Source organism: Narcine bancroftii, chromosome 2 (genome assembly GCF_036971445.1).
Source record: "Narcine bancroftii isolate sNarBan1 chromosome 2, sNarBan1.hap1, whole genome shotgun sequence".
Taxonomy (NCBI): domain Eukaryota; kingdom Metazoa; phylum Chordata; class Chondrichthyes; order Torpediniformes; family Narcinidae; genus Narcine; species Narcine bancroftii.
The window spans coordinates 256,664,765-256,808,943 of NC_091470.1; the positions used below are offsets into that span (position 1 = coordinate 256,664,765).

Genomic DNA, 144,179 nt, shown 5'->3' on the forward strand with positions numbered 1-144,179 from the left:
ATCTGCACGGGCTGCGGCTCTCCTCGGGTTCGATAAGTCTTCATCTGTGAGGAGCAGCTGGATGTCCTCCGGCATCTGATCCAGGAATATCTGGCGGAAGAGAAAACAAGGCTTGTAGTCTTCCACCAGGACCAGCATTTCGTACATTAGTGCCAATGGACTACAGTCCCCAAGTCCATCTAGGTGAAGGAGCCTGGAAGCCCATTCCTGGGGAGTTAGCCCAAAAGTTCCAAGCAGGTCTTTGAGGGTGGTGTACTTGCCTGTAGCCGGGGGATGGTGGATGATGTCATCCACCCTCACTGCTGTATCTTGGTCCAGAGCACTCACGACATGATAGAACATTGTGGTGTCTGAGGAGATGTCGCAGAGTTGAAATTGTGCTTCCACCTGCTTGAACCATGTTCTTGGTTGGTAGGTCCAAAAAGGGGGAAGCTTGATGGAGACAGCGTTAACCTCTGCTGAATCCATGGTGCTTTGAGTCCAGAAAAACGTCTGGGCTCATCGGGGTCATCACTGTGGCTGTGTGAGCAGTGGGAGAAACACAGCCACCATGTTGAGGGTCATTAACGATTGTTTTTATTCAAATTCAGCATGCCCCTTTAAGGGCAGCATAAGCTCGGTCATCTGGTGCATTGTGACATCATAATCACTGCCCAGGGTGCGCACTGGAAGGGATGCTGGAGTCAGAGAGAAACCTCTGATGACACTATTTCCCCATGGCTGCCACGCCACGTGGCGATACAAGTGGGGCCGGTTCGCCATGTTGATGTGCACTGCCACACCATGTTAATTTCTCCAAAAAAACTCTTGACATTTTACCTTTCCAGAGGAATTTCCTTACATATTTATTCAATTCTAGAAAATTTTTTTTGAGGGATTAAAATAAGCAATGCTTGGAAAAGATGTTGCATTCTTGGGAATATATTCATTTTAATAGATTTAATCCTTCCCACCAAAGTTATAGGTAAATTAGTCCATTAGTTTTAAAATGTTCCTCAGACTTTTTTAAGTAATGATAAATAATTCAATTTGTATAGATTTTTCAAATTATTATCTATACAAATATTTAAATATTTAATACTCTCTTTTGGCCATTTAAACTGAGTATATCTCTGACATTGGGTATAGTCACCTTCTGTTAATGGCATAATTTCACTTGTATCTCAATTTATTTTATAACCCAAAATGTTCCTATATTCTTCCAATTTAACATGTAATTTTCATAAAGATGTCTCCAGCTCAGTCAATTATATTAAAACATCATCTGCAAATAAACTAATCTTAAGTTCTTGACCTACTCTTAATCTCCAAATCACTCTGAATTACTTGAGCAAGAGGTTCTATAGGTAAAATAAACAAAGCTGGAGATAAAGGGCATCATTGTCTACTTGATCTAACTTGATATTTGTCCATTAGTTACTACTTTGGGTTTAGGATTTATAGTAACCTAATCCAATTTACAAAATTAGATCCAAACTTTTTCAACACCTTAAAGAAAAAAATCCCATTCCAATCAATCAAATGATTTTTCTGCATCTAAAACCTCTAACACTCAACACTCAAATCATCTTTTTTTTTGGGGGGGGTTTAAATGAATTATACTAAGTTATCTAACTACATTTTCCAATCACTGTCACTTTTGTACAAAAGCTGCTTGATCCATATTTATTAATTTAGGCAGTAATTTAGTCAATCTATTTGCCAATTGTTTGCCACAATTTTATAATCCACATTTAATAATGAAATAGGTCTATAAGGATCTCTATCCTTCTTAGAAATCAATGTAATTATTATGGAGTTCCAAAGCCTGAACTAATGCTTGCATAAATATAGGAATTTTTTAAAAAAAGTTAAAACCTTTATAAAATTCACACAGAAATCCATCTTCTCCTGGATATTTATTACTCTGTAATGAACCCGTGGCTTCCCTCAGCTCAGTCTCCTCTTCCAAATTTAGGGTAGGTAGCATTATCTGTGATAAATAACTATTTTATTTTCATCTTTTAAAGATTCTGAACTGCAGAATTTCAAATGAAAATTTTTAAAGGATTCATTTATTTCTTGAGGCTTGTAAATGACTACATTATTACCCTTTTAGTTGTAGATTATTCTCAATGTCTGTTCTACCTTTAATTACTAAGCTAATACTTTAAGTGATCTTGTACCTAATTCATATCTTTGTTTTGTTCCCATAATTGCTTTCTCAGTTGTATGTTTCCAATGTATTATACTGAAGGTTTTTATTAATTGTCTATTCTCATCTTCAGAACGCCATTTTTAAAGATCTTTTTCCAAAACTATTATTTCTCTAATTGATCCATCTTTCTCATATACTCCTTTTTAATTTTATGTTTATAATTTGTCCTTTTATATTTGTTTTTAAAGCATCCTATGCAAAACTTATTAGTTCAAATTTGTATCTCAAAATTTGTGTTTGAACAAACTCATGAAAAACTTTTATTTTCAATAATAAAGAATTCAATATCCATCTATAAATTGTCTTTTCCTTTTCAGCTATTTCCATTGTTATATACAAAAACAAATGATCAGCTAAAATCCTTGTTTTATAATCACCTTCAAGAATCCTCGCTTACATTTGTGTCAAAATCAAAAATAAATCAATTCTTGAATAAGAATCAACTTACTCAAACAAAATGAATAATCTTTCTTTTGGATGAATTCTCCTCCAACATCTATTGAATTCAAATCTTTCATCAAAACCAGTGTAGCTTTAGCTGCTTCTGTTCTTGTTACTCTAGTTGATCTAACAATGAATCTAAACAGAAATTAAAATCCCCTCCTATTAAAATATTCTCTTGCACCTCTGCTAGATTAAGAAATGTTTTTTTAAATAAACCTCCATCAATATTTGGATCATACAATTTTTTTAAAAAATCCACAATTCAGAAAATATTTGACAATCCACCATTACATATTAATTGGAACATTTTTTTTAAATCAGAATTGTCCCCCCTCTTCCCTTAGAATTAAATGAAGACATGTCAAACTCGATCCCTTTTTTATTTTCAAATGTTCCTTTTTTCAGTTAAATGTTACTTGAAGGCCACATCAACTCCCATTTTATTAATGTGAACTTTTCCTTTTCATAGACCCATTAAAATCTACATTTCATTACCTTGCTCATCTTGATAAGACAATCAATCCCTTTTCATCACCTCCCCCACAAGTCTATTCTAATTCCAGTAATATTTCAAGTCCCATTACGCACGCCTTCCAGTCTTGTTAACACAAAACAATATCACGAGATATTTGCATTGTTTGAACCTCTCACGTCAATGGTTGTCACCTTTGCCAGACAGTATCATCTTGTCACAGAGGCTTGTTTCAACACAGTAATACACTTGTTCTTTGATGTAGCCACCTTCGAAGAGAGTTTTTAGTTCTGCCGGGTATTTGCTGATGGTGGCACTATCGGCTGAGCAAATTTCTCCAGATATTAACACTTGAGAAATCCTGTGATGGCATTTAAACTGCTCTAGCCATCCATTGCTAGCTTTGAACTAAGATTTCTCCATTGATCAGCTGGTAAACTTCTCAGCTTGAGCTTTGAGAATAGGCCCAGAAATTGGAAGGCCTTTTAAGCATGCTTGAACAAATCAATCATACAGGGAGTCCTCGAGGCTGACATCTTTAGCTCTCTTCATGCATTTGGCCTCTTCCTCGACTTTCCAAAGCGACACACATTAATTATCTTCCTGAGATTTCCAGCCACAAAGTGTTGATTCAGGTATGCCAAGGTCTCATGCAACTTGGGTTTGACTTTTATTCTTGATCTCATCAAGTTTACCTTTCACAGAAGAAGCTTTTCATTTTCTAATGATATGTTCCATTTTGGAAAAAAAATCACTTCCAGAAAGAGAAAAAAAGGTCTATTGGCTTATTGTGTTATATCCGAATTCATGTTAAATTGGGTCGCGTTAAATCGGGGTTCCATATATATTAACAATATGGATGGCAATGTTGTTAAATTGATTAGTACATTGCAGATGACATCAGAATTGGTGGTGTGCTGAACAGTGAGGAAATATATCCAAGTTTAGAACAGGATCCTATCAGTTGGGTAGGTGGGCCAAGGAGTGGTGCATATACATGGAATTTAACTCTGACATCAAAAGTGTGGAGTGTTTGACTTTGGTAAGTCAGACTAGGGGAAAACTTACAACAGTGAATGGTAGGGCTCTTGACTATGTTGTAGAACAAAGAACTGAGGGGTTACAGATGCATGGTTCCTTGAAAATGACAACTCTGTGGGCAAGTTGGTGAAGACATTTGGCATGCTGGCTTTCATTGGGTATAGAGTACAAGTTAGGACCTCATGATTCAGATGTACAAGGCATTGGTGAGACCACACTTGTTGGAGTATTATGGGCAGCTCTGGTTACCCAGCTATAAGAAGGATATCAAGAGGTGCAGAGCAGATTCATGATGACCTTCTCAGGTGAAAGCTAACAGCTGCTGAGATGCAAGTGAATATAAAAGGACAGTACAAGGTACAAAAGTCCTGTTATTGGACTATAGTTTAATAGCAGAGCATGAACAATATCAATCCAAACCCATATTCAAATCCCAACTTGTCAGAAGAACTAATATTAATCAGGGTCATTATCAAATTATTGGACTGTCAGAAAAGAAAACAACATTTGGTCTGTAATGTCTACCAAGGGTAGGAATCTATCATCCTTCAAACACCAGAGTTGTGTCTCTCCAGACTCATCAGAGAGTTGGGTTTTTTTTAGCAGCTTCCTCACTCAGGAAAAAATAGTGCAGGATGATTCTACTCTGTTCCATAAAACAAGCAAATGCTACACTTCAACCAGTGCCAATGGACTGGAGAATGAGCAAGATTATGCAAGCATTCAATTTAATCATTTAATGATGACTTTATTAAACATAAGTTGAATAGAAATAAAAGTCCAAGCATTGATTTAAGGTAATAATGCAGCATATTCTTTTTACACACTCAGTGGAATTCATGCAACCTTATAGAATCACCATCACCACCAGTTGGTGAGAAAGAACCCCACCACAATCTCACTCGCACTCTATTTGTAAATCCCTCTCTTGGACTTGTTAAATGAAACAGTCTAACTTGATCTTGTTTACAATGAATCATTAAGCCTCTCATTCCCTCATGCTGAAAAATGCTTAAAGATTATTCTCCAATGCAGCCATCTCCAGAGGATTATTCAGCATTATTCAAAGGGAAACTCAAGTGAAGGCATGATTATTAAGATTGGGATTGCTGGTTTAGGATTTGCAACTTTATAATATAACTAGAATTTATGCTGAAAACTAAAATACATATATGTACAAAGTCACATCATGTGGCACAAAAGAAGTAATGCTGTTTAACAAGAGTAGAATAGAAATGTTCAGGTGGCCCTCATATGATAACACAACATTCATGATAAAATCAGTTGAAACTGCATTTAGTCAGTTGTTAGTGAAGCATTTACAGATTGAATGTGCACAATAAATAGTAATCCAGTAAACTAATTAACAGATTAAATACATGACTATTTGGAACACTAGCAGAGCTTGTTATGTAGTCACAGTGTAATCACATCTTTAATTCTTTGATGTTTTCAGATATAGTGATTTCACATGACATTTTTGTCAACTGTAACCTAACAAATTTAAAAGCAGCATTGTATTTATTCCAGTGCAATTTGAACTCTCATCAGCTCAATTTTATTGGTATAAACCAACATGCCTTTCTTTTGATGAGTTACTCCTGAACTCCAAGTAAACAAAAAAGTTTTTGACCTGAAACAGCTACATTCTGCAAGGAAAGGTGAATTCCAAATGTAGTAACTTTCCCTCCTCAATGGGTAAGTTTGTGTTTGAACAAAAACTAGAAAAATAAAATCAGTCAATAATTAGGATGGAATTTAAATTGAAAAATGAAATCCAGTTTAAAATATTGTGGGAGTTCATCTGGCCTCTCAAGCTTGCCATACCATTAAATGTGATCATGGCTAATCTCTGTTCTCATTCTGTGAGTTCCCCACAGCCCTCAATTTTTTTTGTCAGATTTCATATTTATTGTCAGAGTACATACATGTCATCACATACAACCCTGAGATACTTTTTCCTGTGGGCGAGGGAGATCCCATGATTATTTTTTTTTAAAAGAAATCTACCACCATTTTAAATGCCTCGACTGATCCAGCTTCCACAACCTCTGGTATGAAGAGTTGCACACACAAAAATGCTGGAGAAACTTAGCAAGTTACACAGCATTCACAGAAAGTATAAGGTATCCAACATATTGGTCCTGGGCCCATCATCAGGTACAAGGAGAAACAGGCAGGTACCTGAATAAAAAGAAACCTGGGTTGGGGGGGGGGGGGGGTGGTGGGGGGAGGAAGATGAAGGAGGCTGAGAGGATGGAAAAAGGGACAGGGTAGGAACATTGGCTAACAGGTAAGAGGATATGGGTGAGAAGATGGAAGAGACAGTTGAGAAGTGATGGTGAGAAGGCAGAGAGTGAAAAAGAGTAGCTGTTAAGAGAAGGAAGGGAAATGAGCTGGAGGAAAGGAGGGAGGGGTATGGAAAGAGGGAAGCAGGGGATTGGGGAATTTGATGTTAGTGCTGTCAGGTTGGAGGGTGCCAAAACCAAAGGATAAAGAGTTTGCAAAATTCACCACCCTCTGTGAAATGGAATTTCAACATCTTTTCTTTAAATCACCAGCCCTGGACTTGCCTTGATCCCAGATAGTAAATGGGGTGGAATCTGAATTGATAGAAGTTTTGAATGGGTTGACAGAATCAGAGATTTAACCATTGTGAAGTCCAACTTGAAATCGCACTGCCGATAAATCTCTGATCTTTGGAAGCAACTAAAATGATACCATAAAATGCCAACTGAGGACAACACAGTTTATTTTCTGAATATGCAATCTTGCAAAAGAAACAGGTTACTGCAATTTTAATGATGATCTTATACTGACAGAAATAAGTCAATATTGCACATCTCTCACTGTGAAGACCAGCTAGAGCAGTTTGCATTCCTTTTTAAATGTAGCCTCTTACAATAAAAAGCTGCGTACAATAATGTGCTTTGTTAAATATTTTCTTCCTGCCATTTTGTATGTCAAAGATCAAAATATGTCATGGACACAAAACATGATTTTTATTATTCAAAACCTCAGTCTTCTGATCTAGATATCTAGACTTCCCCCGGCCCACCCCCTCTAGTCATGAAGTAGTGAGCATAAAAATGCCAAAACAAGAGAATCGGATAGTGGTTACTAAATCTAAAAAAAACAAGGGGATGCAAAGGGCAGACCCTGATCTGCGAAGTTAACTCTCACCAAATATAAATGTAATAAAATTCCTAAATTGTACAAATCTGCTCAAAAACAGAAAAAAATATTTACAAACATCCTTTCAATTGCAGTAGTAGTAAAACTTTGGCACTGTGGATAGAAATGAATCTCTCACTTTCAGAAAGACATTTGTACAGTTAGTCAGTCCTTCATTCCTTCTCTGTCTGCTGTTTCACACAACACAGAGTCCAAGACAGAGTCTCGGTTAATTTCTGTGCGTCAGAGAACAGAAATGGTTGCTTTCTTCTGACACGTCAGTCATTTTCTCATTTGGCTTCCTGCAAAGGGAAAACAAAAGGAATGTTACATCTTTTATCAGAGGACAACTCCTCACAAAAAAAAACTATACTGAATCACAAATCACTTGTATTTTTTTTTATTGCGATCGAGTTTTCACCCCCTTATACCAACTATTCTTGCGTCTCATCGACTTCTGGCTCAGGCCCAAAATGTTGACTGCCTTTTAGGTCCTGTAGATGGTGCATGTTCTGCTGAGTTTCGCCAGCACTTTTCTTTTCTGCTTCAGATTTTCTTTCCGTTTTCTACTTTGCGGAAATTTCTTCTTAAGACTTCTGAAGATGGGTCCTAAAAGGTAACATTAATCTCCATACACACTGTCTATTGATTGGCTTCAAATGCACAAGTGCCTGGTCATTGGCGGCAGGGGTTGGGGGGGAGGGGGTGTGCAGGTTGTGAGATTATGAAGTACTAGCCTCCATATTCAAAGAAGGATGCAAATATGGTTGGAGCTGTTCAGAGAGGTTGCACTGAGCAAATACTAAATTAATATATAAATATAATAATAAATAGTCATTAAAAAGAGGAGGGTTTTCTAATGAGAACTGATCACAGGGCCAAGCTAAATGTCCACTCAAGCTCAGAAGAAAGGTTGATTGAAACATGCCAGAAGCAGAGGAATTTTATTACCAAGCTAAAGGATCTGTGTCTTTCCCACTGCAAATGGATTCTCGGCTTCCTCATTGACAGACCCCAATCAGTGTGGATCGGCAACATCACCTTCTCCAAGTTGACCATCAACACAAGGGTTTGTACTTAGTCCCCTTCTCTATTCCCTGCACATCCTTGTCTGCGGAGCCACGTTTAACTCCCTGATCTACAAATTCTCTGACAGCACCACCATTGTTGGCTGAATAACTGGAAAGGAGTCAGGATGGAGATCGAGAGTCTGGTTGGGTGAGGCCAGAACAACAATCTTGCTCTCAAAATCACCAAGACCAAGGATCCGATTATTGATTTTAAGGAGAGGCGGAGGGATCACACACCTGTTGATAGGACAGAGGTGGAGGGGATCAGAATCTTCAAGTTCCTGGGAGTCCATATCTCAGAAGATCTCTCTTGGAGCCAGCACATCAGGCACAAGACACATCAGATACTCTACAGGTGCACGGTGGAAAGTATACTGACTGGTTACATCACAGCCTGGCGTGGCAATGAAAGTGTGCAGGAACACAGAAGGCAGCAGAAGGTATCAAACATAGCCTGGCCAATTACCAGTTCTGACTTCCCATCCATTGAAGATATCTATGTGAGGCGCTGCCTCAAGAAGGCAGCCAACATCATAAAGAACCCCCATTATTCTGGTCACATCCTATCCTTGGTTACCTTTGGGGTGAAGGTACAGAAGCCTGAAGACCAGTATGTTTAGGTTTAAGTATAGTTTTTTTCCAACAGCTATCAAACTCTTGAACCTCCTTTGTGACACTAATCAGTGTCCGCTCCAACACTACAAAAGGATTGTATATACTATTATCACTTTTTTTGCACACTGATTGCTGATTTCCACCCCCCCCCCCCAACCCTCTCCCCACCTCAGGGTTATTGACCCTACTTTGCAAGAAGCAATTCCCCCTCCCCATCTAACAACTAGTCCCCATTCTGTTCACTGATTCCACCCTCCCCACCAGAGTTTATGACTCAACCAGCAAGAACTATTTCCCCTTCTCTACCAAGGCCAGAAACCTGTAGGGAAATGACACATTCAGGGGGAAGTTCCTGAGAGAGAAAGGAAAAGAAAGATCTGAGGATGACTTGAAACAGAGGATTAGGAGATGTGGAGCAACAACCCAGCTGGTCACTGTCTTTTCTTGTTTGTAATTATTAATCCAAAAGGCCAGTCAACAAACAAAAGTAAACTTTCCACTGCTAACATCCATTCCTAGTTTGTTTAATTTACACAACATATCGTAATGCAACAGAATATTTATTAGACAACAGTGTAGCACTGCTGGTGTAGAAGGTTTCCAACCCGGAATATCAACCATTCCTTTTTCAGCAGGTTGTGTTGAGCTCTGCTGGTATAACTTATGCTTCCTTCATACAACACCAGGCTACATGGTCCGGAGTTTGCATGTTCTCTTTTGGACCAAGTCAGCTTCCCCCGTTGAAGCCCATAATCACACAGTATGTGAGTTGGTGAAATAATCAGCTACAAGTTGCCCCTATTACAGAGATAAGATTGGGGTGCAGAACAGAGTGAAGGTGCCCAATTAAACAAAATGATCACAGTTTCATATTCTGACCCTTGCTGTTTGTAATATGCATCAATAATTTAGACAAGGAGGTTTGTGGCAAGGTGAGTTTGCTGAGGACACAAAAGTATGTGCTATAGTGGTGCGAGGAGAACATTTCACAAAAGGCATAGTTGATTCCTCTTTGATATGTTCAAAAGAGTGTCAGTTTGGAATGCAGCAACATTGAGACATGCAGAACCTCAAGGTCAGCTAAGAGTGAAAAACAGGATTTACTGCAAAGATGCTATGCCTGAATGATGAGCCTGGACCAGGGGTTAAGAGTTACGAAGGTACAGATTGGTACGATGTCAGGGAGAAGTTATGGTCTGTGTTGAAGGCAGCGATAGATAAGAATATACAGCTGGTGCAAAGTTAGGAGTTCTGAAGGGTATAAAAACTAGCAATCTCTTTGAGCAAGTTGGAATGTGGCCTTGGGACTTGTATCCAAGTTGATAGTCAGCGAGGGAAGCAGCCGGTGGCCGGAGGAGGGGAGCGGCAGGCGTGGGAGAGCGGAAAGGAGAGAAGCAAGGAGGGATGGGACTGTATGTACACAATCATGTTCCCACAGTATTGACAGAATTTTCCAGCTGTATCTCTGTAAAAATATTTTAGGTAGTACAGTATTTATATAATCACAATAGAGTACTTGTATATTTACAATAAAATACTTTATTTAAAAAATCTTTTAATACTTGTAAAGTTCCTCCTTTCTCTGTAAACACCTCATTGCTAAATCAGAATTCTTAAATATTTTGTTATACGTGGACAGTGAAAAATAGGACGAATATCAGATAGGGAAGTGGGCTAAGGAATGACAGATGCTGTCCATCTTGGAGAAGTTGAGGTACCGCATTTGAGTAAATTGAACCAGGAAAGGATTTACTCTGTTAATGGCAGGGCCATGAAGAATGTTGTGGAGGAGGGGGATCTCATGGTACAAATACATACTTCTTTAAATATGGTAGAAGAGGTAGACTGAGTAGTGAAGAGAGTGTTTGGGACATTTGCCTTCATCATTCGGGGCATTGAATACAAGTGTTTGGATGTTATGGTGGAGTTATTAGTGAGTCTGCACTTGGAATATTGTCAGTTTTGATTGCCCAACAATAGGAAGGATACTAAAAAGATGGAAAGGGTTTACCAAGTTGTTGCTAGGATTAAGAAAGTTGCATTATTGTGAGAGATTGGGAAAAATAGGTCTGTTTTCCTAAGAGTGTAGGAGTATGGAGGTCTATAAAAGGGATTGTCATGGTGAATAGTGGCAGTCTGCTTCCTAAATCTAAGGCAAGAGGACATAACTGCATTAAAATTCCCAGTACCAGGAATTCAAACAACCAGCAAAAAAAATCTAAATAAAAATAAAAAGTAAATAAAAGTTTAAAAGTGTAAAGTTCTCCGAAGCAACACACAACTCCTTGGTGAAGATGGGAGCAAACATTCTGCCAGTGGAGCATCCTGGACGTGTCCCCCAACAACAGCAACTGCTTGAATGAAAGTTGAATAAAGTTTAAAATTTCATTATAAAATTTTAATATTTTTAAAATTTTTAACATTTAAATTTCGACATTCGGCATGCTAACAGGCCATTTCAACCCATGAACCCGCACTGCACAATTACACTCAAATTAACCTACAACCCCCAGTTGGAGGAAACCCTGATGCAGGGAGAACATCACAACCCCTTACAGACAGTGCGAAATTCGAACCCAGGTCCCAATCGCTGGCGCTGTTACAGCATTGCGCTAGCCGCTACGCCAACAGTGCCACCATTGAGTTTGAATGAAATGGTGCCACCCAGGATTAAGAGCCAGCCGATGATGCTCGCCTCTGGGCTACTCTTCCAAAGTGTCTCCCTGTCCCTGGCTAGCAAGAGTGCATTTTGTAAGTTATTGGAATTACCTGAATAAAGTGAACCTTACATAATTAAGCATTACAATACTGATTATTTTTTCCAAATTACTTTGCATTTTGCACTGACCTTTTAACAAAACTTTATTCTTAATGCAGCTGTATTAGTTTAGCATTGTAAGAGTGTGTCAGGCACATGGAAAATTTGCATATCCAGCATCCTCAATTCCAGTAGGTGCTGAATACCAGGGATTTACTGTATAAAATTGAGGAGGTGGGGGGGGGGGGGGGGCTGGGATTTAGAAGGGACTCGAGGGAACAGTTCTTCACTCTGAGGCTGGTGGAGATAGGTACATTAGCTTCCTTAAAGAAACACTTGGATAATCAGTAGGCATTTGAGGGGTCTGGGCTTAATATGGGCAAATGGGTCTAAAGCAGGAAGGTACGTTGTTCTGCATTGAAGAGCTGGGTCTGTTTGAATGAGACCCTGCTGTAGTATTCTGTAACTCTAATAAATATTCAGTTACAGATCGTTAAAAAAAATGGGCGCAGGTACTTTTGTGGTGTTGAAGTAGCTCATGGGAGAAGTTGGGTCCAATTCATGAGAAATTGGCATCAGTAATGGGGAAGGAAAGAACTGTTCAAAGGGGATAGGCTCCATCTGAATTGTCATGGGTCCTGGATCCTGGCAAATCGCATAACTTGGACTGTGGATAGGGTTTAAAACTAAATAGTAGGGTGGTGGGTTCAATGGATTGGAGAGGGATGGATAAAATAAAAGCAAAAGTTAAAAACAAGAAAAATTTTGAGTGTATAAAACTCAAATGCAAAAGACACAGATTACCAGATTTTTAAAAACACAATGAGTCTAAGGGGACCTTATCTGAATGGCCATAGGATACAAACAAGATCAGTGAACTTGTCGTGCAAATCAGTGCAAAGGGGTATGAATTAGTGGCCATTACAGAAATGTAGCTGCAGGGTGAAGAGGACTGGGAATTAAATATCCAAGGATATCAGGTAATACGGAAGGACAGTCAGGAAGGTAAGAGGTGGGGTTGCACTCATATTTAAGGAGGAGATCAAGGCAATAATGAGAGATTGTGAAAGATCTAAGGAGCAAAATATTGAATCCATCTGGGTAGAGATTAGAAATAGTAAAGGGGGAAAAAATATCACAGGTGAGAGTTGTCTTTGACCACCCAATAATATTACAGTCGCACAGGTAACAAACCAAGAAATATTGGAGGCATGCAAGGAAAGAATAGGAATTATCGTGAGGGGGATTTTAACATGCACATTGACTGGGTGAATTAGTTTGGTTGAATGCGTGCGTGATGCCTTTCTTGAACAGCATGTTAATGAATCTACAAGAGGACATGCCATCTTACATCTGGTCCTGTGCAATGAGATAGGTAAAAATCTTATAGTTAGGGTCTTGGAAAGAGTGATCACAGTATGAGTGAATTTCTCTAACAAATGTTCAGTCTAAAACCTGTGTATTATGCCTAGACAAGGGAAACTGCCAGAGGATGAGGGAGGAGTTGGCCAGGGTAGATTGGGAACTCAGGCTATATAGAGGAATGGTTGAGGAACAGTGGAAGATTTTTCATGGTGCTCAACAAAAGTATCTTCCACTTAAAATTAATGGTGGTGAAGCCAGACTTGGATAACCAAGAAAATAAAGGAAAGCTTCAGAGAAAAAGCTCATGCATACAAGGTCGCCAAGGGCGGTGGGAAACGAGAAGATAGGGAAAATTTTAAAAAGCAACGAAGAATCACAAAGAAAGCAATTAAGAGAGGAAAGGTAGACTATGAAAAAAAAATTAGTAAAAAATAAAAAAACAGACAGTAAAAGTTTTTATAATAAAGTGAAGGTTGGTACCTTTGAATGAGAAGAGGGAATTGATAGTCAAGAAATAGATGAGGCTTTGAACGGCTATTGTTGGTCTTCATGGTGTAGGACACGACAAGCATGCCAAAAACAAATGTTATGGATGTGATGGGAGGTGAGGACCTGGATGTAATAGTCATCACTAAAAAGTGATATTGTGAGTCTAAAGATAGACAAGTCCCCTGGTCCTGATGGAATGCATCCCAGGGTATTGAAAGAAATGGCAAAAGTTATAGGCAAGGGTTGGGTGATAATTCATCAAAATTCTCTCAACTCTGGGCAGGTCCTGGTGGATTGGAAGACCGTGAATGTCACACCATCATTCAAAAAAGGATATAGGCAAAAAACAGGGAACTATTGGGCAGTTAGTTTAACATCTGTTTTTGGGAAAATGCTTGAAGTTGTCATTAAAGAAGAAATAGCGAGGCATCTGGAGCAAAATAAATCCATCAGGCAGATACAGGATGGATTCAGCAAAAGCAGGTCCTGTTTGACAAACTTACTAGAGTTCTTTGAGAATATAATGAGCACAGTAGATAGAGGGGAGCAGATGGACATTGTTAACCTGGATTTGCAGGAGGCATTAGATAAAAGACATACATAAAGATGCATAAAGTTAGGGATAATGTATTAGCAGGGATAGAGGATTGGATAACCAATAGAAAGCAAAGAGTTAGAATACAGGGGAGATTTTCTGGTTGGCAATCAGTGGTGAGCAGGGTGCCATAGGGGTCGATGCTGGGCAAAATACTGTTCATGGTATACATTAATGATCTGGAAGAAGCGACAGAATGTAGTGTATCTAAGTTTGCTGTTGACATGAAATTGAGTGGAAAATCAAATTGTGCAGAGGATACGGAGATATGCAGATACAGATAGGTTAAGTAAGTGGTCAAGGGTCTGGCAGTTGGAGTACAATGTTGGTAAATGTGAGGTGTCCACTTTGGAAAGAAAAATGGAAGATCAGATTATTTTTAAAATTAAATTTAAACATACAGACATAACAGCAACAGGCCCTATTGGCCCACGAGCCCGCGTTGCCCAATTTGAATGGTGGGAGGAAACCCACGCAGACATGGCGAGAACGTACCAACTCCTGACAGACAGCATGGGATTCGAACCCCAGTCCTGGTCGTTGGCACTGTAACAGCGTTGCGCTAACTGCTGCTGCCTTGCAGAAGGACTTGTGCATGATTCACAAAAGGTTGGCTTGGAGATGCAGCAGATAGAGGCAAACGGAATGTTGGCCTTCATTGGTCGAGGGATCGAGTTTAGGAACTAGGAAGTTATGCTGCAACTAACTGCACAAGATATTGGTGAGGCCGCATCTGGAGTACTCCATGCAGTATTGGTTTCCTTACTTGAGGAAGGATGTACCGGCTTGGGAGGTGGTGCAGAGGAGGTTCACCGAATTGATTGCAGAGATGAGGGGCGAGTTTATGAGAGATTGTGTCATCTGGGACTGTACTCGCTGGAATTTAGAAGCACGAAAGGGAATCTTATAGAAAGGTAACAAATTGTGAAAGGCCAAGATAAGATAGAAGTAGGTAAGATATTTCCATTGGTAGGGGAGACTAGAACTATGGGATATTGCCTCGAGATTCAGGATAGTAGATTTAGGATGGAGAGGAGGAGGAACTGCTTTTCACAGTATGGAATCTCTGGAATTCACTGGCCACTGAAGCAGTGGAAGCCACCTCACTAAATATATTTTAAGACAAGGTTGGATAGATTTTTTTTAAACGGAGTAGGGGAATAAGGGATATGGGGAAAAGTCAGGTAGTTGGAGAAGAGCTTAGCATCAGATCAGCCATGATCTCATTGAATGGCAGAGCAGGCTTCATGGGCCGGATGGCCTATTCATGCTCCTATTTATTTTATTCCTATGTAAGAATAATTAAGGGGAAGTTCAAGAGCCTGATAACCACTGGAAAAAATGTTCTTGAACTTGCTGGAATGGCATTTCAGATTTCCGTACCTTCTGCTTGAAGATAGCAGCAAGAAGTGAACAGACTAAAACAAGAAAGTCTGTAGACGCTGGGGTCGAGTCTAATACACGAACATACTGGAGAAACTCAGCAGATCACCCACCAGCAACAAGAAGTGAAGAGTAACCAACATTTCAGGACTAGGCCCTTGGTTGAGTATAAGCAAAAGTCAGAGAGTTGCCTGAATAAATCAAAGGGGGGCAGAGGAGGAGAGAAGGAAGGAAGGGGCAGGGGGAGGAGAATAGGCTAGTAGATAAGAGGCCATGGGTAGATTTTGGCAGCTTCAACAAGAGTGCTGTTAATCCACAAGGCTGGCACAAGGAGTGCAGAGACACAAGTTTAAACTTCTCCACGAAATTTGAGCGTGGGTTAAAGATACAGAAACAGAGAAAAATATTGAGTGATGGTGACCACAAACCTACCAGATAGTCAATGAAAATTGATTGTTCTTTGAGGACGAAACACACTTACCTGTTCTGAACCTTGTGTGATTGGCACAGCAAACCTTTCAGTAAATGCTGGCCTTCCCAGCAAACCGAGGAACCACAACCCCTCCCAAAAAATCATAACAAAAGAATGTGTTGTGAAGATGTTGCTTGGCTTGGAAGCCTGAGCTGTTGGGAGAGGTTGAGCAGGCTAGGGCTTAATTCCTTGGCGTGCGGGAGGATGAGGGGTGAGCTCATAGAGGTATATAAAAATCACGTGAGAAATGGATCAGGTGAGCACAGAGTGTCTTTCTTCCAGAGTATGGGAACCGGTAACCAAAGGATATATGTTTAAGCTGGGGGGGGGGAGGAAGAGATTGAATAGGAACCTGAGGGGGTAACTTTTTTTTTTATACAGAGGATGGTAGGTGTGTGGAATGGGCTGCCAGAGGAGATGGTCGAGGCAGGTACTATTTGAATTTTTAAAAAACAAACTGGACAGGTACATGGAGAGGATGGATTTAATTTTAATATAGCAAGGTTGAGACCCTGCCAGCCCATGACACCCATGCCACCCAATTAGGATACGTTTTTGGAAGGTGGGAGGAAACCGTATCACCTGAAAGAAACTCTCACAGGTCACGGGGAAAACGTACAAACTTATTAAAGAGAGCAGTAGATACAAACCCGGATTAATGGCACTGTAACACCATTGCATTAACTGTTAGGCTGACTATACTGAAGCATATTGGACAAATACAGGACTGTTGTGGGTGGGACATTTTTGTTGGCTTGAGCAGGTTGGACCAAAGGGCCTGCCTCCATGCTGTATGACTCAATGGCATTGGTAACTGGAGAAAGATAACTTCAAAGGGGTGCAGAAAAGGCTGCCAGTGTTTTTTTTCAGTATCAATGACTCCATGGAGGTGCTCATGCTTGGTAGCACACACAATTTGGGGCATAGCAGGGCACCAAAACAGGAAGACACAACCTTGCTTCCCATCAAGAAGGAGAAGCCTGGGAGAAGACCCTACAAGGGAGATCAAAGTAGTATACTGAAGTGAGGCTTGGAGACTGATGGATGACCATACTGGGCAGTGGGCTGCAGAAAACCGGCTCATGGAACCAGGTGTCAGGAGCAGGCTCCATAAGGGTGCCGATGGTGACAAGGGATCCCAAATGGCCACAGGTTCTGAAACTTCCTTAACTTGTAGGATGTTGGGAACCAGGAACTTGGGTTCACCACTGGAACAGACAGGAGGCCATGGCAGCTGCAGAGGTTGCGGGAGTAAAGGAGGTGAATCCACAAACACTGTCTTTGAGCGGACCCTCCTGTGCTTCTCTTTAGTGGGGGCAGTGGCTTGTGGTGCCTCTGTATGTCTTTTATGGAAGGCAAAAGTTGGCAAGTTTTGCATTTATAAGTTTGACAATAAAGGAATCTTGTAAAAGACCAAAGAAATTTACTCCACAATCATCCACAATGATGCACTGTCACTGCCTTTGACTACAGGCTGGATCTCCAGCACCAGTTATCCCTAGGATTCGGTTAAGGCAGTGACACACAATTTACAGTACAGTCTCGGTGATAAAGTGGGGCATTGCGATGGTGAAGGCCCTGCCAATAGTGAGCCCCCAGCTTTGTCACCCTAACAGAGATCTAATCCTCCACGTGGAGTATAGAGATCAGCTCCATCACATTTCAATGAGGAAGGCAGAGAAAGGCCTGATTTACATCTGAAAAATTGATAACATTAAAATGTTAATTTATATATTTCATACCAGAACACATGTGACAGCTGTTGTGCACATTTGAAGTCTAGTCCCCTGGGCTAATCCCAGTATATTCTCGATGACTGTAGAATAACAGAGACGTGGGAGAGGCACCAAACACCTCCCATTTAGTTCTATGTCCAAGGGTCAGAGTTGAGTGGTCGACCAGTCCACCCCTGCAGAAGGGGAAAAGCAGCTCCATCCTTTCCAGACCCAGACCCCTCCCACCTTGAAGGGGTCACCCAGCCACCCCCCTCCCCCCATCCCACTGAGAGGGGTACAGAACATCCCCACTCCCACCTCCAGACAGGGCCCCAACTAGTCCCTTCCCTATCCATGTGACCTGGTAGAGAGATGACAAAAAGTCCTTTACCTTCGCTACATGTTGGAGTTCTCAGCTGACATGCTCTCCGAGTCCAGTCCATTAAACCCAGTCAAGCCACACTGCGATGCCCGTGCCCAGCTGCCGGTGAACTCAGACAGCACGTCATCACCCCTCTCGCTGGTATCATCCACTGCACTCCAGTCCTCCTCCTCCTCCTCCTCGAGCTCGCTGAACTGGCCGTCTCTGCTATTGCTCTCAGATGTGTCCATGGCATCCTCTGTCTGCTTCTCAGCAAACCAGTCCCTCACCTGCTCATAGCTCAGGTTGGACCTAGACACCAGCTCATCCAGGTCCTCTTCCCTCAGCTGCCTATGCTGCAGGTAATATTGGAGTAGAACCGCCTTTCCAGCGCGGCTCTGGGATGTATGGCTTGAGCAGTTCCACCCTCCACTCTTGTGCTTTCTGGTGCCTCGTCCTCCACTGCCATTCATGTTGTTACCCTGCCCGTTTTGACCATCGGAATTGGCTCTTTGGTACTGGCCAAGCCACTTCAAGTTGCCGTTTTTGATAGCATATCGGTTGTCACCAAACCAGCGCACAATGTCATTCCGAGGCAAGCCACTCTGTACCACCAGACTGTCGTACTGCTCCACGGTGGGCCACTGCGTGCGTGCGAACACACTCTTAAGGATGTGCAGCTGCTCTTGGCTCTTTTTGTGGCTCTTATCTGCTGGAGTGGCTGCTTTCGTTCGGTGTGGCGCAGAAGCTGGAGAGGGCACCCCGTACTTGGACAGGTGATGCGGGGTTCCTAGGTGGGTGCTGTCGGCTGCTTCCCATCTCCCGTGCTCTTGTTTGAAGTCGATTTTCCTCATTTCTAAACTGCCTCTCTCGAATGAGTCTCGCAGTTTCCTCCGCTCCGCAAACCAGGCATCAATTTCTCTCCTGGTGAGCTTGGAGTCTACCCGCAGTCTCTCCTTTTCCTCATCTGTTGGGAAGGAGCTGGAGTGGAAACTCTCCTCCAGCGCCCTGAGCTGCTCCGAGCTCTTTTCCTTGAACTTCTGAGGTGCAAACTCTGAGGAGGTGTTCCAGCCAGACCTCCGTGTACCATGGAAGCTTGTGGCCTCCTGCGGGATGACGACTATGGTTTCAGCGGAGGCATGACTTGTGTGGCCCCTCTGTGTCCGGTAGCGGTTGTCGCTGAACCACTTCTTGATCTCTGACCTGGACAGCTTGGTGACCTGCATCAGCCGGAGAATCTCTTGGTCGTCAGGAAACTGGCTGGTGGCAAAGCTGGCCTTCAGCTCCGCCATTTGCTCCTTCGTCTTCTTTCTGCCGGTGCTGACATCTGCACCGCTCACTGGGACGAATGGGAGCGGTTGGCCTTGCGCTGCCAGCTGTGCCAGGACCTGGGCAACGCTGGCACGCTTGCAGTCTACTGGCACCTGAGTGGTCAGTGCACCCCGCTTCTGTGTTTGGGCCTGTCCCGAGCCTCCGGCCGCTCTCGGAGCGACGGGAGAGCATGGCACTGCTGCCCCATTTGCCACTTGAGTGAACACAATGCCCGACTGGCCCATGAGCTGGCAGGGCACAGCTGCCTGGATTACTTGCTCCATGCTGCCTTCAGTGGTGGCTGGCGCAGCAGCAATCGTCGGTGCCTGGATGGTGCCATTGAACATCATTTTCCTTGCCTCTTCTACTTCCTCGGGAGCCCAGCTGATGCCGTGTTTGAGGCGCTGTGTCGAGAACCACATTTTGATCTGCTCCTCTGGATGCTTGGAGACCACAGTCAGCCAAGACAACTCTGCTTGCGTGGGGTAGGGGAATTTGTTGAAGGAGCCAATTAGGTTCCTGCTGATGTCCATGGCTTTGTTGTACTTGGTGCCATGCATGGGAATCATGACTTTGGGGATGAGACTAATGTTCGGTGGGGGCTGTATGGATGGCATCACGTGGGCCACACCATCCTTGATCACTGTCTCGGGAATAAGCAAGCCTCCCCGGAGAGGGCCATTGCCACCCTCTTCTCCATTGCCCTCCTGAGCACTGTCAAATTCCTGCTTCACTTGTGGAGATGTGTTTATCCTCTTGCCATCAGTTTTGCCTTTGATTGTCTTCATGATGGGAGTTTTGGCGATGGAGATGCCACCTGGAGCAGTCTCCTCCTTCTCCACATCACCACCATTGGTTGGATCATCCATCGTCTGTTCCAGAATGGTCTGGTTGTTGCGTTTTATCAATTTCAACTTGAAGTTGCTTTCCATCGGATGATGCCTTACATTGTGATCAGTGAAAGTGTCGTATCTTTTCGTTGTGAAGTTACAAACGGCACAGACATAAAAGGGATTGAGGATAACATTTGGATGTATAGTATCAACATGTTCTGTAAATTCATTCAAGTCCTGTGATTTGAAGGTGCAGTATTTACATTCATAGCCTCCTTCTAGTTTTCGGGCCTGCTGACTCTCCGTGGTTGGTTTCTCCATACCCTGGTCCCCATCGGCCATCCCATTATCCGCCGGCCAGCTTTGGTCAGGCAACTGGTGCGGAGAGGCATCGACCTGCCCGACCATCTCCAAATCTGGGTCCCGCTCAGTCACGTCCGCAGCACGAACCATGCAAGGCGTGGTCGACTTCCGTTTACTGGCCATCAGTGGCTTGATATGGAGGGCCTTCCCTGAAGACCAAAGGTCTCTCGAAAGAAGAGAGTCCAGCACTACCTCAGGTGGTGGGAACTCTACTGGTTGCTGGCAGCTCCAACGAGCACCTTTGCTGGCTGCATCACAGGAGAATTTTACCTGCAATTCAGAACAGTGGTTTCAGATTTCTTTAATTAAGATCTGGAACAGCAGAACCATGAAAAACAGCAGAGAACCCAATTACTGAAACATGTTCAGTAGATACAGGGTTTAGAAACTCGGTTGAAGCTGCTTGGCATAATTTAAGTTTTTACAACACCAACATTGAGAGGGTACATTGAGCGGTGGTGAATTTGTTTTCATTATGGTGCCAAAGAATGGTACGATTTGCATAGCGCAATTAGAGTGCCAGTGACCAAGGTTCAAACCAGCCGCTGTCTGCAAGGAGTTTGTATGTACTCCCTCGTGTCCACATGGGTTTCCACTGGGTGCTTCAGTTTCCTCCCATGTACTGAAGATGTACGGAGTTAATAGGTTAATTGGGCACATGGGTGTATTTGGGTGGCCCAGGCTCATGGATCAGAAGGGCCTGTAACTGCACTGTATCTCCAAATTAGAATTCACTGCAGCCTGTAACATCAAGTCATCAACGGTTCTGCTCAGTGGTTGTGGAACAAAGTTAAGTATCCTCAAAAAAGGACCTCAACAACAAATTCAAAATCACAACCTTTCTCCACCAATATTATTCAAAGACTGATAGTCAAATATCTACAATCAGCTAAGTATGCCTCCACATGTGAAAAAAACTGCATATTTAGTATTCAAAACAATTTACATTCTTTTGATTTATATCCAGTATGTTGACAGAAGTTTCACAAATAATAGGTCGTGAAGAGATTCAGTGGAGTTATACAGAGATGTTTCAACTTGTCAAGGAAATTCAATATAGTCATGAGTTGACAGACATATGCCAATTACAATTATATCCGGTAGAAAGAGAGACTCTTTTAATGATAGTGATGAGTCTGGGAGCTTCCTCCTCGGAAGGTTCCGGAAAGTGTAACATAGAATGTATAAGGAGACGACAGATAAACACAAGGAATGCGATAGAGGATGAAATGGAGCAGATGCTTCCAACTTAATGCAATGCTTTATACACATTGATAAGCCCAAGCCTAACATTAGCTACAGATAATTTTTTTTAAATTCTTAGTGTCAACTGTATAGCTGACATCCTAAATTTAGAACATTCTGAAACATCAAGGGCCAATTGCAAGTGGTTTTCTTTGAGCCAAGTTAAATTTAATTTTTTTTAAAAATTACAGCACTATTTAAACCCATGTCGTCCAACTACATCCAAATTAAGATACAACTGCATACATTTTTGGAGGGTGGAAGGAAACTGGAACACCTGGGGAAAACCCACACACAGGTTGGGGACATTCTGAGGTTTGCAACCTGACTCAACGCATTCCAAATCCATTCAATTCAACAAGGAACTCTCTGGAGGCTGAGGTGGGGCCGAGGCCCAAAACATTGGTTACCTTTTATTTCCTATGGATGCTGCGTAACCTTCTGGGTTTCTCCAGCACACACGTACTGCATTCGACGCTTTAGTGACTGGGGTACGAGAACCAGGCCAAACTGAGAGACCCATCCCAAATCAAAAGAAAGCCTCTGAACTGGCTGCACATTTTACAGGTACAGTACATCACCGTAACAACAGATGAGAGCAACTTTTATATTTCATGGTCTCCCACAAACGTTCAATCTTGTTTCTGATGGCAGACATATGGGAATGACTGCAGTTCACATTTTCAACTTCCCACAGATTCTGTGGGTTTCTGCATGGCAATGTCTGTCAGTCACATCTATGCACTCAATCAAGGTGGTGTTTGTGCAAGAAAAGCAACAAGCCGTGTCTTCAAGTAATCTCAGTGAACAACCTTTACTAAAATATTCCGTTTCAGCCTGAAAGTGCGAAATGGAATATTTAATAGTTCAACTCTATAAAACTCTGGTTAGATCACACTCAAGAGTGTTGTGTTCAGTTTTGATCTAATTAAGGCGAGGATGTGGAAGCTATAGAGGGGATTCAGAGGAGATTTACCAGGGTGCTGGCCAGATTGGAGAACACATCTTATGAGGAAAGGCTGAGTGAGCTAGGGGTTTTCTCTTTGGAATGACGATGAATGAGAGGTGACAATAAAAGTGTTTATTATGTATACTATTAGTATAGGGGACTATACTTATAGCTCAATGGACTGCGGAAATGAACAGCTGTTTACCTATGGGAAAAAGACACATAATTTAAAGAATAAACGTCACTTTTGAAAAGGTCTGGCAGTCATATCTGGACCACATAGGGGCTGATTTGTTTTTGTTTGGTTTGTGAGAAAAAGTTGAATATATTGTATACTTAAAATGTTACTCTATTTTTTGAAATAAAAACAAAAATAAAATATTTTTTTAAAACCTGCCTATTATGAGTAGATCATTAGGGATTCAAATAGGGTGGGCTCCCAGCACCTTTATCCTAAGACTACAATGGCCAATACCAGAGGATATCTGTGTAGGATGAGTGGAGTAAACTTCAGAGGTAGGGCTTTTTTAACATATATATGTATTCAGACAGATAATGGTGAGTGCCTGCATTGCATTTCCAGGGGTGGAGGCTGGTACAATAGGGACATTTAAAGATATCTTAGATTAGCACATGAGGGAGGGGTTTAGTCTGTTGTGGAGTAGTTGTATATAGGTCAGCACAACCTCGTGGGCTGAAGGGCATGTACTGTTCTATAATATACAGAAGCTAAAATGAGACAATAGGATTGAGGGTATTAGAACAAATAAAAATTAATTGTTACATCTTACTAATTAATTATTTCCTGGCAGTAAACGGCAGCCATGAATGATCCACTTACAAATGAATGGAAAAGTGCCAATCATTTCCTACCAGGATTAATGAGGTTGTAAATACGGTTTCATCAGGAAAATCCACACAGAAATTTCCTACTTCACATGCTGCCTGGGAATGAATGCTAGAAATTGGCATCTGATTTAACAAGGATTATCTTACCAGTATGAGCAAACTCCAGCCTTCTAACTTTACAGACATCCAGTGGTGGATATAGATTTGGTTGGCTGGATTACTGGAATATGCTCTAATTAACTGGACTAAATATAAGTTTGACGTTTGTAAATCTCTTGAGTTTTCAATAGATGGTAAACAGGCAATTCATCCACCACACACGTTTTGTTCTAAGATAATGTACCTCCCATTTCACAGCTACTGCATGCAATGCTGTAGTTCTTGAAATGAAGAACAAACTGCAAAGGCCCAATGCTTCTGCTTGGCCACAACTAATTAGCATCTGACCTTTCAAGGATATGATGTGGCAGTGGAGAAAAAAAACCTATCTAAGTCAAGCTTAACTGAACTGAACCCATTCTGCTCAAGGAACTCAGCGGATCAGGCAGCATCAGTGGGAGGAAAATAATGGCTGACGTTTCCATTCCAGCATCTGCAGTCTCTTGTGCATCTCCAGCTTAACTGCACAGTGGTTTATAAAGACTACGCTCACCCATTTCATGCTCAACTATCTAGGAAACACAAGACAGATTCAAAACATTACCACTAGTTAGGCCTGTAACTTCAGAATAAATAGTACATTACATTTTCAAGTTGTCAAACAGCTTTTATATTTCTGTGTTAACTGAAAATAAAAGGAAGTGAGATACCTGGAGTATGAATGATCCAAGACTGAAGAAACTGCTGAACTTTTAGCATGTGTTTCTTCTTGGTGCTAACTTGGTCTTTATATAATTAGGTTACATTAATTTCAAAGAAAAATAAGAGGGTTTTTATTTTGAGACAGGGAAAAACTGTCTCGAGTCTGCAGTTGATTAGCTGGAAAATAGCACTGCCTTCAAGGCAACAAGTCGTATACCCAAGACTGCTGGTGACAAGTCGTGAAGAATCACCTCTCATACGTTGGGGAGACTACCACTTCACATTTTCAATCTCATTGAGCATGTCACAAAACATAATGTCCATCCAACAAAGCAAGCATAGCAGTGGAGAAAGCCAAACCTTCTCTGACTACACCAGAACCACATGAATGCTTTAAAAAAAAAATGTACAATACCATTGAAAAATAAAATCTTGAAGGTGGGGGAAATGCAGGGAGTTTGCAACAATGTGGAGTAATTCACTGATAGATTAAATCAATTTATTGGGTCTGGAACAAGGTGGATTAGTAGCCAGGATTTTGATTCCCATCTTAGCAGCTGGAAAATTTAAATGTAAGGAATTCTATTGCGAATTTTTCTTTTGAGACAAAAAGCTGGACAGTTACATTCAACAAGAGAGGACTGCAGATACTGGAAAACTGAAGCAGCACTTAAAGTGCTGGAGGGAATCAGCGAAAGTAAGCAGTATCCGTGGAAGGTGATAGGCAAGGGATGCTTCAGGACAAAACCCTTCATTGGGACATTGTTTCAAAGCTTCTTTCTTCATCAAAACTCCTATTTAGATCACCATGTCATTCTAGGAAGGAAATCTGCAGTTAATTTCCCAGTTTACCATTCCAGACACACTGATTAAATGCCTCCATAGTTCAGGATGGACAATAAATTGCCCCAGCAGCGCATCACAACCGAGGAGTTATGAAAAAATTAATGTGAATAAAAAGTCTGAGTTACTGAATGGGTCTAGCAGCTGCCATTTTCTGGCCCAATTTTTCTAGTAGGCCCAGATCTCTCTGCAAACTTTGAAAACCTTCCTCCCCATCCACAATGCCTCCAATATTAGTGTCATCAGTAAACTTGCTGATCCACTTTTCCACATTATTATCCAGATCATTGATATAGACAACAAACAACAATGGTCCTAACCAATCCCTGAGGCACAGCTCTAGTCACAGTCTGATAAGCAACCAGCCACTCTACCACTCTCTGTATTCTCCCATTCAGCCAAATTTGAATCCAGTTTACAACCTCTCCATGGATACCTAGTGTCTGAACCTTCTGAACTAACCCCCCACGTCAAAGGCCTTACTAAAGAATCCCAAGGAAACAGGCAGATGCGTCAAGAGAACGACATGCACTGGACCATCAATCCAGATTGGCCATTGGACTGACAATAACCTTGGCCAGGGTAAACAGTCTCCCTTAAAGTCAAGGGGTCATGTGACTGCATAAAACACTGATCAAGTTACATTTGGAGCATTGTGTGTGGCTCTGGTTTACACATCTGGCGAAGCATGTGGAGAAAGGACAGAAGGATTTAACAAGGATGCTGCCAGTTTTGAGATATAGGGAGAGGTTGTTCAAAATTGGAGTGTTTCCTGTGGAGCATCGTGGGAGTCTGAGGGGAGACCTGATAGGTTTATAAAGTTATGAAAGGATAGATAGGGTGGACAGTATCTTTATTCCAGGGTGGAAATGTCAGATACTGGAGGGTACAGATTGGGGGGGGGGGGGGGGGGGGGGGTGGGTGGTGAGGAAATTCAAAGCTAAGATGAGATGTTTTTACAGTCCTAGGTCCCTGACAGGGGTCGTGCTGGAAGAAGGTACAAGGATTAGATTTAGGAAACATTTAGACAGGCACTGACATTGATCCTGGGTACAGGATTCATCTCTTGTAACATGATTTAAATAACCGATATCTGGCTTCTATCAAATTACCCTCTTCCCAAAATACTTAGAGAATAAACCTAATATTTCCATGCTTGCTGATCCACGAGAGTCCCTGAACCACTAATGACAAAGACTACAATTCTCATCACCCTCTTATGCACCATCACACCTTTCCCGACTCTCCACAAACAACAGCTCAACCATCCCCAGAGGCCTCTGCACTTATCTACTTTGAATCTGTTGTACATTGCCCATTCTTCACAGCTGTGCCTTCGGCTGCCTGCGCCCCAAGTTCTGGAACCACCACCCCTCCCACTCCCCACCTCTTCATCAACATCCATTTTTAAAATTTGCCTTTAAAAAAAGTTGCTTCTTTCTTCAAGAAAGTCTGCAGATGCTGGGGTCAAATGCAGTACACAAATGTGCTGGAGAAAGTCAGATCACACAGCATCCATAGGAAGTAAAGAATAATTTACAATTCAGACTGGAATCCTTTGGCTCTCTCCTCCCCCCTGCTTTTTATTTAGGCACCTGCCTATTACTTTTCCCTTATACCTTGACGAAGGGCCCAGGCCCAAATCATTGTTTACCCTTTACTTAATATGGATGCTGTGTGATCTGTGAGTTTTGCCAGCACGTTTGTGTATTGCTCCGTTCTTCTGGCTATTTTTCAAATTTTGTTTGACAACATCCTTGTATATTTTGCTGTGTTATAAGTTCAACATAAATGCCTTTGTTTTGTTGGAAACTTTGTATTTTAGGGAGAAGTGAAACAACTTGCAGAGTTGTGTTTGTTATTCATTTTGACCTTAATTAACCTCAATCATCTGAACTCAGGCCAAAATGTAAAAGATGAAAATCTCTGTCAAACACAACAGGCCAGGGGTAATAGGATTTGACCCTCCATGAACGTCATCCTCAGCTTGGATATGCTGCCAAAACTGTATTTGTGTCTTTTGTTTTTAAAAGAACTGTGGCAGGTTGAAGCAAAGTTATAATTTGAATCAATAGGTTAGATACATTTAACTCAACTTTGCCTTGCAGTATACTTAAAGCTGTACCTTACTTCACTCTCACCTTAAGATTTTTTGCTGAAAGTTGGAACTTTAATTTGGATTTGCAGCAACTATGTTGCAGTGTGAAATGAAGAAAGAGAAAATGATCAGACGTCGTCAAATCGAAGTTCAGTAAAAGTCATTATTCAGTCACCTGCAACTTTTAAAACCAAATATATTTCAAATGACGTCATCGCATTGTGACGTCATGACGTCAGTCGGAACCTGCCAAGCTGGTTCGATAATCCTCCGGTGAGGCGCTACATGGACCCCACCCCCCACCCAAGAATCGGTGATAGGAGGCAAAACCTCTGATGCTATTACTGTCCACTGCTCTTGGCCGGTCATCCACGTCTTCGCATCGGGGTCGTGGCAAGGACCGATCAAGGTCAATGTGAGCGGGCTTTAGTCGGTCAATCGTAAATGTCTCTGGATGCCCCCTCAATGTCCAGTACACAAGTTGTATGATTGTTTCGTAGCATTTCAAGACAGTCTCTGTAAGGGTGGTAGATCATGTCTAACAAATCAAGGAAGTTACTAAAAAGGTTGATGAGTGGAAGGCAGTGGATGTTGTCAATTTGAACTTTAGTAAGGCTTTTGATAAGGTTCCCCATAAGAGGTTAGTAAGGAAGGTGGAAGGATTAGGTATTAATGATGAAGTAGTGAAATGGATTCAGCAATGGTTGGATGGGAGATGCCAGAGAGTAGTGGTAGAAAATTGTTTGTGGAATTGGGAGACCGGTGGCGAGTGGAGTGCCTCAAGGATCGGTACTGGATACATTGCTGTTTGTCATATATATTAATGATTAGATGATAGGGTGGCAAATTAGATTAGTAAATTTGCAGATGATACAAAGGTTGGCAATGTTGTGGGCAGTGAGGAAGATTATCAAAGCTTACAGGGTAATATAGGACAGATAGAAGGGTGGGCTGAAAAATGGCAGATGGAGTTTAATACTGATAAATATGAGGTGCTACATTTTGATAGGACTAATTAAAATAGGACATACTCGTTAAATGGTAGACAATTAAGGAGTGCAGTGGAACAAACGGATTTAGTACATAATTCTCTGAAAGGTGAATCACATGTGGATAGGGAGGTGAAGAAGGCTTTTAGTAGAGAACACAGGAGTTGGGATGTTATGTTGAAATTGTATCAGGCATTGGTGAGGCCAAATTTGGAATAGTGTGTGCAATTTTAGTCGCCAAATTGCAGGAAGGATATAAACAATATAGATAGAGTCCAGAGGAGATTTAAGAGAATGTTGCTGGGGTTTCAGGGTTTGAGTTACAGGGAATGGTTGGCCAGGCTGGGACTTTATTCTCTGGAGCGTAGAAGGTTGAGGGGTGATTTGATAGAGATATTCAAAATTATAAGGCAGATGGATATGGATAGGTTTTTTCCACTGAGTGGGGAAGATTCAAACAAGTGGGCATGGATTGAGAGCAAAAGGGGAAAGTTTAAGGGAAACACAAGGGGAAATTTCTTCACACAGAGGGTGGTGGGGGTATGGAATGAACTTCCGGCAGTGGTAGTAGAAGCGAGATCGATGTTAATATTCAAGGAAAAGTTAGATCGGTATACGAATGGGAGAGATTAGGAGAGTTATGGGCCAAATGCAGGTCAGTGGGACATGATGTTCAGCACAGACAAGGCCAAACTGACCTGTTGCTGTGCTGTAAATGGTTATGTGGTAATATGGTTATACAAACTCACAGACCCAGAGTTCCTTTACGATAAGGGTGTCGTTATATGCCTTGACGTGGGAACTGGGGCCAATTTTCCAAGCCACTCCTGCAGTCTACCTAAGACTTCAGTAAGTGGCACCTCCTGTCCATGTACTGCGGGCACAAACTCCCCAGGTACAATGAGCAGGGATCCATAAACCAACTCTGCTGATGAGGAGTTGAGATCCTCCTTGGGTGCTGTTCTTATTCCCAGGAGGATCCAGGGCTGCTCTGGAGGTGGGCCATAAGTGCAGCCTTCATGTGCCTATTGAACTGCTCCACCAGGCCAATTGACTGCAGGTGGTAGGCTATAGTGTGGTGGAGCTGCATTCCCAGCAGTCACAACAAAACGACCCAGAGTGCAGAGGTAAACTGTGGGCCTCTGATAGAGGTGATGTGTGTGGGTAGGCCGAACCAATACTCAGGCAGAAATAAAAGCTCTGGCACATGAATCGGTCAATGGGTCTGTCATAGGAACCACCTCCGGTCACCTAGTGAATCTGTCAATGACCATTAACAAATACCTAGATCCTCGAGACACTGGAAATGAGACGACAATGTCAACATGCACATGGTTCAATCTGCGCTGTGGTGGCAGGAAAGGCTGAAGCGGCGCCTTCACATGCCTTTGCACTTTTGCAGATTGGCAGTCCATGCAGGTCTTTGCCCAGTATGTGACCTGCTTTTTGAGTCCATGCCATACAAACTTGTCGGCTCTCAGGTGGACCGTTGCTCTAACGGAGGGGTGGGACAGTCGGTGAACAGCATCGAAAATGCAATGTCACTACGCAGCTTAACCTGGAGTGAGGCTGATCTGCGGAATCGTTGCACAGGAGAGTGGTACCTTATAGCCCAAAGGCTACAATCTCGAGTTGCAGTCTTATGACAGTAACTCTATAAACAGAGTTCGTCACCAGGCGCTAAGCTTTGGCGAGCACAACGTAGTCTACACCAGAATCCAAAAACCCACCTACTGCCGCGTCAGATGCGTCTATTGTCAAGGCGGTTGGGGCATCCATTTGTGGATGGACCAGCAATGTTGCCTTTGCTAGGGCATTTTTGGTCTGCTGGAATGCTACCATTGACTCCTTTGTCCACACTAGTTCTTTGGCATCACTGGATCAGAGAGGGGCTTCATAATATGAGCTGCAGAGGGTAGAAAGCGACCACAGAAATTGTCCATCCCCACAAATTATTGGAGTCCTTTGATCGAATCAGAATTTGAAGATGGCTTCCATCTTGCTAGGCAATGGAATGACTCCCTGGCTACTAGTCTGATGTTCCAAGAACTCGATAGAGGACTGCCCGAATTTGCGTTTGGCAGGGCTCACAGTTAGCCCGAATTCCTGTTGGCGGCAGCAGAGTAAACGCAGATGCTGCAGGTTGTCTTTGCAGGAGTGGCTGGTGACGAGTTTGTCATCCAAGTATATGAAAAGGAAGTCCATGCCAAACCCCAATGTGTCCATCAGTCACTGGAAAGTTTGTGCAGCATTCTCAAGCCCAAAAGGCATTCTCAAAATTTTGAAGAGATCGAATGGTGCTATGATGGCGGTCTTGGGCACGTCCTCTGGGTTTACAGGTATTTGGTGGTATCCAAGCACCAAGTCAAGTTTAGAAAATATCCTGGCCTCAAGAAGATTAGCTGTAAAATCCTGTATGTGTAGCACAAGGTTGCAGTCTACAGTGGTAGCGTCATTAAGACACCTGTAATCCCTGCAAGGTCACCAGCCTCCCATGGCTTTGGAAACCATATGTAGTGAGGAAGCCCACAGGCTATCAGACCTGCGCATGATTCCAAGTTCTTCCATTTTGTGGAATTCTTGCTTTGCAAGCCGCAACTTGTTGGGCGGCCATTGTCGGGCTGGGGCATACAGAGGTGGTCCTTGGGTGAAGTTGTGGTGTGTGTCACCATGTTTGGGTGTGGCAGTGGAGAACTAGGGAGTGGCAATGTCCAGAAACTCTGTAAGAAGTTTGGCGAATTTGTTGTTCGAGTACTCCACGGTGTCTAGGTGCAGGGCAGGTAGTTTGGCTTTTCACCAACCGTGTTCACCAACCGGCACCCTTTTAAGTCCACCATCAGTGAGTGGGCTGAGGAAGTCAGCACCCAGCAACGGCCAGGACACAGCAGCAAGAATGAACTTTCATGTGAACTTATTGTCACCGAATTTCAGGGGTATGGTCCGTGTGCTGAACGTATGAATCAAACTGTTATTCACTGCAGTCAGCACTGGACCTATACTCCTGGTGCAGGTGTCAAAGCCCCAAGAAGGAAGGACACAAATTCCACACCCCATGTCAACTACAAATTTGCATTGGGAGTGTTCATCCCAGATGTAGACTGTTACAGAGGGCAGCCACGGTAGCCATTCTCACAGTCATGCTTGTCCTGGGAATGTGCACCCTCTTCACTGGTATTCGTGGAGCTTAGACCTTTGGGTGTGACAAGCACTAATTTCTGTGGGCCTTGCTGTTAGCGTGCCATAGAATACCTGCACAGGCAGCCACTGTCTGAGGATTATCGAAGTCCTTGTCTACCTTGGCAGAGGTCTTCTGGCATATGCTCTAAAAACTGCTCGAAGAGCAAGTAAGGGCTATGGCCATCTTCCAGAGCCAAAATGTTATTCATTTACTCTGAAGGGGCGAGATCCCCCATGCCATTGAAATGGAGGAGCCGTGCAGATCACTCGCGTCGTGAGAGACTGTAAATCCAGAGGAGGGTTTTTAGGTCTTCGTACTTGCCAAGAGCTGGTGGGCCCTGAAGGAAATCCACTACTCGACCAGCCATGTCATGGTTTAGGGTACTTACCACATGATAGTATTCAGTGTCGCCCACTTCTATCTTGCAAATGTGGAACTGCGTCTCAGCCTGCCCAAACCAAACTTCAGGTTGAGTGGTCCAAAAGGCAGGCGGTTTGAGCAAAACCACTGCGTCGTTCATGTTAGGTGCAGAATCCGTTTGGGCCCATGGGGTTCACAATTGTGTTGCAGTGCGAAATGAAGAATGATAAAACGATCAGACGTAGTTGAGTCGAAATGTAAAAGTCGTTATTCAAACAGTCACACACAGGTTTTTAAAACCCCAAACGTTCCAAATTACATCACTCGGAACTTACTGAGTCGGTTCGATTAAGCCTCTGGTGATCTGCTACAGATTTAACATTTCCATGTTTAAGGACTTGAAATACAAGGTGATTCAACAATGTGTTTATTCACCCTGCTCTCTGGTTTGGTTTTTGAAAATGGGCTTTGAATGTTTAAAAAAAAACACTATTTTACTGTTGTACTGACATTTATCCCAAATTTTCAAAAATATTTCACTAACAAAAAAAAGCAGCCGAGGCATAAACACACCCCCCACTTCATCTCTATTTCTCCCACTGCCTCAGAAAAGCAGTAAACACGTCAAAAAGAATCATCCCACCCCGGACACAGTCTCTTCCACTCGCTCCTATCAGGAAGAAGATTCACAAGTGTGAGATCAAGTTCCACCAGGTTCAGGGACTGTTCCTTTCTCACCATTTTCTGACTTCTGAATGATCCTCACATGGGTAAAATTATATTGCCTCTCCTCTGCACCAACTGATCTCTCTCTGTAACTCTACACACTGTGTTGCATTGTTACAGCTGTACTATGCATGGGTTGACAAGCTGAACTGCTTGGCAAATTAACTTTCTTACTGCACCTCAGTACCTGTGACAATAAGTTGGAAACTTGAACCAGATCTTTTGAAATGTAAACAACTGAATACCAGTGTCTTATGTATCCAACAGTTGTATGATATTTTCTCACACAAAGCCTCAATAACAAATAGTTCACGAGAACCAATGCAGGTGGAAACAGCAATCACACAGCCTCTCAAATTTTTCCAAATTCAATGGGATGATGGGCAGCACTGCACTTTCCTCCCTGGTCCAAATTCCCTTTCATTCGTCCCTTGTTTCAAGGGTTCGTCAGCCAAAAGATCCACCCAAGGCCAAAGGCTGCTTGTGCCTGAAGGACCCACACAGGTGGTGAGCTGCAGAAACCAGGGATCGGGACCCATGAGGGTGCCAATGATGAGTATGAGTCCTGAAGGACCATGGGTACTGACAGCTTCCTGATCACATTGGGGGTTGGGAACTAAGAGCTCGCATTCACTGCTGAAACACAGGACTCTGTGTGGCTGCAGGAGAGCTGGAAGCGAAGCTATGGATATTGTGTCTCAGAAGTATCTCTCTTGTGCTTCTCTTTCTCTCATCTGTGGAGGTGCTGGACTAGTAGCTCCTCTTTGTGTGCCTTTACAACTGGAGTTCCAATGGGACAATTCCCTGATCTGAGGAGTCCATTCTGCATCGGCTCCAAGGCAAGAACATCCTTTCCTGGATACAGCTACCAGAACTGGACAATGTGCTCTAGGTGTGGCCTCACCAAAGTAGCGTAAAATCTCAGTAAACCTCCTCACTTTTGGATGCCAACCCCAAAGACCAATGTATCAGTGGTGCAAGTGAGAATGTTGGCCGGGATTAGGAAGCTTGAGGTCTGCTCACTAGGAGGTGGGCAAGGATAATTCCCTGTGATGGGAAGGTGAATGTTAAGCTATCCTGGTTGTTCAGGGCCCTCTGAATGTGTGTGAGGGAGGGCAGTTGAGGAGAAAGTACATCCTCATGGTTAGATGGATGTCAGGTTGGCTGTGACAGGTCAGGTTTTAATTTTGTACCCAAGCAGATTGAACACGAGGAGAACTTAAACCAACCATCACATTTTACCAATTGGATGTTAGAAATCATTTAACAGAAAACTTACACATTCACGGCCATTACTCTGCTGTCCTCTCTGATAGGTACTCCACTAAATTCACCAAAAGGTGAAAGGAGTCAAGGACTTCTCAATTAGCGATGGGGTCTAAGGAGAATCTCGCACAGAAGGACAATTTTATATTCATTGCTTCTAGCTTCCAAAGTTCAGTTTTGTACTTGCTTCATATTCGTCAGTTTAGACAAGCTGAACTAAAGTTTACTGGACAACTAGAACTGATGGAGGGATGTTTCTGCCCTCTGCTCCCCATGCGCAAGTTTGCTCCAGCTCAATGGAGACCAACATTTGACTCATTAACCCCTCTGTCCAATGACATCATGAATGGGAACAATCAGCTGTGGGTCACCAGAGCACAACTTAGTGCAGCAGCACATTTCGTCACCTTGCATTTGAGAGGGGCCTCAGCAACACAGGTACGGTGACGGGAAACACAGGGGTAATCACAAGGTGGCAGCCTCTCATCCCTCAAGTCTATGTCAATATTCAGTGAGACCACATAATACCTTTGACACTCTGTCTGTTCCTTCTTAAACATACTCACTACCATGGCTCTTTGTGGAGGAAAAATTCACAGCTGCTTTACCTCTGAAGGAATGTATTTTTCATCTCAGTTGCTTGGTGTTATCACTAGCCCAAACCTATTGAGAGCATCCAGGGGAAGCATTCTCTGCATATAACCTGGCAAAATGTTCCATAGGGGCATCTCCTGATTCTTCTAATTATACTGTCAATAGTAACATTTACATATTTGATGATAGGAATTTTTTGACACCGAGTTGGAAAATTGATGACCTGCTGTGAATGCAGTGAACTCTATTGAACTATTACAATGGACTCATCTGGCATACGAGGCCATTTGGTTCAATGCCATGCAAGTTCTTTATGGAGCTCTCCAATTAGCCTTAAACAGGAAAGTCTGCAAATGCTGATTGTAGTGCCATATATAAATGTGCTGGAGAATCTGAGCAGGTCACACACACACCATCTGTAGGTAGTAAGTTTCCAGCCTGAGCCCTTGGTCAAGGTATGAATAAAAAGCAGGCAGGCATCTAAGTAAAAAGGTGGAGGGAGGAAGGGGCAGAGAGCGGAGAACAAGCTAATGTCAGATGGATCTAGGTGGGAGGGTAGAAGAGAAAAAGAGGTAAGGGGGAGGAAGTAGCCCTTGGATAGAGGGAAGGTAGAAGCTAGAGTAAGAGACTGAAGGATAGGTAAAGAGGATTGTAAGTTATTTAAAGAAAAATGGGGAAGTCAATGTCAATGCCCTCTGGTTGGAGAGTGCCAAGATGGGATATTAGGTGGTGTTCCTCCAATTTGTGGGCAATCTTGGCTTTGCAGTGCATGAGGGCCACGGATAGACACATCAGTGTGGGAATGGGGTGTGGAATTAAAATGATTGGCCATTAGGAGGTCCCTATTATTGCAGCATACGTAGCCAAGGTGCTCAACGAAATAAGCTCTGAGTCTGTGTCCAGACACTCTGATGAAGAGGAGACCACAAATGGAGCACCGGATGCAGTGAATGACTCCAGCATTTTTACAAGTGAAGAGTTGCTTCAGAATGATGGTGAGGGAGGTGTGGGGTGCAAGTGCAGCATTTCTTGCAGTCACGGCTTAACACTGAGGGGGTGATTAATGGGAAGGAGTGAGTGGACAAGTCCCAGAGGGACTGAACAGACCATGGAAAGCAGAAAGGGAAGAAGAGGGAAAATGTGTTTGGCAGCAAGATCATGCTGTAGGTGGTGGAAATAGTGGATGCGATTGCAAGTGGGGACGCAAGTAAGGACAAGGGGAATCCCGTTCTTCTTGCATCTTGGGGCAAAGAAAGTCTGGACAGGTGTAGGAAATAGTGGAGATGCGAGCAAGGGCTGAGTTGATGGCAGTGGAGGGAAGCCACATTTTTTCCAAGGGGACACCAGATGTTATAAATGGAAGAACTCATCCTGGTAGCAGATGCAATGGAAGAGGAGGAATTGAGAGGAAGAGTTGAATCTTCACATGGGACAGGGTGTGAAGAAGTGTAGTCAGGTATGGGACCCATCTTATCATGTCCCTCATAATATTATAAACCCCTATTAGTCTCATCAAATCCTTCATTACTCTACACAGAAAAGCCCAGGTTCTGTAATCCTTACTGCATCAGACATGATGCAGTTGACTGTGGAGCAATCCATGCTACTGCTGAGCTCTTTCTCCTTTACATTAGAGATTTCATTGGTGCTGTCTCATGTATGCAATGATGAGCTCATCAACTGTATCCACTTTCCCCTCAAGCTCAAGTTTACTTGGTCCATCTCCGGCAACACTCTCTTCTTTCTCAATCTCGTCTCCATCTCGGGAGACAAACACTCTCCAGACATTTTCTACAAACCTACCAACTCCCACTGTTACCTCAACTGCACCTCTTCACACCCTGTCCAACCACCTTCAACAACTCCCATTTCAGCAGACCCCAGTTTCTACCACTCACCTAAAGGGCAGTCTACAGTAGCCAATTAAACCCCAACCCATGTCTCTGGAAGGTGGGAGGACCCCAGATTACTCCGAAGAACCTTGTGTGGTCACAGAGAGACTGTGCAAACTTCATACAGACAGCAGAGGTTGGGATTAAAGCCTACAACCCTTTGCCTGTGCTCCTCCCCTTTACCCTGTCCTCACCTTCCCACATCTTTTGTTATACCCATTTCTCCTGATTCCTGACAAAGGCCCAGGCTCAAAAGGTTGACTGCTTTTATCCTACTTTCTTTAACGATAGAAGGATCTTCTAGCCCATGAGCCTACGCCACACAAATACATCAATTAACGCACAAACCCTGTATGCTTTTGGAGGTAATCCACGCAGGTTATGGGGTTATGGATTTGAACCACAGTCACTGGCACTGTTTTAGCATTGTCCTAACTGTTATTGTAACCCTGCCACCCTATGGATGCTGCATCATCTGCTGAGTTTATCCAGCACTGCTGTGCACCGCATCTACTTGATTGTTTATTTGAATTTTTCCCCTTCGAATTTCACCCACAGCTAGCTTTACCCAGCAGTCCATCTTGAAGTTCAGCAGTTTAAGGTCACAGACACGAGTGGAAATGATTTTTACCGCATGGCTTGCGAAGATGATTTTACACATCCCATGTAAGGCCCAGGCTTGTCACGACCAAGTTTAAATCTCTACAAATGATTGTCAAGATGTGTTCAGCTATGGAGAGATGTAGCCTCAAGCTCTCTCAGCACCAATGGGCAAAAGCATCCTTTTGTTTTTAAATGCCATGCCATTTCACATCAAGCAGGATTTCCTCCTCTCTCCATGAAGGTTTGCTGGCCATAATGCCTGCAGAAAATCTGTAAAGTTTCTAGCCTTTCTACACTAACCACTGATCAGCACAGCAGCTGTCTACAAAATTATTAATCTCAGAGTCCAGGGAATTTTCGCTGTGGCGAGGATGCAAAGAAAGCACAGGGGGAGATCTTTATGATGGACAGCATGTGATACACAGGGGATGAAAGGGCAGAAAAGGATATCCACAACAACATGAAACCATTTAGCCCATTGTATCTGCTGGTTGGGACAGAACTGGTCACCTCATTACAGGAAGGATGTAGATGCTTTAGTGAGGGTACAGAGGAGGACGTCATGATTGGAGAACATGTCTGATGCAGTAAGGATTACAGAACCTGGGCTTTTCTCTGTAATGAAGGATTTGATGATAGGGGTTTATAATATTATGAGGGACAGATAAGATGGACTGCCAGTACATTTCTATCTTGTAAGACATCTGTTGAAGGTGAGTGGAGGAAAGCTTAGGAAAGACATCAGAGGCAAGTTACCCCCACCCCCAAGAGGTGGGGAATGCAATGCCAGGATGCTGGTGCAGGCTGCGACAATAGAGACATTTCAAAGACCTTTGGATAGGGACATGGAATATGGGTTTAAAGTGGGGTAAAATTATATTGTAGTGGAGAGAGTTAACTCAGGTCAAAAACCTTGCATTCAATGTCACCAAAACTAAAGAGCTGATTGTTGAGTTCAGGAAAGGAAAACCAGAGATATACAATCCAGTGATCATTTGGGCATTAGAGGTGGAGAGGGTGATCAAATTCAAGTTCTTGGGAGTCACTATCTCAGGGGATCTTTCCTGGACCCAACACACCAATTGTACCATGAAGAAAGCAGATCAGCACCTCTACTTCCTCAGGAGTTTGCAGAGGTTTGGTATGACATAAGAAACCTTTGCAAATTTCTAGAGCTATAGTAGAAAGCATGCTGATCGGTTGCATCATGGTCTGGAAACACCAATACCCCTGAGTGTAAAGCCCCCCCAAAAGGTAGTGGACACAGCCAAGGACATCACAGGCAAAACCCTCCCCCCCTATTGAGTACATCTACTGGGAACATTGTCATCGGAGAGCAGCAGCAATCAAAGACCCACACCACCCAGCATACACACTGTTCTCACTGGTGCCATCAGGAAAGAGGAGAACAACCAGGTTCAGCAACAGTTGCTATCCCTTCACTATCAAACTCCTCAATGGCAAACTCAATCAGAAGCCCTTTATCCACTGGCATCCCAGTTAATTGGCTGTGTAGTGTCCCAGGATAGGAAGCTGTCCATGCTGTTTCCACCTTTAACCAGGACACTGACCGCTTTTCCACTGAACACAACTCATCCCCGGGATCGCAGAGTCTACCTTCGAATGGGATGAATGGAAGTTGTCCATTTTCCACTGGCTATTTAGTATACTGATGCCAGCTGACACCAAGGATATGAGTAGAGTAGAGGCCGTCAATCACTGGCGGGATTTGATGCTGGTCCTTTTCCACTGGTCCCTGTCCCGGTAATTTCTGGGACAAGGTGCTAATGGAAAAGGGGCTAGAGGCTAATTTAAGGACTCAACTAGTGCACTTTATTTTTGTTCTCCCTGTATTGCAGTTTGTTTACATTCATTATCTGTTTACAGCTCTGTTTACATGTTTTACGCTGTGTAGAGTTTATTTTTTGCATTACCAATTAGTGGTAATTCTGCTGTGCCCACAGGAAAAATAAATCTCTGGGTTGTATGTGATGTCATGTATGTACTCTGATAATAAATCTGAAGTCTTACATTGTGGGCTGAAAGGCCTGCACTATGTTATAATGTACATGGGCACTGCTGGCAAGAATAGCTATCGTTTCAGTCAAACTAAACTGCTTCAGAATCACATATAGATCAGAATGAGCAAGTGTGGGAGAGCTTCTGACCAGAAGGACACTGGTGAATCATTAAGACTTGCTGTTTTAACTGTTAGATTATTAATCTGAATTCAAATTCCACAGCTGCCACATTAGGAGGTGTTCATCCAAGCCTGATAGAGTGGTCCAACCCCTCTGCGTACAAAACGTGCCAAATGCAACTCCTCCCAGCCACACACCTCAAGTCCATATCGCTGTTACTGATGAATCCTAAACTCAGAACAATATAAGATGGGAGGAAACCATTCACCCACTGACTCTACTGGCTCTTTCCAGCAGCAACTTGTTAAATACACATCTTCCCCCATCTCTCTCTCTCTCTTCTTCGACAATATTTTCTTCAAATATTGATACAACTCCTGCCTTTTGGCTGCTGTACAGATCCTTTGGTGTGTGTAGGTGCATGGTGGAATCTTGGAGAAAATCATTAGAGTTGAGGGACAAATAAAATGGGACTGATGAAGGGTTGAAGGACCTGAATCTATGCCATTTCTCTTTTTGAATTGATTCCCTTTACAAACTCTTCGCAGTTTGTTTCCTCACCTCTTTTCTCTATCAATGCTGCCTTTCTGTTGAGGTTTTTCCAGCATCTTCTATTTATATTTCGGACTTCCAGTACATAATTTGACTTTTTTTTTCCATCAATGTACACAAGTTTCCCCTTTTCTCGAATTACAAAAAAAGATGGTTAGATATGGGTTACAAAGCACTGGCAACTTGAGTTTCGGTACAGATGCTCCAGAGAACCAGCTTATGTGGAAACCAAAACCAGGGATGCGTGTGCATAGTATGGTTAACGTAACACTGTTACACCACCAGTGACCCAGGTTTGAATGGCAGCTGTCTGTAAGGAGTATGTACATTCTCCCCGTGACCAGCTTGGGTTTTCTCCAGTGTTTCCTGTTTCTCCCTTCCCCCCCCACCAACCAAAGATGTACAGAGTTTGCACTATAATTAGGTGGCATGTGTTTCATGGACCAGAAGGGCCTTTTAAAGATTTCCAGCCTTAATGGATTTGAATAAGCTTCACTGGTATTTATGGCAATCAAGCAAGTTACAAGTACTAACTTTACATAGTGCTGACAGCTGATGGCCATGCGGCCCATTAGCTCTTGTGCTGGGTCCCACCAAACCCCACTCTTCTCTCCATGCTGCTCCACTTTCTTCCTAGTATAAATCTATTTCATCAGCACCTCACCACCCCTTCCCCCTAAATCAGACTGCAAATTCCAATTTCATTGCATTAAATTTAATTTTGGGATACAGCATGGCAACAGGCCTTTCCAGCCCATAAGCCTACGCCGTACAAATAAATCCAACCTCAAAATGAACCAGACTGTGTGTTTTAACAGAAAATACCACAGATTCTCTGCAGGACAGACTACACCTCAGGTTCTTTTGTCATCACTTCCAATTTGAGTTTTTCTGATCCTCAGTGACCATGGTTCGAATCTGCCAATGCCTGTAAGGAGTTTGTATGTTCTCTCTGTTTCTGTGTGGGATTCCTCCGGGTGTTCCAATTTCCTCCCACCCTTCAAAAAACATACAGGAGTTGTACACTTGGCGGCGTGGCAAGATGGCGTAAGGATCAGACGTGCCTTCCAGTCCTCTCCTGACTCTATCTTATTGTTTTGTCTAGAAATGCCCGTTAAAATTCTTTAAAAGTTTAGATAATTTCAGAGCTGCTAATTTAACTTATGATGGTACAATTGGTGGAAAAGAGCAAAAAAAAAAACAACAACAGATCATCAAAAAACTGCATTTTCCAAAAGTTCAAGTTTTGGAGCCTACCTACAGGAAAGACACTGGGACTCAGCATGAAATGGATCCCAGGAGAGGTACAGTGTTCGGATGTAGAGCTCTATGTTACATCGGTAGAGCCCTCTAAAGAGGGCGCCAAACAGCCTTTACAACAAAGAGTTACTCAAAGGCATTTGTCAACTGTAGAGGTGGCGCTGCAAACTGCATCTCTTGATAGAAGAACCTATACAACTTGATATACTGGGAGAACTTAATACATTATGGACTGGGGAAAACCCCGGCCAGCGTCCACCAGTCATTGCTGGAGAGGCTGTGGCTGGGGTTTCCACACGCAGTCATACTACAAGGAAGGCAACCAGAATGAAGGAAGGAACAGAAGATCCTTTGGTTTTGCAGAAGAAGCAGGAATCTGTTGAACCAAAATCTCTTCCAATTGAAAAGATTTTTGTGAATCTTGAATCTAAATTATCTTATACAATGCAGGGATTATCCAAGATTATGACTGAACTTGGTACTAGGTTTAATACTCTGGTAAAAATACATTCTCAACAGATGCTGAGTTTGGAGCTTTTAAGCTTGAAGTGAGAGATAAATTTAATTTGTGTGAAGAAGATATAGACGAAATACGGGATCAAGTTTTTGATGTGACCAAAATGGTCGAAGACTTACAAACTCAAAATAAAAATTTGGTGAAAAAGATTGATTATTTGGAAAACCAATCCAGGCGGAACAATATAAAGATTATTGGTTTGCCGGAAGGTATGGAGGGACCAGACCCAAGAAAATTTTTTACTGAATGGATTCCGCAGGTGCTGGGTCAAGAACATTTCTCGGAAGGTATAATACTGGAACATGCTCACAGAGCCTTGCGTAGAAGACCTATTTCAGGTCAAAGTCCAAGACTGTTTTGGTTCGTTGCTTGAATTATTACGACAGAAATAATTTTACGAGTGGCTATTAGAAATGCACAACAGAGAAAATCACCCTTGATGATTCAAAATAATAGAGTTTTCTTCTATGCGGATTTGAGTCAAGAAGTTATGTTCCAACGATGGGAATTCAATCCTGCTAAAGAGTTGTTGTGGAAGAAAGGTTACAAGGCAACCTTTAGATATCCAGCTGTTTTGAAGGTTTTTCAAGATGGTTGCCAACCAAAGTTCTTTGATTCTCCAAAGGAAGCTATAGCATTTGCTCAAGAGCTGGCAATTACTCAGTTTCAACAGAGACATAGTCCGCCACGATCTCTAAGGAGACAAGAGATGGAAGAAAAGAGCCGTGCTCCAAGAAGGAATGGTTGTAATGGTGACTTGGCAGTTGGAGCTGATGAAAAGAAGAGTTGTCCTTTTTTTTTCTAATGTTTTTTTTTTAAAAAAAGGAATATTAAATAATGATGATATTAGTTTAAGATGAAGTGAGAGTTGGGGGAGAGAACTGGATAGGCACTATTTCCTGAAAGTCATCTGCTACATGTGAGTTATCTCACACCCATTTTTTTTGGGAGTTACCACATTGCGCGGTTTAGTCGGGAGGGGGTATTTTTAACCTACCCGTTTTTTTTTTCCTTTTTTTGTATTATTAGATTAAAGAGTGAAGGGCTTTTTTTTGTTTAAATATAAAAAAAGCATAAGAAAGTATTTGACTGTTTAAAAAACAAAATTGATGTGGTTTTTTTTGTAAAGTTTATTCAGTAGATAAGGAATATCTGAAATTTAAATGTGAATGGGATGGATAAGTTTTTTTTAATATTTTTTCTTTAACTTTAAGGTGAAAGGAGTGGTAATTCTGGTGTATATTATTTTGCTATTTTAGTTATAGAACGAAGGGAATAATGGTGAAAGTTATAAATTGAATTGTACAATTCTTAATGAGGCTTGAATTTTGTTTGTGGTTTATGCTCCATTTGTTGAAGATATAGATTTCATTGTAGATGTGTTTTTATTATTTGGATATCTGAATTTTAACGTAATGATTGGGGATATTTAAATGTGGTATTGGAGCTTTTATTGGATAACTATTCAAGAGTAAAAGGGAAAAATGGTGGAAGAGTACTAAAATTGAATTGTACAATGCTTAATGAGGTTTGAATTTTGTTTTAAGATGGTGGTTTATGTGACTAATATGATGATAGATGTGAAGTTAGTTAATATTTGGTGAAGGTTTATCTCTAGAGAAAGTTTTTTTTCATCTTTTTTTTCATGCTACAATTTTTTTTAAGAATTGATTATTGTTTAAGAATTTTTGATAGATAATGTTACTAACTTTAATTTTTTATATTAAGTTTGAGTTAAATATATATTTCATCTTAACTCCGTTTGTTAAATATATGCATTTAAGTTTGATTTAAATATGTTTTTTAAGTCTGATATCTTAGTATTAATTACTTCTTTTTGTTGGTATTTTAATCGGTTATGTTTTTGGTTTTTTTTTGTAAATGGGTTTTTTTTCTCACATATATTATTAACTTTATTAATTCTTCACTCTTTATTTTGGGGGGGAAGGGGGGGTTGGACTAATTTGAGTTGGGTTATTAATGTGTAATAATTATTGGGGAGGGTATAGTTTATTTAGATTACTGATACTGTATTATAATTTTATTATTTTATTCTTAATTTTTTTTAATGTAATCCTATATGTTATTCATGTTATAAAATCTTAAATAAAGTTATTTAAAAAAAAAAGAATTGTAGGTTACTTGATGTATTTGGGGGCACAGGCTTGGAAGGGCCTGTTACTGCTGTATACCTAAATTTAAATCCCATTCTCCTCCCTATAACCTTTGACATCCTTGCCAAGAACCTAACCTCCACTTTAAATAACATAACCTCTACAGCCAATTCTCATCTACATCCCTTCCAAAACCTGCATTTTGGAACCAAAATTGAGGAGGAGTATTCCATTTGCATCTGAATTTGTGTTCTACGAATGTTTAGAGCGATTTCTTGGTTCCTGTCCACCCTTCCCTTCTGTACAAAGTCAAGGAAGCGTTTTATTAACTACAATCTTCACAAATTCTGCCAACTTCAAAGATTCATGCAAATGCCTCCAGGATTCAGATCCTAAACTCTTTAAAAACAGCATCATACTTTTGTTCCTGCCAAGATCAACTACAATTCCAGCATTATCCTGGGAGCGAATCAGCAAGTCCAATGGCAAACCCATAGACCAACCAGAGCAGATGGATGGTTAGAGCAATAGTGGACTGCTACAGCTGTAGAAACAGTTTAAACCTGTACATTGACATATCACTAAGTAATCCCTATGCCATCGGTGCTCTGTGGTTAGTAAGGGATTGGTTAAGGTGGTATGTGAGTGGGAAGGGATGGTTGAGACCCAATTCTTACTGAAATATTTTGCTTGAGAAAAATTGTCATTGGCCCATTTCCTTTGGAGTTATGAAACCGTAAACATAACAGTCAATTAGGTACAATTAAATGAGTGGTTTTCAAACTTTTTCTTTCCATACCACCTTAAGCAATCCCTTACTAATCACAGAGCACCTATGGCATAGGGTTGACTTAAAGTGGTATGTAAGTGGAAAGAAAAAGATTGAGAACCACTGTTGTGCAGGGAGCCAGGACCAGCTCCTCTCAGGGTCCTACTGCCTGGTTGAAACTGCACAGGTTTAAACCACCGATAGAACAGGGATCGGCAGTGATTTTATTTTAATGTTGGAAAACCCATTGATGTTGGTGCCTAAAAAGGTGGTGCTCATGCTCAGCAGCCCAGACCACAAGGGTAATGAGATATGTGAACTGGTATGGACGAGCCTCAGATTCACACTAGAGAGGTCTGTTGTACAAATTGTAGCTCATTGGTTGAAGTAGACTCACAACCCTTGATGAAAAACCTACATGTCAAGCGTTCATCTTTAATGTTCTTTTATTGCTCAAGTTTTAATGTGCTTAGTTAGCTTAATCTACCATACTTGAATTGCAAGCTTTCATCTCTATATCTTGATCAACGTTTTACAATGGATGTTTGCACCTTGTTTTTAAAACAACCATCATACCCCAAATTGCATGTTCAATTTAAGGTAGCTATCCAAATCTACATGCAAAATTAATTTGGCTTTTATTATTTGGTGCTTGCTGCATAGGTTACCAACCAGTTCGGAAAATGCCAAACACAGATGTTTCAACATTTTCACATATTTCAAACCCAATAGACATGATGAATATCAATTATGCATCTTGCTTTCTAATTTGTTCTGAACAAATATTCTCTGCAATGCACAAAGTCTTCTTACATGCTGAGAGCTAAGATAATCTGCAGTTGTCAAACTGAATTCCATAATCATTGAACTAATGAAATTTTCTCCAAATTACCAACATGTTGAAAATTAATTCTCATTTAACATATCACACTATATTTTGAATAATTGAAAAATGTCACTCTCTCGAATTTCCTATTCGATGCTTTGATGTGACAGAGTTCAGCAGTTGTGCAAAATGGTAAAATAATGATGTGGTTTGTTTTGTGGATTAGACTTTACAGCTTGACCACAAAGCTCCTCTCCAGAAACATGGTATGCTGAAAACATTAGCTAAATACAACTAACTATTCAGGCAAATCCTGTTTAGATGCTGTTAACCAAATATGAATTGATTGAAATTAGAAGGTGATTCTTCACAGCCTGATTAATTTTCAAAAAATTTAAACGTGTGGGAACGTAAGACCAAGAGCTGCTCTTAAACCTTCTGGGACTAGCTGCATCTGGAGGCCTGAGAAATCTAGGTCAGTGATAGGAATAATGTCAACGCTTCACTTTATTGATAACACTACATTAGTTGACATTTTTCAGGGGACAGCATTAAGAATTACAAAAATCATGATAAAACAAAATATGAGGGCTTCTAGAGGAAGTAGTGAACTACTCCCTGGGAATTACATGCATTGCTACTAAAACAGTTGTTTACAGTCAATATTTCAGAGCTTAGCTTTGCTCTCTCTGCTCCCTGTTCATCAACCACTGGCCCACAGACAGTTTCACCCAACAGCACACATCATTCATCAACTCCTCAACCTTCACTCTAAAGAGCCCTATTTTTGAATTATGGTCTTACAATTTAAATAGCCATGAACGTTATCACCTGTCAAGTTTGAAAATAACCAACACTTTTTAAAAACAAAGAGGGTGTCTCATGAAGAGAGGAGGGGGAAAGTGCATCATCTCAGAGCCATAACAAGCAGCAAGTTGTGAGCAAAGAGGAACGTGGATTTATTCTGAGAGATAGACAGAAATAGGCACTGGTCAAAAATTGGAGCTGGATAGGGGGTGAATTGGTGGTTTCCACACTCTGATTGCTATCATTTCCCCAGTAGTGGCACAAGAACCTCTTTCAGATCAAACACATTAACCCTCTCCTCCCTCTGGCCACTCCAAACAACACTCCACCACCACACCCCCACCCCCCGGCCAACCCATCTTGAATTGCATGCACAACTCTGGCAATGCCAAGTGCGAGGATTCATTCCTCCTGCATCGTTCCAAATTTAGCCTCGAGATGGACTGCAGTCAGTGCAATGCTTCCATCTCTTGGTCAACTACCAGCTTTCCCATCAGCCTGTTGCAGAAAGAGGAAAGCTTTCAGATGGAGTTTGTTGAGAGGGAAATCGCAACAAATGAATAAAAACCTTTTCCAATAAAATATATTATCAAATAAAAACAGAAAGAGTTAACAATTCAAGTTGCGGACTTTGTTAGAACTGGAAGAGTGAGTAAACCTCATTTTCAGAATATTTCTTACTTAGTCTGCACTCACTTGGTGCCAATAGCAATGAACGTGGCCACCTCTTTGGTTAAAAGTGACATAAATGTTGTCTTGCAAAAGATAATCCTGTTCTATTTTAGTTCTTCATCTTCCAACCTAATCTACTGCATTTGGTATGGGCTCCTTGACATCAGGGATAACAGGATAAATTAAGTGGAATTTTGTCATTGAAGAAAATGTTTTCCTCCTGATTGCTTCACTATGGTCAAAACCCAAGCTGCCTCAGGCCAAGCATTTCGATTCCCCCAACCATTTCTAGTGACTTAACTGTCCTTATCCACATCCATTGTCAGGCCAAGCATTCGCTTGAGGAAAAACACATATTCCTCCTGAACAACCTTAAACCTAACAGCACTTTTTCTATCTTTAGGTTAAACCCCCACCTTCATCAGATTCCAATGTTCCCTCTCTTCTTGACCCACTGCTCTTATTTTTTCCTCTAAATTTTCTTACACCATAACCCCCCCCCCCCCCCCCCCCCCATCTCTCCACCTCTGGGGCCCTCTCCCAGCTATAATTCTATCTTGGCTTCGATAAAGGGTCCTGACCATAATGCTGACTGATCATTTCCCCCCATGGATGTGGTCTGATCTGCTGAGTTCTTCCAACAATTCTTTAGAGTTAAACAGGAAAATCTGCAGATGCTGCAGATGAGTGTAATACACAAAGGTTGTGGAGAAGAAGTAAAAGGCAGTCTTTATTTTGGGTCTGAACCCTTCATCGAGAGTGCAGAAAAATCATGATACAGTAGAAGGAAAGGAAGGGGATGGGGAGCTGAAGGCAAGGAGACAGAAGGTTAGGAAAAGAGAGAGACTGGGGAGGGGGTTAACAGATATTGGAGAAATCAATGTTAACTGGCTGTTGAGTGCACAGACTGAATACACATGTTGTTCCTCCAATTTGTGGATAGCCTCATTTTGGCAGCACAAAGCCATGGACAGACATGTCAGATTGGTGTGTAATGGATCTGTGCTAACATTTTGGTTAATGTTAAGCTATATTTCATATAAAAATGTCTTGGTAAAGTAAGTTATAGAGTTAAATGTATTCTTAGTCAGTTAGTTGTGGGCTGGTGCAGGATCACATACAGGTCAGCTCATTTACATATACACCATTCAACTCAGAAAGAGTCTCCATTTTTGGAGATGCAGCGTCAAGAAAGACAAAGCTAATGTAACCCAAGTGGATTTTAATTGATTGAAGAACAATAGAGTGTTTGCTTTATTAAAAACTGAAGTATCTAAGTACTCAATAAGAACTGCTGAAGGAGGCCATCTGTTTTAAACTAAAAGAGGTTTATTAGACTATCCAGTACCAAACCACTTTAGCCTCTTGGAACAGAAATGAGGTCAGAGGTTGTTGTGGATAGGTTTTGGAAAAGACAAGACATTTTGCAGAAATGAAACTAAAACTGAAAAATTCCAGTACATGGTCTCCAAGAATTGAGATTGTCTTATTAATAATGTCTTCTTTCTTTGGCTTGGCTTCGCGGACGAAGATTTATGGAGGGGGTAAAAAGTCCACGTCAGCTGCAGGCTCGTTTGTGGCTGACAAGTCCGATGCGGGACAGGCAGACACGATTGCAGCGGTTGCAAGGGAAAATTGGTTGGTTGGGGTTGGGTGTTGGGTTTTTCCTCCTTTGCCTTTTGTCAGTGAGGTGGGCTCTGCGGTCTTCTTCAAAGGAGGTTGCTGCCCGCCAAACTGTGAGGCGCCAAGATGCACGGTTTGAGGCGTTATCAGCCCACTGGCGGTGGTCAATGTGGCAGGCACCAAGAGATTTCTTTAGGCAGTCCTTGTACCTTTTCTTTGGTGTACCTCTGTCACGGTGGCCAGTGGAGAGCTCGCCATATAACACGATCTTGGGAAGGCGATGGTCCTCCATTCTGGAGACGTGACCCATCCAGCGCAGCTGGATCTTCAGCAGCGTGGACTCGATGCTGTCGACCTCTGCCATCTCGAGTACTTCGACGTTAGGGGTGTAAGCGCTCCAATGGATGTTGAGGATGGATTATTATTAATAATGTCACATGATTTTGAGAAATATAATGGCAAATTCAGACGTTTTGAATAAGTTCAAAAGTCAAGATCCTTTTCGACACACACAGGAGTTGGATCCTTGTGAAAAACAGGGTTGATTACAGTAGCCAAAATAGGTGCTGCTGTGTTACTCCTAATAAAAGGGGAATACAGAAATAAGTGGATTTCAAAGGAAGAACACTTTTCTACTGCTCTTTTGAAAATAAAGAGTGCATCCTCATAGTGGAAGAAAACTGAAGACAGATGATCTGAATATTGACATCCTTGAAAGACAGGAATACACTTTAAGAAAGGTAGCCTCATTTGTGCCCAGAAGATGGTCACTCATGTTTGAAGACTCTCTGAAAGACAGCTCATCAAGAGACTTGTAAGATTGAAGAGATCTGAAAATATAATGCTTAAAAGTGCTTCATCATTACTTCTGAACTGTGATTTAAAAGGATTCTAAAGTCAACAAGATATTTGAAACTGGACTTTAAAATTTACTTTTTCAGAATCAAGTTTAAACTGTAATAGTTTTGGACTTTAATACACACACATTTACATTTGTGCAGTGGGGTTAAATTTAGAGTTTAAGTTTAGAGATAAGTAAGAAATATTATGTTATTTAATCGTTTAAGAAAAACTTATTTTGAATTTACCATTGTCTGGTGAATCTTCCATTGCTGTTCCTGTTTGTTCATAACAGGTGATAGTGTGTGAAATTAAAATAACTTGCCACAGAGAAGTCCCTGCTATTGCAGCAGACAGAGCAAAGGTGAAATGATCTCCAAGTCTGGGTCCAGTCTCTCTGATGTAGAGCAGGCTGCATTGGATAACCCCTACAGATTTTCCGGTGAAGTGTTTGCTTCTCTTGGAAGGACTGCTTGGGACCCTGAATGGTGGTTAGGGAGGAAGTACAGGTGCCAATGCAGCACTTCTTGCAGTCACCGGGGTAGGTGCTGAGGGGATGATTGATGGAAAGAGATGAGTGGAAGTATTTATTAGTAGTTTGGCAGGGGGTGGGGTGGGGGAGAAAGGCAGATTAGTGTTCTATGGATTACTTATTTATCATATATCCGAGATCACACAATAACTAATGGAAGTTACGCACCAGAGAAAACATTAACAATAATTGCACAATTTAACAAATAAAGGTTCATTCATATCAAGGTCATGAGAACAATTTGCTGTATGGCAACTACAAGTTCTACCTGTGGAATTAAACTTTATAATCTTACATAACCCGGCATTTAGTCTTATGAAACAGAATCTTACTATTATTGATTTATTACTTTACCAAAAAAAAGTTATGCTCGGACAAAAATGAATATGAAGTACAAATGAAATGACTTGCATATTCCAAACTTGCATAGGATAGTTTTAAATTTGTTAAAGAGCAAGTTAATTTTAATCAGACTCTAGAAATGCAATGTTTAATATCTGCACAATACTCACAGACAAACCTAACATAAAGGGGTTTTAGCACTTTTGCTAACTCACGTCGGCAAGAGCCCAAAATAAAAATTCTCATTGTGACCTGCAATGGAATTTTCAAATACGCTTGTAAATTAATTAGCTCCCAAGGTTAAATTTTAACAACTGCCTCCTCTCACAATTTCTCTTTCATGGTACAAAGTGTGACTGAACAGTGGACTTTGGGATTATTAACAGTGCTATTTTATTATTAATGCCACAGCCTTCTCTCTCCTCCTCACTGTAAATGAAGGAGGAAAACATTTTCTTCAATGACAAAATTCCTCTTAATTTATCCTGCTCAGAAATGGCAGGACTTTCCACCACCTCCCCATCTCCGCACCCCACCACCCTGTCCCGTGGGGATGCCTGTCAGGAATGAAATTTGACCTGCACCTCTCTTACTACAGATCCATAAATTTTACCGCTTAAGCTGTCAGTCATCCAATAAATTTTCAACTTAAATTGTCTTCAGCATGTAGCACAACAGAGAAACAAAAGCTTCTGCCTTATTAAACAGGAGATAGATAGATCAGTTCATTGAATGGTGTAACGAAAACAACCTTGTGCTTGATGTTAGCAAAAGCAAGGAGACGATTGTGAACTTCAGAAAGAAGTCAGGGGAACAGACCCAGTCCTCATTGAGGACTCAGTAGTGGAGAGGGTCAACTTCGAAATTCCTGGGTGTCAACATCTCTGAGGATCTGTCCTGGAGCCTCCACATTGATACAATCACAAAGAAGGCTGACCAGTGGCTATACATTGTGAGGTGTCTGACGAAATTCAGTATGTTATCGAAACTCTCAAACTTCTACAGGTATACCATGGAGAGCATTCTGGCCAGTTGCATCAATCCAGTAAGGAGGTACCAACTCTCAGGACAAGAAAAAAAACTCCAGAGGGTTGTTAACTCTGCCTGTGCCATCACAGGCACTAGGCCTCACTCCATCGAGCACATCCGCATGAGGCAGTGTCTTAAAAAACAAGCTTCTATCCTCAAAGACCCCCACCTCTTCATTTTGCTATCATCAGAAAAAAGGTGCAAGAGCCTAAAAACGAGCACGCAACAGCAAGAGGACAGCTTCAACCCCGCTGCCATCAGATTCTTGAACAATCAATTAACCAAAGTCACTGCCTTACATGTAGCAACTGTGTCACAGTGTGAAAGAACGAGAAAATGATCAGATGTAGTCAAATTTAAGTTCAGTAAAAGTCGTTACTCAAACAGTCACCTCCAACTTTTAAAACCCTACGCGTTCCAAATGACGTCATCACATTATGATGTCATGACATCACTCGGAACCTCCTGAGCCGGTTCGATTAAACCTCCAGTGAGCTGCTACATGGCACCCCCACCCCTTCCAAAAAGAAGTGGCAATAGGAGGCTAAACCTCTGGTACCATTACCGTCCACCGCTCTTGACTGGTCATCCGTGCCTTCGCATTGGGGGCCGTGGCAAGGGCAGATCAAGGTTGAGATGAGCAGGCTTCAGTCAGTCAATCATAAATAATTCTGGATTCTCCTCAATATCCAGTACACAAGTTGTACAATTGTTTCGTAGCAGTCTGAAGGGGTCCTCATACAGACTCTGTAAGGGTGGCCCATGCGCATCTCCACACAAACTCACAGTCCTGGAGTTCCTTTGGGATAAGGGTGTCATTGATCCATGCCTTGACGTGGCCCAATTTTCCAAGCCACTCCTGCAGTCTACCTAAGACTTCACCTCCTGTCTGCGTGCTGAGTGCACAACCACCCCAGGTACAATGAGCGGGTCTCCATAATCAACTCTGGCATTGAGGAGTTGAGATCCTCCTTGGCTGCCGTTCTTATTCCCAGGAAGATCCAGGACAGCTCATCCACCCAATCAGGTCTCTGGAGGTGGGCCATCAGTGCAGCTTTCATGTGCCTATGGAACTGCTCCACTAGACCATTCAATGCAGGTGGTAGGCTGTCGTATGGTGGAGCTGCATTCCCTGCAGTCATAACGAAATATCCCAGAGTGCAGAGGTGACGTGTGTGGGTAGGCTAAACTGAGATGTCCAGGCAGAAATAAAACCTTTGGCACATGAATCGATCAATGAATTCATCATAGGAACTGCCTCCGGCCATCTCTTGAATCTGTCGATGACCATTAACAAGTACCTAGACCCTTGTGACACCCGAAGCGGGTCAATGTTGACATGCACGTCATGGAATCTGTGCTGCAGTGGCTGGAAAGGCTGAAGCGGCGCCTTCACGTGCCTTTGCACTTTTGCAGATTGGCAGTCTGTGCACGACTTTGCCCAGTATATGACCTGCTTTTATGAGTCCATGCCATACAAACTTGTCAGTTATCAAGCAGGCCATAACTCAAATGGAGGGGTGGGACAGTTGGTGAGTGGCATCGAAAATTCAACAACTCCACGCAGCAGGGGAGCCTGACCTGTGGAAATGGTGCACAAGAGAATGGTACGTCAAGTTGCAGGCTCATGACAACAGTTCTATAAAATGGGAGTTCACCGCCCTGAGCTTTGGCAAGCGCCATGTAGTCTACACCCAGAGAGTGGATATGTACTGCTTTAATGGAGGAGTGGGACAGGGTGTCAGCCACCACATTACTCTTACCAGAGATGTGTTTAATCCAGGTTGAAAACTCTAATACACAAAATAGGTGGCATTGCTGGCAAGCTGACCAGTGAATTGAGGCCTTTGCGAAGGTGAACGTTAGCAGTTTGTGGTCAGTAAAAATTATGGAAGTCCCTGCCTTCCAAAAATAAAATAACAGAAGTGTCTGACTGCTAGATACAGCACCAGCAGTTCCCTACTGAATGTGCTGTTGTTCGTTTCCAGAGGGCAGAGGTGCCTACTAAAAAACACTTGAGGCTTCCATTATCCATTGGTGCACTGATCCAAGACATCACCTACTGCCACATCGGACGCGTCAATCATCAAGGCGGTTGGTGCATCCATTTGTGGATGGACCGGCAATGTTGCCTTCGATAGGACATCTTTGGTCTGCTGGAATGCTACCTTCATCTTCGTTGTCCACTCGAGTTCTTTGGCATCTCTGGATAGGAGGTCAGAGAGGGGTTTCATAATACAAGCTGCAGAGAGTAGAAAGCGACAATAAAAATTGTCCATCCCCACAAATTCCTGGAGTCCTTTGATCGTATCAGGCCGTGCAAATTTGAGGATGGCTTCCATCTTGCTAGGCAATGGAACAACACCCTGGCTGCTGATCTGATGTCCCAAGAACTCAATAGAGGACTGCCCGAATTTGCACTTGGTAGGGTTCACAGTTAGCCCAAACTCCTGTAGTCAGCGGCAGAGTAAATATAGATGCAGCAGGTACTCTTTGTGGAAGTGGCTAGTGACGAGTATGTCATCCAAGTATACAAAAAGGAAGTCCATGCAAAACCCCACTGTGTCCATCAGTTGCTGAAATGCTTGTACAGCTTTTTTGAGCCCAAAAGGCATTCTCAAAAATTCGAAGAGATCAAATAGTGTTATGATGGCGGTCTTGGGCCCGTCCTCTGAGTTTACATGTATTTGGTGGTATCCACGCATCAAGTCAATTTTAGAAAATATCCTGGCCTCATGAAGATTAGCTGTGAAGTCCTGTATGTGGGGCACAAGGTAGCAATTTACAGTGGTAGCAGTTTACAGTGGTGGCGTCATTGAGACACCTGTAATCCCCTCAAGGTCTCCAGCCTCCTGTGGCTTTGGGCACCATATGTTGTGGGGAAACTCATGGGCCATCAGACCTGCAAGTGATTCCAAGTTCCTCCATTTTGTGGAACTCTTGTTTTGCAAGCCACAACTTGTCGGGTGGCAGGCGTCAGGCTTGGGTGTGTTGAGGACGTCCTTAGATGAAGATGTAGGGTGTGTCACCATGTTTGGTGTGGCAGTGGAGAACTGGGAAGTGCCAAGAAGTTTGGCGAATTATTTGTTCAAGCACTAGGTGAGGGTGGGTAGTTTGGTATATGCTCTAAAAACAACTGCTCAAAGAGCAAGCAAGGCCTATAGCCGTCGGCCACAGTCAACATGTCGTTCATTAACTCCAAAGGGGCGCAATCCCCAGGCCATCGATATGGAGGAGCCGTGCAGCTCTCTCATGCTGTGAGAGACTGTAAATTGGAGGAGGGCTTTTAGGTCTTCGTACTTGCCAAGAGCTGATGGGTCCTGAAGGAAGTCCACTACTTGACCAGCCATGACTTGGTCGAGGATGCTTACCACATGATGGTTAGTGGCATCCACTTCTATCTTGCAAATGTGAACCTGTGCCTCAGCCTACCTGAACCAAACTTCAGGTTGAGAGGTCCAAAAGACAGGCAGTTTGAGCGAAATCACTGCATTGTCCATGTTGGGTCCAAAATCCATTTGGGCCCATTAGGGTAACCAAAGTGTCGCAGTGTAAAATGAAGAAAGAGAAAATGAGTCAAAATCGTTTACTCAAACAGTCACTCGCAGGTTTTATAAAACCCTGTGCGTTCCAAATAACGTCATCACATTGTGACATCAATATATATAAACAAAAACTAAGAATATATAATAAATCAAAATATATCTCAATGCATATATTCCAAATATGGTAACCACTTAACAAAAAATATAATAATTATCATGCAAGTTATATATAATTTTTTCCATAACAATACAAGTTTTCAATTCATTATGCCATAGCTAACGGCTCAATAGCGAATGCAAACAGGGCTGGTGACAATGGACAACCTTATCAAGTTGAACATGTCAATTTAAACAGTAATGAAACTTGACCATTTGTCACCATCCTAGCAGTCAGGTTCGTATATAAAGCTTTAACCCAAACAATAAAAAAAGGGCCAAATTTAAACTTCTCCAGAACTTTAAATAAAAAAACCCATTCGATCCTATCACAGGCTTTTTCCGCATCAAGCTGTCGATATGCATTGACTAAACTAATCAATCGAAGAATATTATCTAAAGCATTTCTATTCTTAATAAAACCTGTTTGATCAATATGTATCAATTTAGATAAATACTTAGCAAGTCAATTTACTAGCATTTTTGCTATTATTTTATAATCAACATTCAATTAAAAAATAGGTCTATACGAAAACACTTTCAACGGGTCTCTACCTTTTTTTGGGTTTACAGTAATTAAAGCACTAGATTATAATACCTCCCCGAACACCAAAAATAAATCTTCATAAAAAGTTTTATAAAATTCCACTGAAAACCCATCATCACCTGGTGACTTCCCATTGGGCATTTCCAACATAGCCGCCTTAATCTCTATTTCTGAAAACAGTACTTCCAAATCCATAACATCCTCCTCTTCTAATGCTGATAACGTTAACTTAGATAAAAAGGAATCAATGGAGCCATTATCTTGTTTCCCCTCAGAAGTACATAATTTTTTATAAAATTAATTAACTGGTCATTAACTTCCTGAGGTTTATAGGTAACTGATGAATTCCTTTTTACAGTATTAAAAACTCGTGAAACCTGTTCCTTCTTTAACTGCCATGCAAATACTTTATGTGCCCTCTCACCCAACTCATAATATCGCTGCTAAGATTGATAGATTAAAACATTCACATTGATAAGTGAAAAAAGTTGCAAATTTTTTCCACCTCAAAAAAAAAACACCCCAAAAACCTGGGTTTGGTAAACCCCACCAGTGGCAGATAACTATCAAAGATTTCAGTGCCATCCACCCTCCCCAGCCAGAAATACAATTCATATACAATTCAATATTGTAAATATATTCAACCCAATGACTCCATTCCCAATGATTGTTCCGGATCTTCAATGTCAATAAGACTTTGTATTAAAATGTCTTTCTTTCCATTTTTTCCATTCTTTCCATTCTGCCCATTTCCATTTCCCCTCCTTTTAGGCGACGATGGTGAAACTCTTCCATGACCACGCAAAATCTAACACATCATGATCATTCTCAAAAAATTGAGAATTTACCATAAAAGACCTTTAACATAGCAGGATATCGAAAAGCAAATTTATAACCTTTCCACCACAGTACTTTAGCCGAATTAAACTCCCGTCAACGCTTGACAATTTCTTGACTCAAATCTGCATTAAAAAATACTCTATTATTTATCATTGGAGATCGACTTTGTCCTGCCTTCTGTACCGCCAACTGTAATATCATTTCTCTGTCTTGATAGTTCAGGCACCAAACTAAAACCGCACGTGGTGATTGTCCCGGTAACGGCTTCCTTCGTAACGCTCTATGTGGTCTCTCCAATACTAGACCTCCCGAGAAAAACTCTTTACCCAACACCTCAGGGATCCAACCCTTAAAAAAATTTATTGGGTCAGACCTTCAATATCTTCTGGAAGCCCCACAATTTTCACATTATTTCTCCAATTTTGATTTTCCAATGAGTCAATTTTTTTTCAGTAAATCTCTCTTCTGGATTCCCCAATCCACAAACGAATCTTCTACTTTCTCTACTTTTTCTTTATTATGCACAACTTGATCTTTACATTCAGAAAAAGCTGTTTCAATTTTTTTTTTAATTTTCTTGCACTGTATTCACTGATTTAATAAATTTATTGACATCTGTCTTGAGTGTAGACATATCTTCAGACATTAGATATTTTAGTTGTCACTTCCAAAAACCCTTGAGTCATTTGTTTAGATATATTGTCCATATGATAAGCAATCCCTTCCAGATCTGCACAAATCAACTCCATTCCGGATTCCAGTTCTACATCTTGAGGCCTACCTTCTCTGGACTCCACCTCCAATTGTTCCTGTGAGCTGGTCATTAAAGCCAAGTCCTCTTAGTTTTCCATCATTGTTGGGCCCTTCCTGGTGGGGCTGCGGGTCTGTACATCGGGACACCATCGCTCGAGATCTCCCACAGCCCACACACGGTCCAATAGTTCATGGACCCTGGAGACACCGCGCATGTCTGGCAAAGCCAAGGACCGCGCAGAGGCAGTTTCCAACGCCATTCTGTGCGTCCCCGGTTCACCCGATGGCAGCGCGGGCTCAAGGGCCTTCCTCTCAGTCGGGTCGCCCGCGTGTCCGACATCGTGAACGCGCAAGTCAGCATGCCGGCACCATCTTGCGGGGACAAGGTCAGTGCCGACTTAGCCGGGCAGGAGTTCTCTGTGCCTTGGAGGTTCCAGCTGACAACCCCGTGGTTTCAACTAGACAGGTAGGCCTCAGTTCTTCAGTGCTTTTAAAAGGTAATTTCTTCTGTAGTGGAGCCTTCGTTTTTTTAACCCTAGTCGTCATTGTGAGCCAGTAGTGTTCTCAAGAATAAAAACAGAACTTTTATTCACTTAAAATAAAGTTTAAAAACAGGTACTAAAAAAACTGGTTGAGGAGGACTAGGATCACACGTCTGCCCTCTACATCATCTTGCCACGCGCCCCCCACCCCCCCCATGACACACATCTGCAGAAATTTTTCAGGGTTTCTGATGTCATACCAAACATCTGCAAACTCTCGAGGAACCAGAGGTGCTGATGTGCTTTCTTCATGATGCCAAGAGTGTGTTGGCTCTAGGAAAGATCCTCAGAGATAGTGACTCCCAAGAAATTACTCATCCTCTCAAACTTTGATCTCCCAATAATCACTGGATTGTACACTTCTGGTTTTCCCTTACTGAAGTCAACAATCAGCTCCTTAGATTTGGTGGTATTGAGTGCAAGGTTGTTGTTGGTGCACCATTCAGCCCAGTTTTCAATCTCCCTCCTCATCGTCTTTATATAAAAAACTACCGTATCATCGTTGGCAAATTTGTAGATGGGGTTATTGTCATACTGAGCCACACATTCATAAGTGTGAAATGAGTAGACCAGGGGGTTAAGAACGCAGCCCTGTGGTGTTCCAGTACTTATGGAGATTGTGGAGATGTTCTAATCAATCCTCACTGATTATGACCTAGAGGTGAGGAAATTCATGATCCAATTACACAGTGGGGTGTTAACTCCCAGGTCTTGGAGTTTGCTGATCAGAAGGGTGGGGAGGGACTTTGGTGGGGAAAAGGGGTGTAGTATAGGGCATATTCTGCCTGGAGGTCAGTGACTAGCAGCATTCTGCAGGGATCTATTCTGGGATTGCTTCATAAATGATGAATAAAGAAGTGGAGAGGTGGGTCAGTAAGTTTGGAGACGGCATGAGGGTTAAAGGTGTTGAGATAGTGTCAAAGGTTGTCGGGTGCTACACCAGGATTTAGACAGGGTGCAGAATCGGGCAGAGAAGTGGCAGATGGAGTTCACTCCAGATGAGAGTAAAGTGATGCAATTTGGAAGGTCGAACTTGAAAGAGGAGGAGGTGGTTAATGGCAGGATTCTGAACAGTGTGAAGGGACAAAGATGTTGGGAACCAGATCCATAGATCTCTCAAGGTTGCCGTGCAAGATGATAGGATGTTTCAGGAGGCATATGCTGTGCTGTGTTACATTAGTCAAGGGACAGAGTTCATGAGCAGTGAGGTAATATTGTTGTTTGATAAGCTCCAGTTAGAGCACAAAACATCTTGATCAAAAGTTGGCCAGAGTACTCCCACAACATTCACACAAAACCTCCTTTTGATTCAGAATCAGTTTCAGCCATTTATATACACTACAACTCTGATTACCCGAAATGGTCATGACTGGGCCTATGTCAGATAAACGTTTTTTCAGATAACTGGTCATTTTTTAAATACAGCCAAGTAGCAAGAGCAAATCGCTTGTAGCAGTGTTTAAACAACAAAATAATGTGTAATTCTCACTAAAAAAAATTCTGGCCGCAATGCTGCCACTGATCACCGAGACCTCCCAATTGCCACCAATGCCCCACACATCCCCACCGCTGCCAAGGATCCCCAGGGAGGCTTCTTGGGCCAGTGGAACATTCACTGGTGAGTTGGCATGCACCTGTCTCCCCGGTCACCGGAGTTCCCAACAGTGACACCCCGAGTCCCAACTCCGAATCCTCCCCTGGGCCTAAGGGAGTCTGGAGTGTATGTGCAGTAGTAGGCCGAGGGAGGGTTCGGTGTTGGTGTCAGGAGCTCCGCTTCGCCAAGGAGGGAGGAAGGGAGCAACTCTGAACCCAAGGTCCCACCCCTGCCCGAGAGGTCGCTCTCCTTGATGACGCCGAGAGTAGGGATTCTTCTGATCACTTCGGCTGGGAGACAGTAAAATGCAGTTTGAGAGGGAGAGTTAGAGAGAAAAGCTAATAGGGGAAGGTTTATTAAAAAAAAGAAATGGAAAGAGAGAGGAAAGGGAGTTACCCGAAACAAGGACAATTGTCATTCTAATTTCATGTCGAGTGAACTTTTTTCCCCCAAGCTGTGAGGTCAGTTCAGGTCTGAAAACATTTTGAATAAATGAGGATTTCTGATTTGTTTCAAATATCCTAATTTATCCAAAAAATTTTAAAACTTTTGGATAAATGAGGATTTCAGAGAATCCAATTTTGGATAATCGGAGTTGTACTGTAGTTTTTTTTTCTCTGCTATCCCAGTGATGAAGACTTTGACTTCACTCTGGGTCTAACCCTTTTATTTTTCACCATTTCTGACCCATTTTTTTTTAAAACCTGATTTGGCCCTTTTTTAAATTATTCTTCAAATCCAAATGTTATGAGTTCTGTATTAATCAGTCAAAGCAGACAGAACACCTGTTTTAAATTAAAAATGACAACTTGCCAAGATGTTTGGGGAGCCCACCTATCCCAGAAACCTTCCAAGATGCCCTTGAGCATTTATTTACTCCTTCTCCAGGGATACATGGATCTCAGGTAACCTTAGAAGCGGAGCTTGAGCTGATCCCTTGACTGCCCATTACCATCTTGACCAGACCCAGTACCAGAATGACAAAGACATCCCTCAACTGAACCTGCCCTCTCTCTGTACGGTGCCCAAAGCTTAAGAAAATGGGGCCAAAATGCAGACAGAACTTGAGGAGCAACCTCTTCTTCAAGAATGAGAGCAGGGGCTGCACCCTCGTACACACCTCATCTCCATGAAACACTGTCTCAACCAAGCCATAATTGCATTGACTTATGGCTAGTTCATTTATTATCAGATTGTAACAGTGCAACCCAACGAAACAGCATTCACCCATTGATGGTGCAGATACAGTACATACGCACATATAGACAAACTAAGCATATACACAGAACCTATAAACGTGCCTTATCTTAATAATATTGAAAATAAACCATTAATAAACAGTAAAATCACAGGGAATTGCTTTAGTAGTTCTGCTATCTTACTGCCTATGGGAAGAAGCTGTTCCTCAGCCTGGTGGATCTGGCTCTAATACTTCCATATCTCTTTGCCGATAGGAGTAGCTGGAAGATGTTGTGGTTGGGGTCCTCACTGATTTTGCAAACTTTCTTTAAACAATCCCGGTAAATCACATCGATGGGGTGGAGGGAGACTGCAGGCCACCTTCATGCTTTATAGGTAAATCACAGATTTCTCCCTCCATTTTCACTCTTGCTATAATATCTGAGGTTTCAAGGATTCCCACTATTGACCTTGTGTATTTTTCTCCCAACTGTAATAGTTGGGGACAAATATCTTGACTGCATTCTCATCTTCCAGTGATGTGAAAGAATTTCTAGCCAGAGGTCCCTGAAGTCTCTATCTTAATGTGACTCTTGTAGGGCCCCAGGTCTTTCAGGAAATGGGTCTGGCATATTTGAGAAAAACAAACTAGATTGTTGTAAAAAAAATTCAAAGCAGGAGGGGGCATGTCTCATATCGATTGGTCTTGCTAACTCGATCTTCCTCAGCGCACAGCATCCCCCATGTTGAAACAAGAGTCCAAGATGCTAGTCCTTTATCTGGACGATGAGATCGCAGAGCAATGAATAGAAATCCCTGGATACTTCGCCAGCTGCCTTTTTGGCAATCCTCCAATGCCTCTTGAACTCCTAAGGTGAGGCCAAGGCTCTCGGGCCTATGAGATACATATGAAACCAACCTCTGAGACTAATCAGTGATGAACCAGCAGTGGAGCCACCCATGTTAAACTTTTAACGAGCAAATAAGATGAGAAATGGTAGATCAATGGTAGAGTAAATCCACCCTGGCAAACTGCCAGCTAATTACTCAAATTGCATAGTTGAAGACTGCAGAGTGAAACTCACAAAACAGCAAACGGCTTGACAAAAAGTCTGCCAGAGTACTCCCACAACATTTGCACAAAACCTCCTTTCGATTCAGAATCTGTTCCAGCTGTTTAAATAGTTTATTTTTCTCCATTTTCCCAGCAATGCAGACCTTGACTTCACTCTGGATTTGACCCTAGGAGTGTGTGACAGGACAGTATAGAGGGAGTTTCACTCAGTGTCTGACTTCAGGAATGTGTGTGATGGGAGAGAGGGTTTAGTTAACCATGCGAAGGTGGAAGGATGATGACCTGTCCAACAGATAGGTTAACATTGAGGGGTGCAAGAGTGGAGCTAAAGGCTGATGTAAACCAGATGCTAAAATATAATCGTGCTTAGAATCAAGAACAGGATGAGATAAAGCTGCAGATGTTATTTCGCCATCTTGTTTTGCTGACTATAGGATAAAGATTGGCACACAAATTGCTTAAGACACAGGGTCCATACCAACTACTGGCAGCACACTCTGCATTTATCTTCCTCCTTTATCCCACTATATATCTGCAATCTATTCTCTCCTCCAGGCCCATAGAGTCTCCTCTGATCCTTTTGCCACTGACCTTTGCTGAGTGAAACACAAAAAATCTGCAAATGCTGTTGATTGTAGTAAAAACACACCGAATTCTGCAGATCTTTTCAGCACCTATAGGAAACAGATGTATTGCTGGTGTTTCAGGCCTGAGTCCTTCTTCAAGGAATATGAATAAGCAAGAAGGAGGAAGCCTCAGAATTCAAATGATAGGGGATGAATCCAGACCAACAAAAGGTGTTAATTGTATATAAGGTAGAAGGTAAGAATTTATCACGTCTGTGCGAAAGGAGACAGGGAATGGAGAGAAAGGGGAAGCAGGAGGTGGGGGGAGAGGGGATTTAACAAAACCCAGAGTTGATATGCCATCCGGGTGGAGGATGCCCAGTCGAAGACGAGGTGTTGTTTCTCCAATTTATGGGTGGTCTCAGTTTAGCAGTACATGAGACCATGGACAGACATGTCAGCAAGGGAATGGGATGGAGAATGAAATTGGTAGCCACAGGGAAATCCACACTATTGCAACGAAGAGAGCCGAGGTGCTCAACTAAGCATTCTCCCAGTCAGTGTCCAGTCTCTCCGATGTAGAGGAAACCACAGCAGGAGCACTGGATGAAGATGTTCCCTGCAGATTCACAAGTGAAATGTTGCCTTACTTGGAAGGACTGTTTAGGTCCCCAAGTGGTGGTGAGGGAGGAAGTGTTGACACAAGTCAAGCATGTCCTCTGGTCACAGGAGTAGGTCCCAAGGGGACGATTGGTGAAGAGGGAGGAGTAGACAAGAGTGTCACAGAGAGAGCAGTCCCTGCGGAAGGCAGAGAGGGCAATACGCATCTAACAATTCTTGCTCCATATTGCCCAGGGAGCAGATGATCGTTTACAAATGAAGAGATGGACTGGCGTGGTTGGTAAACATTGAAATGAACCAATTCATGTTTAATGGTTCTGTTAAAAAAAAACAAACCAGGATGGGGCAAAATTGGAAATGAAGAACAGTGGAACCCTCAAGGAAAACATTTTACTGAAAACCTGATATGATCAAGCCAAGACAAAAGCATCACAAACCAATCTTTTTCTGCTAGGCTGCATTTCGGTAATGAATGGGAGGTGAAATAGCTCTGGAACAGAACACAAGAATATGGCTCCAATAAGTGCTGGCAAACAAAACACCCTGCTCGTCTTCATTACAATCTATTGCTGGATCCTTCCACAAATGTAGGATCACTGTTAACAGCATAATCTAATGGCCCAAACTACTTAACAAATGCCTCTAAAAGGATGTGTGCTGATAAACCACAAGTCTTCAGGGATCAATACATTCCAGGGTTAACAGAATTTCTCTCCTCTCCTGGTCCTCATTAAACTAACTAGTTCAAATAGTATTGGCTGATGCTCTTGAATCTTACAGCAGTCTATTTAGCTCATGGAGTTAATTCAAGGACTTTGATCAATCAAGTGCTGTTGATTTGATGCTGAGTCCCGATTAGCTCTCTTCGGATGATCTTTTACCAACTCAATTCTCTTATTGGTGCAGAGATAACTCTGGCAGAGGCAACCAAATAGTCTGACTCCCTTGCTCTCTTCTCATTGGCCAATGAACACTTTCCTCTCTTGTAAGCTTTCAATTCACATATAAAGTTCCTCACATATTTGATTCCGACTATCTCCCAGGCTGCACAATCTCAACTTAGTTTCCTTTTTGAATAAAGTTTTTTTTTGTCATGCTCTCTTTGACAAATCAACATTGTTTGAAGATATTACTTCAAAGACATTACAGCTGGAAAAGGCTTTGCCATTATTCTTAATTTTGGCATACAGCAGTAATAGGCCCATGCCCACAAGCCCATCCTGCCCAATTACACCCAGTTAACCTACAACCCCTATATGTTATGAAGGGTAAGAGGAAACCAGGGTGCCCAGAGGAAATCCACACTGACACGGAGAGAACGTACAAACTTCTTACAGACAGGGCCAGATTTGAATCTGGGTCACTGGTGCTGTCATAGCATTACACTCACTGCTACCCTAACCAGGCTGCCCTACCCTAACAAACTAGAAGTTTAAAAAGTCTTTATCAAACCATTTTAACCTTTTCTGCTTCAGGAACACGATCAATGTTCTTTGTCTGTGGGACTATTCCAATATTCTTTCTCAGATCTGAAAACTGTCACAAGCCACAATGCTGACAAGTGATCAGAAACAAAAGACTCCAGCTGGGGACAAGCTCATGTTTTACTGAGAGCACGTAGACTTGTTGGATGCATCACAGTGTGGGACAGGAGCTATTCTGCTCAAGATTAGGAGAAGCTGCAATACGTGATCAATGCAGCTCAGAACATCACACAAACTTTCCCCCCCTTCATGCACTCCAGCTGCCCCTCCCGCTGCCTAGGAAGGCAGCCAACATGCTGAGGGACACATCACACCCTGGACACTCTCTTCTCCTTCCTCCCATTGGGGAGAAGGCTCAAGAGTATGAAACCATGCACACACAGGATTAAAGACAGTTTCCATCAGGTTCCTGAATAAACCCTACAACAATGTCCTAGCTTGGTGGTGCTAATTATCTTCCTTTTAATTGTAACTCTTTATACAGTAAAATCCCCATTATCCGGAATTCAAGCAACCAGCAAAAAGAGGAAAATAAACAGGTGAAAAACACAAAAGTTTAAAATCGGCCCCTTGTTGTTAGTTCACCAATCCACACACACTACACGCAATCTCAAGCAACTAGAAAATTAACTTATCCAGCATCTACCAATCTCCATGGGTGCTGGATACTGGGCGTTTTTGCTGTATACACTGTAAATTATGCTCTCAATACGGCTGCACAAATAATACAGATAACTTGTTAGACTGCTCACAGAGGAATCCATCACTGTACGAGGAGTAACGTACAAATAACTTAAAATCTCTGTGCTTTGGTCTACTTTTTCCTCCCCTTATATAGGCATCCCCTCTGCCTCTGGCGCAGCGGTCGATGCCCTCTCTGGGGAGATCTGCCCTGACTTCTCTGGTACTGCCACTTCAACCAAGATTCGTTGGATCTACAATCTCCAATAGCATGCAATCTCCATCACTGCTGAGTCTAAACTCTCCAACAGCACTGAAAGAGCAGCCATTCCAGACAGCAGCTCACCACGACAAATATTCTCCATTAGGAAGTGACAATGTAGGGTAACACTACATCCCAAATAAAAAAAACTAAACAGCTAACAACAAATAAAATTTCATCGCCTAACACAGGACATGTCTGAGGCATGAACTTAATTTATGGTCCCTTCTGAATGACACAGTTTTACAGCTACTGTAAACCTTGAATAAACTCATTGTGATGAAAGATTAGAACAAAAAGTTATCTCTAGTGAAGAAATGGCACATTTTAGAAAATGCAGCTGGTGCCAGACAGTCACGTGCTTTAGAAAAGCCATCCCATGACTTGAATTAGAGTCTCAATCCTCCCCTCTCTATTCATACCAGATGTCAGCAAACACTTGTAATCAATTCCCTACCTCCCTCAAACTGCACAAAAAATAAATAATGGAGAAGATTTTGCTCAGTTGCTACACGATGACAACTGATCGAGTCTCCCAGCCGTCTGGTTTTGATAAGTTACAGGCATGTTACCATACAGTGAATATTCAGTTGGTAACATCAAAATCAGCGATAGTTAATCCCCTCACACCGCTTTCCACCCCCTTTGTATTGCTGTGATACATTTCACCTTTACTGCGTCGGGGTCAACAATGTAGTGCTGGACACAGCCAAGAAAGACTCAGCCACCACATTGAAAGTCGTTAACGACTGTTTTTATTCAAATTCAGCGCGCGCCCCTTTAAGGGCAGCATGAGCTCAGTCACCTCGTGCATTGTGACATCATAATCGCTGCCCCAGGTGCGCGCTGGGCAGGGAGAAACCCTGACAGCGACATCTTCCCATGGCTGCCCCGCTACGTGGCGTTACACGCAGGGCCGGTTCGCCATGAGAGAGTGCACTGCCACACAGCCCCCCCAGAACCGGCTATGCGACCCGCCACATGGGCGGGCAGCTCTGGCATTTGAACATGGCTGTCTGCACTGGCCATGATAGGTCCAAGTGCGCCGGCTTCAAACGGACCACAGTGAAAAGTTTGTCTTTACCCCGTATGTCCAAAGTGAAAGTCCTGCTGGACCGCTGGAGGACCTTATATGGACCTTTGAACAGGCATTGTAAAGGTGCTGTATCTGGGCCACGCCAAACAAATACGAATTCCACCGAGTCCAGCTCTTTGGGAAGAAGCGTCGGATGGATGCCGTGATGCGAGGGGGCTAGCGAGGATAGTTTCTTACAGAGATCTGCCAAAAGGTTCATGTGCTCGGACGTGACGTTGGGCTCCAGGCCAAAGAACTCACCAGGCAATGAGAGCGGCGCGCCATAGACCAGTTCTGCAGAAGACGCCTGTAGGTGCTCCTTGGGTGCTGTTCTGATGCCGAGGACCCAGGGCAGTTCGTCTGCCCAGCCTGGGCTGGTGAGGCGAGCCATGAGGGCGGATTTCATAAGATGATGAAACCTCTCCACCAAACCATTTGCTTGTGGTGGTAGGCAGGAGGTTCGCCAGCTGAGCCCAGAGCACAGAGGTGAACTGGGTGCCCCATCACTGGTGATGTGCGCTAGGACTCCAAACCTAGCGATCCAATGACTGACTAGGTTCCTGGTGCCCTCCAGAAAGTATCAAAAGTGCCGGATGGCCAGGTACAGCGTCAGGAGCTCCCAGTCAAAAGTGCTGTACTTGAGCTCCGGCAGGCACAGCTGTTTGCTAAAGGCAGCCAGCGGGCGCCACTATCTGTTGAGCCACTGCTCAAGTATGCCCCCTACCGCCATGGCTGAGGCGTCCATCTAGAGCGCCGTGTGTGCATCCCGGGAGTGGGTGTACCAGTAGAGATGCGTTGGCAAGGGCCTCCTTTGTTGCGGCAAAAGCGGTCTCTGCCTCCTCTGACCAGGTCACGACTTTCTCCTTTGCGGCGATCAAAACGAACAGCGGTCGCATGGTGCAGGCGGCGCCAGGATGAACCGATGATAAAATTCACCATCCCCACGAACTCATGCAGGCCCTTGAGGGTGGTTAGCTTGGGGAACCGCTGGACGGCCGTGACCTTCTCTGGCGCCTGCTGCCGAGATGGTGTGCCTCAGCAACTGCAGCGTCTGCTTGCCTAATTGGCACTTGGCCACGTTGACCAAGAGACCAAACTCCACCAGTCAAGCAAACATGGTACGGAGATGGGCCTTGTGCTCTTCCCGGTTGAGGCTGGCGAGAAGGATATCATCCAGGTAGATGAACACAATGTCCAAGTCCCTACCCACTGCATTCATGAGGCGCTGAAAAGTCTGGGCCCTGTTCTTGAGGCTGAAAGGCATACGCAGGAATTCAAAGAGGTCAAAGGGGGCGGTGATGATCACCATCTTGCCGAAGTCCTCGGGGTGGACCAGGATCTGATGATACCCCAAACCAAATAGACTTTGGAGAAGACTTGCGTGCCATGGAGATTGGCCAGGAAGTCCTGAATGTGGGGAACCGGGTACCTGTCCAGTGTGGTCACATTGTTCAAACGCCAGTAATCACCACAGGGTCTCCAGCCCCTAGAGGATTTGGGGACCATGCGGAAAGGGAATGCCCAGGCACTGTCCAAGCGAGAGACGATCCCCAACTCCTGTAGTCAGGAAAACTCCTCCTTTGCCAGCTGCAGTTTCTCGGGTGGAAGTCGTCTGGGCTTGGCATGCAGCAGGGGGCCCTGTGTGGCGATATGGTGGTATACCCCGTGCTGGGGTAAGGAGGTGCTGAGTCATGGTTGTAGAATGGCGGGGAACTCATGGAGTATGCTCGAATACTCATCCCTGGAAGTGGCGATGGCGGCGATCTCGGGCTTACAGGCTACCCCTCTTAGCCCTCAACCCTCTCTTCGATCACTTCTCAGCTTTTTTCTTCTACCCTCATACCTGTATCCACCCATGACCTGGTAACTGGTGCTCCGCCCTTGCCCCTTCCTCCCTCCTCACCAATCCCAGCATCCTGTCCCCTACCTTTTATTCAGGCACCTGGATGCTGTTGCTTATACCTGACCAAGGGCTCAGGCCAAAACTTGGATTACCCTTTACTTTCTATGGATGCTGTATGACCTGCTGAGTTTCTCCATCACGTCTGTGTATTCCACTAGTAACTCATCACCTTTTGACGTTTCCCACCCTCTTTATGCAGTTCATCTCCACTCTTCCAACATTCATCTCCATAACAGGTCCTGAGCCAAAACACTAACCGTCTCCAGGGATGCTGCCTGACCTGCTGTGTCCCTCCAGCTTCTAATATCTTAATTTAGACATACAGCAGGGTAACAGGTCCTTTTGGCCCACGAGCCCATGCCGCTCAATTACAACTAATTGGAAAAACTCCCAGTAAGTTTTGAACGGTGGGAGGAAACCCATGCAGACACAGGGAGAACCTACAAACTCCTTATAGACTGCACAGGATTTGACCCCTTGTCCCGATCGCTGACTCTATGCTAACCATGCCGCCCTTTGCTCAATCAAGCTTCCAGCGTCTGTCATTCTCGTGTTTTTCCCATAAATGATTAGTTTGGTCACTCTCCCGTGACCTTAATATTTTTTTCAATTTCTTTGAAGTCTGCAAGGCCATTCAGCTCATCAAGTCTGTCTGCAATTCCATTCCCCAAGGTAAATGCCTGTGGCTGCTCTCCTGCACATGAGTCTCAATACCCTATCACTCTCCTACCATCTGCCAACAGTGGGAATCGTTTACATTTGGTCCAGTAAATTGAAGGAACAGCACACCTTTGGGATGTGGGAGGAATCGGGAGCGCTCAGTGTGGGAAACCCACACAATCACAGGAAGGGCGTGCAGACTCCACACAGACAGCGCCAGAGATCATGATTGAACCTGGGTTTCTTCAGCTGCGTAGCAGTGATGTTAGTATGCCTGATACCAAATTGCATGCATGGATGCTGGAATTTGAAACATCAGTCCCCAAGCTGTAGCCTGGTGTTCAGTTTGAGGTACATCAGGTTACAAAAAACTTTACATCACAAATCTGGAAAATCACAATCATCTGAGAGTCACAAAATTTCAAAATTCATCTTCCACAAACATCACTTACATTGCATATGAAGCATTGCCTGTAGCAGGCAGTTTTCCCCTCCTCCACCCAATGATTGATTTGTTGATCCAAAAGCAAAATTCAATGGTGAAGTTAGGCAAGAACAGCATCCCACATACTACATCACAGTAAAGTTTTCAGCTCAAATTATTCTTGGAATGCATCCAAAAAGCAAACATTCAAAGCTCTGAAACTCCTTCTTTGATAGAAGTACACTTTCTGCTTAAACACACAAAATATAAAGACTGGTATACAACCTCAGTCGTATATCTCTCATTGATTCAACCTCAGTCGTATATCTCTCATTGATTTAATTGACCTGCACAAATGGATCTGTCAAAGAGTGTGAACACTAATTTAAACTCACTGGTGTTCAGACTGCTCATTTATAATGCACAATCACAATCTTTTACTTCTCATCTCTGTCTCTGCTCAAAAGTTTAAACAATTGTTTTAAAAACTTCTTTAGTTTCCAAAACTCGTATCCCATTTTAGCTAATGACTGAAAGAAACAAGAACAGACTTTGCAATGCCCGGCAATTTAACAACAGTACAATCAGTATTCTGAGCAGCAAGGCTGTCTTTTCATTTGAAGTATCTATGATTTTTATGTTGATCTCTTCATTCACGTTAGAATGGGTGGAAATGCTGCTGACTAGAATCAGATACAACTAAATTAGTGTGTAATTTTAGCATCTTCTTGCGAGACAAAACTACACATATCAGAAGCTGATTAAGTGCATGATATCTGTCACACCCAGTGTAGGTTATCTCATTCACCACTATTTACATCATTCATTCTTTTTTTTTTAAAAAGGTAATTTATATCGATGTAGATGCCTTTAATTAGATGGGTGTTAACCAAGACAGTACTGGTTATAAACAGGATAGTAGGCAAACACTGTGATTGTGCCCAAGTGCTGATGAAACTCAGCAGGTCACACAGCATTTATAATAAAAGAAGGATAACCCAATGTTTCGGGTATTAATCCTTTGGTGCATACCTGAATAAGAAGGTGAGAGGAGAGGAAGAGGCAGGGGAGGAGTATAGACCAACAGGCAAGAGATCAGAGGTGGATATGGGTGAAAGGGCATGAAAGAAAAAAAGCTGAGGATGCTTTCTGAATGGAGAAGGAAGAGGGAATGGGGATCTGGAGGAAATGAGACAGAGGGATAAGGAAAGAGAGAAAAATGAGGGAGAAACTGGTAAAATTGATGTTCATGTCATCTGGTTGTGGGTAGCCTGGGTTTGGCAAATGGATGAGGCCATAGATGGTAGTGTGAGAATGATAGTGTGGAAATAAAATGGTTGCCCACTGGAAGGTCCCTGTTATCCAAGAGTCATGCTTGGCACAGTGCAGTTGAAGAAATTTGGGAAAGTACAGAGTTCCAGCACATTGATGGTACAGCAGGTAGTGCTGCTGCTCCATGGTACCAAAGATCCTGATTTGATCCTGACCCATTGGCTGCTGCTTGTGTGGAGTTTTCAAGTTCTTTTAGTGACCAGGATTTTTCCCCCGTGTGCTCAGGTTTCCTCCCTCATCCCAAAGACATATGGGTCAGTGGGTTAATTGGCTGCTGTGAGTTCTCCTTGTGTGTGGATGAGGGGTGTAATCTGGGACAGATTGAAGAGAGGGGATCAATGTAGGATTACTGTAAAATGCATGGTTAATGGTCAGTGTACACTTGAGGGCCTGTTTCCACAACCTCTGTGCCTGTGAATATCAAGGTTCAGTTATTTCACCAATCACCATCTGTGTCAGAAGCAAGGCTGTTGGCTAATTTCACCACCTACGAGTTGTTTTTTTAAAAAGCAAAGACAAAGCCATCCTGGACTACAACAGTACAGGGCACACCCAAAGCCTCATCTTTTACCAAGCATCCACTTTGAGCATTAAACGTTCCCACTGTCAGCAGTTGCACCTCATCCAACATCCCAAGGTTCTCTGACTGTTTGCATGCACTTCAAACATCCTAAGGATGTACACATTCATTGGCTGTTGAAGTGACGGCCAATGGACACATCCAATGGCCCATGGTTGTTACAGTTCTTGAACTGACTGTTGTGGGACACCTCATCCAATGGCCCACAGCGGCTACTGTTAAAGTCAGCCTGCACTGCAAGAAAACAGCAGAAAATACCACAAAACCAAGTAAACATACAACAGCTTCTTTATTAACCCTTTGTAATGCTAGCAGGTACACTTACAAGTTTCACATCAACTGTATTTACCATTACACGTTACCTTGTAATGTCTAGAATTGTCTGAGAAGATCAGAGTGTTCCTTATCACGAGACATATTAATATTCTTGTGGATAATACTATCTCACTTAGGCACAGATGTTAAAAAGCAATTGTATTCCCATGTTAAGAAGTAATTACTCCCACATTTGCAGCAAATGAAAGCCTTACCCAATTAATTAACCCTTTATTAAGCATATTCATAAAACGTTCTTCCACACTGCAGTGAACTGGCCAAGCTACGAGGAAAGCGTGGCAGGGTCAAGTACTTTTCACAGTGATACACTTGCCCGATTCCTCTGAAAATCCTCACTATCCATATGTCGGATAAACAAAAACTTAATCAACACATATATGGGGTTTGGGGTGGGGGGGGGGGGGGGGGTCAAGGAACAAGTACGAGCTGGCTGTTCAGGGCCCAGGCAGTTAGCCATGGTTCCTTGAATGGGAGTCGCCATAGGACAGCTCCATGTCACCCTTCTCCCCACACTTTTACCACACTGTTGTTGTCAATGAATAGTCCACTTGATACTCCACAACTCATCTCTATTCTGCACACACACAGAACTGCATGGGCAATGTTGTGGGATCTCCATCACTTTTCCCAGCTTTAGACACACAGGAAATGACAATTACCTGCCCAACAGCTAAGCGAGAGCATCGGCACCACCAGGAAGACCCCCATGCACAATTAAGGTCTAACACCACAAACTTCTTAAAAGATTGGTCCTCACCAATACTATATTGCAGCACCAAGAGAGGCAGAGACAAATGCTTTGAGCAGGTCTGAGGCTCAAGAGAGGTTTGGAGACCCTGCACCTTGCAGCACCTCGAGAGAGAGAGAGAGAGAGAAAAAGAGAGAGAGAGAGAGAGAGAGAGAGAGAGAGAGAGAGAGAGAGAGAGAGAGCTAAACACTTCCCCTGATGAGACTAGGTCTGAGAAGTTCAGGAGAGTGTTAGAGATCTTGCACATACACTGATATTTTTGTGTATAGGTCAGCTGTAAACCTGCTTGGTGAAATGTCCTTCTGCATTAATATTTCAAGTTAATGATTGAGGAAAATTCATTAAAAGTGCAGCTTGTTCAAAAGAGAGGGAATAACTGCAAAATGTTCTTATTTTACAAACAAGATTCATATCTGATCATTGTCAGGACTGAATTTTCTGGAAAACTTTATTACAAAGATTTGTGGGGAGAGGAGTAACCAACATTCTCAGGTTTCAATCGCCCAATGCCACCCATGTGAAGAATACAAATCAGTGAGCAGCCTTGAACCTCATCTCCAAGGGCTTGTCCTGACAGTCTTTGAATGGCTCGTGGGTTACCTTGGACTAAGATCTCCAATTAAGAGGGATGACATGATAATTTGCCATGATTCATCATTCTCTGCTAAGGGAGAGGGGTTGGGGGGATGCAAGAAACTGTGAGGATGGTGTTCCTAAGCACTGGCCTCATGGAGGTAAATGTGATTAAGGGCTCAAATCTGAAACAATGACGACTTGTTAAGCTCCACAGATGCTGTCTGACCTGCCGAGTTCCTCCAGGATTTTGGCACCAATTCTACTTTCCACTGCGATCTTGAAACACAGAGTGAGCAGATGGACAGGATTACAGGCCTGGGGTTGGGAGGGGTACCTATTGCCCAAAGGACAGACTAGCACTCTGTCTAATGAGTGGAGGAAGCCACGATGCTTACCATGAGAGGGCAAGACCAATCAAAGACCAAAGAAAATAAACATTTCCCAAATTCAGAAAACTTCTGACATAGAGATGAATTAGGATATTTTTCATTGTGGTGTGGAAACCACCACTGGTGTAACCTCCTAAAACTCCATGATCTAGGCATGTATGCACCTGAGGTCAAGGATGGTGAAGCTATGGACTGGACCCAAAAGGCAGATATCTGTGACAGATATAAAACAGTGAAAGGTGTTGATAGGGCAGGAAATCATCATCTCCCAGGGTGAACGTATCCAATACTGGAAGGCAAATTGAAGGTGAAAGGAAGGTTTAAAGGAGATTAGCAAGGGATTTTTTTTTAATTAGTCAAGAGAATGATAGTTGTATGGAATGCATTGCCTATGGTGGAAATGGAAGCAGGTATCAGAGGAACTTGTTTTTCCATCAAACTTACAACCCTGGTGCACATTACTTGTTTGTTCTATCAGTCATATTGTTCTTCACTGCGACATTGTGGACCATTTATATAATAAACCCATGGACACCAGTGCTCCATGGACTAACAGGTCGAGAGGTACTGCGCTGGAGTTCAAAGAGCAAAAGGAAACCTCTTTGAAACTAGCACAATTCTTTGGGAGAACGGATGCAGGGAGGATGGACGAGGAGTCTAGAACTGGACTTCTTCAGAAGGTGACCGAGATGGAAAGCTGTGACCTTCCAGAATTTTCTACTCCAAACGACAGAGGAGCCTCCATCACTGAATCCATTCAGAACAAAGGCCGATCGACTTCTTAATGTAAAGGGAAATGGTGATGTGCAGGAATTCAATGCCGAGGTAGGAGGACCAGCCTAATTTGATAAATTGGGAGAGCAGGCCTACTTCTGTGAGACAAAACAGGAATTGATTACCAAGGAAAGGAAGGCAGATAAGAGAGGTTGAAAATGAAGAGTTAAAAAATTGCCTGAAGAATTTTTAGCCAGTGCAGACCCAGCAATGACTTCCATTAGTAAAGCCACCAATTAAAAATATCCTGAGGAACAGACCATAGAACCTAACAGCACAGACAAACAGGACATTCAACCCTTCAGGTCTGTGCAGACCAATAAAACTAGCTAGTCCCACTGACCTGCTCTCATTCCTTAACCTTTCAGATCTCTACTATCCATGTATTTATCCAATTTATTTTTAAAACTCAAGATTGAATCCACATTCACTGCATCAGATGGCAGCTCATTCCACACTTTTCAGTGAAAAATTTTTGCCTAATGTTCCCCTTTATACCTCTCCCCTTTTAGCCTAAAGCTATGACACCTCATATTTATCTCCTCCAATTTAAGCGGAAACATCCTACGCATATCTACTCTGACTATACTCCTCAATCTTATAAACCTCTATCAAATCTCCCCTCATTCTTTTGCTATCTTTCCTGATGCTAGGCGACCAGAACTGCACACAAAATTCCACTTTGATTCCTAAAGGCCAAGATGCCAAAAGCTTTCTTTACAAACCTGTCCACATGCGACACCACCTTCAGGGAACAATGTATCTGTATTCACAGATCTCTCTGCTCCTCTTCACTCTTCAATGGCCTACCATTTTCTGTACATGTCCTATCCTGATTCACTCTTCCAAAGTGTGACACCTCATACTTCTCTGCATTTAAATTCCATCAGCCATTTACTGGCCTAATTTCCCAGCTGGTTCAGATCCCTCTTAAAGCTTTGAAAATCTTCCTCATAGTCCACAATGCCTCCGATCTTTGTGTCATCAGCAAACTTGCCGATCAAATTCATCATGTTATCATCTAGGTCATTTATATAGATACCAAACAATAATGGTCCCCACAGAGATCCCTGAAGCACACCACTCGACACAGACCTCCAGCCTGAGAAGCAACCATCCTCCACCACTCTTTTTTTCCACCAAGCCCATTTTGAATCCAGTTTGCAACCTCTCTATGTAGACCTAGTGTCCTAACCTCCTGAACCAACATCTCAAGTGGAACCTTGAAGGTCTTACGAAAGTCCATATAGTCAACATCCATTCATCCCCATCAACCTTCTTGGTAACTTCCTCAAAAAACTGTCTAAGATTTGTAAAACACAAACTATCATGTAGAAATCCATGATGACTGTCCTTAATCAGCCGATGATTGTCCAAATATCTATACATCCTAACTCTCAGAAATCCTTCAAATAATTTACATAATATTGACATCAGGCTCATTGGCCTAGAATTTCCTGGTGTAATTTTGGAGCCCTTCCTAAACAGCAAGAGAACACTCGCTATTCTCCAATCCTCTGGCACCTCCCCCGTGACTAAGGACATTTTGAAAATATCTGCCAGGGACCGGCAATTTAAGCACTTGTCTCCTTCAAGGTGCGGGGAAATATATCCAGTCCAGGGGATTTGTCTATCTTTATTCGTTGCAAGGCAGCAAGCAGCTCCTTCTCCTTAAACTCCATATGTTCCATGACACTTCTATTTGTTTCCCTTCCATCCTTATTCACTATACCAGTTTCCTGTGTAAATACCAATGCAAAAAATGTTCATGATTTCCCCATTTCATGAGGCTCCACACATAATTGGCCACCCTGACTTTCTAGGGGTCCAATTTTGTCCCTTACTATCCTTTTACTTTTAATATACTTGTAGAAACCCTTTGGATTTTCCTTCACATTATCTGCCAAAGCATCTTCATGTCTTCTTTTTGCCTTCCTAATTTCCTTCTTAATCATTCTCTTACATTTTCTGTACTCTGCAAGTAATTCATTTACTCATTGTCTATACTGCATTTATAGTCCCCCTACCTTTTCTTAACCAGGTCTCCAATATCCTTTGAAAACCAAGGATCACTATGACTGTTAACTTTGCCCTTATTCCCGGTAGGAACATGCAATCTCCGCACTCTCAAAATTTCATCCTTGAAGGCCTTCCACCTGCTGAATGCATCCTTACCACTAATGTACAGATTCAGCTTAATCTAACTATAATTAACTCAACAAACCAACAAATTTATCCGGCATAACCTCAGACCCAATTTCCAGTTATTTTTAACATGTGCTGTTCTAAAAAAAGACTTCAAAAGTAATAAACATTTAAAAAATAAAATATTCCACCCACAAAAAGGCCAAACAGAAAAATTAAGTTGTGAGATCTATCAGTTCGCAGTGTCTAGAGATACTATGGTATCATTCAAAAATTTGCCATCGTTTCAAATGACTTCCAAGATGCAACAAAGAACACTAGTATTTAAAATTCTCAGTAACCTCAAATTCTCATGTGAAGAGATCATACACAAATAATTCTTATAACCACAGTAATCTCCAAAGTAACTAAATCACTCCTCGTTGATTTAATGAAATTGATTTATTGAATTACCGATTAGTTTGGCAGCAGTCTCTCAATTATTTGACTGAAGGGTATAAATAATCCCACACATTAGCAGACACATATTCACTGAGTTATAGAGCCATATAACACGCGAATGCTCCTCTTCCCACTGAACTAGCACTGACCATCAAGTACCCATTTGTACTAATCCAATTTTGCTCTCTCCACATTCCCATCAACTCCCCCTGTCCTGGACATGAGGGGAAATTTACAGCAGCCAACCAGCAGTGAAGCACCCAGAGGAAAACCACATGGTCACAAGTAGAACAAGTAGAAGATGGTCACACCATCAACAGCAAAGGTTAGGATCGAACGAGCTCACTGTCAGTGGGCTCTACCTGCTGCACCACAACATTAGTATTGTAAATGGCAGAATACAATAGGAAGACCCTTGTGTGAGTGCCTCATACTTTCAAACGTATGAAACAGTGGATTGGCTTCAACCAAGAGTGGGAGTTTAGTTCTGATTGCTCTATTACATGAAGGAGGCAAGCATACGAGAGGGTCCAGAAAGATTGAGCTTCCTGGGATGAAGGCGCACAGTCACAATGATATAGTAGAGAAGCTATGATTTTTTGCTTCAGAGAACTTGAGGTACATTTTTTGGAAGCACCTAAATAAATTAGGGGTTTGGACAAATTAGACAGTGGAAGGGGTTGAGGAACAGTCATCACAGATATAAAAGACCAAGATGTTGAAATTAAAAAAAGGTAGCAGGTGGTTGGAATATGGAAGTCACTGTCTGCAGATTTGATGGAGATAGGTCCAATGTGCTCTTCACCATCTTGAGGGAAAAACTACTGACAAGGATACTGTCACATTTGTGGCCCGAAATGTGAAGTTAAGGAAACATTAAACACAAGTTTATCAGGTAAACTTCTTTGGGTCTTTATTCTCCCGTTTCCTTTGTTCTCCTGCTTGTGTTCTTATCTCTCTCTCTCATACCACGTGACTTCCGGTACATCTCATACATGTTCATTATCATGACATCCCTCCTTTAATCAGAAATAAACTTTACCTTCAATTACCAATATCCCTCGGAAACTTACAAACATCGTAACTAATGGTAATACTATAACTCAACTACATAAAATTTACTTCCTACAGCACTCATACATGCACTTTATGATATAAGATTAAAATACTGTCCCAAAGTTCTTATTAAACTATGGCACAAAGTCTTCGAATCGTTTGGGCACTTTCCGGTTTCGTTTCGGCCTGCCTGCGATATTGTCGTCGCTTCTCGGTTGTTCACTCTCGGCGTCGGCAATAATACTCGCCACGGCTTCGGGTATTTCTGGCGCTCTAGTCACTTCATCAGGAGTGCTGGTAACTGCCTCTGGAACATCATCAGGTCTCTCAGTTTCAGCATCTCGTATTGGCCTTTCAAACTCTTCGCTCGATGTATCTCTGGACTGGTACCTTTTTACACCTGATACATTTCTCTTATACAGGACTCCAGTCGGAGATTTGACTGTCACCATACTGCCACTTCTGGATACGACAGTATAGGGTTGATGGTAATAAGGTGTGTCTAGCTTACCACCAGTTTCATGCATCACTAGAACATTATCTCCTGGCATGATGTCTGAGTACTTGGCTCCACGTTTCGAATCTGTGTACAGCTTTGCTGCACCTTTCTTTTCAGCATCGTAGTCCCTCATCTCCTGGTCATCTCAGATTTCCTTTATTTCTGGCATTTTTGTGCGGATTTTTCTCCCAAAAAATGCTTCTGCAGGACTTTTCCCAGTGGTTGCATGAGGCGTTGCTCGATAGACAGCCACATAAGATAGCAATGCTTCTCGCCAATTTTGTCCTTCTGCGTGTGCAATTCTCAATTGTTTTTCAATGGACTGATTTTGTCTCTACTTCTCCGTTGGCTTGCGGCCATTTCGAAGTTACTTTATGATGGTGGATACCTGTGGTCCTCATGTATTCCGCAAATGTCTCTGAAATGAATTGTGGACCATTGTCAGAGTATAATGTAACAGGTAATCCATATCTTGCGAATATTTCTGCTAACGCTTGTATTGTTTTTTCAGTGGTTGTGGACTTCAACACCACGTACTCATAGTATCTGCTGTAGTAATCTATCACTACCATAATTGATTCACCCGTCGGTAAAGGTCCAAGAAAATCAACAGCTACGTCGATCCATGGTCCTGTCGGGAGTTGCGTACTCCGGATCGGTTCTGGTGGATTACTCCTACTTGTGATTTGACATCCATGACAAGTTTTAACAAATTTCTCTGCGTCTTTATCACAACCTGGCCACCATTCCTTGGTCCTGAGGTTTTGCTTAGTACCAACAATACCTAGGTGTCCTTCATGCGCTAAGGATACGATCCTCGGTCTCAATCTTTGCAGAATCACCAATCTGCAACCTCTTAATACACACTGTCCGATGCAACAAAGTTCGTCTCTAATGGGAATGTAAGCCTTGTGAGTACACTTGTCCCATTGTCCACTCTGTATGCATTCTCTTACTTCCATGAGTTCTGGATCACGTTCGGATTCTCTCTCGACTTCCTTCGTAGTCACAGTTTTCGGTGTCGCCTGAATAGCTACGAAGCGTACAAAGCTCTCTGTTTCTGTTCCCAATTCTGACTTGGATTGTGGACCTCCATCCTTCACCAATCTGGACAGCGGATCAGCAATGTTTGCTTTCCCTGCAATGTGGATTACTTTATATTTGTAGGGTTGTAGTTTGAGTACCCATCTCTCTATTCTGGCACATGGTTTGGATCTAGGTGCATAGATCACCTCTAATGGCTTATGATCTGTGATGAGTTCAAATTCAATGCCGTATAAATATGCATGGAACCTCTCACAGGCCCATACAAGTCCGAGTGCTTCTTTCTCTGTCTGAGAGTATCTTCTTTCCACATCTGATAACGATCTGCTGGCATAGGCAATGATTCTTGGTCCTCCAACATGCATCTGGACCAACACGGCTCCTAAACCAACCGGGCTGGCATCCACTATGACTTTGGTTGATGCCGCCGGATCGTAATATCCAAGAGTTTTTGCATCTGTCAGGCTTTGCTTCAGCGCTGTGAACGCTTTCTTCTGCTCAGATCCAAAATGAAATGGTACACCTTTCCTGGTTAGTTTCCTTAGTGGTTCTGCCACTGTAGCAAAATTAGGAATAACTTTGCACAAAAATTGACCAATCCCAGGAAACTCCTCACCTCTGTTGCGTTCTGAGGTGCACGTGCATCTGCAATAGCTTTCACCTTGGCCTCTGCAGGGTTTAGTCCTTCCCGTGTAAGTCTGTGTCCCATGAAGTCCATTTCTGACACACCGAACTGGCACTTGTTTCCATTCACGGTAAGGCCTGCCTCCTGTAGTCTAGATAGTACACGCCTCAACCGTTTGTCATGCTCTTCCTTCATTGGTGCATGGACTATGATGTCGTCAGAAATGTTGGCAACTCCAGGAATGCCTTGAATCACTCGATGGATTTCATACTGGTAGATCTCCGAAGCTGCATTAATTCCAAATGATAGTCTCTTGTAACGATACAATCCACAGTGAGTCACAAATGTTGTCACATCTCGGGAACCTGGATCCAGCTCTAATTGATGATAGCCCCATTTCAGATCAATTTTTGAGAATACCTTGCTGGGTTAGTTCTTGAAGTATTTCCTCCACTGTTGGTATAGGGTGTCGTTCTCTAATTATAGCTTCATTGGCCATTCTCATGTCAACACATAGTCTTATGTCACCCTTTGGTTTGGGCACAATCACTACGGGACTGACCCATTGTGTCGAATGTTCCACCGGTTCAAGAATGTCTTGTTCGATCAATTCTTTAATTTTGGCTTCGACTTTCCCACGAAGTCCAAACGGAGTTCGGCGCATTGGTTGTGCCTTGGGTTTGACCGTTTCGTCTACTGCTAGCTTCAATTGTCGACCTTTCAGCTTTCCTACTCCTTGGAAGACTGCGGGGAATTCTTGCTTCATATCCTCGTATGACTGAATTGAATTAACACAAGCTCCAATATGAAGTATTGCCAGGTCTTGCGCTGTGCTTCTACTCAACAATGGTTCTCCCCTCTCTTCTATGACCATAAACTCTGCTTCGGTGTACTTATCTCCAGCTTCAACAGTTGCAGTAAAACATCCAATGGTCTGCAATGGCTTGGTTGCTGTGTATGGATACAGTTTCTTGGAAAACTTCTTTGAGGTACAGATGATCTTTTTCCTTTTCAACTTCTCCCATAAATGTCGATCAATCACATTACTGTCACTGCCTGAGTTTACAATGACCTGCACTGTCACTCCACCAATGATCACTGGGACCTTCTCATGATGTACTTCATTCAACGTAAATTGGTAACAACTCTGTTCCTCCTGGGTATCATCATCGTCACCGTCTATCTGGCGAATGGTATCTTTCTTTCCAGGATACTTTCCTTTCCCCCAGACTTTGCTTTTGGAAGTTGTACTCTTCCTCTTCTGGTCTGCATTGGACTTGCTTTTGCACTTCTTTGCAAAATGGTCTTTACCTCCACACTTTCTGCAAACTTTGTCTTTGGCCGGGCAATATGGGTCTTTTCCAAAGTGACCTCGGTTTCCACATCGATAACACTCCACGTCCTGTGTCGACGTATATCTTGGCTGATTATGGCGATGTGAGAGCCTCTTAATTTGCTGGCTTGAGTTGTCTTTCAGGGTCATTGTATGAAATTGCCCTTCAACAGCCTCTAATGCAGCAGCAATGGTTAAAGCATCGGTGAGTTCCAACTCACTCCCTCTTTCCAGTAGACGTCTTCTGAGTTTATCTGATCTGCAGTGCTGTACAACTTGATCCAATAATTGGTTGTCCAAATCAGCTGGCATGTAATTGCATCCAACAGCTAGCTGGCGTAGTCTCGTCACGTACTGAGCAATTGTCTGGCCATCTTCTTGTCTCGTTCTCCGAAACAAATGCCGTTGAAATGTAGCATTCGGTGTCACTACATAGTGTGCATTTAATGCATCTACCGCTTTCCGGTACTCATCCTTTCTTCCAGTATTCAAAAGTGTCTTAAATGTTTCCCGAACTGAGGGTCCTGCAGTGAAAAGAAGTAACGCCCTCCTCTGCGCTTTTTGTTCAACTGTACTGGTATCTAGAAATAGGCCACGACTGTCGGCGTGGGATTCAAATTCTTCCAGCCATGCCTTCCACTTCACACTTACAGTGCTTGCATCACCAGTCGGGTCAAAATGAGCAATTCCACTATGTGTTAGAAAATCACCGTCTGCCCCAGCCATGAGGAAATATTCCAGCCCCAAAAGTACTGAGTCACAGAGAAAATTCTTATCACCTTGAAGTTGTCTGTAATCCTCTGTAATCTTGTTTAGTCTTTAATTTTCTTCAAGCTTCTTTCATCCTCGTCGCCAATGTCACATTTGTGGCCCGAAATGTGAAGTTAAGGAAACATTAAACACAAGTTTATCAGGTAAACTTCTTTGGGTCTTTATTCTCCCGTTTCCTTTGTTCTCCTGCTTGTGTTCTTATCTCTCTCTCTCATACCACGTGACTTCCGGTACATCTCATACATATTCATTATCACTGTGATAGGAGGAAAGTTCTGTGTGGAAGAGCTATCTCAGACACACAGGGCTGAATGTCGAACTTCTTTCTGCCCTATCAATGATCCACAATTCTAAAGATCATGCATCTTCCCCCAAAGGACCTCCCAAATGCTTCTTGCTTGCTATATTCAAGAGGTGAAAGAGGGTGCACACACTGGATCAGTGGTATGGCTCAGGTCCACCTCCCTGTACTTTCTCCATAACCCTCAATTCCTAAAGGAGGCAAAGATCAATCTATCTTTAAATATGTTTAATGAGGCAGCTCGTTGGGCAGAGAATTCCACAGATTCACCACTCATCTCCATCCAAAATCTACTCCTCGAAATCTTTGTGCATGTCCCCTAGTTATAATCTCACCTGCCGGTAGAAGCAACTTTCCTGCCTTTATCTTACCTATCCCTTTCACAATGTTATATACAGCTGTAAATGGCACAGATGTGGCCCATCCCCAGCATATCTGCCCTGGCAGTCACCAGCCTGAGGACCACATTCATGTGTGGCTACATCAAGCTGCGCATGGAACCAAAGTATAAGGGCACATGCTTTATTTCCCTGTTTATCGAAGGCTGGTTCTTCCCATCCTCATTGTCCTGGACTTTTAACTGGAATATCCTTTTGTTGAACACTGTGAAAAAAAAATCTGAAGTCTTCCACTTCTTCTCAGCTGTCCCACTATAATCGCCTCCATTGATCCAAATGGTTTGAAGGATTTTTATTAAGTCTTTGTAATTTCAATGGACCCCTCATTTTTTCCCCAACCTGTTTCATGGTGGGAGGTTCATTGTTGGCATGGACAACCAGCAGAAGAGCCAGCTTCTAGCTGGTGCCACTCTACAACTTCCAGGTCTCCACTACATTTCAGATGAAGAAAAATTCCTGATCTCACTCCTGATCATCTGAAAGGACTCTCCGCATGATTTGGCAACAGAGAAATTGTGCTCAGTAACTCTTTTGTTATCTTTTTCATCAACAGCTCCACCAGCAGGAGAAATATAAGGGGCCCCAATGCATTTAGATTTTTAAAGAGCACTCAGCAAGACATCTTGAAGGTTAGGACCTATGAACCTGGATTAACCAGGACAGAAGACCATAAGGGTCATTTTCAGGGTGGCTGAGTGCTGTCCTCAGTGGTTGGGTTCAATTATTTTCTCACAATATGAATAATATAGATGAGGGTATTACATACCCACGTGCTTATTATACACATTTGCTGTAAAAGCAGGCTGTAAAGAATGCAAAGAGACACTAGAGAATTCAAGTAATGAAGAAAACTAAAGAACGACCATTATGACAGATAGACTGTGCAGAAGCATTTGGATCAGAAGGAGAGAAAATAAATATGCTTAAAGTTAGAAACAAGTATTTGTACCCAGAGAGATTTCCAGTCTCCAACAGGCAATGAAGGTCAACAAAGCATTTGGTTTTAGGAAAAGAGGGCTGGAACAGGAAGTAAATCTCATTGCCATGGTACATGTCAAATTCACCCATGAAATTTTTGGGCACTTTTTGTCTCCTAGCCAATGAAGATATGCTCATTTTGGAAAGTTCAACAAGAGTCTGGCACTCATTGCAGAAGGGTCGTTATCAGCCAATGTTTGATGCCAAATTGTACAGCAGTCATACACTAAGAATAACAATACAATTCAGTGGCAAAGAGTCATCCAGTTTAATTATATTGATTTAGGAGCTGGCCAACTTTGATACAAATTAAAAAAAAAGCAATGATATAAAAATCAGTGAATTCAGTAGTTAGTGCAAAGGGCTGCTGCATGTCTGATCAGACAATAAGATGCAGGATAATAAACTGTGTCTGCCTGTCCCGCATCGGACTTGTCAGCCACAAACGAGCCTGCAGCTGACGTGGACATTACCCCTCCATTAATCTTCGTCCGCAAAGCCAAGCCAAAGAAGAAGAATCTTAGATTGACAGTAACATTTATATTGCTTTTTGTTTACAAAATTTAAATCTGATTTCATGCAACTTTACTCTGCTCAATGATGTATTGTAATTTTCCTTGATTTTTTTTTTAAATAGCCAGTGAACACAAATGCAATAATATTCCTCAAAACAAATTTGAAAAGTCTAATCCATCTGTTTAGATTTTTTAATGACTTTAGTGTTTAAACCTCCCTCGGCAATTGCTTTTTTCCTCCACAACAGAAGGTTCACATGAAAACACATATGCTGTTGAAACATAGAACGTAACAGCTCGTTATGTTGTGCCGAACAATGGAAAACCACTCCACAACAATCTAACTCTTCCATCCTTCACACCCATTAACCTCTATTTTTCTTACATCCATGTACCTATCAAGACTCTTTTCAATGCCCTTATTGTACCAGCCTCCATCACACCCACAGCATTGCAGGTACCCATCACCTCCAACATCTCCCCTAAATTTCCACTCACCTTAAACCAATGTTTTCTGGTATTTGTCATTGTCGCCCCAGGAAACGGATGCTGGTTGTCCACCTATCCAAGTCCCTCATAATCTTGTATTACCTCTATTAGATTACCCCTCATTCTTCATCACTCCAAAGATGAAAAGTCTATTTCCAATGCTTTTACAAGGATGATTCATTGTGTTAGCTTTGTCAACCTTGCTTCATATGCCATGCTTCCAATCCAGGTAACATCCTGATAAATCTACTCTGCATCCTCTCCAAAGCATCTACATCCTTCCTATAATGAAGTGACCAGAACTGAACGTAATATTCTAAATGTGGTTTAACCAGAGTTTTATTGTGCTGCAAAATTACCTCACTGCTCAAACTCGATTGACTAATGAAGACCAATAGAAAAAAAAGCATTCTTAACCACCCTTTCAACTTGCAATGACAATTTTGAGTTATCTGTGGACCTGGATTCCAAGATCTCTGTTCCTCCACACTGTTGAGAATCTCTCCATTCTCATTGTTCTAAACTCCAGATACAAGTGTGCAACACAAACCACCCGGGGAAAGCAAGGGAAGACAAAAAAAATACTCAAAATGACAATAAGGAGAATGGAGAGTGACGGAAGAACACACAAGGGATTAAGAAATTTGTTTTTTTTTAAACCCAGTTCAGATTACAGATAAATGCACATTTTTAGTTTTTTTTAATTAAAATGTTTCAATGATTTTCCAAACTTAGAACTTTTTTCCCCAATTTAATAATTTCAACCAATCTCTTATAAATTGCAGTCATGTTGCAACTTGATTATAAACAATTTCTTGAAACTGTTACATTTAAATGTAATGATGACAAGTATTAAAATGGCACCATTGCTTACATTAACATGCATCACGAGCTTACTCAAAACTGTGTTGTCTTCTCTAAATAACCATTTACCACATATTACACAAACAATTTAAGTTCATCTAAATTATTAATCCTTTACAATGCATTCATACTGAAAAATTCATTTCCCCTGACAAGGTGCCCTGCATCTTTATAAGTTGCATCTAATAAACACGATCAGCATCAGAAAGACAGATGCAGAAGTTCATAAATAAACTATTTCCAATGCTTTTACAAGGATGATTCATTGTGTCAAGGTGTACAAGGTGAAATTTTCACCAAAAAATAACAACAGCCTTATGTTTGACTCTGTACCAGGCGGTTCGGGATACTCATGTTATCACCTGGACTTTGCAATATAAGGGACTAATGTGAGTGTCCACCTCAGATGGTAAAGGTGAAGCTTTCTCCTCAATTTAATATAGTCTTGATGTTTGCATGGAGTGCACTATTAGATGGGAGGAGATGCAATGGTTTCCACTGACTACAGAAATGGCAGCATACAATGCAAAAGGAAGAATGCTTCCACTTTCTAGCATCTGCAAGAGAAACAGATCCGGTCAGGCAGCAACCAGGGTGAGAAAAACAGTTAATGGCACAGTCTGGTGACCTTCCATCAGAACTGGCAATAGAAATTTGATGCATACAAAATTAATGGGATGAGCAGAGGTCTACAAAAGGGCAAAGAGCAAGACAGATTGAATGGTGCCACTGGAGAAATGCAGTAATAGGGAAGTAAGGGTCTGCCGAGCGTAGACAAATATAAATTGATTAATTTTAATTTATGCCCACATGTCCCTTGCTGCTTTATGAAAGAATATTGAGATAGTTGTAAATACTTTAGAGAAGTAAGAGACCCCATAAAGTGTGTTGCCTGATAAAATCAGTTCATGTGATTCGCAAGAACAATGCCCAGGGAAAAGGGGATACATCTGCGATTGGTCCACAAAATGATGCAAATTTGTAGATGAATGGCATATAGCTTAATGTTGATAGAGTAATGCTGGTCACATGGGAGACTTTTTTGTGAATGGTTAAGTCAGATTGCCATGGGGTATACAAACCCATGCATTTGTATATTCGGGGAGCTACTTAATTCTCTATGGAGGTACTAGATCTCTCACAGGCCTGAGTTTTAAATAAAATGGTACTCTTAATCATGTTGTGGTCCTGAACTATGTTCTATGGTTGAAAGGTACAAAACTAACAGTAGGAACATGTCTCGAGACAAAATTTGAGACATGAGGCTGAAGTGGCCAATTTTCTGAAATCGTTGGATTCTACATAGAGTCCTGAAGGACATTATGTGTCCAGGATACAATCCATAGGATGCCGAAAGTGGCAACTCAAATGGATAGGACAGGTGGAAGATGACATACTTGCCTTCATCTCTCAAGGGGCTAAGCATGAAAGCTGGCAAGTCATGTTGTCACTGGATCACTGTGGACAGGCCACATTTGGAGCATAGTGGGTAGTTCTGGTGGCCACAATGCAGGAAGGATATGGGGGCTTTGAAAAGGGTGCAGCAGCATGTTGCCTAGATTGGAATGTAGTGGCTCCAAGGGGAGGTTCTCTCTGGTGCATTGGAGGAGGAGAGGGAGCATGACAAACATTTATAAAATTACTTTGATGGGGTAGACTGTTAAACAAAATTTGCAGACGCTTGGGTCGAGTGTACTACACAAACATGCTGAAGAAACTCAGCAGTCTTACATGCTCACTATGGATGATACATGGCCTGCTGAGCTTCTCCAACATATTTGTGTACTGTCAGTCTTTTTCACAAGATAGAGATGTCAAATGCTCGAGGCCATAGCTTGAAGGTGAAAGGAGGATTAAAATTTTAATGAGATTTCAGGCAATTTGTTTTTTCCCCCCAACAAGAGTGTAGGTGCATAGAACATGCTGTCAGAGTAGGTGGTAGAGAGAACTATGATAGATATTAGTTAACCAAGCAAAGAATGGAGAGGCCTAGATGGCATACTGGTTGATGATATCAGTTTATTTTAGCATCAGATATTGTAGGCCAAAGGATTTGTTTCTGCGCTGTACCATTCTAATAGTTAGTTAAACTTTTGCTGAGCTTGGCTAGACCAATGAGGACAGGGTTGGTGGGGGATGATGAAGAATTAAAATGACAAGTGCTGGACACACAGGGTCAACACTTTGGATTGAACGAAAATGTTCAGCAATGTGATTTCCCAGCATATTCAATCTCTGCAGTGGACAGGACCATCTTGTGAGGGCTGATTGCAACACACCATCCAACTGGGGATGGCGTGCAGTCTTGGGGAAACTGGAGGCAGTTGCCCTTGTGAGAGCAGTTCAAGGACTTAGCGATATCATTGCTGCTAAAGACAAGAAGTTGCTCTGGTACCAGCCACAAGCTGCATTATGGACAGCTGTCTGGGAGAGAACAGCTGCTGTCAAACCATCAGGAAGAACAAAAGCATCAGGCACAGGGGAGCATTTTCGTGCACGCATCCCCTCCAAGTCACACTGGGAAACCTACTGCTACTTTATCACTGTGTATACATTCTGCAAAACTAGGCACTACCCTCCCCAAAAGGTCTGCATGAAGCAGTTCAACATCATGGCTCTCCACCACTTTATCGGAGGTCCTTGAGATAGAATCACCACATAATGGATTTCATTCCATTGAGGAATAAATGAAATTTGACACGCATCCCATGGGTGGAGATCATGACTGAGAGCTTTCAGCCCAAACTGAATGTTAGCCTGCAAATGTCTGCCAGAACCATAATCAGATGAATTTCCTTCATAATTATTGATAATTTATGAAACACAATGCTGGGAATACACAACAGGCCGAACAGCACCTATAGAGGATAAGACTTAATGGTTCTGGTTACTGACTCTTCACAATTCCTATCTGCCCTGAATAACCCCAGCATTTTGCTTTATTTCAGATTTCCAGCTCCTACGGTCTTTTACATTTTGAAAAACAAATGTGAAGCCAGAGGAGACCATTGCTTCTTAAATTCCCACAGAAACGTTACAAGTTACTGAGGTACAAGCAAAGGTTAAACAGGTTAGGACTTTATTCCCTGAAGCACAGAAAAATGAGGGGAGATTTGATGGAGGATACAAGATGATGAGGGATATAGATAGAGTAAATGTAGGCAGATCTTTTCCACTGAGGCAAGAACAAGTGGGCATCATGGGTCAAGGGTGAAAGGGAGACAGATACACCCACTTTGGGACAAAGCAAATGTATTAAATTGAAGGCAGTTATAGAATTCCTATTCTGATGGGCTGGGGAATAAAGATGTTTCATATGCAAACCCTTATATTCTAACTTGATGCAGACTGGGAGATTGTTTCATGGAGCACATGCACTCTAACTGCTGCAACAGACAGGACCTCCCAGTGCCCAACCATTTTAATTTCACACCCATTGCCACACCAGTGTGTCTGTCCATGGCCTCATGCATTGCTAGATCAAAGCCAACCACAAAGTTGAGAAATAACATTTTGTATTTCATCTCGCCACTCTCCAACCAGATGGTATTAACATTGATCTCCAATTTCTGTTAATCCTTCCCCTAGTGTCTCTTTCCCTTCAGCTCCCCACCCCCTTCCCTCCTATCACAGAGCTACCATTGGCTCTCTTCCCATCACTTTTCAGCTTCTTTCTAATCTATCCTCTCACCTTTATGCACCTATTACATTTTACCTGTAAGCCTGTGCTCCTCCCCCTTCATCCCATCCCCCACCTTTTTAATTCTTGACCTGTTTTTTTAAAATATACAGGTCAAAGGACTCAGGCCAGAAACATTGGTTACCCTTTACTTCCTATGGATGCTGCATGACCTGCTGAATTGTTCCAGTACTTGTATATTGCATTCAGACCAGAGCTACTGCTTGCAAACAAGTACCGGTCACATATTAATGGTTTCACTTACATAAGTGTTCATTTCATCTGTACACTGTTAGATAAGAAAATCTGCAGATGCTGTGATCTAGTGCAATTCACAAAAGTGCTGGGGAAACTCAGTAGGTCACACATCATCCATAGGAAGTAAAAGGTAGTCCATGTTTCAGGCCTGGACCCTTTGCTTGGAACCTGGATAAACATCAATACCGCGATAAAAAGGTGCGACGAGGAAGTGGAGAAGCACAAACTGACAAGGATACCGGGAGAAGAGTAGCAGAGAAAGAAAGCAAATTATGAGGGAAGAGGGCCAAGGGTAGCTCCCTGATGGGAGAAAGGGGTGGGCAGCTGAATGAAAGGAGAGGGATATAGAAAGGGAGCAAGAGAGCAGGAGAGGGGATTAACTGAAATTGCAAGTCGATATTGATACAGTCTGGTTGGAGACTCCAAGGCAGAATAAAAGGTTCTTCCTCCAATTTGCAAGTGGTTTTGATTTGGCTGTACACGAGTCCATGGACAGACACGTCAATGCGACAGTGGTATGTGGAAATAAAATGCTTGGCCGCTGGGAGATCCTGGGAGCTTGCCAATGAGATTTTTGCTGCTGCAAATACACATGTAGAACACACTAACATACAATATGTACAAATTAAACCAACACAATATGCATGAGAGATAATGTAAAAGGAAAATAGATAATATTCACAGGTGCAGTAATGCAATTCATATATAGACATCACCAAATGTTGATTAGAGTCCATTATCCATTAGGAGTGCCTCAAATGGCCTGACGAATTCATGTTTACACCAGTTCTGCAAAAATTAATCTGTCTTACATTTCTTGGTTCCAAATAAAAATAGATTGCATCTGTGACTGATACTGGAAGAGTTGCACACATCATGAAGTTGCAAGCAGAACATTTGTAATGCGGAATGATTATAAAAAACTATGATACTTAAATATTACAGAATTAAGCCAATAAAAACCTTAACAGTGCATTACATTATGAAGCTATAGAATCAAGGCAAGTTGAACTTGGGTCTGTTGGCCCAATATTATAATAAATATAACCCCAGCAGTTGCCGAGAATGCACGATATTGATTAACTGTGAGAAAACAAAAGCACTGGAACTTTTGTGTGACTGTTGTCAAGGCAATGATAGAGGACTATCAATTTGAAACTAAACCCACCTAACAGAGTACACACACTTAATTAATTAACCCTAAATGTTTAGTTCTATGAGCACCTTAGCCAAACATTTATCTAGATATTTCCATTCTGAAACTGGATATTTTAAATTAAATGAAGAATGTCAAATCAATGAAGACTATGGCTTCAGTCCATGTTAGATACAACATTCCCTCAACCAATGTACATTTTTTTAAGAATTAGTTGTAGTTCAACTGGTACACACCAACTGCAGATGCTTCTCTTCCTCCTGTTGGTGGGGGCCCATTGGTGGTGTCTATTTGTGTGCCTTCATAAGAGGCTGCAATATTGCAAAGTTATTCTTAATTGTTAATGTGCTTGGAAAGCAGCCACCAAGATTTTCATTCTCACAATTTACCCAACTTAATTGTCCAAGCATGGAGATGGTGGAGGCCCAAGTACTTAGACATCGACCCCAGTTCATTAACAGCGGCCAAAGAGTGGTGACGCTGGCGTACAATTTTCATGAACTACGTCAATGACTATGAGGAGGGACAAGATACCAAACAAGTACAGAACACTATTAGGCTGTGTGAGTTGCAACGTTTTTGAATACATAAAAGGATGTGAAAACTCAGCTATCTCCAAGTTGGACTCAGCTATCTCTAAGTTGGACAGTTATATGTGAAGACTTGCAGTGAAGTTTTTGCCAGACATTTACTGGCTACCAGGCAGTAGAATCCAGGAGATTCATTAGATGATTTGTTCAGTGAGTTGGAAAAGTTAAAGAGAAAATGTAATTTTCAAGATCATAGTCCGGAGAAGTGTAGAAATGAGGCAATGGGTGACGCATTCATCGCTGGCATTACCTCACCTGCAATACGACAGCATCTCTTAGAAAATAAAACACTGGACTTACAGACTTCGTATAACCAAGTTAATGCATTAGACATAGCTCAACACAATAATAATGCATACGTTGCTACCCTGGCAACCCATAAGGCTGCAGTAGTGAACCCTGAACCATCACAGGTTATGTGAGAAGGATTCTTTAGCAGGGCTGCCTGATAAACCACCTGTGGCTGCCACTTATCAAACAAAATGGAAATGTTTCTTCTGTGGTTTCTCTTACCATTCCCGGGATAACTGTCCAACACATGAGGCTACTTAGAAGATAGCCTGAGAATACAGCAATGGTACATAGAAATGAATAAATGTATTTCATTGGAAAAAATAACATACAATTTAAGAAATAACATCACAGTATTCGAACAAATTTTGGAACCGTACATGGACCACAACAGAGAAGTCCTACCGCGGACCTCCACCGCCTAAAATGACAGAAGGAGAAGACGAAATGAATTGACCCAGTATGTAAAAGTAGAAGACACAAATTTCTTGTTTATTTTCATTGTGTGATGACATTGTTTAATGGGTTTAATGTATCATATAGGTTGAACGTTGAGTGGGTGGGGAGGAGAGGTGAAGGAGGGAGGGCAGGGTGGAGAAAAAAGGAGAGAAAATGACACTGTGTATATTCAAGAGGGAAATGTTTGTGTGTATTTTGGTTAGTATGGTTCACAGTGTGAAAAATTTAAAAAAAATTTAAAAAAGAAGGGACATTATACCCGGGTGTGCAAATCCAAGGCCTCACCTAGCTCAGTGGTGGCAGTGGTCAATTCTCAGGTACTGGCCACACTTACTAATGTGCCACAAGGAGTCACTCAAGTCAACGGTAAAAGGTTGTGCTCTTTTGAATTCATGCAGCACTGATAAGTTACATGAGTGAGAAAGTCTAGTGGAAACTAAAGCTAAAGATTCACCCATCCAGTAAAGACATTACTGTGGCTCAGAAAACTTTAAACACTAGTTCCCAAGGACATAGGAAATGTGTTGTTGACCTAATTCTAAGTCTTAATAGCTAGTGATAGCTGCCATGACAGTGCACTGAATGACCCATGTTCTGACTTAATACATGGCCAAGATTTTCAGTGTCAGCGTCGGAGTGCGAAATTTGAATACAGAGGACCCTTGTTTGAGCTAATTGTGAATAGTCCTGGTCATTACATGCACCGACAACAGCAAAAATAGAAGAGCCACTACTTTTTCCAAACATCTCCAAGCTGTAAACCAATTACTGCCAAATCAAGATGTTTTAGCAAAGATGATCAAGACTTCATTGCAAAGGAAATTCTCCAATTACTTTCAGAAGGCATAATTGAGGTCTGCATAGCACCATGGTGAGCCTGGCATAATTGAGGTCTGCATAGCCCAAGTGGTAGTGGCGAAGGATCCCACCCACCAATACAAGAAGTGAATGTGTCCGGATTATTCACAATCAATCAATACACGAAAATGGAAGCTTACCCTTTGCCAAAGATTGACGAAATGGTGAACAAACTTGCAAAATATAGCATATTCTCGATTTTTGACCTGAAAAGTGCCTACCACCAACTGTCACAGAAGGAGTCAGATAAGAAAAATATGGCCTTTAAAGTCAATGGACGTTTACACCAATTTTGTAGGATTCCATTTGGAGTCACAAATGGGGTGGTCGCCTTCCAGTGAGTTATGGACAAGTTAGTTAGAGAAGAAAAACTTCAGGTGCCTTCCCTTACCTTGATAATATCATTATTACTGGACATACAAAAGAGGGGCATGATCAAAATGTAAAGAAATTCCTAAAGACCATTAGTCAGAGGCATCTAATACAATGATTCAAAGACTGTGCTCAGACTCTGGGATGAGAGGGCCACCGATGTGAACCTCTCCCATCAGGAAATGAACATCTGAGGTAGCTTATCGGACCAACAGACAATTAATGATGCCCTACGGGCACTGCCTGAAGGGATCAGTGATGGCACTTTCCTGTAGGATTGGGTGGTGATGGCAGTACAAGCCTGATACCCAACTCCGCTAGAATAAGACCTATACCGCTAGCCACTGTGGAACAGAATTAGCGAGGGTCATCAGAAAATGGGCCTTAATTACGGGCATATATGGAGGTGCAGCAACTGCCATTTCCCTGAGAAATGGAAGGTTTTTGATACCCCACTGGGCTATGTAGTCACCACAGTGTACCCTGACCTAAATTCAGTGGTGCTGCCCATCATGGGACCGGCATTCAGGAAGAATGTCCAGAAAGTCATCAGGTTATTAGAAGGGCTTGTACATGGAGCAGGAGGAGGCACCCAGTCAAGTCTGCAAGGCCAAGGTGAGGGTGGGCAACAAAGGGCATCAGTTTACCTGCAAAGAGTAGTTTATGGCATTGGTGCGCACTGGCATTCATGGGATCCCCACCTCGGCTTTGTACACACTTTGGAAAGAGCACTGTGGGGGAAGCCCTGTTCTGAAGCAGCTTCAAAATCCCCACTCACAACTCAGGTCAACCCTCACTCAGCTCATCCCCCACCCTCATTGGCCCCTAACTCCCTTAGGGCAGAGCTGAGAACTGTGCTGTGACAGGATCCTGTCCACATCCGGCAGCAGGTAACATCATCCACAGAGTAGCATACATCCACACCCCTCCCATAGGATAGAGCCCAGGGCACCTGGCGGATATGATCAGCTGTCCTCTCCCGGCCAGGTGACCAGATGCCATACATCCTAGTAGTTGTACACTGGGGCAAAGGGAATACACAATGTTGGATGGCCTGAGTGGACACTGGGGCCAAGCACTGATCATCCCCAGAAATCTTCCATAGAGGGTTTAGGAGGCTCCATAACCCCAGCCAGAGAAGTTACCCTCGGCTATGTATTGGCAATGATACACCCTGCTCTGTTCCCACTTTGGTTGCTGGCTCACCCAAGTGTATCTACGCACCAACAAGGGGAAGTTTACCTTCGAGGGTCGCCCACACAAACATAGTAGTTGGGACAGCCAAATAGGAGCCCATAGTCATTACCCCACTCCCCCCCATCGCGGTAGTCAGCAATCAACAATTCCAAGTGTCTGGGAGCAACGAAGAGATCACAGAATCTATTGACATGTCGAGGTGGGAGTTCCAGCAAGAGGTCTGTGTACAGAGTGTGGGAGGAATTTCGACGAAGGGATAGGGGTCCAATCAGGAGAGAAGGAGTAAGAGGCCTGATGAGGACCCAAGGCCTGATAAGGCCCAGCAAGCAACAGGTCTGAGACCAGGTCCAGCAAAGCCCAGCTGGAGTAGTGGCAGCAACAGAGAGAAGTCCAGACTGGTGATAACCAGAGGAAGAAGCAGCAAAGGGAGGATATTTTTTTTTTGTTATTAGTCTTAATTGCTATATTAGAAATAGCATTGCTGGTAGTCCATCGGTGATTTCCTGGAGCTTTGCTCGATTGCAACTAGGGAGTTGGGGAGAAATTTTCCAAAGTTCTTTCTTGAAATTGGCTGCAGGTTTTTCACCTAGCCAAGGAGCCACATTACCAGAATATTAGGCAGAGAAAGTGGGGGTAGAGTGCCAGGGCAGGGGAACGTTCCTCTTGTAGGATGTGAATTGTTAGGGAGGTCGGTAGTTTCCCTGATGACTACAAATGCAAGAAGTGCACCCAGCTGATGCTCCTGACCAGCCACATTCAGGCTTTGGAGCAGGAGTCGGATAAACTCCAGAGCATTCGGGAGGCAGAAGGTGCAATAGATAGGAGTTACAGGGACACTATTACACCGAGGAGACAGGAAGTGGGTAGATAGATTACAGTTAGGAGAAGGAACATGCAGGCCGAGCAGGGCCCCCCAGTGGGTGTACCATTGGGAAAACTAATATTTCTTTTTGGATACAGTTGAGGGGGATGACCTACCAGGTACAAGCCATGGTTATCAGCTCTCTGGCACGGAGTCTGGTGCTATGGCTAAGAGGAGAATGGGGAAAGAGGCAATTCCAAAGTTAGGAAGATAGATAAGAGGTTCTGAGGAGAAGATTGTGAATCCTAGATGGTATGTTGCTTCTCTGGTGCCAGGGTCCAGGATACCTCAGATTGAGTTAATGACATTCTTAGGTGGGATGGTGATCAGCCAGATGTTGTGGTCCATGTAGGTACCAATGTCATAGGTAAAAAGAGTAAGGAGATCCTGCAAGGAGAGTTCAAGGAGTTAGGTGCTAGGTTGAAGAGGAGAACCTTCAACGTAGTGATCTCAGATTGATTCCCATGCCACTTGCAAGAGTGGTTAGAAATAGTCGGATAAAGGCAGCTTAACATGTGGCTAGGGACATTGTAAAGGAAGGAAGGCTTCAGGTTTCTCGATCACTGGGCTCTATTCCAGGGAAGGTTAGATCTGCAATGACAGGACAGATTGCATCTGAATGGGAAGGGGGTTAATATCCTTGCAGGTAGGTTTGAGTCTTGCCCCAATGGGTTTAAACTATATTTGCAGGGGGAGGGGAACTAGAATGTTAGCAGTTCGTGAGAAGGAGGATAAATGCCATGCAAAGGTTTGTACATGATAGAAATTTTCTCAGGTGTACTTATTTTAATGCAAGCATTATTGTTGAAATAGCTGACGATCTTAGGACATTATTTGACACATGGGATTAAGACATTATTGCTATTGGTGACACTGGCTGCAGGAGGGATAGGACCTGCAGCTTAATGTTCCAGGGTTCCATTGCTTCAGACGTGATAGAGGGGGAGGGATGAAAGAGAAAGGAGTGACATTGCTAGTTAGGGAAAATATCTCAGCAATGCGAAATCAGGACAGCCAGGAGGGCTTGTCTACAGAGGCCAAATAGATGGAGTTGAGGAACTGTAAAGGATTGACCACAGTGATAGAGCTGTATCATAGACCACCCAATAGTCAGAGAGAATTGGAGGAGCAAATATTTCGAGAAATAGCATATTTCAATGGAGGAAGCTGAAAGTTGTGATAGTAGGTCCGAGGGAATATCATATCCAGCCCTAAGTATTTATTTACCTTTATTTGCTTAAGGCAGCAAGTACCTTCTCCTCCTTAATCTCCATGACACTTCTTGTTGTGTCCATTGTTGTCTACATCAATGATCTGGGTGATAATGTGTAAATTGGAATCAGCAGGTTTGCTGATGACACAAAGATAGGAGGCGTTGTGGACAATGAGGAAGATTTTCAAAGCTTGCAGTGGGATCTGGAACAACTGGGACAATGGGCCAAACAATAGTAGATGGAGTTTAATGTATTGATATATGTAATGAATAGCGAGTGTCGTGACTTCTGAGAGGTGGAATGTAGTATGCATTATGGAGGGTCATGTGACATCCCCCCTCCAGAAATCTGGTGGGAATATGGATTGTGGAACCTGATCAGGTTCCATCAAAGTCAAGACTATCCCACACCTGGTCAATGGCTCCTTTAATTGCCTCATCGATACCTGGGCCAAACTCTCGAGCTGAAGGCACGATAAAGCCCACCACATGCGAGTCATCTCCCTCTGGGATGAAACAGAGCTCTACTCCAAGTTGGTCATTGTGGACAATGCTGGAGGACTGTTGGTGTGCACAGGCAAAGGGTTGGGAGCTATAGTACTGTGTGCCTAGTTTAATTAGATAAGAGTTGAAGTTGTCAGGGATATCAAGGGGTAATGGATCTCGTATATTGCAACTTGAGTGTAAAGCCTTCTACCCACCAAGTGTATCATTTAATCTGGCGAGTGTGTGTGTGTCTTTTACCCCTGTTGCAACTCTGCTACACGTGCAAATAAAAACTCCTGTTCAATCAGCTGCATTCAGACACATTACCCTTGAGACCCATCAAGCCGGTATCACACATACAGCACCCTATCACCTCTACATCCTGGTTAATTTCCCTCTAAACTACAAGTCACAATGCAGAAAGTTGATTATCCCTTTGCCTCTGCCTGACCTGCTGAGTAGTTTCCCCACTAGTTTACGTTTGCTCCCAGTCCCAACATTTGCGGTTTCTTGTGACTTCTCCAATTACCATGATCTTAAACGTCAATGACATTAAATGACATTGTCCCAGCCGCTCATTCTTCGTTATATAATCATGTAGGAAAACAGACAATATTTCAGGAAGTCTATACTGACGTCTACAACTCCAGCGCCAGTTTATAAAAATGTGGGGATAGGAAAAGCTCATTTCTTTTCATCCCCAATTTACACAAATCCCTGGGCAGCAAAGATGCATCAGGATGCTTTTTATCGACTACAGTTCGGCATTCAACACAATCATCCCCTCAAAACCAATGGAGAAATTCCAAGACCTGGGCCTCAATACACCACAGTGCAACTGGATCCTTGATTTCTTCACCTCCAAACCACAATTTGAGGATTGGTTAGAACATCTCCACAATCTCCATCAGTACTGGAGCACCACAGGGCTGCACTCTTCGCCCTCTGTTCTACTCACTTTGCATCTATGAATGACTGTGTGGCTCGGTACGACAATAACACAGTCTACAAATTCACTGATAGATACCACAGTAGTAGGCTGGATAAAAAGGGGCGATGAGTCAGCCTACAGAAGGGAGATTGAGAACTTGACTGAATGGGATACTAACAACAATCTCACATTCAATAGTGCCTAAACTAAGAAGCTAATTGTGGACTTTGGTTTTCCATTCCTACAGCTGTACAATCCAGTGATCATCGGGGGAATCAGAGGGTGAGCAAATTTAAATTCTTGGTAGTCACTATCTAGGAGGATCTATACTGGACCCAACACATAAATGTCATTGTGAAGAAAGCATGCCGGCACCTCTACTTCATCACAGGAGTTTGCCATCACAACCTGGTAAGGGTACATTTGAGCAGAAATCCATGCAAAAGGTAGTGGACACAGACCAATGCATCAAAGGAAACACTCTCCCTACCATCATGAAAAAGAACATCGTAATTAACCAGGATGTAGAGCTGATAGGGTGCCATCAGAAAGCCACAGCAATCATCAAGAATCAACACTGCCCCGGACATGCTGTCTCATTGGTGCCATCAAGAAAGCTGTATAGATGCCACAGGACTCATATCACCAGTTTAAGGAACATTTGCTAACCATCAGACACCTAAGAAACAGACTCATTTAAGCACCCTTACTTTGCACATTATTTATTCTTTGTGTTTGCAGAGCTGGTTTTCATTTACAGCTTTTGCACTTCTATCTTTTCTTAAGTACAGTTTTTTTACATTACCAAAAAGTAGAAATTCTGCCTGGCCAGCAGGAAAAAAAGAATCTCAAGGCTGTATGTGGTGTCATGTGTGTACTCTGACAATACATCTGAACTTTGGAAAAAAAATCTACAGAGGGAAAGAGAAAAAGCAGAACATGATGAGGAAAACTATTTCTTTATTCCTCTACTTCATCCTAAGGTGAAGACTGGGAATGGGCTTATTCTGTTTCAGGACAACTACAGATACAAAAATTAAACACATTCCATACTTCAAACTGAAGAGTTCCACAGTTTGCAAACCAAAAGGCATCAAAATCATGATCTTTCCCAGACAGCAACAAAATTTGCAGAATTATTCACCAGCCTTCTGGAGAATGCTCAAAGTCACTAAAAATCTGAATTAATTTTGGTATGAGTACTTAATCTCAGATTAAAAACAAACCAGGAACAAGGTCTCTGTACCTTGATACATGTGACAATAATCAATTCATTTCACTGAGGAAAGTGCAAAGCCACACTCAGATCTTTTGCTCATTCAACGGTGGATGAGAAGCAACACTTGCAATGCCAGCAATTATTGCCCATTTTGCCCCTGATCTGAGGAGGAATTTGAGAGTTGACCACATTGAGAGGTCTGGAGTCACATACTCAAAAGGACCACTGGAGTTACACAGACCCTTGACCCAAATCAACCAACCTTCCAACCTGTGCTAAGAACCATTTGCCTGTATTCAGCCCATATCACTCCTGCGAGATATACCTATTTAAACGCATTTTAAATACTTTTAACTATACCTGCCTCAACCACTTTCTCGCAGTTCATTCCATATACCCACCAGCCACGATGTGAAGAAGTTGCCCACATAATTGGGGCAGGTATGGAAACAAGCAACTAGAGGAAGTGGAAGACCCAGAAGATATCAATGCTTTGAAAGCTTATCCAGAAGTCTCAATCCAGATTTATTATTACCATGGTCAGATTCCAACTCGTGTGCCTGGCTGTTTGTCCAAGCTGCTGGATTCAACAGTAATTTAATCACTATACCAACATAGCTGACAGTCTTACATTGTGCCCTGGCAGCCTCTTTACTTTTTAAAATATTTTTATTGAGTTCAACATAAAAGCTTAGAGTTTTACAAAAGAAAACACATAACAATCCTTTGTATATGTGTAAGCACACAAAAAATGAAACTAAATCAAGAATTCCTTAATAAACACAAGAAACAAACATCTGAATCAATCTGTAAAACCACGTTAAACCCATTTGCTGAGTGAGTTAAGCCAAATAAAAAGTGAGAAAAGAAAAAAAATCTAAAACCTACATCTAATCTACCCCCTCCCTCTAATCAAGATTACCTTATATAATAAATAAAAACAAAAATGTGGATCCATCAGTGACCCCCAGATATCAGACAGTGATTCACCGGAGCACACGATAATTCTTAATTCTTCCAATTATAAAAAAAATTCTAAGAATGGCCCCACAACTTTATAAATTGAAACTTTCTATCTTTAATATTATATCTAATTTTCTCCAAACTTAAATAGGACATTACATCATAGAACCACTGTGTATGAGCAAGGGATGAATCAACTTTCCATTTCAGCAAGATTGCTTGTCTGGCTATCAATGTGGTAAAAGCTAAAACTTTTCTCCCGAGATGCAGACATTTGGGTCACGAAAAAAACCAAACAGAGCAATTAATGGACAAGGTTCCAAATTCATTTTAAGAATCGTTAAGGTTTGGAAAATGTCTTTCCAGAATCTTTTTAAATTTGGGCACTTCCAAAACATATGGATCAGAGAAGCTTCAAAAATTATGCAATCCTCACATAGCGGATCAGCATCTGCATAAAATTGAGATAATTTGAGTTTGGACATGTGTGTTCCATGAACCACCTTAAATTGTAAAAAGCAGTGTCATGTACAAAATGAGGAATCATTAATCAAGCTGAGAGGAGAGTACCAGTCTCAGTCTGAAAATGTGATGTTCAAATCTCGTTCCCAATCGTTTTTAATCCCAGCCATGAAAACTGATTTTAAATCCAATAAATTATTATAAATACATGATATCAATCCACCATGAAAATAAAATGTAAGTTAAAAAAATAGATCAAGAATATTAGTATTTGAAATTCATGGGAAATCAAAGCTTAGAGTGATTTGTAAATATCAAAAAGTGTCTATTAGAAAGATTAAATTTAGCTGATAATTGTTCAAATGAGGCAAAATCATCTTGAATAAAGAGAATGTTAAATCTTTGGATACCTAATCTATGCCATTTCTTGACACCTGTGCACAGCAAGTACATCTGAAAAGGATGGTCATCTATAGTAGGACCAGCCAAGAAAAAACCATTAATCCCAAAAACTTTCCTAAATTGAGCCAATATTCTCAACCTATTTCTCATTAACGGATTATGTGTCAATGTAGAGAAGGAAATTTTGAGTCAATTCCTGTACTGCAATTTATCCCGCAGGACCCTTACAACTTTTGGAAGAAGCCTACAGTGTAAATTGTACCAGAAAAATTAGTTGACAGTCATCCACTCTACTGTACATCCAACCACCAGGACTATTGCACTCAGGTACTTGCAGTCTAAAAAGACGCCCAGTTTGAATGACCACACAGGCAGTAATCATATTAATTTTTTTCTGCAATTTTCCCAACATTGCAGTCTAAAAATCATAACAGAATTGGTTTTTTTGGAGAACTGTAGTTCCATTTCTACCAGAAGGGGCGATTCACTGACTTATCCAAATGTAATAATAAAAGTAAATTACGTATGTTAATCGCCCAATAATAAAATCTAAAACCTGGAAGTGATAATCCTCCATTCCTTGTAGTCTTTTGAAGATGGGCTTTGTTTATACGTGGTTTCTTCCCCTGGCATATGTAGGTAGAAATAACCGAATCTAGTGAACTGAAAAAAGATTTGGGAATAAAAATTGGTCACGCTTGAAAGATACAGAAATTTAGGTAAAATGTTCATTTTAATTGAATTAATATGACCCACCATTGTAATAAGGGCAACCAATCTGATAATAGTAGTTTAATCTTATTGAGTAATTCCAAAAAGCAGCCTCTAAACCCTCTGATCTCACACACAGTGAACCCCACCTTCACTAAACTTTTGAAAACTATTTACCAAAATATTTCCCTACAGCAGAAGTGCACAATATCAAATGATATAAAATAATTACAAAATAATTGAATAACTGATGTATCCAAGAATGCTGCACATTTATTCCAGCCACAACTTGATCAAAGAGACTACTGTAGTTACAAGCTTGTGCAAATATACTGTCAAAAATCTCGGCATGCACATTCGAAGTTATCAAAAGTTCACAATAATGCTCATTAACAACAAGGTAAACAACTATTTAGTCCAAGCTTTTCTCAAGTTGAACAGGCACATTGAACCAGTAATCCAGTACAGGAGCCTAGCCTTTTAAGCAGGATCATCGGGAACAGACATCTGCTACTGTTCGGAAACTTCGAAATTTCAGAGTCATTTTGATATTGGTCTCTTTAAGCAAATGACTCACCCCTAACCACCGCCATCCACCCCTCTGGCTGTTTGGCACCCCCCCCCACCCCCTGCAGGGCTGGGGCCAGACTATTTTGCGCCCTGGGCCGGACTGAGCATGGGGGTGGGGGGGTGGTACAGTTTGCTGACCAGGCTGAGAGGTGGTTCCACGTGTGCCATACTGGAGGCTCTCCACCTGTGCCTTGGACAGGTGGAGGTCGGAAGCAATGGGGTGGCCCAAGAGCTTAGCCAAAAAAAGCAAAGGAGCCAGCAGCCAAGAAGGCCAGACATGAGGTGAGAGGTGCAGGAGAAACAAGCCATCGAGATGGTGGAGCAGAGCAACGGCAGCTTTCAGGTGCTCCACCAGTTTGTTGGGCTAATCCTCAGGCAGACCCCAACAGTGCAACACTGTCTGTCACCCCCCCCAATCTCACTCCCAATGCAGGAGCTGGGGTGCAGTGCTGCCGAGCTCGGAGTTTACGGAGCGCCATACTGTACCGCAGTGATGGGTCGATGCAGGAGCAATGGCCATCTTCATTACCTATAATCCCTCATGCAGCTGGAACTGCTGTCAGAGTCAGTGCAGTTCCATCTGTGGGGGATTATGGGTAAGGAAGATGGTCATTGCTCCCGCATTGAGCCAGCCGCCGTCTGCTTCTCTGCCAATGGGTGCTGGGGGCCGAGAGTCACCTTTCTAGCAAGGAGCACCCATGGGGGGGTGACTGGGGACTGCGGGGGGGGTCCTCCCTTTGAAAATGGAGAACTTATAAAAAGGAAATAAACATTACTTATGTGTAATAACATCTACTGGAAAAAAGTGCCAATATTTGGAGGTTTCCGGTGTTCAGAATCCTAAATAAAAGGTTAGGCACCTGTATGGCCTGTTCAAGTTAATTGGATAACTCAGCAATCACAGGTTCAGTCATCTGCTATGCTTTAAAACCTCCAAAAGGAGAACATTAAGCTTCGTCCAATCTTTACCAAAAGCAAATGCATGTTAGCACATGCACAAAGCTGAACACATGCACAATTGTGGCATGGTTAGAGCAAGGATGTTACAGCACCAGCGACCTGGGTTCATATTTCAGGCTGAAGGAGTTTATACGTTCTCCCCTGTCTGCATAGGTTTTACCCGTATACTCTGGCTTCTTTCCACCTTTCAAAAATGTACAGGGATGGTAGGTTAATTAGCCAGCACGGGCTCATGGGCCAGAAGTCTACACAAGCCTAAATTTTAAAAACATACTCATTACAATATTCAGATCCATTTGTTCACATTTAGCAACTCAAGTCAAAATCTGGGAAAGGTAAAATTAAGGCCTCGTTGCATGGTATTTAATGATGGAGCATTCCTATAACTCTGTGCATTCTCCCAGATGTTACAAGTGAGCATTGAGATACACCAGACTGCAGATGCTAGAATCTGCAGTAAAAGATAGCACTGTAGGAAGAACTCAGCGGGTTCTCAGTGGATGCAAAAGAATGGTCAATATTTTGCGCCAAGCCCCTTGCATTAGAACATAAATGAGAGTACTTAGCTGCAGCCACACGACTTAAGAACAACCCAAGCTGGTTTCTGAAGCTGAAGACTGATTTTACAATAATTCACCATTTCAAAAGAAATGACGAAACAGCATTATTTAAACATCGGAGCTAAGTAATCTTTGGTTTCCCCTTTGCCCATGACTGCCCAAACTGTCTTCTTTTGCTGGAACTACTCTTGAGTCAGAAGCAAAGTTGTACAGCACAGAAAAAAGAGAGATTCTTTAAAATGGAATGGAATGTTGGTAATGTGGTCATAAGAAAACAAGAAATATGATCAGGAGTAGGCCATCCACCCTGTCAAACCTGCTCCGCCATTCAACGAGATCATGGCTTATTTGATGATGGGCTCATATCCATCTATCTGCATTTTCCCCATATCCCTTAATTCCCCTACTGTGTAAAAAAATTATCCAATCTTTAATATATTTACTGAGGTCGCCTCCACTGCTTCAATGGGCAGCAAATTTCATAGATTCACCACCCTCTGGGAAAAGCAGTTCCTCCTCATCTCTGTCCTAAATCTACTACCCTGAATCTTGAAGCTAATCCCCCAGTTCAAGTCTTCCACACCAATGGAAACAACTTACCTACCTCTATCTTATCTATGTCTTTCATAAATGTATACACTTCTAGAAGATCCCCTCTCATTCTTTGAAATTCCAAGAAGTAGTCTCAGACAATTCTCCCTCTCCTCACAGGCCAACTCCCTCATTTCTGAAATCAACCTGGTGAACCCCCTCTGCATCACCTCCAAAGACAATGTATCCTTCCTCAAGAAAGGAGACCACAACAACAGGCAGTACTCCAGGTGGAGCCTCATCAATCATATCTTTGAAAGCTTTCAACTTCAAATACCTGAATTGTTTATTGTCAAGTGTACAAAGATGCAGTGAACATTTTTATTTTGTATGCTATCCACTACAGGATCTTTACAAAAGTATTAACTTATTACACCATATGGAAGCTCATTTCAGACAAAATTAACAGACATCAATTCAGGTAATTGAAGTTAAAAGATTTCAAAGCTACGATTGATGAGGGGTTACTTATGAGGAGAGATTGAATCATCTGGGACTATACTCACTGGAAATTATAAAAATGAAAGGGGATCTAATAGAAGAAAAACAAAACTATTCAGTGAAGATACCCAACTTTCAACTTCAGCTGGTGGGAAACTGTCAAATAAATGTTTAACATGGATGAAAGTCAAAACCTCAGGTACTGGAAATGTGAAATAAAAACGGGTAAACAAGAAAATCTGCAGATGCTGGGGTCAAGGACAATGCACAAACACACTGGGGAAACTCAGCAGGTCATGCAGCATCCACAGAAGTGTAACCAACAGAGGGCTCAGGCCAGAAACATTAGTTACCCTTTACTTTCTATAGCTGCTCCATGTCCTGCTGAGTATCTCCAGCACTTTGTGTAATTAAATAATGAAACTGCTGGAAACACTCAGAAGATCTCAGGCAGCAACTATGTAGAGAAAAAGAGTCAACACTTCAGATCAAATACCTTTTCTCAGAACTGAGAGATTTGACAGCAGGATTGGAACCAAGAGTTGAACTTTCCACAGATGCTGCCGAACCTGCTGAAAGATTCCAGAATGCTTTGCTTTTGATTACAGCCAAACAGTCTCTGCAATGACCCAAGGCTCAGAAATAGGGACGACATGAACATCAGTATACTTTGCCAGTCCCAGTGTTGAAATGGCATACTCACAATGTACAACTGCAGTCCTCATGCTGGTGATAGGATCATTGCAATCTCAGCCAAGGAGGGAAAATAACATTCTCAACGTTTTTTCATTTGTAAAAACATAATTTTTTTTGTTTTTTAATTCCTTAAATTTAAGTTTGGCAAACCAAAACTTGAAATGTCCAAGACAACACTAAATTTCACATCGATATATTCCAAGTCAATGCTCTGCCAAAACATGGAGTGTTTACACACATTTCATTCTACAGAGGGCAAGGGGCTGAGAGAATGCAGTGATCTGAAACACTATTCATTTGTACAAATACAATTTTTAAAATTGCATTTCTGTTCTAATCCAGTCTACATTTTTCGCTTGTGCAGTTTTTTATCGTCACCCAACCTATGATCTGAAGAACCGTATATACCAGGTATGACACAACATTTTTGCAGTTTTCATCATCTGGAAGGTTTTACATACTCAGCGGTAAATTTAGATATTTTAAATCAAAAATGTTCACAGTTCATTCTCAGCATTTTGTATGTTCACTATTAATGATGAACTTTCCTTACTTCCAATATTTTATTAATGGCTTCAGATAACAAATTGGCATCGCACTAAGTTAAAAGTGCAAGAACTCCTTGTATTGAGGAGTGTGCAGCCCAGAAAGCCATTCAGTCCAACATATCCATGTTGCCTGTCCACATTAATTTAGTTTTAAATTTTGAGACACAGCATGGTAACAGGCCCATACTAACCAAATATACCCTTGTGGTCAATTAACCTACGAAACCCTTATTATTTGGAATGTGGGAGGACAGGCAGATGGAGAACATACAGAGTCTTTACAGACAACAATGAATTTGAACCCGGGTTGTTGGCGCTGTAATAATGTCATGCCACCCTAACCATGCACTAACCATGCCACTCTAATCCTATTATGGCTTGTCTTTTAAATGCCTGTCCAAATGTCTCTTAAACTTTGAGAATTGCATCCAATACAACCTGCTGTCATTTAGACAGGTGCTGCCTGTCCAAAGTAAGAGAGAATAGGCTGCAGGAAATAACTGAGGTTGTTACAATGGTGCTGTGAGCTGGTACAGACATTGGGCTGAATGTTATGCAAGGCTAGTACTAGCTATTGGTATTTTGTCATTTGGGAAGGACTGAGATATCCAATACAATGGATCAGCATTAAAATACAAGATCTTCGATGGAGACTAGCAATGCAGGTGCCCTTGTGACGCCACAGAGTTGTTGTTGGACTGCACGGAATGAAAAAGATTAGAGGGATAGGCAAGTGAGATTATCTCAGATGGGCAATTTGATCAGCCTGGACAAGTTGGGCCGAAGGACCTAATTCTGTGCTGCAGAACTCCATGATATTCAGGAATTAATGGGAATGGTTTAAAAAAAACATTACTATTGACGTTAACTTCAGAGGTGTTGAACAGGGCAAGAGCAGTGTCCCCACAAAATAATCCACAAAGTTGGAATGGGCTGTGAGCTGAAGGTAAACCCAGATGGACAAGGCGAGCCAAGCCAAGAACAACTTGGGAGGCAGTGGGTAAGGTGGGGATTTAACTTTTTGATCCACCACTCCTTTGGGACAAAATACTTCAGGAAATTTAAATTCCAAGCAGCAAGTGAACAGATACCCTGTACTCTCGAACCCCGTCACCACACATGGGGGCTCTGACCAATCAGAACTTTGGTTCACCCTTGGATGAACAACAGAATTGTTCGGGTTTTAATTGGTCAAATTTAGTTAGAGTAAGAGAGGGTCAAACATTTCCCATTTCCATCTCCTCCATGGGCAACCCTAAACTCACCAGCAGCACTCTCTCAAGCACCACCAACCCTGCTCCCAAACACTCACCTGGCTCCTTTCACAAGCACTCACCTTTCCTTCCACCCTTCAGCCATCCACTGACCTCACCCCACTCAACTGCCCTCTTCATCCACCTTTCATCCACCACTCATTATCACTCACCCCCCCCCCCACTCTCAGCCTCCTCTCCCCTCCACCCCACTCTCAGCCTCCTCTCCCCTCCACCCCACTCTCAGCCTCCTCTCCCCTCCACCCCACTCTCAGCCTCCTCTCCCCTCCACCCCACTCTCAGCCTCCTCTCCCCTCCACCCCACTCTCAGCCTCCTCTCCCCTCCACCCCACTCTCAGCCTCCTCTCCCCTCCACCCCACTCTCAGCCTCCTCTCCCCTCCACCCCACTCTCAGCCTCCTCTCCCCTCCACCCCACTCTCAGCCTCCTCTCCCCTCCACCCCACTCTCAGCCTCCTCTCCCCTCCACCCCACTCTCAGCCTCCTCTCCCCTCCACCCCACTCTCAGCCTCCTCTCCCCTCCACCCCACTCTCAGCCTCCTCTCCCCTCCACCCCACTCTCAGCCTCCTCTCCCCTCCACCCCACTCTCAGCCTCCTCTCCCCTCCACCCCACTCTCAGCCTCCTCTCCCCTCCACCCCACTCTCAGCCTCCTCTCCCCTCCACCCCACTCTCAGCCTCCTCTCCCCTCCACCCCACTCTCAGCCTCCTCTCCCCTCCACCCCACTCTCAGCCTCCTCTCCCCTCCACCCCACTCTCAGCCTCCTCTCCCCTCCACCCCACTCTCAGCCTCCTCTCCCCTCCACCCCCTCTCCCCTCCACTCTCCTCCACCCCCTCTCCCCTCCACCCCACTCTCAGCCTCCTCTCCCCTCCACCCCACTCTCAGCCTCCTCTCCCCTCCACCCCACTCTCAGCCTCCTCTCCCCTCCACCCCACTCTCAGCCTCCTCTCCCCTCCACCCCACTCTCAGCCTCCTCTCCCCTCCACCCCACTCTCAGCCTCCTCTCCCCTCCACCCCACTCTCAGCCTCCTCTCCCCTCCACCCCACTCTCAGCCTCCTCTCCCCTCCACCCCACTCTCAGCCTCCTCTCCCCTCCACCCCACTCTCAGCCTCCTCTCCCCTCCACCCCACTCTCAGCCTCCTCTCCCCTCCACCCCACTCTCAGCCTCCTCTCCCCTCCACCCCACTCTCAGCCTCCTCTCCCCTCCACCCCACTCTCAGCCTCCTCTCCCCTCCACCCCCTCTCCCCTCCACTCTCCTCCACCCCCTCTCCCCTCCACCCCACTCAGCCTCCTCTCCCCTCCACCCCACTCAGCCTCCTCTCCCCTCCACCCCTCTCAGCCTCCTCTCCCCTCCACCCCACTCTCAGCCTCCTCTCCCCTCCACCCCACTTTCAGCCTCTCCCTTCACCCCCACCGACTCTCCCACGTCACCCCAACCTTCAGCGAGATGAAGCATTCCTGCCGATACCGTTTACAGTCCCGAGCTATCGGCACAAGCAGTGGCCGTGGCCGTGTCCATGGGCCGAGGGCAGGCAGCGTGCGAGGAAGCCGGAGCGGGGCGCCTCCGACGCCATGTTACCAGACGGCCAGTCGGAGATAGTCTTTAGTCGTCTCCCGCTCTGCCTCCGACTCTGGCTGTGCGGCACGGGCCGATCGAAGGCGGGGCGGCGCCGGCTGCCGGCGAGCCCGGCGGCCCGCCAAAGTTTCCTACCTGGATACATTGTAGTGTTTCTTCTGGTTACAATGAATCGCGGCGCAGGCTGGAGCAACCTCAGGGGAGGCAGCCCCGCGCCCGACCACGTGACCACGACGTCTGCGCCTTCATTTGCATACGATACAACCAACCACCTCTTGAATGTGTATTGGGGGGGTTGAATCCTCTTCCCGTCTCTCACCTCTTCTTCTACCATCCACGTCTGCGATCTTGCTGATCATACTTGTCGATACTGATCACTTTGCCCTCCCTTTCAAATAACACATTTATTTCACTTCCTTGCAAAGTTCTATTGCCAGAATTATAGAATGTTTCTTTTTTAGAGCTTGCTGTGATAAATCCAGTTGTAACTTTTAAAATATAAATGTTCGCATTTAAATACTTATTTCCAAATATTTAGAGATCAATAGGAAACCACAGCACACACTTCGGCCCATCTAGACTGAGGCAAACTATTGATCTGCACCCGAATCATAGCCCTCCCATCTATGTACCACCCTTTTTTAATGGAGCCGGTAATCTCCCACTTCTCGCTCCACACCCTCGCCATTCTCTCCGTGAATGAGTCTCCCTTAAAGTTCGCTTTCACCCTTAACCCATGCCCTCTAGTTAGAGAACTGGAACGTGATGGGATGTGCAATGGAAAACGTGCAGCAGGTCCCGCAGCATCCACAAATATAGGGAGCCAGCCCCCTACTTCTCGTGGATGCTGCGTTTCTCCAGCACGTATTGCACTCGACCGCAGCATCTGCAGATTTTCTTGTTTAAGTCAAATTAAAAGTCCAGCTTCGGGCATCTGGTGCAAACACCGAGATGCTGGAAAAACTCAGCCAATGGGTGAAGGGGGGAGAGAGGTGGTACCAGTAAAGTGACGCGCTGTGGTTTAGAAGTGCAGTAGAGTTGAAATGATGGTCCCCGTGTATCCAAAATAGAATTAAACCGTTCAGTCGTCGCTCGGGCACAGCTCGCTTTATCAAGCGAAGATCATTCCACTTCGTGTCCCCCTTTCAGCCTCTATCGAGTTATGGCAATGAAGTCAATCAATTTCCGTTGTCAGGTGGAGCTGGAGTAAGTACTTGGGATTTCATGCAAGTTCAGTTTCTGCGTGCGAAAGCCAAAACAAATATTGCAAATGCTGGAAATCTCACATAAATACAACGAATGTTGGAAATAGTCAGCAGGTCAGGCAGCATCTGTGGAGGGCCTGCAGAGAGGTGACTGGATTGCAAGGTGAACTCTTTTTGCCTGACGAGTATTTCCAGCGTTGTTTCTCTTTCTATTTCCGCGCGGTCAGTTGTCTCACCCTGGAAGAGGTGGCCGGGCTGATGTTTTCATCTGCTTTGAAACAAATGAAGAGGAACAGATGAAGATGTGACGTTTCCTTTAGAGCCCCCAAAGTGAGTGAAGTGGCCAATTCGCTGGGCTCCGGCAAAAATATTGCAACATTTTCTGAGATCAAAGCTTCCGGTCAAGTGAAAGCGAGGGGTGGGAAAAGCCCTGTTGGTACAAATAAAAGCACACACTCACGGTGGGGGGGGGGGGGGGGGAATTCCGAATGACGGAGAGGAAATGACACACATCCCAGCTACAAACAGTAGACTCGCTGTCCCGAGCTGTTTCTCACTGACTGCCGGTGCTGTTTCAAGGCAGGAACACTGCCTGTTCGAAATATTTAAAGGGACAATCAGGTCTCCAAACAATTTAATCCGCATCTTTCAAAGCAGTGCTCTCAAACCTGGGAAGAAATGTACCACCGCAATTAATAACTTTGCAAAACAAACCAAGTGCATGTTCAATGGGGGGAAAACACGTCCGAACAATTCTGGTTCGAGAGGGGCTGTCGATGTTACGTGCTCTTTATGTCGGAGGGTGTTTCTCCATCTTGGCGTTATCTAAAACATTTTCCTAGCTCTTTTTTAAATGTCAAAAATAAACACATCTATCTATCCAGCCATCTGTCCATCTGTCCGGGAGTGAGCCCCGGACACCAGGATTCACTGTTGAACCCTCTGGAGGTGTCGTGGGTCAACATTGAGGAAGGAGGGCACCCACTTGATAACCCAAGGGATACCACCACTCACTTGACTACCCAGCAGAGTCTAGGCAGCAAGTTTCAGGACTGAAATAAGGGATATTAACATCTAGTCCTATATTACATACCTAATCATCTGGTGAACCAGTGAAAGAGCATCTGACAACAAGGGAAAGACCTTGTGACAGCTTGGAAAAACAGCTGGAAAGAGGGAACAGATCCCACTGGGACTTCTGAGGGCTAGCTACCCGCGGAATTTGGATCCAGCACTTAAGGTGCGTGGGTCCCACCACTCTACGAAAACTTGTAAAAGAAGATGCCCCTTAGGTCGGCGAGAGTGGGACTGAAGATGATTCATCAGCAGATAACTTGATAACTGACACAGGAATGGAACAGATCAGTATACCTGAGGATGCAACAGCTGTAGCAGGACACAAGCACCAGACTTGCATATGTGCCTGGGCAAATGTTATTTCCTCTCGAGGCCTCAAAATACATCAGGGCAGAAAGGATGCCTGAAGAAGGGGCAACAGCTACTTTTTGAGAAGCAGGTTGAGTCAGTCGACTGAAGTTCAGCAGCAGGACAAAACCTAGAGTCTACATGACATCAATACCACAGTCCCAGCAGAGGCAGCTGAAGAAACAATGGAGGAAGGCCACAGAGGAGGAGAAGGAAGGCATAAACCTGTTGCAAGCAGATGTCAGGAGGAAGCTTGCAACACTGAGGAGAGTTGAGAACCTCATAAGGAAGTGCAGGAAGAAGGAGCACACTTCTATAAAAATCCCTTCAAATTTGTGAAGGGTCTCTTCACACAAGAGAAGAGAGGAAGTCTTTCAGTGTCAAGGGCAGAACTGGAAAAACACCTGGAAAAGCTCCACACAGACAACCAACTACCACCTGACATGTCACCAATCCATTCACCAGAACACCAACTTGTTATCAGCCCACCTAGATGGAGTGAGGTGGTGAAAAATGTGCATCAGCCCCATGTCCCAATGGAGTGCCATACAGGCTCTACAAAAATGCTCAGTGTTCTGTGGTTACTCTGGAGGCTCATGAATGTGGTATCGCATAACCAGCAGATATCAACATCCTAGTGGAGCCCCTCTGTTTCCACCCCCTCTGCTTCTACCCCACTATTTCTACCCCTCTGTTTCTACCCCTCTGTTCCTCCGGCTGCTCCTTTTACTCCAGATTCCAGCATCTGTAGTCCCCCTTTGACTCCTTCCACATTGATGTTGGCTGTTGAACTGGCATGGGCCTATGGGTTTGATTTCTTCTTGAGGCACCAGTGGGCTATTTTCCACACACTTCTCCAAATTTCTATACTTATTTTTTTTCTGAAATGCGAATCTAATTTCTAGTTAGGAACAAAACAGAGATATAAAAGAGTAACTATAGATTAATGTTATTGGTACATAATAGTTCCCAAATTTGCCAGTGTTTTAAAAATGAAAGTATACAATGAGAACTGCAGAATAAGAGATGAGGTAGACTCTCTGGATAATTAGCACTAGAAGGAATTTGGAGGAATATATTTTACTGAGACCGAATTTGTTGACAACGTCCTTTGAAATAATCCTATGATGTGTGCATCCTTCAGAAAAGAAAATTATATTGATGTTGTCCAAACAAAAAGATTTGGAAGAATCATCTCTCAGCAAACTGATAAGGCCTCTTTAGGAGCTCAACTATCCTTTTCTGAGAGAGGGAATCCAAATCAACTTTCAACAATCCTTCCCAAGGCAAACCAAACAGGATATGAATGCAAACAGGAAATAATTTGGAATTTCAGCTGATCTGTGCAAATTGAATTGCTTAAAGGTTTCAGACATCCATGGGTTTAATACATTGACATTTCAGATTTCATTTTCAAGTTTTCAAGCTGCCAAAGATGGAAATTGTATAAAATTAGATTTACTTTGAAGATATGATTAACTTCACACCAAATATATAAAATAAAACCCAATGGCATAAACACTCATTTTTCTCATTTTAGTACAAATTTGGTCCCATTATTTCCACCTCTTCTCTACCTGTTCTTATTTTGCACTCTAATCCTGAACCATCCCCCTCCCCCCCACCTATGTTGTCTCTTCCAACTATATCTCCACCTCTCCAACCTCTCCAGTACACTCATACCCCTTCACTCCTCCTCATCTCCTCCTCCTTTTCTGTCCTCTCTCCAATACTTTTAAAGAGAGAATGGTAGGTGCCTGGACCAGGCTGCCAAGACTAATGGTGGAAGTGGATTCTATTCTAACATTTGAGAAGCTTCTCGAGAGATACATGAAAATGCACGGAATAGAGGAATATGTATCATCTGCAAGTTGCAAAGTTTCTGTTTAAGTTAGGCATCGTGTTTGGAGCAGACATATAGCCTAAGGAGCCTGTTCCTTACTTCTTTGTTCTATATTCTATGTTTTAATATTGACCAATATAGAAATCAGGAAGGAAAAGAGAAAATGTTTCACTTATTTTGTTTTAATTTATTAGAACCATAGAACATTACAGTACAGAAACAGGCCCTTCGGTTCTTCAAGTCTGTGCCGAACTCTGGATTCTGCCTCGTCCCACTGACCTGTACCCTGTCAAAAGCCCTCCATGCCCTCCTATCCATGTACCCCTCCAAATTCTTTTTAAATGTTAAAATTGAGCCTGCATTTATCACTTCAGCTGGCAGCTTATTCCACATTCACATTGCTTTTTGTGTGAAGAAGTTCCCTTTAATGTTTCCCCTAAATTTTTCCCCTTTCACCCTTAACCCATGTCCTCTGGTTTTTATCTCACCTACCCTCAGTGGAAAAAGCCTATCTATATTTCCTCTGTCTATCCCCCTCATAATTTTAAATACCTCTATCAAATCTCCCCTCATATTTCTATGCTCCAGAGAATAAATTCCCAACCTGTTTAACCTTTCCCTGTGACTCAGTTCCTGAAGTTTAGGCAACATCCTAGTAAATCTTCTCTGCCCTCTTTTGTTAATAAAAGCCTTGGTTTGAGTCAACAAGTCTTTGAGTTATTCGACGTGCTACACCTAGTAAATCTGCTCTGCACTCTTTCTATTTTATTGATATCTTTTCTGTATGTAGTTAGGCCACCAAAATTGCACACAATACTCCAGATATGGCTTCATCAATGTCTTATTGAATTATTTGTTGCTACTTTTAACATATTTTAAATTAAAAATACTCATTCTTTTATATTAATATTTAAGCATTTTTATTTGGTAAATTATTTCATTCTTTTTAGAAATACAGAGGCTACACTGGAAGATACAAACCATGGCAAAGGTAGTATGCTTTAGATCTTGGGCAGTTCACATCTCCATGCTTTGCTTTTGACATCACTGGGTTGCAGGTTAATCTTGGTGTCTCTGTCCACAAGATCTTTTTCCAGAATTCTGGAGGTTCTTTTAAATGCTTTTCAGCATACTGTCATCTGACCATCCTTTCTGTGGCTAAATTATAGTTTGCATCTTGCAGTATAGCCCCTGTATTTTTTTTCATGAAGTCTTCTACAGACAGTAGTCATTGACACATCCACAACTGCCCCCTGAAGAGTGTTTCTGATCTGTCGGACATATGGTTGGGGTTTCTTCCTCATTATGGCAATGGAGGGTGGAGGCCTTCCTTGGAATACCAGTTCCTTTACAATTACTGAGCTGCCCAATGCACTCTTTCTTCTTTATGATGTTCCACACTGTTGATTTTAGTCATCCAAAGGTTTGGGCAATGCCTTTTACTGTTTTAGTCTTGTTTTTCAGCCTCATAATGGCTTATTTGACTTTCCTCAGCACAACTCTGCCCCTTGCATTGAAAAATGGCAGCTATAGAAGACTTCAAAGGCGATCAAAAGCTTAGAAGCAAGCCTAGCTCTCTTATCTCTGCATCAATGAAGCAAATAAACATACCTGAGTACTCACAAACACCTGTGAAGCTAGCTGTCCCAGACATTATTGTTAGAGCTCTGGTCTTGTAATCCAGGGGTCGCAAATTCATTCCTCTCTGGGTCCTCATTTCTGTGAGGGGCGCTAAACAAAGTGGCGACTATCTTCCTGATGGCAGACAAAGTTAAAGAATTTCATGTATGGTTCTGTGGTGGAACACGGTCTTGCAGGCATCACCTTGCCGAACTGGGCAGGCTGATCTGCCTTCTGTCCCTATAGCTCCTTCCCATAAGATCCCTAAGGCTAATAGCCATAGTCTCCTCCCTCCATACCTGCGCTGAACGTGAGCCAGCAGCATGTAGAGGCATGCCGAGGTTTACTGGTTAAAAAAAGCCTTTGACTACTACTTTGATGTCTGTGGGTGATCATTGATCATGCCACAATTTATTAACCAAATTTTATTTGCCATGGACATGGTGATTAGACTGGAGTAGCTGGAAACTGTTCCCAAGGAACCAGGGGCCTCTGTCAAGTTTGACATGAAGGCCTGCATGATGGTCCTCCAGGTCCCCGATGAATCCCATGTGTGCCCACTACCACTGTTCATCCAATGATTTTGTAAGGGTCATGCAGGAGCTGGGGTGAGCCTGTGGGTGCTGGAATGTGACTGCAGTAACCTACCAGGAGGACCTCATCTGCCACGGGCTAGTCACGGGCTTCCGCTCCAACCATATCCAGGAGAGACTCCTGGAGAAGGGCTACCAGACCCTTCACGAAATCATGCAGATGACCGATCGCTGAAGACAGTCCAAATGTGCCCGGAGGCCTACTCAGCAGACCATGTGACCACCAGGTGGGGAGAACAGGTGCTGCCATCTTGGGACTCAGGGTCCCTAACTTCCACTGCCGCTGCCAAGCACATGAGGTACTTCTGCAGCCAAGGCAAACACCCTTGGAAATACTGCCCAGCCCATGCTGTGACCTGCTTAAACTGCCAGAGGAATGGGCATTACGCAAAGATATGCTACTCTAAACCCCTTCTAGCAGTGTCGTGTGTGGACCGTGACCCACGCCGCCATCTTGGGCTGACCCACTTCCAGCATCATTTCTGGTAGCTGAGAACAGAACATCGGGAACAGGAGCACGATGACATGGGACAATGTCACATCTGTCTTCTGGACTCTACCGGGTGTGATACATGGGCGGCCTTCTTTGCAATCTCCCAGGCAGCCATCTTAGCAGCAGCTGTCTCAACAATACAGCAGCAGCAATTCAGACAGTAAACTGATGTTGGCCTCTATTGTGCTGGACCAGAGCAGGCCACACCAATTGGGATGATCAATGATTGTCATTGAGGTAAATGGCCACACCATGGGTTGCCTGTTTGACACAGGGAGCACAGAGAGTTTCATACACTTGGGCAATGTTATTCCTTGACTGGTCCCCAGTGAAATGCTAGGTAGTGCTAGCATCTAAATCTCTCTCCACTGAAATCCGCAGGTGTTGTACCGTGACCCTAACTGTGAAGGGCACGAAATTAAAAAACTTCAAACTGCTGGTGATGCCCCATCTCTACGCAGCTGTCACACTGGGGCCGGATTTCCAGTGCCAGCTTAAGGGTGTGCTGATGCAATTCAACAGATCCTACCGCCCCCCCAATTCCTGGAGGGCCTGCCTGTCCTCCCAAATGTGGCCAATCATACACCAGAGCACCTTGCAGGGAACCCAACCTATGGTTTGGCTATCCTCCAGGTCCCTCCACCCCCCCCACCCCGTTCCAGAACCTCATCCCAGACTGCAAACTATTCACCACTAAAAGCCGCCAATATAGCCCCAGGGAGAGGGAATTTATAAAAACTGAAGTGGGGCGACTGCTGGGGGAGGGCATAATAGAACCCAGTAATATCCCTTGGAGGGCACAAGTGGTAGTGATGAAAAGTGGGGAAAAGCACCGGATGGTCATCGATTTTGCCAGATCATCAACAAGTTTACCTTATTAGATGCCTACATTTTTCCTCACATAGTTGACATGGTGAATGAGATCACCCAGTCCAGGGTCTTCTCACACACAGACCTCAGGTTGGTGTTCCACCAAATTCCAATTCGCCAGGAAGACACGGCCTTACATGGCACTTGAGACAAATGGCTGACTCTATCACTTCCTGTGGGACGCATTTGGCCTCTTGAATGGGATGTCAGTGTTCCAAAGGGAGATGGGTTGCATGGTGGATGACAACAAACTAAAAGCTACCTATCCCTATTTGAATAATGTCACCATCAGCAGCTGGAACCAGGGGGAACATGACGAGAACCTGCAGAGGTTCCTGGCCACCGCTAAATCTCTCAACCTCACATACAATCAGAAAAAGTGCATGTTCAGCACCATACAGTTGGTGATCTTGGGGTATGTGGTGGAACATGGTGCCCCCAACCCCAAGCACATGCGCACCCTTCTGGAACTTCCTCTGCCCCAGAATCCCAAGACCTTTTTGTGCCTGGGGTTCTTCTCATACTATGCCCAGTTGATCCCTAATTATGCAGACAAGGCCAAACCCCTGGTTAAAAGAACACCTTTCTCCTGTTGGCGGAGGCCCTTAAAGCTTTCGAGAGCATTAAGGTTGAGATTGCCAAGGAGGTGATGCATGCCATTGAAGAATCCATCCCGTTTCAAATGGAGAGTGATGCCTCCGACTTCGCTCTGGCTGCCATGCTGAACCAAGCAGGCAGCCCAGCAGCAATTTTCTCCCAAACGCTCCAGGGACCTGAACTCAGGCACTCCGCCATTGAGAAGGAGGCACAGGCTGTAGTGGAGGCCATGCACCACTAGACGTACTATTTGGCTGGCAGACCATTTACCCTGCTGACAGACCAGAGAGCCGTTGCTTTTATGTTTAATAATAAACAGCGGGGAAAATCAAAAATGACAAGAATCATGAGCTGTCCACCTATGCTTATGAGATCTTATATCGGCCGGGCAAGCACCAGGGGAACTTGTCCGGGGGAACTTGCACCAAGGCACAAGAAGCTCACCTTCAAGCTTTCCATGATTGCCTCTGCCACCCTGGGGTCACGAGGCTCTACCATTTTGTGAGGGCCCGTAATGTCTCCTACTAAGTGGAGGAAGTCAAGGAGCTGACTCACAATTGCCCGGTCTGTGCGCAATGCAAGCCACAATTATACAGACCAGAGAGAGCCCAACTCATCAAGGCCACCCACCCCTTTGAACATCTCAGTATGGACTTTAAGGGGCCCCTTCCATCCACAAACCTTCCTGAATATCGTGGACAAGTACTCGTGCTTCCCATTCACCATCCCCTGCCCAGACATGACCACATCCACAGTCATTAAAACCCTCCTTAACATCTTCACCCTGCTCAGACACCCCAATTACATTCACAGTGATCGGGGGTCCTCATTCATGGGTGAGGAGTTACAGAAATATTTCCTTTCCAAGGGAATAGCCACCAGTAGGACCACCAGCTACAACCCCTACGGGAACGGCCAGGTAGAGAGGGAGAATGGTACAATTTGGAAGGCAGTCCTTTTGGCCCTCAAGTCGAAAGGGATGCCTCTCTCCCAGTGGCAAGAGGCCCTCCAGAAGCACTGCACGCCACCAGGTCCCTACTCTGCATTGCGAATAATGGCACTCCACATGAAACATTGTTCTCCTTCCCTAGAAGGTTAGCATCGGGAAGCAGTCTGGCTGACTACCCCAGGGCCGGTGCTTCTCTTTAAGCATGTTAGGACCCACAAGGCAGACCTGCTGGTCAAGGAAATGCACCTCCTGCATGCTAACCCACAGTATGCTCTGGTATGGTACCCAGACAGACAGGACGACACAGTGTCCATCTGGGACCTGGCTTGAGCTGGAGCTCCAGCACGGGAGGTGCACCCAGTAGCCCCCGTCAGTGACTAGTCAGACCCAGGGATCACCCTGATAATCAACAAAGTGAACCCACCTCCACGGCCCCTCAGGTTTCCACCCCCCAACCCCTACAAACCCCCACCCCCCTCGGATCTGGTACACACAGACACAATTCAGCCCTCCAATACTCATCCTGCAGAACAAGCCACCGTTTCGAAGGAACCGACGACCAGATTACACCACCAGATCAGCTGAATTTATGAACTGTTATGGACTAGACAACCAGTACCAAACGATATTGCCCCGCTTCACCCTGCTGGACATCATCTAAAGAAAAGAAGGGGTGAATGTGGTAGAACATGGTATTGCAGGCATGATCTCGCTAGACTGAGCAGGCTGGCCCGCCTTCCGTCCCTGTAGCTCCTCCCCATAAGATTCCTAAGGCTGATTGCGCTAGTCCCTCCTTCTATACTTGCCTTGGATGTGAGACTTTGACTGCTTGCTTTGTGTCTGTGAGTGGTCATTGATTGTGCTGCAGATACATTCTAAAAAAATGTACTATTAGGTGACAAATAATGGAACCTTTATCTTTACCTGAAATGAGGGGAATATGTATAAAAAATGCTGTGATTTCTTCAGTGTCAAACCAAAATGTACATCAATAACCTTTTTTTAAAAAAAAACTTTATTTAAAGATTTTATCACAGGAATAAAAAGAAAATTACATTTAAAGAAAAGATATAAAATAAAATAATATAATTACAATACAACATTAATAACCTAACTTAATTCAACCACCCCCCTACATATACAAAAACTAAAAAATATATATATATATATTAAAAAACTACCCTTCCCCTCCCCCAAATAAAGAGTGAAGAATTAATAAAATTAATAATATTATATAATAAAAATTATATATAAAATTATATAAGAAAACTGAGGTCCTCCATCAGCCAGCTCCCCACCATGACTACCAGCCCCCCCACATCTCCATCGGGCACACAAAACTCAAAACGGTCAACCAGTTTACCTATCTCGGCTGCACCATTTCATCAGATGCAAGGATCGACAATGAGATAGACAACAGACTCGCCAAGGCAAATAGCGCCTTTGGAAGACTACACAAAAGAGTCTGGAAAAACAACCAACTGAAAAACCTCACAAAGATAAGCGTATACAGAGCCGTTGTCATACCCACACTCCTGTTCGGCTCCGAATCATGGGTCCTCTACCGGCTTCCACCAGCGTTGTCTCCGCTCCATCCTCAACATCCATTGGAGCGCTCACACCCCTAACGTCGAGGTACTCGAGATGGCAGAGGTCGACAGCATCGAGTCCACGCTGCTGAAGATCCAGCTGCGCTGGATGGGTCACGTCTCCAGAATGGAGGACCATCGCCTTCCCAAGATCGTATTATATGGCGAGCTCTCCACTGGCCACCGTGACAGAGGTGCACCAAAGAAAAGGTACAAGGACTGCCTAAAGAAATCTCTTGGTGCCTGCCACATTGACCACCGCCAGTGGGCTGATAACGCCTCAAACCGTGCATCTTGGCGCCTCACAGTTTGGCGGGCAGCAGCCTCCTTTGAAGAAGACCGCAGAGCCCACCTCACTGACAAAAGGCAAAGGAGGAAAAACCCAACACCCAACCCCAACCAACCAATTTTCCCTTGCAACCGCTGCAATCGTGTCTGCCTGTCCCGCATCGGACTGGTCAGCCACAAACGAGCCTGCAGCTGACGTGGACTTTTTACCCCCTCCATAAATCTTCGTCCGCAAAGCCAAGCCAAAGAAAGATAATAAAAAAAGCACTCACAAAAAAAAGAAAAATATGACAAATAAAAATAATAATAAAATAATTATCAGATCTAAAATATCACATCTAGAAACATTTAAATCAATCTTAATTGCATATACTTAACAAATGGAGTCCACTTCAACTTATAAAAAGACATCTTATCTTGAATTGAAAAAGATATCCTTTCCATAATTAAACAAGACTTCATCTCTAAATACCACCTATCCAAAGTTATTATATTTCTATCTTTCCAAGTAGACGCTATACATTTCTTGGCCACTGCTAAAGCTAAATAGATAAAAGAAATCTGATAATTATTTAATCCTAAATCAATTAATGATTGCATATTCCCTAATAAAAATATATCAGGATCTAAAACAACACAAATATTATATAATCTATTAAATATAGATTGAATACCTTTCCAAAACTGTTGCAATCGGTCACAAGACCAAACAGTATGTAAAAAAGTACTAGCTGTCTGATCACAATGAAAACAACAGTCTGACTTACTAAGACTAATTTTTTAAAATTTTTCTGATGTTAAATATAATTGATGTATAAAATTATAATTAATCATTGCTAATCTCGCATTAATCAATTTCCGATACATAAATAACCTTGAATAAAATCTGAAATGCGCATTTTAATTACATGTGAATTGTTTGATTACAATTTTAAAACTGTAGGACACAGGGGCAAATAAAGGAATAAAGTGTTTTCATCCTAAACAATATGGAGGGCATTGTATATTGACAACATATCTAAAGATATGTTCTAATCCTTTTAAAAGCCAGTGGTAATTCTATCTTATTTCTATCCAGATAATTACAGTCACTAGTGACACAGCATTGAAGCAACCTCTTCAGCCCAATGAACCCAGACCAACCATTAACCAATCTCCGTACATTCTATCAACTCACCTCAGATTCTCAAGTTCATTTATTGTTATATGTACTGAAGTATAATGAGTAATTTTATTTTATGAGCAATTCGGTTAGTTAGCCCTTCCATACTACAACAGTTAAAAATAGTATAGAGTTTGTTATGAGCCCAAAGGACCCCAAATCCCAGCAGCAATAGACATTCATCAAGATAAATAGTTACTTAAACAAGTTATTTTAAATTATCTTTAAACATGAAAACAGAATCAAACTTTAACTTATCTCTATTAACTTACCTAACCCAACAACCCCCTTCTAATTCTAAGCGCACGTATATGGGATGTGTGTGTAAATGTAAGAAAAGTTTTTTGGTTCACAGTTTAATCTCACTTCTCATTCTTCCAAGTTCTCTGGTTGAAGGCAATTCTTATACTATGCACAGAATTTAACATATATAAAGTTCACCAGGCTTTGGCACTCGAAAGGTAAATATTTACCATTCAGGAAAGTTCTTTGTAGGTTTGCAGAGAGAGATTTGTTGTTTCAGTATTTCCACAACTGGGGTACCACCATTAGTCACCTCAATGTCTTGCTGATGGAACTTTCCCCATCAGGGTTCTCCAGATGATAGCCTCTTTCTTTCAGGCTATCGCAGAGTTCCTTTCTGTTCCACTTATTCCAAGAGAAACATCAGACAGATAGTACTTCCAGCCATCTGCCACTCTGGAGTTTTCTGTTTCAGTTCCAACAAGCTTCCTGGCTTGCACTGTTCAGCTGTCTCTCTCTCTCTCTCTCTCTCTCTCATCTGAGATACCAATTGCCAGAAAGCTCATGTGACTCTCTCACTTGCAAAATCCCTGACCTTCCCCAGCAAACAATAGGAGTTAGTCTTCTGCTCCCATCTGTTATTTTAGGTAAACAAAACCCAGGAGTGACCTTTCTATGCACTCTGCCAAAACCCTTGCAAAGAGCTTTCAACAGCCAGAGTGTCTCCTACTTGTTGCTTTAATGCTGTCATTTCAATTAGCACCTACTTGTGAAATGTGCACAGCATTCTCCATAGTTTCTGTAAAGTTACTGAATATGAATTCTTCAAATAAGATCTGTTTTAAAGTGTGTGTATGTATGTAACCTACTCTAATTTTACCAATTTATCTCCCAAATATTCCATTACAAGTTACAGAGAGAGAGATCAGAGGAAAAGAAATGTTACTTTACTAATGTGAGGTATAATTCATGAGTCTGATGCGGCAGGATTGACACTGTCCTTAAATATGGAGGTGTGCAATCTCGAAGGAGGGCAATAGAGAGTGTGGCCGGGGTGGGATGAGTCCTTTTTCCACTCACTGCCACATGGGGACAATTTTGGCATGCACATCTTTGGCATGTGAGGCTGAGCTCTGCTACTTGTCCCACTGTCCAAAGTTTTATAATTTGTGTTTTAATAATTGGATTAAAAGGTGTCAAATCTGATCAAAGCAGGATCTATTTAGAAATATAGCATGGTTATAGGCCCTTCCAGCCCACGAGTCCGTGCCACCCAATTGACCTATAACTATTGTACATTTTGAAGGGTGGGAGGATAACAGAGCACCTGGAGGACAACCATACAGACACAAGGAGAATGTACAAAACCCTAACAGACAGCCCCGGTTCAAACCCCGGACCCTGGTGCTGTAACAGCATTGAACTAACCGCTCTGCTAACCACGCCATCCAAACTGTTCAAAATGAGAACTATACTGAAAAATCAAACGAGTTAAGAAGAAAACAAACAATTATCTTTGAATGGAGTCCTGCAACAAGTAAGTGCTGAGAATTTGTGGCCCCTCAATCATCCCCAGAGACAAAGAAAAGTTAAAAATAACAGCAAAACAATGAACGCATACCGCTGGTGCTGGACTAGGCTACTGGACATACATTTGGGAAACAGCACATTTGTTGACCATCGTTTCAAAATGCTTGAACACTTAACACTGTCTCCAGTTTTGCAAAGTGGGCTTTTGCCCATTGCTGAGAATTTAAATAAGAAATTAGGAATTCTCAGTTGAACACATCAAACGGTTTTGATCCACTGAAAATTAGCAAGTGAAAATATCCCTGAATCGGAGTTCAGATTTCAGAATCAATACATCAGTATATATATTTCCAGAATCACTGTCTTTCTGACTTCCAAAGCATCTGTGAAGTTAACTTTAATAAAATATTGCAAATGTCACAGTGAATATATTTACAGAGGAGTTCATGTTTTCATAACATGTATCACTCCTGTCTACAGGTCTTCCCAATAGGGATGTTACCCCCCCTCCCGCTCTCCCCACCTCCTCCTTTACAGCCCCATGCTCAACCTCACCGAGGAAGTTTTGGTTCCCCACTGAAACCTCAACCATCTCTGTGACTTTGTGCTTGTAAGTATTGTTCCTAGAAAATTACTGGAGATCTCAATGACTCCTTGGCTGATGTAAGTTAAGGAAAGAAGGATGAAAATGTAAAAGAATCTGTGTTGACACAGCCACTTCCCAATGTGAGAACTTCCAAACTGGTTTTAGAACAAGTAATTTTTATTTTGAAGTGTTGTTGCATATTAAACCAAAAACACACTTTTAAAGTCCGATCAAACAATGAAAAATCTGTGATGCTTCAAGGGCTCTCCAGTACAAATTAGTTTCTATTAGAAGTGCTAAAACATCAGCTCACTCAAATCTGTATAGAGCTCATTTCCAAATGAGTGGGTCAGCATTTCTAATCTTTGAGATGGCCAGTGACATATCTAGGTCAAGTGGTGCCCTGGGGCTGCCACTGACATTGAGCACATCCCCCCCCCCCATGTTAAAAAACCACCACAAATCAACTGTGCCACTGCCGCCCAACATATCCCTGTAAATTACACACACGATGCGTTAATGTATTAGAAGTCTGTGTTTCTTACCTGCCATACCGTTCACGGCTGGAAGGTTCAGCCCATGGCTTCTGTGCCCTTGGCCTCCTGCTGATAACTTTGGGTCGGTGTCGGTCGATGTGGACTCTCTCAGAATGTCCCGGGTCACATGGCAGTCCAGTCCATCCCCTGCTCTAAGTGCTCTTACTATTTACTGAATTGGCTGATGAGGATGAGCAGGAGAAAGATGCTGCAGACCTAGGCTCAGACTTGCAGGAAGCCGAATCTGTAGGACACTATTAACCATTACTAACCATAGAACCATTAAACCTTACAACACTGCAGCACAGAAAGCCCATGATAGGACTATACATAGCACCTCACAGGGCCAGCCCGCTCCGGCCTCCTCCGGTGTAGTGATACTGGCAAAGTGGTTCCAGTTGGAGGGGGCTTATGGATAAGGAAGACAGGTATCATTTTTGGCCATTGGTTCCATACTGAGCTACTGACACTGTGAGGTGGCCAATGAGTCAAAACGGCTCAGTGAAGTGCCGGAAGCTGGAGTGGCCAAGTGATGGTCCTGGAGGCCGAAGTGGCCTGGTATCAGTGTCAGAGCTCCGGCGGTACTGACTGGGATGGAAACTTAATACTGTAATTTAAAAATACTCGTGCACATACACACACCGATTGTGTACCCAGTACAACAATCAAGGAAAACAAATACATACCCACCAGTCCCATTCCCACGCCACCCTTTGTCTGACTCAGTCAGGCACACACACGCACAGCTATCCTCTATACACCTACTAGCTATAGGAACTTACTAGGCCAAACTAGGGATACTAATTCTTCTTTGGCTTGGCTTCGTGGACGAAGATTTATGGAGGGGGTAAAAAGTCCACGTCAGCTGCAGGCTCGTTTGTGGCTGACAAGTCCGATGCGTGACAGGCAGACACGATTGCAGCGGTTGCAGGGAAAAATTGGTTGGTTGGGGTTGGGTGTTGGGTTTTTCCTCCTTTGCCTTTTGTCAGTGAGGTGGGCTCTGCGGTCTTCTTCAAAGGAGGTTGCTGCCCGCCAAACTGTGAGGCGCCAAGATGCACGGTTTGAGGCGATATCAGCCCACTGGCGGTGGTCAATGTGGCAGGCACCAAGAGATTTCTTTAGGCAGTCCTTGTACCTTTTCTTTGGTGCACCTCTGTCACGGTGGCCAGTGGAGAGCTCGCTATATAACACGATCTTGGGAAGGCGATGGTCCTCCATTCTGGAGACGTGACCCATCCAGCGCAGCTGGATCTTCAGCAGCGTGGACTCGATGCTGTCGACCTCTGCCATCTCGAGTACTTCGACCTTAGGGATGTAAGCGCTCCAATGGATGTTGAGGATGGAGCGGAGACAACGCTGGTGGAAGCGTTCTAGGAGCCGTAGGTGGTGCCGGTAGAGGACCCATGATTCGGAGCCGAACAGGAGTGTGGGTATGACAACGGCTCTGTATACGCTTATCTTTGTGAGGTTTTTCAGTTGGTTGTTTTTCCAGACTCTTTTGTGTAGTCTTCCAAAGGCGCTATTTGCCTTGGCGAGTCTGTTGTCTATCTCATTGTCGATCCTTGCATCTGATGAAATGGTGCAGCCGAGATAGGTAAACTGGTTGACCGTTTTGAGTTTTGTGTGCCCGATGGAGATGTGGGGGGACTGGTAGTCATGGTGGGGAGCTGGCTGATGGAGGACCTCAGTTTTCTTCAGGCTGACTTCCAGGCCAAACATTTTGGCAGTTTCCGCAAAGCAGGACGTCAAGCGCTGAAGAACTGGCTCTGAATGGGCAACTAAAGCGGCATCGTCTGCAAAGAGTAGTTCACGGACAAGTTTCTCTTGTGTCTTGGTGTGAGCTTGCAGGCGCCTCAGATTGAAGAGACTGCCATCCGTGCGGTACCGGATGTAAACAGCGTCTTCATTGTTGGGGTCTTTCATGGCTTGGTTCAGCATCATGCTGAAGAAGATTGAAAAGAGGGTTGGTGCGAGAACACAGCCTTGCTTCACGCCATTGTTAATGGAGAAGGGTTCAGAGAGCTCATTGCTGTATCTGACCCGACCTTGTTGGTTTTCGTGCAGTTGGATAATCATGTTGAGGAACTTTGGGGGACATCCGATGCGCTCTAGTATTTGCCAAAGCCCTTTCCTGCTCACGGTGTCGAAGGCTTTGGTGAGGTCAACAAAGGTGATGTAGAGTCCTTTGTTTTGTTCTCTGCACTTTTCTTGGAGCTGTCTGAGGGCAAAGACCATGTCAGTAGTTCCTTTGTTTGCGCGAAAGCCGCACTGTGATTCTGGGAGAATATTCTCGGCGACACTAGGTATTATTCTATTTAGTAGAATCCTAGCGAAGATTTTGCCTGCAATGGAGAGCAACGTGATTCCCCTGTAGTTTGAGCAGTCTGATTTCTCGCCTTTGTTTTTGTACAGGGTGATGATGGTGGCATCACGAAGATCCTGAGGCAGTTTACCTTGGTCCCAACAAAGTTTGAAAAACTCATGCAGTTTGGCATGCAGAGTTTTGCCGCCAGCCTTCCAGACTTCTGGGAGGATTCCATCCATACCTGCTGCTTTGCCACTTTTCAGTTGTTCGATTGCCTTATATGTCTCATCCAGGGTGGGAACCTCATCCAGCTCTAGCCTTAGGGGCTGTTGAGGGAGCTGGAGCAGGGCGGAATCTTGGACTGAGCGGTTGGCACTGAAAAGAGATTGGAAGTGTTCTGACCATCGGTTGAGGATGGAGATCTTGTCGCTGAGGAGGACTTTGCCGTCTGAGCTGCGCAGCGGGCTTTGGACTTGGGGTGAGGGGCCGTACACAGCCTTTAGAGCCTCGTAGAAACCCCTGAAGTCGCCAATGTCCGCGCTGAGCTGGGTTCGTTTGGCGAGGCTAGTCCACCACTCATTTTGGATCTCCCGGAGTTTGCGCTGAAGATGGCTGCATGCGCGACGGAAGGCTTGTTTCTTCTCTGGACAGGACGGCTTTGTAAGGTGAGCCTGGTGGGCAGCTCGCTTCTTTGCCAGCAGCTCCTGGATTTCCTGGCTGTTTTCGTCAAACCAGTCCTTGTTTTTCCTGGAGGAGAAGCCCAGTACCTCTTCAGTGGATTGCAGCATGGTAGTCTTCAACTGATCCCAGAGGGTATCAGGGGACGGGTCCGTGAGGCAGGTTGCATCGTCGAGCTTTGCTTTGAGGTTTGCCTGGAAGTTTCCTCTCGCTTCGTCTGACTGCAGGTTTCCAACATTGAACCTCTTTCTGGGGGCTTTATTGTTCCTGGGCTTTGGCTTGAAGTGAAGGTTGAGCTTGCAGCGAACCAGCCGGTGGTCAGTGTGGCATTCCGCGCTAGGCATGACCCTGGTGTGGAGCACATCTCGTTTGTCACTTTCTCGCACCAGGATGTAGTCCAGGAGGTGCCAGTGTTTGGATCGGGGATGCATCCAGGTGGTCTTAAGGCTGTCCCTCTGCTGAAAAAGGGTGTTTGTAATGACAAGCCGCTGTTCTGCGCAGAGCTCCAACAGGAGGCGCCCATTGTCGTTGCACTTGCCGACGCCATGCTTGCCCAGGATTCCTGGCCAGGTTTCTGAGTCTTTGCCGACACGAGCGTTGAAGTCGCCCAGGATGACAACCTTGTCGGCTGTAGGGGTGCGTTGGATGAGGTTGCGCAGGTCGGTGTAGAACTTGTCCTTTTCTGCTGGTTCCGCCTGGAGGGTTGGAGCATAGACACTGATGAGGGTGATGTGACGCTTGTTTTGAAGGGGGAGTCGCATGGACATGATTCGGTCTGAGAGGCCTGTCGGAAGGTTTTCGAGTTTGGAGGCAATGAAGCTCTTGACCATGAAGCCTACACCAGATAGGCGTCGTTCATCCGAAGGCTTGCCAGACCAGTAGAGTGTGTAGCCCGCGCCGCGTTCTTGGAGGCTGCCTACATCTGCCAGGCGGACTTCACTGAGAGCGGCTATGTCGATGTCAAGTCTGAGGAGTTCATGTGCAATGAGGGCAGACCGACGTTCAGGTCGGTGGCTGTCAGCCTTGTCTAGCATGGTTCTGATGTTCCAGCATGCTAGCTTGAGTTTGTGAGCATCTTTTGAGGGGGAGGACGTGGAGGGGGAGGACGTGGAGGGGGAGGACGTGGAGGGGGAGGACGTGGAGGGGGAGGACGTGGAGGGGGAGGACGTGGAGGGGGAGGACGTGGAGGGGGAGGACGTGGAGGGGGAGGACGTGGACCTGTCCTCGGGCCTGCGCAAAGGAGCTTTTAGGTGGAGTACTTTTAGGGGTACTAATTAAACACTCTCAATCAATCAAGTCTCAATCCTTTAACAGTAGAGTGGAGTACAGTCCACATTTTAGCCAAGAGTCAACAACTTATCATTACCAACAATTGCTCCAGAGATTGTTCTAGACCTGGAGTGATCCAAGCTGTCCCAATGACTTGAGCACAGCGTGGTCCCAAGACTGAGTTCCAACAATGAAGAAAAGGGCGATTGGAGCAAATTTGGTGCCCTTTATGGTGCTGGAGGACTGGGGTGGGGGGGGGGGAGGGGGGGTCCAGCCCAGGTCACTTCCAGGAGTCAATGGCTCAATGCCAAGTCGGCCAAACAAAGCAGGTTGCCTGGGGGAGCCCAGGCTCCCAGGCCAAGAAATTTACAGGGGCCAATCAATGGCTCAGTTCCATCAAAGTCAAGCTAATTACAAAAGCCAATGGGCCTATGGCCCAAGGCTAAGTACAAAGGGATCTAAATTGGCCAATGCACTTAATGGGTGGAGGCAGGCAAAATCTTGCTGGGTAATGCTATGACTGTCACTACCCTTCACTGGTCACTCACTACATTTACATACATACATACATACATACAATACAGAGTGGTGAAATGGTAATTGTCAAATAAATCTTTAGACCATATTACCTTTTTCAGTCACACACTGTACACTTGCCATCACCAACACGCTTTTAACTCAAGTGTCACAAAAAACTCACAAAGATCATACTCGCTCACTCTGCTGAGTCTAAATTAGGAAGCAACAATTCTGTGGACTCTGCGACTATTTCCCTGGTGCTGGCAGAGGCAGAGCAGTTCCAGCAGACCAGTTATAAGGTGCAGGTGCCACTTGCACCTTACGTGCTGTGTTGCTGCATTTATCTGGAATGGCCCCACCGCCCCAAAAGGCTGCGGCCAGTGGCCCTGATAAGAGGCCCGATGAAATGCCTGTCCAGTGCCCAGAGTGGCACTCCGGAGCACTCAAGTGTCAGTGGAATTGGACTAGCCCAACTTGGATATTGGGCGGATAAGGTGAGGACAGTGGGGCCCCACCTCCTGATATTTGCACCCACGTTGTCTGCCCCACCTGCCATACCCTAGATACACCAATGGAAATGGCATCAATGGGTTTGAAAAGAGTATTTGAATAACCAATGGTAAAATTCAGAACTGAAACCTACATTTGAAATGTACAGAATATTTTTACATCAGTAATGTTGGTTATAAAAATATACTTCCATGTGCTGCATTGTCTGAGCATTGGTCCTGCAGCTTTGATAATTGTGCAGTGAAGTGTGAAGCTCTGAAACTAAAAGTTGGGTACTAATTCTACCTTGTGGCGGACCGTGGTACTACAGTTTGGTCAGACCCCAGAATTGGGAATGGATTTCAATCAGGCAAACCTGAACGCTAACTGGAAGTTCCTTTATTCACTATTAAAATGATGATTTACAATATGTGGATGAATTCCATAGGTGTAAAATTGTTGCTTCCTAATTTCAGACTTTTCATTAATCTATTTGATTCAATTTATTAGTCTCAGAAATAACTGGATTACCTCAAAGTGCATGGATCTGCAATGGTTTCACCAGAGCACGGGGTACAATTTGATATACTGTAATTCAGTCCATGCATGGCATATCATCTTTTTGCACTGAGATAATTTTGAGCAACCACTGAAATAAAATCCAAACATCCCTTGGATAGCATAGCAGTTAGCTCAACGCCGTTAGAGCGCCAGTGACTAGAGACTGGGTTCGAATCCCACAGTCTGTAAGGAGTTTGCACGTTCTCCGTGTGTGTGTGTGCATGTGCATGTGTGTGTGTGTGTGTGTGTGTGTGTGTGTGTGTGTGCGTGTGCGTGTGCGTGTGCTTGTGTGTGTGTGTGTGTGTGTGTGTGTGTGTGTGGGGGGGGGGGTTTCCCTGGGGGCTCCAGTTTCGTCCCACCATTCAAATTGTACCATGTGTTGTGGGTCAATTGGGTGGCATGGGCTGAAAGGGCCTGTAATTGTGCTGCATGTATAAATTTAAAAATTAAATTCAAACCAAAGTTCAAAGAGGAAGGGCTGACAGTGACACAAGGAACTGGAGCCAAAAACCCGAGCTGCTGAAGATACTCAGCGGATCAGGCAGCATCCATGGAGGGTACCAGACATTCAGTGTTTCAGGTTCAGGACTGCAGAGACAAGATAGCCAATATGAAGAGGGCAGGGGAAGGGTGTCACTGGAGCGGGAAAATGATAGGTGCATCTAAGAGCGGAGGGGATGATGAGAGAAGGGTGGAAATACTGACAGATATTGGGAGGCGATGACACAAAGGGCAGGAAATTAAAAGGTGATAAGTGGAATTAAATAAGGGAAAGGTGATGGGAAGAGGGGAACAGTGGGGAAGGGGTCCAGTAGGAGGAGTGTGTGGTGGTGGGCAGATGGGGAAGGAGGTGATAGGAGACCTGTGGGAGGACTGTGTAGCAGGGTTTGTGTCAGAAGAAGCCTAATCGGGGGACATTGGGGTAACTGTGGGGGGGGGGGCATAATCTGATGTTCAAAGACTCACTTATGGTGGGGGGGGCGAGGTGATGGAGCCTACCTTCTATGAACTTCTTCTGTGTGCCACCATCACACTTCCCCCTCCCTCCGACATAACAGACAAATGTGTGCGCTTATATCACGTGGAGACTGGTGACACTAGTGCTGCAGTGGGGGAGGGGGGCACAATGACTCATTTGGGGGGAAATGCCTGCAAATGCCCCCCCTTAGTGCTGGCCTTGGCTCCGTGGGTGATGGGCAGTTTGGGAGGGAGGTGATGGGAGACCAGTAGGAGGAGTGTGGGGGCGATGGTCAGATGGAGCAGGAAGACATCATTCTATTGTTACTGAAATAACCATTGCATGGTGTTATAAGGAAGCTCATTTGGTGTGTCCAGCTAACTTTCCTTACATATGCTTGCAAGATTTCACAACCAGCACTGCAAGGAATGGCCTTTTAATTTGCCTTTGAAGTATTGAATGAGGAGGCATGGCTTCTTCAACTGTGAGCTTTTGCTAAAAGCAATCGACATAAAAGCACAAGGTTAAACTTAAAAATCTGCAGACACTGTAGATGAAGTAAAAACAAAATACTGTAGAAACTCAGCAGGTCAAATTCTGTACTTTATAGAACAAAGATAAAGATATATAACTGACATTTCAGGGTTGATCCCTTCATCAAGGTATCAAGAAAAAAAATACATAAATGACATTTTGGTTGTTTATCTTTATCTTTGCTTTATAAAATGTTATGTTTGACCTGCTGAGTTTCTCCAGCATTGTATTTTTACTGAAAGCACAAGACGGTGATTTGAAATCTGGGCACCAAATGGTCCTTCCAGGTGAAGCAACACTTCACTTGTGCATCCACAGGGGTCACCTGCTGCATCTGATGCTCCAGTTGTGGCCTCCTCCACATTGGAGAGACTGGACGCAGATTGGGAGAAGACCTTCGTTCTGCTTGCTGTGACAGCAAGAACCTCACAGTGTCCAACCATTTCAATTCTATGCACCATTCCCACTCCAACATGTCTTTCCATGGCTTGTCAAATCGAAGCCACCTGTAGGTTAGAGGAACAGCATCTTATATTCTGCCTTGGCAGTCTCCAACCAGAGGCATCAAAATTGACTGCTCCAATTTCCATTAACCCTACCCCTAGTCTCTCCCTTTCCCTATCTCTCTGTGGCCTTTCCTCCAGATCCCCACCCTTTTAAGCCCTCGGCCCTTTCCCTATCACCTCTTTTACCCTTGCACCTGTATCCACCGATTGCCTCTTTATTGAACACATGGGAATCTAATCTGTAAGCCTGTCTTCCTCTACCTTCCCCTTCCTCGCCTCTCTCCTGTACACCCTTCCCCTTCCATACCTTTTATCTGCCTGACTGTTGGTACTCCTGAAGAAGGGCCCTGGCACAAATCATCAACTTCCTCAGAAAGCTACAGGAACTGCTGAGATTTTCCTGGAATTTTGTGCAGGGAACAGGGGAAACAGATAGAGGTAAAAACTGGAAAATTTGCTGCCAGGTTTGATGGTGCCCAGGAAGAAAATTATATGATTGTAGAGCTCGTCGAAAGAACCAAAGACTTGTTGATCCAAACCAAGGCTTTTATTAGCAAAAGACCGGAGCTCTTCACAGGTGGCCGACCAGTCCAGAATGATCCGACCTGGCTAGGGACACAACCCTTTAAGGCCCAGACAATAGGTGTGGCTTAGCTCTCAGCCAATCGCTGTAAGCACAGTCTAGACACAGTAACTATACACATTGGTGATAGATCTGTACTATCACAATGATGTTCCTGGTTTGCATTTGGCTTCACCCTTGCAATTGATGTTGAGGACCTGGGTGGGAATGGTGAGGGGAATAATCAAAGTGTTGACTGATCATCTCTCTCCACAGATGCTACCTGACCTGTTGAGTCCCTCTGGTAGCTCACTACTCAAGGTTCCAGTGTCCACAGTTCTAGTGATTTTCATCATTACAATATTTCCTGGATAAGTGAGTGTGAGCTATAAGGAGAGGATGGACAGATTTGGGTGGCCTTCTTTTGAATTCTGGAGGCAGAGGGGATACCTGGTAGAAGTTTATAAAATCATGACAGTCAGAGTGCCTCAACCAGGGACAAAGTTTAAAGGTCATGTGTGAAGTAAGTTTTTTAGAGAGGAGAAGGTAGTTGGAAAAGGCAGCTAAAGAAATGGTGAAAGCAGATACTAAAGCAACATTTAGGAGGCATTTAGACAGATGCATGAATAGGCATGGAATGTAGGCAGGCACATCACAGGCAGGCAGATGAGCAATTTAAATGGGCATCAGAGATGGCAGAGACATGGTGGGCTGAATGACCATTTTCTCTGGTCTGACAAGAGTTGGTTGGATCTGCGAGGAGTTGATGGGTACAATGGGTCACTGGGAAAAAGAATGGGGAATGGGATTGTTTTGTGAGCTGACATAGAATTGATGGGTCAACCTAGCATCTGCTGACGCTCCTGTTTAACTCCTTTCAAAAAGACTATTGCTGTTCCAATAACACCCACATGTCAGGACTCAGTAAATAAAAAAAACTGTTTATAGTTACATAGAAAGAGCAAAGTTAAAAAGAAAACTGTTGGCTAAAGAAAGTCAGTATTGCTATATGTGGATTGTGACCTTCCTATCTGGAACATTGTGGATTGCAGAGGATCATGTGACCTCCCTGTCTGAAACTTGTTGGAAGTTGCATCACCTGCCAATCAATGTTGGACTCCAACAATCCATGAGTGCACACCTTACCGATGGCTCATTTAAATGATTCAGCGTCACCATTGGCCAGATGCCCAGCTCAGAACAGTATAAACATCGACACATGCCACATTTCTCTCTCTCTCTGCCACTTGGTCCATGTCCCAAACATCGCTCCACACCAGGTCACTACTGTGAACATTAAGAGGAGTTGTGGGTAGGGTGTGAACTACACTTAGTTTAGCTGTAGTACTGTGATAGATCAGTGCTTGAAGAGAGCCTCACCCCCATTGGTAGAGGGAGTTGGGAGTGTGGTTGAAATTCCCTGACTGTGAAGTGCGTACATGTACGGAAGAATGTGGTAGGGTAAGCAGCCACCAGTATTGGAGTCCCTTGTACCTGATGTGCCTGCATACACTGTTATAGTTTTTTGTCTTGTTCTGTGTAGAAGAAAGGCAGCCACTAGTATCAGAATCCATCTTGGGTCTGATGTGAATGTCTATACAGCTATAAGTAGTATATTAATTATGTATTGTTTTACATCTACCCTGTTTGTTTTCCACATGTTCAATAAAGTTACCTTGATTGTAACACTTGTGTCCAGACTCATCCCTCTGTAAATCCATCGAACCTGATGCTTTCCCAAACGTGACAAGTCGACATTTAGCTTGTAAGAAGAATATTTAAAAAAAATTAAAATAATTTTTTAATTGCCATTTTTTTCAAGGAGCCAGTAATAGTAAAATGCTTCAGGTAATTCATGTGTTCTTGAACAAACATTGGAAATGGAGAGGAACATGAAAATCTGTAGACTTGAACATACCATTGGACAACAACCTTGCCAATGAGCATGAACATGAGCAACCATCCCAAATCTTATTCCAACAGAAGACCCCCCTTCTATAAGCTTCAAACTAGCGTTACCCCAATCCTGAACTTCTTGGGTCTATCTCTTACCCAGGCCCAGTGTTTCTGCCAGTTCTTTGTCCTTCTGAATGTATCTCTTCATACCTTGACTCTCATCTTGGCTTGCTCACAAGGATGCCTTCCCCACTATCCAGGAATGGCATTTGTTATAAGTGAAAAGTTGCAATGGGTGACAAGTACAAGTAAACTAATAAAAATTGATCATCACACCTTCTGCAACATCAATTTACTCCGAAGCAATCAGGAACCAATTAAATATTTACCACGTATTGGGATGTCAGAATGCATCTATCTGATTTCAGATTTCAGCTTTATTGTCTCACATACAACCCTGAGATTCGTTTTCCAGCAGGCAAAGCAAAATTACCATTTTTTGGTAGTGCAAAAAAAATCTGGACACAATGTACATGCGTAAACAAATAAAAAATGTAAACAAATTGTGCAATACAAAGAGGGGAAAAAAATGTATAAAGTGCACAAGTAAGAGTCCTTAAATGAGTCCCTGATTGAGTTTATTGTTGAGGAGTCTGATGGTGGAGGGGTAGCAGCAGGTCCTGAACCTGGTAGTGTGAATCTTGTGGCACCTACACTTCTTTCCTAATGGTATCAATGAGGACAGAGTGTGTGCTGGGTGATGTGGATTCGTTTTTTTTGGTAAATTTTATTTATTAAATCATGATGGATATGTTTAGCATACAATTAATTAATACAACTTAAAAAGAAAGATAAAATACATACATGATGTTTTTTTATAAAAAAATCTCATCCTCTACAACCCCCCCACTCACCTTCCCTAACCCACCCACCCCCTTCCCACCTCTCCCTCTAATCTACCCCCCCAAAAAAGAAAGGAAGAAAGAGGAGATCAAATAACATAACATCAATTAATTACCATGGTTCAGAGCAACACCACTAACACATGGACCCATATAATCCAAATACGGGCTCCAAGTTTTACAAAAAAAGGAATAATTATTACATAAATTATATGTTATCTTTTCCAATGGAATACAAGATCTCATCTCCATATTTCATCTCTGAATACTCAAATCGATCTCATTTTTCCAAGTAATTGTCAAACATTTTCTAGCCACAGCTAAAGCCAATCTCAAAAACAAAATCAATTTGAAATGTATTTAATTTTGAAAATTAGGAACTTGCAAGCTTCATAATTCATATTTCCAAGTTAATTTCTGTAATGATACCCTTACCATTTTATCTTTCCATAAAGATTTCCTCACCAATGCATTTAAATCCTTAAAATTTTTTGAGGAATCTTACAAGGGATAGACTGAAAAAGATACTGAATTTGAGGAAAAATATTCATTTTAATACAATTAACTCATCCTATTAATGTAACTGATAAATCTTTCCACCAATTCAGATCATAATTAATTTTAGACAATAAAGGCAAATAATTCAATTCATATAAATGACTATAATTACAATCTACCTTAACACCTAAATACTTAATTCAATCTGACCATTTAAATTTCATAATATGCCTACATGATGAATAATCCATTTCAGCTAAAGGCATAATCTCACTCTTTTCTCAATTAATTTTATAACCTGATACCTCACCATACTGCTCCAATCTATCATGTAAGTTCCTCAAAGAATTCAGAGGTTTTGTTAAATATATCAAAACATCATCTGCAAACAATTTTATTTTAAATTCATCAGATTTCACCTTAATAACTTTAATATTACTATCTTGTCTAATCATCTGAGCCAAAGCTTCAATAACTAATGCAAATAGCACTGGTGACAGAGGATGGCCTTGCCTAGATGATCTAGTCAACATAAAATGTGAAGATAACTGTCCATTTGTCACAACTCTAGCAGTAGGACTTCTATATAAAGCCTTAATCCAACCAATAAAAAAGGGGCCAAATTTAAATTTTTCCAAGACTTTAAATAAAAAGCTCTACTCTACTCTATCAAAGGCCTTTTCAGCATTGAGTGAAATAACCATTGGTAGGTTAGATTCCTCCCGAGAAAAATTAATAAATGAAATCAACTTCACAATATTATCTGCCAAATGCCGATTTTTAATAAAACCCGCCTGATCCAAATGAATTAAATCTGGTAAATATTTAGCTAACCTATTAGCCAGAACCTTTGCTATAATTTTATAATCAACATTTAATAAATAAATAGGTCTATAAGACCCTGCTTTCAATGGATCCCTATCTTTCTTAAGAATAATTGTAATAATTGCTTTAGAAAGGGTATCTGAAAAAGAATGAACCTCTGTTGCCTGCTTAAATACACCCATCAATAAAGGAATTAATAAATCCTGAAATTCTTTATAAAAAATTCAAAATTAAAACCATCATCCCCTGGAGACTTCCCACTTGGCATAGATCGAAGTGCATCCACTACTTCTTTGGCAGTAAAAGAAGCATCCAAATCCCTAATATATTTATCACTAAAAAAAAAGGTAAATCCAGATCAGATAAAAAATAATTAATTTTGACCTTGTCCTCCAGAAGTATACAATTTTCAGAAAATTTTTGAAACACATCATTAATTTACTGAGGTTTATATGTAACTGTTGATTCATATCTAATAGCATTTATTATTCTAGAAGCTTTTTCCATTTTTAACTGCCAAGCTAATACTTTATGATCTCTTTCCCCTAATTCATAATACCTTTGGTTTGTTCGCTATAATAATTTCTCAAATTTATAAGTTTGTAATGAATTATATTGTAACTTCATATTAACTAAACGTACTTTCTTAGCTTCCATAGAATTTCGCTGTAGATCCTTTTCTAAGATCTCTTTCTCTTTCTCCAATCTACTTACATTAGCTACATGTTGTTTCTTAATTTTAGCAGTATAACTAATAATTTGTTTTCTCAAATAAGCTTTTAAAGCATCCCATTAAACAAATTTACTATCAACTGAATCCATATTTATTTTCAAAAAATCTGTATTTGATCCCTTATAAAATTACAAAATTCAACATTTTTCAACAACAAAGAATTAAATCTCCAATGATAAACATTATCCATTTTCTCCGAACCAGTACACATTATTAATAGTAAAGAATGATCAGACAAAATCCTACTCTTATATTCAGCCTTCAAAACCCATCCTTGTAATTGTGCTGATACTAAAAATAAATCGATTAAGAATCATGTTGAAATGAATAAAATGAAAAATCTTTCTCTTTAGGATTTAACCTTCTCCATATATCTACTAAATTCATATCTTTCATTAACACCATCAATTGTTTAGCCATTTGAGTCCTAATTACTATTTTAGAGATTTATCTAATAATGGATCCAAACAACAATTAAAATCACCTCCTATCATAATTTTTTCATATGCCTGATTTAAATGAAGAAAAGAACCCAACATAAATTCTTCATCATCTATATTATGAGCATAAATATTCATTAAAGTCCAACACTCAGAAATTTATTTTACAATTAGCAATCAAAAGCCTATCAACTGACTCAATAACTGACTCCAATTTAAAAGATAACTTTTTATTAATGAAAATGGGCAGTCCCCTTGCTTTTGAGTTAAATGGAGATACTATAAATTGTCCATCCCAATCTCTTTTTAAATTCTGATATTCTTTCTCAATCAAGTGTGTCTCTTGCAAAAAAGCAAAATCAACCTTCAACACTCTTTTTCTCTTAATCTTATTATCAAGCCTGTTAACATTAAAAGTAGCAAAATTTAAATTAGCCATCTTTACAAAATGTTTCAATAACCACCTCACCACACACGGCAAAGCACCTCCCAATGGCAAGTACACCAAAGACCAAAAGATCTCCTCAAAGAAAAAATAAAAGAAAGAAAGCCCATATATAGAAAAAAAAAACAAAAAAATACTGTATTACACCCTTCAATTATATATGAGTGACCGATGCCACAAAGTGGCTGACGACTTTGGAAGGGTCAGTAGCCAAATGACTTCCCCAAACAGAACAAAAAATAATATAAACAAATCATTTCAAGTATGATATGATTCCTCCAAACATCTATTAACTTGATCATCGTCAATATCAATATCAATCAATTGCTGAGATTCCTTCTCTCACCTTCCATTCTTCCTCTTCGGAATGAGAACAGGCTGTTGAAGAAACCTTTCTTGACTTTCCACCTGTTTATTATCCAGTAAAGAATTAGCAAATGTAAGAGCTTCAACATCATCACTAAAAAACTGAGATTGAAAATCTCCATAAAAAACTTGAAGTACAGCAGGATACCGAAAAGCAATTTATATCCTTTCTTCCACAAAACAATTAAGTTCTTTATGATGTTTAATAGCAGCTTGACTTAAATCACCATAAAAAAAGACTATTATTTTTAACTACTAAAGGGCCTTGATTATTTCTCACATTCTGAACAATGACTCTTAAGATCAATTCTCTATCTTAATAAGGTAAACATCTAATCAGGAAAGAACGTGGAGCTTGACCAGGAAGAGATTTCCTTCTTATCGCTCTATGAGCTCTATCCAATTCCAAAACATTCTGAAAAGGTTCTTTTCCCAAAACTTCGGGAATCCATTTTTGAAAAAATTGAAACAGATCCGGACCTTCAAAATCTTCCGGGAGACCAGCAATTTTAACATTATTCCTTTGACTTTGATCCTGTAAAGCATCAATTTTCTTCAATAAATCACTTCTCTGAATTTCCCAACCAGTAAATGAATCCTCTATCTGACCCATTCTTTCTTTACATTGTTCTACATCAGTGGTTCCCAACCTTTTACTTTCCACTCACATACCACTTTAAGTAATCCCTATGCCATAAGTGTTCTGTGATTAGTAAGTGATTGCTTAAGGTGGTATGTGAGTAGGAAGGGAAGGTTGAGAATCTCTGCTCTAGACCCAATTGTTACTGAAGTATTTCGCTTGAGAAAAATTATCATTGGCCCATTTCCTTTGGAGTTATGAAATTGTGCACATAACAAATCAATTTGGAATGATTAAAACAGTGGTTTTCAAACTTTTTCTTTCCACCCACATACCACCTTAAGCAATTCCTTATTAATCACAGAACATTTACAGCATAGGGAACACTTAAAGTGGTATGTGAGTGGAAAGTAAAAGGTTGGGAACCATTGTTCTACATCATCCTTACAATCAAGAAAATCCTCTTCAATCTTCTTAAATTTATCTTGCACTTTACTCACCAGCAGCGAGAACAGAGTGTGTGCTGGGTGGTGTAGATCCTTGATGACTGTTGCTGCTCTCCAACTGCATTGTTTTCTGTAGATGTTCTTGATGGTGAGGAGGGTTTTTTTAGTGTCCCCATACCGTCTGTGATGCAGCCAGTCAGCACACCATCCACCATACATCTGTAAAAAATTGCCAGGATTTCCTTTGCCATGCTAGACCTATGCAAACTCTTGAGGAAGTTGAGGCACTGAATGCTTTCTTCATGATGCCATTGGTGTGTTGGATCCAGGAAAGATCATTTAAGATAGTAACTCCCAAGAACTTAAATTTTCTCAGGCTCTCCATCTCTGATTCCCCCTATGATCACTGGATTGTATACCTCTGGTTTACCCATCCTGATGCCAACAATCAGCTCCTTGGTTATCATTACGTTGAGAGTGAGGTTGTTGTTGGTGCATTGTTCAGCCAAGTTTTCAATCTCCATCCTGATTTATCATCCCCTTTTAATACAACCAACTACTGTGCAACATCTGCCCTAAAGGCTCTTAAAATCAACCAATAGAATGCCACCGAGACAGAGGTGCACCAAAGAAAAGGTACAAGGACTGCTTAAAGAAATCTCTTGGTGCCTGCCACAATGACCACCGCCAGTGGGCTGATATCGCCTCTAACCGTGCATTTTGGTGCCTCACAGTTCAACCTCCTTTGAAGAAGACCACAGAGCCCATCTCACTGACAAAAGTGATAAAAGTTAGCTGCAGTCTTTTATGCCTGTACAGCCTGTCATAGCTGACAATACAGCTCCTCCCTTAATTCCCCTTTCCCATGGTACTAGTGTTGATAAAACAAAAAGGCAAAACCTTGGCTCATACAAAATGGGAAATATTGCAAAATCAGATAGAAAGAAAGCAAAACCAGTAAAGAAGAAAGTTTGGAGATGCTGGAGTTGAGAACAATGTACAAATGAGCTGAAGAAACTCAACAGGTCAAGCAGCATCCAAAAGAATAAAAGGCAGTCAATGTTTTTGGCCTTCATCAGGTATACGTCCATGTGACACAGTACCACAACCATGTGTCCTTCCTGGCTACTTATCTCCAGTGCCATCTTGTCCATTTATTACCTCTTACTGTTAGCCTTTGTTCTTCCTCCTTACTCATCACCTACCCTCCTCACTCCCCCCACCTTTTTATTTAGGACCCTGTCTGTTTTTGCTCATACTAGATGAAGGGACCAGGCCCTTTAATTCCTATGGATGCTGCGTGAACTGCTGAGTTTCTCCAAAATGTTTGTGTATTGCAAGCAAAACTATTAGTCAATTTATTACTTGCTTTGCATTTTGTTGGAGAAATGTCATTTTCCTTTCTCTCTAATCCTTTGTGGGAGTTCTGGATCTAGTAAATTCCTACAGAAAGCAAATTGAATTCTAAAGAGAACGAATGAATGAATAAATAAATGTGTTTAAATGAGTACATGCTGCAGCCACACAAGTACATAAAGCACACTAATTACAATTTAAATAAAAATAACACATGGGATAACTTGAAGAGAACAAAAAAGGTGATAAATATATAAGGACGAGAAAATAAATAATAAAAATTCACATTTGGTAGCTGGGGCACAGAGGTGTTGTGTCAATGGTGTAGACAGATTTTGATCTTGTGGTAGTCTCATGGTTCTGGAGATATTGGGAGACTCAAGAGTCTGATAGCAATGAATAAAGCAATTAAGGTTGAGTTTTAATATTAATGGGATTAACGAAACAATAAAAAGAAAGAAAATTCTGTCTTATATTAAGAAATTGGGAGTAGAAATTGTTTTTTTACAAGAGAATCATTTAACTGAAAAAGAACACTTAAAATTAAAGAGATTCAGTAGATCAAGTAGTTTTTTTATTCATTTAATTCTAAGGCTAGAGGAGTGGAAATTTTATTTAAGAATAATTTGCCAGTTAAGGTTCAAAATGTGATTACGGACCCCGACAGGTAGATATATAATGGTAAATTGTCAAATATTTTCAGAGAAATGGACTTTGTTAAATAAATATATGCAACAAATATAGATGATGAAAAATTTATACAATATACTTTTTTGAATTTGGTGGGCACTCATGAAAATATTTTAGTAGGAGGTGATTTAAATTTTTGTTTGGATCCTTTATTAGATAAATCATCAAGACAACAGTTAAATCTAAGGCAGATAAACCCTAGTTATATTTAATGGCCACTGGCCACCGAGACAGAGGTGCACCAAAGAAAAGGTACAAGGACTGCTTAAAGAAATCTCTTGGTGCCTGCCACAATGACCACCGCCAGTGGGCTGATAACCGTGCATTTTGGTGCCTCACAGTTCAACCTCCTTTGAAGAAGGCCGCAGAGCCCATCTCACTGACAAAAGACAAAGGAGGAAAAACCCAACACCCAACCCTAACCAACCAATTTTCCTTTGCAACCACTGCAACCATGCCTGCCTGTCCCACATCAGACTTGTCAGTCACCATCGAGCCTGCAGCAGACGTGGACATACCCCTCCATAAATCTTCGTCTGCGAAGCCAAGCCAAAGAAGAAGAATATTTAATGAAGGATTTGAACAATTGATATATGGAGAAAGAAACATTCTAGACTTCTCAACCTTCATCATCAATCCCTCCATTTGTTTTGCAGGACCTCATCCCATTCCAGTCCTGTACAATGATTTCTGGCTGACCACCTTCCCCTTACAGAATGCTGGGAACTTGATTTGAGGCATCTCTGACCAGGGCATCCAAGACACAAAATCCCAACCAGGAGTGTCAATCCTGGCCACAATCCTTCCTATCAGTCCCTCTGGTCACCAATTTCCCCCATTACTATCACTCTACTTTCCCATCCACCTTCCCTTCTGAGCCTCAGAGCCAGATTTGGTGCCAGTGACATGACTGGTGTGACTTCCTCCTGGCAGGTCGTTTCCCCATGGTCTCTGGAATGGTATGCTTGTTATTGCATGGGTTACAGTGGTTTCTGCCCTCTCATACTGCACCTTCAACATTCCCAAGTCTGAGACCCCCTACTGAAAGTCTGATCTACAATGTCTTCACATTCTGAGAAATCCTGCTTCTCCAATTCCATAACAAACCTGGCAGCAGAAAGGAGGGCATTCAGCCTATCGTATTCATATTGGCTCACTACCAGAGGACTGTACCAGTTCCTCTTTGGGCCCTTTCTCTGTTCTTTGCAAACCATTCCTCACTGTTAGTTATCCATCTCCCCCTGAAGGTCACACCTGGTTCTGACTCATCAGATATGCAGGCAGTGCCTTCCAGGGTCCAGCCACGAACTGTGTCAAAGGGTTTCCTTTGTCTCACTCTTCATTCTCTTCCTATTATTTTCTGTTTAGCTCAGTCGGGGGAAGCTTCCCACTGCCCATAACCTTTACACCTTGATCTATCAACCAAAGGGGTGCTTATACCTGCCCATGACCTTCACCCCTTGATCCTTGCACCAATGACAGCATTTCACACTGCCTGTGATCTTGACCCCTTAAGCCCTTCATGAATGGGTGTAAGCTACCAACTGTTCACTCTGTCCAGACATTTCTTTGGATCTTCCCTTAGCTTTCCCTTTCCCATAGAAATAGTCCCACCCTTTAAAATCAATCACTGAAACTGTTGTCCCTCCTCTCAGGAATATCTTCTCATCAATCTTCTCTAGACCCTTCTTAGCTTCCTAGTGCCCTCACCTTCGCTGTTAAGAGGGGATCAGAATTGAACACAAGACTGGATCAGTGTTTTGTGAAGGTTTAGCATAATCTCACTGCTTTTCTATGTGTCTGTCGTGCAACTAGTATCTCAGGTTCTGACAACGACTTGGTGCCCACATCTCCTGCCTTGGTCAGGCATGTGACAGACCCTGCATCTGCTGGATGCTCAAGGTGCAGTTAGGCCAGGTTTATCTCCAATAATTGGTATACTGAAGAATACAAAGTTAGAGTAATGGGCAGCTCAGGAGGGTTTGCTCTGGACTGCACTGTCAAGATCCCCTGGAGGAGCAGTGGATGGATGGTCAGAGCCTGTGATCGACCTGGCAATAGTTGTTACCTTTTGCGTTCCTGGACAGTCAAATTCCCAAACCAAGCTGTGAGCAACTAGTCAGTATATTTTCCACAGAGTACCTGTAGAAGTTTGATTGAGGATCTGACAATATTCCAAATCTCCTCGGACTCCTTAGAAAGTAGAGGCATTGGTGTACCTTCTTCAGGGTTGCCTCAATGATCGCTTGAGTGGAAAGACCTGCAAAAGATCGTGGACACAGCCCAGGACATCACAGGCAAAACCATCCCCTCCATTGAGAATATCTACAGGGAATGCTGCCAATCAGAGAGCAGCAGCAATTATCAAGGATCCATGCCATCCAGCACAGGTTCTCACTGCTACATCAGGAATGAGGTATAGGTGCCACAAGACTCGCACAACCAGGTTCAGGAACAGCTGCTATCCCTCCACCATCAGACTCTTCATCGACAAACTCAATCAGGGACTCATTTAAGGACTCTTACTTCTGAACTTCATTGAATTTTCCTCTGTATTGCACAGTCAGTTTGCTTACATTTCTTTATTTGT

The 144,179-nt window shown here is 42.9% G+C and overlaps 1 protein-coding gene and 1 long non-coding RNA gene across 18 annotated transcripts; one reads left to right on the forward strand and one right to left on the reverse strand.

Annotated features, from left to right (window-relative positions):
- Positions 1 to 4,520: 4,520 nt before the first annotated feature.
- zhx2a (zinc fingers and homeoboxes 2a) lies at positions 4,521 to 108,928 on the reverse strand. Of its 17 annotated transcripts, none has more exons than XR_011352145.1 (4): positions 31,999 to 32,194; positions 18,182 to 20,928; positions 7,760 to 11,364; positions 4,521 to 7,630 (listed from the first exon to the last, which is right to left on the reverse strand). XR_011352145.1 is itself a non-coding variant. In XM_069920921.1 (4 exons), the coding sequence occupies exons 2-3, from the start codon at positions 23,885 to 23,887 to the stop codon at positions 18,187 to 18,189; spliced, it is 2,781 nt and encodes a 926-aa protein (XP_069777022.1). In that variant the 5' UTR covers positions 23,888 to 24,372; positions 108,638 to 108,928; the 3' UTR covers positions 4,521 to 7,630; positions 18,182 to 18,186. The 17 variants fall into 17 exon arrangements, 15 of the variants coding, with proteins under 15 accessions (XP_069777022.1, XP_069777026.1, XP_069777025.1 ...); XR_011352146.1 differs by having other exon boundaries at positions 7,760 to 11,367; XM_069920921.1 differs by lacking the exons at positions 7,760 to 11,364; positions 31,999 to 32,194 and adding exons at positions 23,849 to 24,372; positions 108,638 to 108,928.
- Positions 105,465 to 114,601, forward strand: LOC138755262 (uncharacterized). The gene is made up of 3 exons (XR_011352147.1): positions 105,465 to 105,514; positions 113,926 to 113,966; positions 114,470 to 114,601. It is a non-coding gene; the product is annotated as an uncharacterized lncRNA (long non-coding RNA).
- Positions 114,602 to 144,179: the final 29,578 nt, after the last annotated feature.

Excerpts from the sequence above, each read along its gene's own strand:
- zhx2a (XM_069920917.1), bottom strand. The coding sequence starts at position 32,130 with ATGAACGACGCAGTGGTTTTGCTCAAACCGCCTGCCTTTTGGACCACT. Across the intron at positions 20,929-31,998 it reads ACACTGAATACTATCATGTG|GTAAAATTCTCCTGTGATGC; the intron begins GTAAGTACCCTA and ends TCTGAATTGCAG.